Source organism: Anguilla anguilla, chromosome 5 (genome assembly GCF_013347855.1).
Source record: "Anguilla anguilla isolate fAngAng1 chromosome 5, fAngAng1.pri, whole genome shotgun sequence".
NCBI classification, from domain to species: Eukaryota; Metazoa; Chordata; class Actinopteri; order Anguilliformes; family Anguillidae; genus Anguilla; species Anguilla anguilla.
Genome location: NC_049205.1, coordinates 19,806,666 through 19,947,486, shown reverse-complemented (window position 1 = coordinate 19,947,486; position 140,821 = coordinate 19,806,666). Strand labels below are relative to the sequence as shown.

General features: G+C 42.3%; 7 protein-coding genes across 9 annotated transcripts in view; 4 read left to right on the top strand and 3 right to left on the bottom strand.

Annotated features, from left to right (window-relative positions):
* Nucleotides 1-544, top strand: part of tat (tyrosine aminotransferase) — a 10,567-nt gene extending 10,023 nt beyond the window's left edge. The window contains exon 12 of the mRNA XM_035418653.1: nucleotides 1-544. This exon is cut by the window's left edge and continues 1,344 nt beyond it. The gene's annotated coding sequence lies outside the window, so the exon portion shown is untranslated.
* Nucleotides 545-3,105: 2,561 nt separating this feature from the next.
* Nucleotides 3,106-9,181, bottom strand: nqo1 (NAD(P)H dehydrogenase, quinone 1). Its single transcript, XM_035418655.1, has 6 exons — nucleotides 8,898-9,181; nucleotides 7,160-7,327; nucleotides 6,526-6,656; nucleotides 6,106-6,219; nucleotides 4,805-4,906; nucleotides 3,106-4,192 (listed from the first exon to the last, which is right to left on the bottom strand). Exons 1-6 carry the CDS (start codon nucleotides 8,899-8,901, stop codon nucleotides 3,833-3,835), a joined length of 879 nt encoding a protein of 292 aa, XP_035274546.1. The 5' UTR covers nucleotides 8,902-9,181; the 3' UTR covers nucleotides 3,106-3,832.
* Nucleotides 9,182-12,092: 2,911 nt separating this feature from the next.
* Nucleotides 12,093-18,261, top strand: zgc:56622 (uncharacterized protein LOC326033 homolog). Its single transcript, XM_035418654.1, has 10 exons — nucleotides 12,093-12,365; nucleotides 13,918-14,085; nucleotides 15,380-15,496; nucleotides 16,016-16,093; nucleotides 16,440-16,556; nucleotides 16,795-16,907; nucleotides 17,362-17,449; nucleotides 17,578-17,661; nucleotides 17,835-17,917; nucleotides 18,068-18,261. Exons 1-10 carry the CDS (start codon nucleotides 12,285-12,287, stop codon nucleotides 18,096-18,098), a joined length of 960 nt encoding a protein of 319 aa, XP_035274545.1. The 5' UTR covers nucleotides 12,093-12,284; the 3' UTR covers nucleotides 18,099-18,261.
* klhl36 (kelch-like family member 36) lies at nucleotides 18,173-25,087 on the bottom strand. Of its 2 annotated transcripts, XM_035418651.1 has the most exons (5): nucleotides 24,962-25,087; nucleotides 24,144-24,226; nucleotides 21,904-22,992; nucleotides 20,453-20,610; nucleotides 18,173-19,700 (listed from the first exon to the last, which is right to left on the bottom strand). In XM_035418651.1, the coding sequence occupies exons 2-5, from the start codon at nucleotides 24,201-24,203 to the stop codon at nucleotides 19,124-19,126; spliced, it is 1,884 nt and encodes a 627-aa protein (XP_035274542.1). In that variant the 5' UTR covers nucleotides 24,204-24,226; nucleotides 24,962-25,087; the 3' UTR covers nucleotides 18,173-19,123. The 2 variants fall into 2 exon arrangements, with proteins under 2 accessions (XP_035274542.1, XP_035274543.1); XM_035418652.1 differs by lacking the exon at nucleotides 24,962-25,087 and having other exon boundaries at nucleotides 21,904-23,017.
* Nucleotides 25,088-27,250: 2,163 nt separating this feature from the next.
* LOC118228089 (coactosin-like protein) lies at nucleotides 27,251-33,742 on the top strand. 2 transcript variants are annotated; one of them, XM_035419347.1, is made up of 5 exons: nucleotides 27,251-27,492; nucleotides 27,624-27,717; nucleotides 28,208-28,290; nucleotides 31,701-31,858; nucleotides 32,333-33,742. In XM_035419347.1, exons 2-5 carry the CDS (start codon nucleotides 27,641-27,643, stop codon nucleotides 32,441-32,443), a joined length of 429 nt encoding a protein of 142 aa, XP_035275238.1. In that variant the 5' UTR covers nucleotides 27,251-27,492; nucleotides 27,624-27,640; the 3' UTR covers nucleotides 32,444-33,742. The 2 variants fall into 2 exon arrangements, with proteins under 2 accessions (XP_035275238.1, XP_035275237.1); XM_035419346.1 differs by having other exon boundaries at nucleotides 27,252-27,717.
* A 12,668-nt stretch (nucleotides 33,743-46,410) lies between these two features.
* plcg2 (phospholipase C, gamma 2) lies at nucleotides 46,411-98,008 on the top strand. The gene is made up of 33 exons (XM_035419946.1): nucleotides 46,411-46,961; nucleotides 51,557-51,767; nucleotides 65,616-65,765; nucleotides 66,136-66,229; nucleotides 66,362-66,409; nucleotides 66,522-66,606; nucleotides 67,550-67,633; nucleotides 67,718-67,761; nucleotides 68,509-68,581; nucleotides 73,319-73,420; nucleotides 74,578-74,696; nucleotides 75,333-75,418; nucleotides 75,851-75,968; nucleotides 77,127-77,295; nucleotides 77,898-78,014; nucleotides 79,404-79,490; nucleotides 80,604-80,782; nucleotides 81,886-82,086; nucleotides 83,055-83,174; nucleotides 84,612-84,792; nucleotides 85,657-85,725; nucleotides 86,071-86,180; nucleotides 86,265-86,361; nucleotides 86,595-86,661; nucleotides 87,706-87,875; nucleotides 88,520-88,622; nucleotides 88,997-89,203; nucleotides 89,680-89,825; nucleotides 91,382-91,496; nucleotides 94,238-94,405; nucleotides 94,618-94,706; nucleotides 95,284-95,480; nucleotides 95,801-98,008. Exons 2-33 carry the CDS (start codon nucleotides 51,584-51,586, stop codon nucleotides 95,841-95,843), a joined length of 3,822 nt encoding a protein of 1,273 aa, XP_035275837.1. The 5' UTR covers nucleotides 46,411-46,961; nucleotides 51,557-51,583; the 3' UTR covers nucleotides 95,844-98,008.
* A 1,502-nt stretch (nucleotides 98,009-99,510) lies between these two features.
* On the bottom strand, nucleotides 99,511-139,583 carry cmip (c-Maf inducing protein). Its single transcript, XM_035419947.1, has 21 exons — nucleotides 138,583-139,583; nucleotides 118,202-118,327; nucleotides 117,902-117,952; nucleotides 117,625-117,786; nucleotides 116,883-116,924; nucleotides 116,448-116,510; nucleotides 114,849-114,929; nucleotides 114,561-114,664; nucleotides 114,166-114,270; nucleotides 112,035-112,427; nucleotides 109,859-109,924; nucleotides 109,187-109,213; nucleotides 108,750-108,798; nucleotides 106,372-106,479; nucleotides 106,003-106,119; nucleotides 105,609-105,749; nucleotides 104,893-104,940; nucleotides 104,450-104,596; nucleotides 103,353-103,458; nucleotides 102,924-102,994; nucleotides 99,511-102,211 (listed from the first exon to the last, which is right to left on the bottom strand). Exons 1-21 carry the CDS (start codon nucleotides 138,910-138,912, stop codon nucleotides 102,158-102,160), a joined length of 2,391 nt encoding a protein of 796 aa, XP_035275838.1. The 5' UTR covers nucleotides 138,913-139,583; the 3' UTR covers nucleotides 99,511-102,157.
* Between the last annotated feature and the right edge of the window lie 1,238 nt (nucleotides 139,584-140,821).

Genomic DNA, 140,821 nt, shown 5'->3' with positions numbered 1-140,821 from the left:
GAGTAAACACAAAACATTTTTCATGATTCATAAAAAAGCTACCAAACACCAATATCACCCACGTGAAAAAGATATGAAACTATTCAGTGTGACAAATATGCAGTAATAGAGGAAATCAGGAAGGGGGCAAATACATTTTCACGGCACTGTACTAAGACATGGAACACTATCACTTTTGCTCAGAACCATCCCCCCACTCACAGCCTTCAAATGATCATACAAGCACTTACCTGATTTAAAACCAGTCACGTTCTCAGTGATCCTTACTTGAAGCTATCCTTGCTTTCTTTTATATCTATAGATTTTCAGTTTTCTCTATTTTAATGTTGCTTTCTTTTTATTAAGCTGTTTCCTTTTATTTAACCCCCCCCTCCCCCCCCCCCAGGGAAGAAAACTGCACTGCAGAACAGTTTCTAAACTTGGGGTGGGCCCAGGATTATTTGTAATTAATGTATATTGTACAAACATCTTGTATACGTGTTAAGCTTTTCATTTTCCCCCCTGTATTAGTAAATAAATTGAAAACTGAAATTGTAATATGTTTTACCATTTCACAATAACCGCTGTTTTTCTGTTGAGTACCCCCATTTTCAGCTGTGGAACAGTAAGTTAACAGATGAAAAATAGGTGTTAACTATTGCTTTGGTGTTTCCTTTTACATTGATTATTCACACATAAAATAGCAGTGAGTGTCTAGTCTTAGTTTTAGCCTGTTTTCATCTGTGGAGATTGCATCTGGAGGCAGAGGCATACACCATCATGAAGACCAGAGAACTATGGGTGAAAAACAACTGACCTGTAAGCTCAGAGAACAGAATAATTCATTAAGAAAGATAGCACAGAAACTGGGTATATCAAATACAGCAGTTTGGAAAGTCTTGAAAAAGAAAGAAACCACTGGTGGACTATGAAATAAACACCGGCTACAGATTGGCTAAGAAAGGCTGTGAAGAAAAACTCTAGAACAACAGTCAGTGACATCACCAGCAGTCTCCAGGGAGCAAGGGTGAAAATATCACAAGCCATCATATGCAGAAGACTGCAGAATTATAGAGGCTACACTGCAAGATGCAAACCACTTAGCAGCAAGAATTGAAAGGCCAGATATTTATTGATGATGTAATGGAGGATGGCAGCAGTAGGATGAACCTGGAAGCGTACAGATTTTGTCTGGCTATATACAAAAAAATCCTCAAATCTCATTGGCCAGCACTTCATCCTGCAGCAAAACAACTACCCCAAACATACTGCCTATGCAATCAAAGTATTCATCAATGGGAAAAAGTGGAAAGTTTTGGACTGGCCAAGTTAGCTGATTTAAATCCAACAGAGCATGCATTTCACTCACTGATGATAAAACCCCCAAAACAAAAATGAGATTGAATGCGACATTTCCTATACTTAACATGAATTAATGCAATGTAAAATGTAATAAAAAGTTGTGTAAGTCACTCTGCTTAAGAGCCTCTGCAAATTGCTGGTAATGTAATGCAATTTCCAAAGAAGATACCAAATGATTGGTGATGTCAGTGGGTTGTAGACTTGATACAGTTATTGCATTTAAGGGCTATGCAAACAAATATTACACATTATTGCTTTGATTTACTTTTCATCCGTTAACTTACGTTTGCACAGCTGAAAATGGGGGGACTTAATGGATAACCCCAATTTCATAACAAATAACAAATTTCACTCTACGTTTCCCATGCTTTTGGAGGGCACCGTATATTACAACAATGCCATTCAATGAGTCATGTCCTCCTATTCCAAGTCAGCAAAAGCATTAAGATAAATGCCCGTCAGCTGTTTCAAATTTCTCTGGTTTGCTCTATAAATGTAAAGCTGCAAGAATCAGGGCATGGGTTATATCCATTGGAAGCATTTTATAAGCTAAAAGATACAATACAATAAAACTGCAGGTGTAAAAGATACAAGACAATAAAACTACAGGTGTATGCCTGAGAACTGAGTATGACAACCAAGAAAGCTTTTCTGAGGATGAAAAAAAGTCAATTGGAGCCATTGCAGAATGTTTGGTCTATTCTAAAGTCAACAGTACGGAATGTCCTAAAGAAGGAACTAACAACTAACGGACTTAGGAATTGCCAATGGCCAGGCCATCCATGAAAGATATCAGAAAATGATGACAGGATGATTGTAAGACCTGTGAAAAAAATCCTAAATTGGCAGCTTGAGTAATACATGGGGGGGGGGGGGGGGGGGGGGGGTAACGCAGGACACTGTGGAAGACTGAGTGAGGCTAATTACAGCAGCTATACTTCCTGATGTAAACTTCTCATCAGCACCAAGAACAGAAACGTATGATTGGAATTTGCAAAGAATATACTAAGATGGGCCTGATGAGTTTTGGAACCAATTCTTATGGACACATGAGACAAAGATAAACCTTTACTAGAGTAACGGGACGATGAAAGTGTGGAGAAGGAGGGACTGATGTGAACCCTCAGCATACTATTTCATCTGTCAAGCATGATAGATGCAATGTGATGGCTTGGGACTGCATGGCTGCATCTGGAACCTGTATTGATGGTGTAACAAGTGATGGCAGGAACAGAATGGGAGCTGAAGCCTACAGAGACTTATTGTCCACCAATAGCCTGAAAAACAGCACCAAGCTCATTGGATGGAACCTCACCATATAATAAGACAATGACCCAAAACAATCAACAAACATAACCCTGGAGAAAGGAAGAGTTTCATGAAGCTCAGTCAGTCCCCAGATTTAAACTCATTTGAACATGCCTTTCACTTGCTCAAAAGGAAACTGAAGTCCAAAACTCCAGCAAACATACAGCAAGTGAAAGAGATCATGGTAAAATCTTACCAGAATCAAATTCAAAGGATCAAATTATGAACCTAGTGATGTCCATGAGTCGCAGACTCAGTGCAGGCATCAAATGTTAGGGGTATGCAACACAATATTTACCCTGCAAGTCATTTGTCAAAAATTTCTTTTTCCAAGAAAAATGCTGACCTGAAATAGCAGGACTTGAATGGCATGGTTATAATATAGTTCATATAATATAATATATAATATGTCTGTTTAATTATTTTTTTTAAAACCACAATAAATAAATGTAGACATTTTGAATTTTGCCTCATAGTCATTGTTTGATTTGAAATGCAAATATGATTAGTACAGAGGAAAAACAACCAATTTTCCAAGATACATAAAAAGTTATTGATTTCAGCATTTAAAAAATACCAAGGAACAGAATGGCAGTTGAAGTGTACAGAGACATAATGTCCACCTGTAGTCTGAGAAATACCACCAAACTCTCAGAATGAATAATGTGTACATCATTTCACAACCAAAAATTTGAATAAATAATTAGCAAAACTAGGTATATGTATGTGGGTGTATGTACTATGTATGTGGATGTGTGTGCATATGCATGTGTTTTTGCATGGTGACAGGACTGTAATTACAGATATGATGAGGACACTGGAACTACAGCTGAATGAATACTTTGCTCTGACTGCATCTCTATATGTTTGCCGAAGTCTCAATACCAATAAACCAATTTAGCAATTTAGCCCGGAAAAAAACATTCGCTAAACAATAACATATATAATAAATGGTGTAACTAAGATGTACATTAGAATTTCACAAAAAGGCCAGTGTGTGTGTATATGTGCATACATGTGCATGTGCGTGTGTGTGTGTGTGTGTGTGTGTGTGTGTGTGTATGTGCTAACTTAAAAATGATGATTAATTTGTAATCTGAGTAGATTGATTGATCTGTGATACAATTGCAACCTAAGAATAGCATTTTACATTATAAAAAATGCTTTTTTTGCCATTCAACTGTCAGTTCTTTGGGTGAGCATGGTCATCTGGGGGCGTGGCTCTGGTCTGGTCATCTTGGGGTGTGACCTTGATCTGGTTGTTGGGGGGGAGGGGTTTCCCCAGATGGTGTCCCGTGGTAATGCCGTAAGGTTCCCCGCTGCGTTCCTCCTTCAGGTGAGGCCAGAGTCGATACCCCCCTGTGAAGCTCAGGTCAAACAACTCAGAGGGGGCGAAAGTGAGAGGCGCCTCCTCCCAGAGGCCCCCCAGCCTCGCCCGCCACCCCTCCAGCATGGCCTTCCGTACCTGGGGGGGGCAGAAGGTTGGTGCCCAGAAAATCTGAGGGGCCAAGACCTGGAACCCACAGAAGTGCAGCACACCATTCTACAGGGTGAGAGAGAGGGGGGAGAGGGGGAGAGGGGGAAGACAGAATAGGATGAATGGAGAGACTGATTGCGATCACTGACAGCAGGGGGTGGGAAGTGGGGTTTGGTGGGGTGGTAGATTGCCATCACAGAATGGGGCACCTGTGGCTATGGCCTGTAAGGTTACACTAAAAATATTTTCCAGGACAATTAATTGGTTTTCAGGACATTTACTGTAATGGCAATTTTCTCATTTTCCATGACTGGAAAAATGAATAAGAAAATTCCAGGTTTTCCAGATTTTCCAGAATGCGTGGGAACCTTGACTTGGAAAACCATGACCAGATCAATTTTAAAATGCACAAGAATTGATACCATGGAATGATAACTTGTTGACAAGATAACTGTTCATATAAAGCAAGTGAATGCAATGCATACTCCTGCATTGTAAGTCACTCTCGTTCAGAGTTTGTGCTAAATGAATATCATGCAAAGAATATAATACAGCTTTGGAGTCTAGCCATGTCACTCTACTTCCTTGTTGCACCTTCTCTTTCCTCTTATTAAAACCCACTACCAACCCTGCCCCCCCCCCCCTCCCCCGACTGACATGCTCACATTCCCTCCTCACCTGTAAGGGCCACAGTGTGACATTCATGTCCCCATTTATTCCATCTGGAAGGAACATTGACTCTGGTGCTCCTGTGCTGAATGACAGTATCGCTTTCTTATCCTAGAGAAACAACAACTTGTTAAATCACACCTACAAACACACACTGTACATGAAGACACACGTGCATACACAAACACAAGCTACATATACCCATACACACAAACACATACACCACACGCAGGCAAATGCACATTCTGAAATGCACCCACACGTAACCTTACGCACTAACACATGCAAGCCCACAGATGGACACAAGCCACACACACCCATACAGGCTATGATACGTACACACGCATACAGACTCACAGGTGCGTACACAAACACGTACACTTACGTGCATTAATACATACAGCCACACACACTCAAGCCATACATATTACACATACACATATACACAATGACCCATGCACACACTCACCAACACATACACTTATAGACCCAGAGCTCACACTACTAGCACATTAGAAGCCCCTGTCTTGACGGAGACACAACAGTCTTGCCTTAACTTCTGGGAACAGTACACAGTGAAGCATTGATAGGGTTTCCAAGAATTACAGAAGCCTTTCCTAAAACATTTTAACCCCCCCCTACTTAAAATCAAATATAGAATGACCAATCAACAAAAATTCAGGAGAGTGAAGACTGATACATTTTTTATGTATATACTATATATAGTGAAATATTACCATATCTTAATTTTTGATGATATATTTTGATTCTTGTTGGTATATTTTATTTCAATGCACAGTATTTTCAATAGGTTTTTGTAAGGCAAAAGACAGAGGGTGCAGCTGGATGAGCGGTCCAGTATGGTGCGTTCTTTCCCTGAACCACACAGAAATGCACTGTCAACCATCTGTATAAACCTCCCACGGTACTTTACTAAAAGCTGGGTAGTTTCCTCAGTGGCCAGGCCAAATTCCTAGTCTGGCAATCCCAGTTTCATAGTCTGAATTCTTACCTCCTCCTCATGGCGAAATAATCAAGATGGTTAAGGAAGTAAGTCTCACCCCCCCCCCCCCCACCCACCCCCTTCCACCACACAAACACACCACACATACGCACAGACAAACAGACACACAAAACTCTGGGGGCAATTGGGGCAATTTCAATGTTCTTAGCTGGAGTTTAAGCCTCAGGTTTAAAACTTAAACCTGAGGTTTTAACTGCAGCTAAGTGCACTGCAATTGGTCCACAAGGTTTTCTCCCTTGAAGCAACTGAAGTAATTCTAGTCAGGGCCAGGGTCAAAGATAGTCACCTTAAATATGCCATTGTTGTACATCTTCACCAAAGAAAAGGCAAAACCTTGAGTCAGCACTCTGTCCAGCCAGCCCTTCAGGATAGCGGGTACACTGAACCAATACATGGGGAACTAGACAGATGAGAGACACACAGACACATATGAGAGGGGGTACAAATTAGGCACACAGACAGAAGTTTGACAGATAAGATATCTCAGCTAGTAAGCATGCAATGGCCCAGTGGCAGATTAAAAACAGGCACTAGGGCACTCCACTAGTGGACTGCTAAGTGAAGGATCCTGCGGCCAGTGACCCACTGTATTGTCGATTTGCAAAATGCTGGCATGCTAACAGCTGTAGCTGACAGAGGTCCCAGTAGATTCTTGCTTGCTGGGATAGCTGACAGACAGCAAAAGCTTCTGGGCATGACCTCTGACCTGGAAAATGATGAGCTCGGCCTCCTCCACTTTGCGATGCTCCTCTTTGATGTCATCGCTCAGCCGCCCCTCCTCCCATGCCCACATGGATTCGTCACCATAGCAGAAGTGCTCTGGGTTCCTCAGCTGACCTGGGAGCAAAGACACAGTGCCAGCTGAGATACAAAGAGCCAAATAGGAGTAGAGGTCTCTGCAGCACGTGTAAACACAAGAGAGATCTACATGCATGTGCCTGTGAGAGAGAAAGAGGGGCCCATATACGTGTGTGTTTGTGTCAGAGATAAGTCTGCGTGAGCACGTAAGAATGAGTGTGTGTGTGAGAAAGAGAGAGAGAGAGAGGGAGAAGTGTGTGTGTGTGTGTGTGTGTGTGTGAGAGAGAGAAAGGGGAGAGGTGAGTGTGTGTGTGTGAGAGAGAGATAAAGGGGGAGAGGTGCGTGTGTGTGTGTAAGAGAGAGAGACAGAGAGAAAGAGAGGAAGAGGTATGCGTGTGTGTGTGTGAGAGAGAGAGATAGAGAGAGGAAGAGGTACATGAGAGAGAGGTGTATGTGTGAGAGAGAGAGAGAGAAGTGCATGCATGTGTGTGTGTGAGAGAGAGAGAGAGAGAGAGAGAGGTGTGTGTGCGTGCGGACAGTACCAGTGATGTCCCGCACGGTTGCAGAGGGACTGAAGTTCATGGCGTAGAGGTCAGAGATGACCACGCGGCAGCCCTGCTGCTCCAGCACCTCCACCGCCACATCCCGCGCCGCAGCATTGAAGGAGGCGGGGCTCTGGTGGGCGTACACAATCAGCACGTTCCTGCCTGCTACAAACACACCATACACACAAGCACACACACGTGCGTGTACACATACATTCATTCACACACACATCGATGCACACAGACAGGCAAAAGGAGAGCATCTCTGTGAACCAGATGTTGGCCTTTGCACTCTGCTTGGCGTCTGCTGGCAAGGTAAGCCCTTGGATCTAAACTGAATTTGATTCATTGACAGTAGGCGACATACATGTGGAATTTCCCACTCCCTGCTGGAAACTCAGACTGATTTATTCACTGCAAAACTCTTGTAGTAAATTGCTCATCAAAGAACCGATGCAGTTCTTCACTGTTTTTCTTTCTTGCTCTAGTCCAGAGGTGGGCAACGAAGGCTATCTATTTTTGGTTTTCAAGCCAACTTTTGGCCTTAAATACTTAAAAACTAGCCCTAACATTTGTCTCGTTAAGTGCATGAACGACAGCCGAAGATGTTCTTATATGAAATGTTTTAGAGTGATCATCTAATTTACAAATGAACCAGTTTTGGTGTATGTAGTCAATTAGCTTATTTAGCCAGGATAACTGGTGGAAACAAAAATGAACACGCACACACACTGGCCATCTACAACCAGAATTCCCCACCCCTGCTCTAGTCTATACCTTTATTTTACTATAATACAAGAGAGTACGAGTTAAGTGGCAAGACAGTTATAAGAGTGCCAAATCACCAAAAGGCTTGGGTCCTAAAGGACGCTATACAACGGTCTCTGATTGTGACAAGAACAATTTCAGAAATGACAAGTATGTCACAAGATTGAAGCTTTCATTCAGCATGACCACTGGTGCACGAGGCTCTACAGACCACACACAACACCCAGAGCGATTTGCAGTTTCAGCTGTCACCTCGTAATTTGGGTCGCCTGTGGCCAAGGACACCACCATGGATTTTGGGCCCCATGAAAAAAGTCTTGCATTGGGCCCCACCACCCCATCCAAGCATAATTACTGTAACCATCTCCAGAATGATAATTAACTCATTCAAGACTTTAAATAACTGTACCTTTGCACACTTGCAGCTCTCTTGTAGTTAATTTTTTAATGGTCCCTGTTTATGGTTTTTTTTATGGTCAGAGCTAACTACCCCCCCCCCCCCCCCCCCCCCCCCCACGAGACGCACAACAAGCACCAAGCAAATAGTGTCACATGTAGGCAACAAAACAGCGAAGATACTGTACCATTCCCTTTCACCATTTCATGCGTAATATCTGCTACAGAAAACGGAGGGAGCCATTTTTGACAATTTTCAGTTTTTGCCAGAAGGTAGGCTATTACCCGGTAGTACACAAATAAAGGATGGATGACACCTTTAATGGGGAAAGAGGGTGCGCAACGGTGAATATTTGACACAATTTATTTTACTTCAAACATGTCTTCGTGTTCGTGTTCATGTCTTTTCTTCATCCACACCGCTGCAACAATTCGCCTACAGTTTTTGTTACTCCAGAACAAATTTAGCCTGCTTGTAAACACCATTTCAAATCTTACTAGATCGGAATATCAAACTAATGGCATTTATTATAATTAAATTAACTATAATTATTGCCATAATCATACTTACCCATGACTAGCTGTGGTGCTCCCGTCCGTAGCACACTCGTAAAGACCGTGCGTCTCGACTCTCTTCCACTGTTTCGTCTAACTCTTCTTATACTGACGTTCAGACAGGCTGCGTGCGAAACACAGCCATATCGGATGCGATTTCCTTATCAAAAGGAGAGCGTTACGGAACACATGATCAGTTTTCACTTACAGAGACAAAGCCTTAAAAAAACGTGGGTCTTGAACCGGTCTATCCAGACAGGAGGGCTGTAAGCCATCACTCGAGAGGCGTGTCACAGTAGCCTGCAAGGGAACCGAAGCCTTGTTCCAGAACCGGTTGATTCACGGTGGTCTGATCTGCCCCCTCTTTTATAGGTTGATTTATACACCAGGTCATGCTTTGGCCAAGAACAGGGTCTTCGTAGGCACGACAGTATGTCTTTATTTTCTCACCACAGTCATTGCTTCGATGTGTTTTAATGATGGTCACTTTTTGGTTTAAATATTTACTTTTGCCTTTAATACATAACTTTGGGATACTAAATGAGACGATTAGATCAATCACCTTAAACATTCTAAGTATAGAGGAAATGCATTTTGTGCACCTTGCGATTATTTCGATGCCAAATCACTTTAGTATCATGACTGCCATTCAAAATCAGTATAGATTGTTTGATAAATTCTTTGATCAAATTGATTCTACCAGTGGAAGAAACAAAGAAAAAGACAGAAGACAAAGAAAGATGGGCCTGTACAGTCATAATAGTAGTGTTTTCTTTTGTAACAGAAATATACTGTATTTTCATACAGTGAACATATGTTGTTCATTGAAGTAGCCCTCTACTACAAGGGGATATTCCTGACTTGATTTTCTACCTACAAAATTGCAGACAATTGCTTTACTGGTTTACAGTAGAATATACATAGCTTTTCATTAACAACAGGAATGTTGGCACTGACCTCAACTCACTGATTTTATATTTTGCTGTCAAATAAGTTGGCTATCTGTTTTGTGCATGCAAAAACATTTTAACAAATCTTTTAACCTCTTCTTCACAGACAAATATTTAATATGAATTTTAAAAAAAATGAATCTATCATTTGAATAATAAAGTAACTTTTCATGTTTCACGTGTTGACTAGTTAGAACTACAGCAACCTTATTCATTTTTTCACTTAGCATTTTTCACTTTGCATTATCTTCCTCATCAACATCATCAGCCCTGATCATAAAATGGCCCTGCTTGGAGCCTCCCTCTACTATGTATCCGTGACATTGGCTCTGGCATTTTTCTCATCAGACTGAGCACGTGCCGACTGGTGAAAGAATGCAGCTCGCCTGAGAGGATCCTGAATGTCAAGCTTGTGAGGAATGTTACTAGTGCACTCCTGTCACGGGCCATGACAGGTAACTGTGCTGCCATTGGTGTGGTATGGGACAGGTCATCACAAGGGAGGCAGTTTAGATGGGTGGTTCCACAGCAGCAGAAGTATAGGGACATGCTCCTGATTGACCACCTTCTTTGAATCCTGTGAAGATAGTTCACGCGAGGGGTCTGCCAGGTTGTTACTCGGCACTTAACTGATTAAATAAAGCAATTAAATCCAATTTGACCCAACTCATCTGGTTTCCAGGGAAAATAAACCTGCTGCTTTCCAGGACCAGGGTTACAGAATTCTAGTTAACTGTTAACAGAACCTCAAGTTTAAACCTTTAGACCACAGAACTGAATTACAACTGGAACCGCTAATCCTCATTCCGCAGCTTTGGATTGCTGTTCTAGTTGTAATGCAGTTCTGTTGTCTTCAGATTTAAACCTGAGATTTAGACTTCAGCTAAGTAGACTGCAATTGAGCCTGCATGTTTGGTTTGCGTGTATGTGCAGTGGTGTGTGGGTATTACTGATTTATTTCAGCTGCATGGATATATTCTGGTGACTACAGTCAAACACTGGAATGCATGGTGAATGTGACTTCCAAGAGTGATGCAGGCTGGTATTTTTGGAATAAAGACAAAACAATTTTTGAATACTTGAAGCCGTTATCTGTGTTATTTTTGTATGTTTAGAAGTGCAGGTGAATTGTCAACACAAACTGGTAAGAAAAATGTTTGTTATGCTTGTTATGTGAAGAAGCCAGACCCACTACCAAGAAAACAGCATATCCAAGTGGCTACATGGTCTGGTACCTACAAATTTAGATGTATGCAGTTTGCAAGGCCACTATGACTCATACAACACCAAAATACAGTATGAGCACGCATGTCATATTAAAGGTAACAAAAGGCTTTCATTTTGGTCGTGCCTTTTATTTCCAATGCAGTTAATCCACACAGTAACGTGTGATAATGTGGTCAGCATATTGCACTTGATAGAAAGTATGTGAACCCCTGACATCCAACATTTCATCCAAAATATGAGCATTAATATGGAGTTGGTCCACCCTTTGCTGCTATAACAACCGCAACTCTTCTGGGAAGACTTTATACACTGCAGCAGGGATTTGCTTCCATTCAGCCAAAATAGCATTAGTGAAGACCATTTCCAATTGATCCAAAAGGTGTTGGATGGGATTGATGTCAGGGCTCTGTGCAGGCCAGCCAAATTTTTCAATGTTCTTGACAAAACCATTTCTATATGGAACTTGATATGTGCCCTTGGGGCATTGTCATGCTAAAACAGGAAAGGGCCTTCCCCAGGGCCTTGGAGAAGCACATCATTTTATAGAATGTGATTGTATGCTGTAGCATTAAGATTCGCTGTAACTAAGGGGCCTAGTCCAAACCATGAAAAACAGCCCCAGACCAAGACCAAGATACGTTTAGTCATATAGTGTTGGTCTGTAATATTGCACTTGTTAAGTAACTGATTTTACTTTTTATTTTATAATAAATTTCTTTTAATCAAATGATATCACTCTTTCAAATTGTTGATTCAAGCAATTTGCTTAATAATGAAGCTAGTGCAAAAATAATAAAGTCTACAGTCAGTTCAGAAGTCCACATGAATGTTTCACTGTACAAAATATTACAGGCAGATATGATTGAAAAATGATGTTGCCTGTATTTACATGTCAAGGTTACACAGGAAGCAGAATAATGGTGACCAGACATAGTTTCAAAGGTCACTGAAATCAGACCTCGCCTTCAGTGTATGTGTAAATATGCAAAGGTTGCTGCACAGGCACACATGCGCACACACACGCACACACACACACACACACACACACACACACACACACACATATATATATACACACAGTAAAACCCCTATCTCAGATTGCAAGAGTTCAATGATTAACCACAGAAAGAGAAAGAGAGGAGAGGGGACAGAGAATGGAAAGACAGGGGAAGGAAAATTAGACCACGCTACACATCGGCCTGTTTTGATGCCATTGAACACATAACATGGGGGACTACACTGCTGAACGCACCATCTTTCTAAATGATGGGACTCGCATGCCCCTACTGGGCCTGGGAACGTGGAAGGTAGGCCTTGCTGTCTGCTCCTTTCCCCTCTCTTCCCAGGGGGAAATTCCAGCTAGGTTCTAGCCTGGTTTTAAGCTGGTCCAGCTGGTTTGGAGATGGTCAAGCTGGCGTCAAAAGGGTTGAGATAGCAACCATGTTGGCAAGACCATGTCCCGCTAGTGGGCCAGCTTACTCCCTACTCCATCTCTTGCACCCTGTCTTTTCTTGAACAACACACAGCAGTTATATCATTTGAGGAACATCAAGAGGTGTAGTGATGGGTTTTTTAAGCACACCAAGATTGTATTGCACGACACTGATTGTATTGAATTTATTTGCATTTGTAGTAGAGTCCTGTCAACATATGCATACAAAATACAAGTATTTAGTTTCAACTGCCAAAGCTGAACAGTATTTGTTGGTAGGAAACATCCTTGGGGTTGCCAAAGCCATGCTTGATAGCACGTGACACACTACAGAACAGGGCTGCCCAACCTTGTTCCTGGAGATCTGTTGGTGTTCATTTCAAACATAATTTGGCACACCTGATTATACTAATTAGCGGCTCAACAAGATCTAAAGCTGTTGAACGGGGTGTGCTTTGTTAGGGTTGGAGTGAAAACCAACAGGGTGGTACATCTCCAGGAACGTGGGTGGGGAGCCTTGCTGTAAACGTTGGGCAAAAGGAAGATCTTCAGTGAGCTGAATAGGTCATTGATATTGCATTTTTTATGTTCTCGTGTCCTTTTCCTGTAAATTATATAACTCAGTTTTCCTCAGCCTTCAGATTAATTATGATCTATATCTTTTATTGTCATGTACTTTATTCACTGAAATGCCCTTTGCAGTCCACCGCACTTGAATATTATTGAACAACGTGGGGAGATGTACACATGCGGTGAATGCAAGGAGACCTAAGAATATGTCTGATTTATAAGAAATCTGTAAAGAAGAGTGGGAAAACATTCCTAAAGCAAGAATGAAAAGACTCTTAGCTACAGAAAACAGGTGAAAAATGTTATATCTGTCAAAGAAGTACTGCTAAGAACTAACTGACAGGTTGCAAAAAGGAATAAATACATAGTAATTATACCTTAAAATGTAGAGGTCTGGTCAGTTTATGTTCACTTAAGAGATTCATTGTAACATGCACTTTGACCAGGAGTGCCCAAAATTTTACAAGGCTGGGCACTTTTACAGCCATACAATTGTGAATATGTATCGGCTGGTGATTATTGCTGCAGTTTGTTGAGCACGCTGGTGATTATTGCTGCTGTGTGTTGAGCACGCTGGTGATTATTGCTGCTGTGTGTTGAGCACGCTGGTGATTATTGCTGCTGTGTGTTGAGCACGCTGGTGATTATTGCTGCTGTGTGTTGAGCACGCTGGTGATTATTGCTGCAGTTTGTTGAGCACGCTGGTGATTATTGCTGCTGTGTGTTGAGCACGCTGGTGATTATTGCTGCTGTGTGTTGAGCACGCTGGTGATTATTGCTGCTGTGTGTTGAGCATGCTGGTGATTGTTGCTGCTCTGTGTTGAACAGACTGGTGATCATTTTGATTGTTGATGTAGGCCAGCACTGAGGTGGCACAGCAGGCAATTGAGGCTGCCATTGCTGCAGGATACCGACACATCGATACAGCATATAGCTACCGTAATGAGGTGGAACTGGGCCGGGCCATCCATGCCAAGATCAAGCAGGGCATCATCAGCCGGAAGGACATGTTCATCGTCAGCAAGGTGAGAACCAGTGTATCAATCAACCAGACAGTCAGGCATTTATTGTTACAGCAACCATACCACTTTGTGTCTGTCTCATGTCAAACCACTGAAGCTAAGCAGCCGTACCACCCTGTACTCTTCTCATGTGAAACCATGAAACTAAGCAGCCATACCACCCCATTCCCTTCTCAGGTCAAACTGCTAAAGTTAAGCAGCCATACCCTCAAATCCATTTAAGACGCTAACTGACTGTGAGTGACACCTTAAACCCTTTAAAAGTCCTAATCAGTAAAGATTCCACTGCACTTCTTGAAAGAGTAGGGTTCTTAACCCTGGTAAATATTCAATACATACATTACATTACAACATACAGTACATTACATATTCCCATATATTCCCTGTCTTTAAATTGCTTATCCTTATTCTGAGCATCTATACTCAAATACACTCAACAAGTATGTGAAGGGCCTCCAAATATCCTAAAATTTCTCCAAATATCTCTCACTATATATGTCAATATAAAGTGTCATTTTAGTAATACAGAAACTTGCTTTGGGACTTTTTCCAGCATTTTTCCAGAACAATGCTATGGACCTCTTGGTCATGCTTGTAATATACTCATGTTGATACAGTTAGTGGCTGTTTCTTGCCATTTATTACCAGAATATCTGTTTCCTGGTTACATTGCATGTCACTTAGGTTTCTTGTCACAATGTACCGTTGTGTGCCAGTGCACATTATTGATGTATGTGTTGTATAGTTTGTTGTAAGATACATATTTCATGTATTTCATGGTATTTTATATCAGCAACAACGTTGATTTATTCAACAAAATTGCCCCATGTGGCATAAAAAAATGTTTATTAAACTGAATTTCCCAGACTATGGGGGACCAAATTTAATACATAATCACCTAATCACACACGATCCTTGTTTAATCAGGTTTTAAAGCCAGTTGAGCAAATACAATTATTTTACTTTGGCACAGTAAATTAGCAGGTTCCAGAACAGTGCAAATAGAGCATTAGTGGGTTTCACCATTTCTGGTTCATACAGTAGGTGGCAAATTTACCCGTTTACAGTATGGGTCTTTGAAATCCTGAAAAGGATCTATTATGGAACATATATTATGGAGCAATATATTATGGAACACATTACCAATAGTCATTGTGATTATTGGTAATGTGTTCCATAATATATTGCCAATGCGTAAAACCCTCCTACTTGGGTGATGCACAGCTGACAATGTTGAAAATTGATTGTTGATGGACAGATGAGATGACCAATGAGAACTCTTCTACTATGTGCACAGTTGTGGTGTACACACCATGCCACCTCAGATGTGCAGCTGTGTCTTAGCCAGTCCCTGAGAGACCTGCAGCTGGAGTACCTAGACCTGTACCTAATACACTTTCCTGTGGCCCTAAAGGTAACACGAATATTCACTCTCACAGGCAACGCACACACAAATACTCTCACTGGCATGCACACACACACACACACACAAATACTCTCACAGGGATGCACACAAACATACACACACACACACACACACAAAACCCTTGCAGGCATACACACACACACAAATACTCTCACAGGAATGCACACACATACACACACACACACACACACACATGCACGTACTCAAAAGCATGCACACACACACAAATACTCTGAGGCATGCACACACACAAAATACTCTCACAAGCATGCACACACACATACACACATGCACATAATCACAAGCATGCACACACACACACAAATACCCTCACAGGGATGCATGTATACACATGTACACACATACACACAGTCTCCAACATATTACATATCTGCATACACACAAGCACATACATGCACTGGTTTTCTTTCACCAATATTTGGATGCACATACACATTTCTGTTGTCACTTCTGCTGAAGGTCTGCTTGTTTGTACTTCTCTTCCAGAGAGTAGGGGATGAGCTCTTTCCCATGAAAGATGGTAAACTTCTCACCACAGATATTGACTACGTGGATGTATGGAGGGTAACAATGATCATATTCCTCTGTGTAGGAGGGATGCTGGGGAGGGAGGAGTCATTCTTGACAGAGGGAGGGGCTAGGTACTTAATGTTGAGTAATTCATTGAAGAGGCAATAAAAATAAGAATCGCTCAACAAGATTCGCTCAACAACCTTCATGGTTTGTCCAGTTGGCTTAGCTGGTATGCTAAACTGATAATGAGTTTCATATGGTGTAGTGTTATGTAACAGTTATGTGTAGCAGGTGTACTATTGTGTTGCACCGGAAGTGCTGTGTGGTGTATGTATTAATATTACAGTTGACTGAGGTTCTGCAGTGCTGTGTGTAAAAGTTTTGTCTTTTCTCATAGAAAATGGAGGCTCTGCAGGCCTCCGGCCAAGTGAAGAGTATTGGAGTCTCAAATTTTAATATTGTTCAGCTTGAGAGGCTGCTGTCTGAAGCCAAGGTTCCTCCAGCTGTCAACCAGGTACAGCTAGTCCACAAGGCCTAACGCCTCCTCACCTCTTACTCTGTACCCTATACCCTCCTCACCTCTTATACTGTACCCTATACCCTCCTCACTCTTATACTGTACCCTATACCCTTCTCACCTCTTACTCTGTACCCACAACCACTACACAGCTGGCTTGTGTGGTGAATTACACATCAGGATATCTGCTGAAACCAACTGCTCCACTCTCTGTGTAATCCCTGCTGCTTCGCAGGTGGAGCTGCACCCCTACCTGGTCCAGTCCGATCTGATTCAGTTCTGTAAGGATCGGAACATCGCCCTTACCGCCTACAGCCCTTTTGGGTCCCCCGGAAGACCCCCAGAGCAGTGAGCATTGCATCCAGAACCTACACTCCACAACACTAATCTATACCCCAGTTTCACATATTTTCACCCAAACACCTTGAACTCCAATACTATAACCCTTCAACAGAACACTTCTAATTTACAATCCACACCACTAATATATCTCCCATCACCATAACCCGCACTATTAATTTTGCCCTCAACACCATGAATTTACACCCCTACACCTACATCACATATCTTCACCCTAAAACCTTAAACTTACACAAGAAAACCCTGAACCCCACACCTATACCCCAAACAAACGTTCTGTATCTCATACACACATTTCACATGGCACCTGTACCTGTACCTGTATTAAATAGCTACACCCATGACACTCATGAGCCATTTTATCAACCCATAGGATGCATCATCTCAATAAAAAAACGAATTCCACCAAGAACGCCTGAAATAACAATGTCCTCCTCCCCAGCCACCATGGGGACACCGACCCTGAGAAGATTCTGGAAGATCCTCTGGTCCAGAGTCTTGCCAAAAAGTACAAACGGAGCCCTGCACAGGTGAGTTGCATACACATACACACACACACATGCACACAGACACACTTAACGATAAAATGAGTTTTTGTGTACCTCAAGTGTGCTGGTCTTTGGTGTGCATTCCAGATAGGTGAATGTATGTATTTCAGGTGCTGCTACGATATCATGTACAGCAGGGCATAGCAGTGATCCCCAGAAGCATCAAACCCAACCACATCCTGGAGAACACAAAGGTGAATCTTCCTTTACATACCTGCCCAACCAACACTCCAGCTGTGTAGCTGTAGTCTTTCCAACACTCCCAGACAGCAGTCTCTCAGATGATTTGGTAAGCGTTATACTACGATATGCGCAAAGCTGAAGAAAAAGGCTGGCAGGCAGGTGAATGAGTCATGTTTTTTGGCAGATTTTTGACTTCTCTCTGCACGAGGAGGACTTCAGAGCACTTCAGGGCCTGGATCGTGGATGGAAAGCCTGCACCCTTGACGCGTAAGATTGGGTTATACACACACACACCCTTCTGTTTTCTCTCTCTTGCTCACGCACGCATGCACGCATACATACACACTACTTTTTCCACTCATACACAGACCGCTGTTATTTGGTGCCTTTTGTACTGAATTTGCTGTCTGCCCACAGGCTGAAATCTCACCCCTACTACCCCTTCTGAAACAGCCCCAGGGGTAAAGAAGCAGGGCAGGAAGGGAGCGGCGCACCTGGACATGCACGCAATCTGAAAAGTCATCATCATATTTCTGTTTAATTTAGTTCAATCATCTGCATTTCCCTGTATAGGGACCATGACACATTTTAATAAAACAGAGCTCCAGCCATCTGTGCTCATCCTCACTCTCTGTCTGACACAGACACACACACACACACATGCATGCGCACACACAACAGCACCAATCTGTAGCCAATTTTACTCTCACACATGCATACACTTTGCAGGCATCTGCATCTTGCCTCCAACACACACACACACACACACACATAATACATCATCTGTATCCTGTCTGAAAACACACTTGACAGCCAGATGCAGGCACGAACACACACATGTATAATACATAGACACACACACTTGCATGGTCTTGATTGCACTCCTCTGGCTAGCTTCAAACTTCACAGCACTTCACATGAGCTTTATTAGTAACACTGAGCAGACCTGTACTGAGCAGACCTGTAATGAGCACTGCAGCCTGCAGCTGTCCGTCACAGAGGAGGAGGGAGGGTCTGCCACACTGCCCCACCCCCAGCAGACTCAGTCCCTTAGGCTGAAGCCACACATCCACCAATGAGAAGCGACTTTGTAATCGCCTCCCCTCATTTCAAGAGAGCCCATTCGTCATGTCCGCAAGGCATGCTGGGATAACCAGAAGTGCGAGGCAAGCCGGAAGAGCGACCGAAAGGACAAGGAACGTATTGCGATGACCAATCAGACAAAAGATCCGACGTGTAAACTGTCTCTGATTTAAAATTTGATTTTCCCCATTCCAAATGGTTCTATTAAGAAGGGCTCATTAATTATTGCCTTGTGGGGCTTTTCAACATATAAGATCGATGTACGTTTAATTAACACTGTTTTATAAATAGGAAACATGCCCACAAGCGGCCAAGTGTGGGAGGCGAATATGATGCCAGGCAATCTCGTTGGAGGACGTGTGGCTCTATCCTAACGATGCTTATGTGATGCTAATGGCCCCTCCTCTTGGAAGCGGGCTGCTCAGTCTTGCCCTTATGCCCCGCCCCCTTCCTGTCCGGGCCGCACGAACGGGGCCTGACGGCGCACACGCAGGCCGACGCCCCTGCCACGCGTTTGGGCAGGTCCACCCCCCTGGCCCACTGGCCCTTCTCCGGGTCGAACACCTGCGTGCAGCGAGAGAAGGCCATGCCCTCCCAGCTGTACCCGCCCAGGACGTAGATTTTCCCCGCCCACGCGGCCACGCCCGCTTCGCTGTTGGGCTGCAGCAGCGGGGCGAGGCGGGTCCACTGCTCGGCCCGGGGGTCGAAGGCCTCCACGGCCAGGACGTCGAATCGCTCGGCGGTCCCCTCTCGGTCGTCGCTGCCGCCCACGGCGTAGATTAGCTCCCGCAGGGAGGCCATGCAGTGCCACCCCCGGGCCACGCCCATCGGCCGGCGCTCCGCCCAGGCGTCGTCGCGCGGGTCGTAGCTCAGGACGTCCCGCCGGTACGGACCGATCTGGTAATCGTGGCCTCCGGAGATGTAGGCCAGTCCTCTGTGCACCGTCCCAGCGTGGCCATAGGTAAACCTACAGAGAAAGGAGAGACAGAATTAACACTTTGAAGAGCAGGTTTTTTGGATTTTATTTCAAAATTCTAATTCAGTGTTCTAGAACTCCAGAATTTTTTCAATTACCAGTAAGGATTGTTGCATCAGCATTAGAACGTTCAGTTAAAAACATTCTAATCACGCATTTGTGAGCTTACACCGTAAAGGGTTAAGAATTCAACGCACCTTCATTATTATTAATTTGTTTCTCTTTTATATATTTGGCACCCAACGTAGTTCTGCGCATGTCCAATTCCCACCGTAATTTGGACCGGCTAATTGTCTGCAACCACAGACCCGTTCATGCCCAACCCCACTGCCGATTCGGGAGAGTGTAGACATCTGTGGTTCTCAAATGCACCTTTATTGGCCCATTACAGAAAACCATACAAATAGAGGGGGAAAAGAAACCTTTCACACTACCTCAGGGTGAATGTGCCACCGCTCCCATCACAAACCAACCAAAAAGCAAGAAAAAATATCTAAAAGGACAAGTTTTATTTATTAATCCTCCTTGTCAACTGCACACAGGACATTTTTGAGACATAAAAAGAGAGACAGGGATACAGCAGACAGTGAATAGCAGACTGCTCAAAGTTTCAAATTATTATTGCTTTTTATATATTGTTTTTATGAAATAATCAACAGATTTTTCCTTAAGGGTGATACTTTGCTGCAAGTCAAAACTGCCCCTGGCCCTGGCAATTGGGGGAGCCGTTGATAAATTCTCACCTGGGCAGTCCTGAGACGTAGTGCCAGCAGTCCTCCAGGGGGCAGTATACCTCCACAGATGACAGAGCCCCATTATCGTTACGTCCCCCCACAGCGATCAGACAGTCCCCCATCGCCCCCAGATAGAAATCCACACGCCTCTGGTTCATCGACGCTCCCTGGTGAGAGGACATTATAAAGACTGTCACCACAACAATAATTTACAGCTAAAAGTCAAACCAAAAACCCCTACCCAGACACAGGGCTGGGGGGGTTCATGTACTCAGAAGCACCTAATTGTACTTCAGTATCGGAACTATCCAAATCAGGAACTACCAGGAACCTCAATGGTTCCCCAAATGAGTCACTGCTGGGCATATAGCCCAGAGCAGGGACTAAGTTCAGGTGCTAGGCATGATGTGGTTCTGTTGCACTGTTGGTAACAGAAACAGAACCTGGGATCTAGAGTTCCAAGTTAGAGAATACAGGGATGAAAGCATTCTGAAGGATTTCCAAGATTCAGAGCTCGCCGGCTCTCACCAGTGATGGTTGATGAGTGACTGAACCAAATAAAGCAACAGCTTGATTTTCATGATTAACAACTTGCCGGGCCATAAAGAGTTATTTCATAATTACTTGGTGTGTGAAACTCCAGTGAACGCTGCCCACCATCAAAAAAGAAGAGAAAGAATGATTGTCCACAATGACATGGTACCGTGAGAACTGAAGCCTACACAACTCTTTCATATCTGAGGAAGCAATGGTATAGTACTCCATTAGTGTGAGACAGAACACACACCTGAGCATACCTGAGTTACAGAGAACACCAATACACCTGCGAGACAGGTAAAAATGTACCTCTAAAAGACAGATAGCACCAAGACACCCGAGAGAAAAGTCACATAATACACCTAGGCAACAGAACACCTAAGGGACATATAACACCAACAGATCTGAGCAACAGCTAAAAGTATATCTGAGAGACAAACAGCACCAAGACATCTGACAGAGAAGTAAAACAGTACACCTGAGAAACAAGTAACAGTACACCTAAGAAAATTACAACACCTACAGTTCTGAGTGACAGGTAAAAGTATACCTCAGGGACAGACAGCAAGACGCCTGACAGAAAAGTAAAATGGTACACCTGAGACAGGTAACAGTACACCTGATAGGATTATAACACCAACAAACCTAAATGACAGGTAAAAGTATATCTGAGAGATGGACAGCAAGACACCTGACAGAGAAGTAAAACAGTACCCCTGAGAGACAGATAACACTGTAAACCTGAGACAGGTAACAGCACAGCTGAGAGACAGATAACACAGTAAACCTGAGACAGGTAACAGCACAGCTGAGAGACAGATAACATAGTAAACCTGACATAGGTAACAGCACACCTGATAAACAGATAACATAGTAAACCTGAGACAGGTAACAGGTAAAAGAATGGAGGGCGGTTAGTTCACCTTGACCCACTGGTTGCTGCGGGGATCGTAGCGGTACAGCAGGTTGCTGGCGGCGTCACCGCCGTTGTCACGAGACGAGCTCCCGCCGGCGGTGAAGAGGAACTCGCCCATCACGGCCACGCAGTGGTGGCTCCGGCAGGCGGGCAGCTGGGTCTCCGTCCCCCAGCCCGCCTCCTCGCCGCCCGCCCCCTCCAGCCGCCGCACCTCGGAGCTGAGCTCCTCCCCGCGCTCCGAGACCTCGCCCCCGACCAGCAGGAGGCACTCCACCCCGCCGCGCAGGGCCGTCCGCGCGGTCTGGAGCAGGGGCTGGGCGCTAAGCTGGTCGTGGTAGCCCAGTGCCTCCTCCACCAGCGCCAGCGCTTCCCTGCCCGCCTCCGGGGGCAGCAGCGAGCGCACGGCCGGAAGCACGCGGCCCCGCAGCTCGGCCGCCGGGATCAGGGGCAGGTGGACGTGGCCCAGGAGCTGGCGGGCGTGGGCGGGCCGGTCGGGCGCCTGGCTCAGCCACTGCAGAGCGGCCTGCAGCAGGGCCTGTTCGCTCTCGTGCTCCACCCGGCCGCTCCCCAGGTAGGCGGCCATCTTGGACAGGCGCACGTCACGCAGGAAGCCGGGGGTGAAGGACAGGGTGGCGAAGCGCTCCAGGACGAAGCGGTCGATGAAGGCGTCCAGCCGCTCCAGGCTGTAGAGCAGGGCCAGCTCCTGCAGGTACAGGTAGTTCTCCTCGCTCACCTCCCGCTCCAGGTACTGGCAGCAGAAGTCCACCACCCGCCACACCTGCAGCAGGTGCGCCGTCTCCAGCACGTAGTCTATGTTGCCGCCGTCCAGCGGCAGCTCGCCGCTGTACAGGAAGTCCACCACCGCCTTCAGGCCTACGTAGGAGGCGCCCACCAGCTCCACCTCGGCCTGCCGCTCCTCGCGCATGCCCAGGGTGAACATGGCCTGGAAGTAGGGGCTGGACAGCGCCAACAGGGCGCGGTGGGCAGGGACCCGCTGCTCATCCGCCAGCAGCACCACGTCGCACAGCTGGCCCCGCTGACGCTGATCGTTCAGGCCTTGCAGCACCCAACTGGCCTGCTCCTCCCAGCGGTACACCTGAGATACAGGTAACACAGGACACCTAAGAGACAGGTAACTCAGTTCACCTGAGATACAGGAAACTCAGTATTCCTCAAATTACCTCAGAGACAGAGAACTCAGTACACCTAATAGATGGTAACTCAGTACACCTGATATACAGGTAACCCAGTACACCTGAAATATAGATAACACAATTCACATGTGGGACAGGCAACACTACACATAAGAGACGGTAACTCAGTATACCTGATAGACAGGTAATTCAGTACACATGAGAGACCATGTAACAGTGCAACAAACAGGCAACACTATACCTGAGAGATAGCTAACAGAGCAAAACTCAGACATGGGGTAACTCAGTACACCTGATAGACAGGTAACTCAGTACACTTGAAATACAGATCACCAGGTAACACTACACCTGACAGGTAACTCAGTACACCAAAGAGACAGGTAACTCTGAGAGTCCACCTCTACAATATGACCAGACACAAGCCCTGGCCCACTCCTTTATCCTCTTCATACAGGCGATCAGGGTGTGTTTTCTGGAGTTAACTGTAGCAAAGTCTCACCAGCTAAGCATAATGCCCATCAATCAAGTTGATTTCAAATATTGGTTGGAGAACCGTAGTTTAGTTCATTTCAGCAGTGTCGTATGGGGTGCCATATGTCCATTAGGGCCCAATTTCACGGGCCCTAACAGACAATGCCCCAAAAAATATTGTGTATTTACAGTAATTCTGCAGGCGTGGGGTGGCGAGCCCCAATGAGAGATCTTTTTATGGGACCCAGAATTCCTGACAGCACCCCTGGTTAGTTTAGATATAAAGTGATTCTATTGATATTGAGAGCACACATGCCCAAGGTCTAATGCACTGTGCATCAGATCAGTTATGGACTAGATATGGTCAAAACCTATTGTCTACTTGTCATTCCACTGTGTTGTTTCTGTCTTTGTACTGTTTATTGAACAGAAACGCAACAAAAACAGTGTGGAGAACAATTATCATCCACAATTACATCAAATGTCCAAGAGCACCCTGTGGATTTCAGCGCACCGTCTGTATGAATTGGGCTTTAATGAGAGCTAAGTGCTGACAGAGGGGTGATCGATACCAATCAGTGCTGGTCAATGATGCACTGCTCTAGGTGCCCCGGACACTGACCTTCGATGACTCACTTATCCGCTGTGGGCGTGACACACGAACTTGCCTCCCGCCATCCATCCTGGCTCTCTTTTTAACAAGATCTGTCATAGGAGAGCACACACACACACACACAGCATGACTCAGGCCTGTGAGACTGTGCCATAAGATGTAGAGCCCGTTGGCACAGAGAAGATAAAAAGGAAGGCATCCAGGCACTTCCTATTTCCTTTCATGGTAGCTGTTTTTGCTTTTCGCAAATACACATTATCATATATTGAGCGGAGTATTCTTTCAGGCCTGGCTGCCGACACAAAAGCGTGAAGAGCCAGCCATGTTACAGGTCCACAGTTTTAATTTTGATAACGTTTACTAACAGCATATAGCCTATCTAGTTGCTAGTATGCATTACCAGTCTGTAAACGATCTTATTTTTGCACCGGAATACTTCGTGAATAACGCCTTTAAGTTACTTACAGCGACATGATAACTTTCCCTAATGATACCCCTCCCCATAACTTCTCGATTATTAGTGTTTTCCCCTTAAGACACGCATTCCATCCGGACGCGTGACGCTCATGTTGGCCAGGGGGTGCAAGGACATGACACTCGCCCCTGGCGCAGAGGAGCTAACTCAATGCGCACACAAACACTGCATTTCGGTACAAAACAGTAATATGAGCATGACCGCCTAATATAATAATTGGCACCTCCGGTACAGCCTATCCATAAAGCGCTTTGAGAGTTGTGCATATTTTTATCGATTGTTATTTAAGCTATAGCAACAGCGTAAAACGTTTTTCTGCCCACCACGGTAAAATAACTGATCACATATTTACCACAGCATCCTAGGTTGTAAAAATATTACATTGTTTCGGTCTCAAACAATATCGGGGCATTCGCCCAACCGTGTTCCGCAGCCATGATATCATCCAGGATTCAGGAAGTGTCCTACTGATTGACAAAAAGGTTCTACCAATCAGAACGCTGTAACCTCGTCAGAGGCTGGGCAATTGCTTATACATTTTCTTGGTTTTTGTCCGTTGTTTACATTAGTAAAAATGTTCTCCTTATAAATTAAACTGCTCAAAACGGATATAATTTCATCACCTCGAAACTGAGGTAGTCAAAACCCCCGATCTACATGCTTCCATACGGACGACTCTGACCCAGAAATTAAATTGACATGTATTTATTCCCATGTAAATACAGCTTCCATGATGGTATTATATGAGTAGTAACAATGCTGTTAGATTATGCATACTTTACATTCAAAGGTAGCCTACCTGTATGTCTTAGCACTGTTTACCCTGACCATCAGCGGAAATCACCAGCCTGGTATCATCAGCATGGAAGTACCAAAGTGCCAACGCAGTCAGACCATACATAGATCAACCTATTAACATGTTCCAATGCTATTTCCAGACTCAAGCACACATACTGAAGTAGACACACAAGCGCAAACATATTGTACATTCACATTCACATGGCAGCATTCTCAATTTCTCATTTCTCTCTCTCACACACACACACACACACACACCATTCAGTGTCACAGCTTCCCTGCCAGACCATGGGCTATTGCTGTATAGCTGACTGAGATACTGACCCCCACCCCCCACCTAACACCCACACACATCAAGATTTGGGTCAATTGTATTTTTTCAATTCACTCAATTCACTAATTGAAATAAATTGAATAGTTTACAATGGCATTAATTTCTTGGAATTGAATTGAATTGATCCCTCCCTTGATCAACCCACGTTAAGATGTTTTGGGACGTCTTTACCAACTGCAAACTGGTAGGAGTGTTTCTCATCCATTCTTCCTGACAAAGTAGCTCAGGTTATTTCAAGTTGCTTGGAAATTGCTTGTTGACTGATATTTTCAAGTTGCTGTGGTGTAGCTTTGGCCATGTTCCTTGTTTTCCTGCTGAAAGGTGAATTCACTGTCCCCAGCATTGTGTCTTTAGTGGATTAGTAAAGTGTTGTATTTTCCTCATCCCTGCAAATGAAAGGCTTCTCCACAGTATGATACTGCCACCACAATGATTCACTGTAGAAATTCTGTTAAGTGGGACATAATGCACTGTTAGTTTTGTGCCAGACAAAACGCTTTGTCCTTTCTGACCACACAACCTTTTCCCCACATTTTAGCCACATTTTTTAAAATGGAATTATTTAAAGTACTGGCTGCTTTCAAGAGAACAACCTTGTGTAGTTATCTTGGTATTGTTGATGGATGCATTTTTTCTCCATCCTCAGCTATTCATATCTTTTAAAGTAATTGTTGGCTTTATAGTGTCCCAGGCCAATTTTCTTCTTGCTTGAGTTTTGATGGACAGCTTTTTCTAGACAGGGTCTCACTGGGATATCCAAGCATTTTGGTGTTTCTGTTTCTTTTCTTAATCTGTGCTGTGGTATCTTCCTCTCTGACTTTCTGAGAAAGCTCCTTGTTCTTCGTTTTTGTGTCTTTCCTTCAAATCATTATATTGTTCATCATGGTCATATTTTGCAACTGTATTGTATATCTGCCAGTGCACAGGTTGCATACTTATATAATTACTGTACCTCAGTTTATATGTCCTACTAAATACCTATGTACTTTTAAAATATGTTTTTGTTTGCAAATATGTGGAGTAAATTTTTGCTCCGGAAGTTAATGTGCTCTAAATGAAAAAGTACTTCAATATAAATATTATGTAAATGGTATCCCAGAACATAAGCATGGAATTTTCGTAGGTGTAGGATCCACCAGGTCTTTTAGACTAATAATCCTGCAGTGCATGCTGGATTTTGGTGTGTTTTAGAGCATAGGTGAGTCATGTAAATCGTTAATTGCTTAAAAGTCTACACACATTGTTTCCGAGAACCAAATTGGCTGCAAGAACTAAAAGAAGTTGATGAATAGACATATTATCATCACTGTGGTGTATTGTACCTTTTCGCATTTAAGATGAACGTTTTGCCTTTACCTCCGAGCATCTGGGGGTATTAGTCGAGACAATTAGTCATTTTTGTTAAGATTTTTGTTACAAATCAGATTGCGTATTATTCAAAAGCATGCGCATTACCGGTAGGTGGCAGGCGAACCCAGACAAACATCAACAATAGAAGAGGGCGGATTTAATTTGCCTTTATCCCCTGGTTTACCATTAGGAGGATGATTCTGCGTCTCTTGGGGCTCTGTTTCTTTCGTTACGGCAACCTGACTCATGAACACCACCAACGCCCAGAAAGCCGACTATAGGAAATGAGCAGAGCCTTGCGAATATCCGCCTTTTGAGATTACTGAGGAAAGATTACCGAGGAAAGCTCAGCACTGCAATAGCGCAGTCTTCCTAGCTCCACACGGTTCCAGAGTACAGAGGTTGTAATATTGTTGCTCAATTCTCCCTATCTTTCCGGGATTTGGCGTCGTTCTCTTTCTTGCGCCAGTCTGCTGATTTTACTTCACCCATTATTCTCCCGTCTAACGTTCAGACTATTTCCTCTGTGCAGTAAGCCTCTACTGGAAAATGGCAACGCAAATCGATAAAGATGCTTGCAGGGAAGCCTACAACCTCGTAAGAGACGATAACACAGACATAAATTGGTGAGTTTCAGTGTTTATTTGGCTGTCGCGTAAATTGTAGTGGAGTGTTTAGTATCATTCCACTAATTACGCGGTGTTTTATCATGTTAATTGTGTCGATGGCAATTTAGCGCTGGGGGGACGCATCTGATGGCTGTTGCCTGCTCATTCATTCATTGCTCGTCGCTCGCTGGGTCTTGAATGAAGGCTCGTCATTTTCTGTTGAATGTCGTGGCGTATCAGGCAATTTGGACAATTTAGCACACTGAGTCAAATCTAAGGTATTTGTTATTTTGGTGGATTTGTGGACGAGTTGTAGCCTATTCGTGAGATGTTCTCTGTGCTGCGGCTCTGTCCTTTGCCAATACTGTCGGCCGCAGGGTCGAACTCCGGACCTGCCTAATTGCTCGTTCAAGCGAAATGTGACACGCAGGCAGCAGTTCTGTATTTATTGACTATTCATTTGTTTGTGTCAGTATTTACAAATCATGCTCTTGTACTTTTTTTAAAGGGCTTCCTTTAAGTACGAAGGTTCCATGATTGTACCTGGAGGTCAGGGGACCGATTACGAAGAATTCAAGCAGCAGTGTACAGGTAAGACTGTTGGCTCTAATAATACGTGACATCTGAAATTTACTAATTATTTTTTTGACCTTCCTGTTGAGAAAGTTGCACGTAGTCCACGATTTATTTTGTCTGGCCCTTGTAGGTTTAGCCTAAGTGTTCAAATTGATTATGAGAATAGACTCTACCAACGAGAATGATAGAAACGTAACTTCGCTGGCATGACATAAATTGTAATGTTATCTATTGGGATACAGTAAGAAAGAACAAAGCGATTAGACTTGAATTCGAGCATTTATTTTTTTGTGAAGTTCCGGATGTGTGGCGTGCTGTAGGGTGATAAACCGCTAACAACATTTTCTGCCACTTGACTAGTAATCTGTCGGATATTATTGCAACCGCAGCATTTGTCAGGACCGTGTGCAGTGCGAATGATCTGCTTCTTGAATTATTGCCCGGAACTGTTTAAACTAGAGGAAATATGATCAGGCTATTGCACACGAATCATGAGAAAAGTATTTTGAAGGCAGCGTGTAAGTTTATATCAGTGGTAGTCATACAGGTCTACATGATTGTTATCTTTATTTTTGGCTACTGTTCGAATGGACAGCCTTTTACCAGTCCATTTTTTTTGAAGCCCTTGATTTGAGTCTGGCGCCATGTTTTACCTTTACCTCACTCTCGATAGTTACAGCTGCGTGGCTGTAATCTGTCCCAGGTTTCCAGAAGTTTTTGGGGAGGGGTGTGGTAGGAGGAAAGGAAACTCACATTCCACATAAGACATTTATTATGATACACATTCAGTCTTAAGTCTTGCTCTTGGATGCGGTTTAGCCAAGGGTTGTAGTTTGTTTCTGCACATGTTCTACATTATTGTCACAAAAGAACACCATCAGAAGCCTAACCGCGGAAATATGCTGAGTTCGCTCGGTCAGCCGAGATGAGGTCAGCACAACAGGGCTCTCTACTGTGGCCATCCCTTTTAAACAGAAAGTGGTGACGAGGCTTGGTTCTGAATGCTCCTAGTAGATCAGGGTTCTGTAACCCTGATCCCAGAGAGCCATTGGCTCTGCATGTTTTTGTTACTCAACACTTACCCAGGATCAGGGCTTGTAGATCCTTGTTGTAGAATCTGACCTGATCTGGTCATACCCGTTTTAATGTTACCAGAAGGAAGTTGGATCAGTGCCCAGCTTATGTCACCACATAAGGGCACCCGTTGTCCCTCTGCATAATAGAGGAGGGAGCAGAAGCCCCAGTAATGTCCTTATGCAGGCAGCATGCTTTAACTTTAAACTGCTTTATGCCGTAGAAATGGGGATATTTCTGACTGTCAGAACTACTCGGGCCTTGAAGCACCATTTTCACATTCTTCTCCACAAAGCAGCAGACTGCAGAGCTGCTTTCTGTTTTGAGGCGCAGGCTGAGAATCCACATCTTCAGACAGTCTCTGACCTCCTGGAGATTTAACCACTCCTGGTCACAGAGTGGTTTCTGCAATTGCAGTTACTGTCACAGCACATTCTTTCTTTTTTAAAGCCTCCCTTATTATTAATGCCAAGACCATCATGTGCTTTTTGTTCTGCTCTCAGAACCTTATTTATTTAATTTGGGTTGTGGCTGAGCCTAATCAGCTTTGCACCAAATATCTACGGTGTTACCACAAGTTCTGCTCCCTTTTTATTTGCATTTTCTTCCCCAGTATGCCGTTGGTGTGATAGTCTTAGGTGCCGCTTTGGGTAGTCTGCCTGCCAAAACAAATAGATGTAAATATAATGTAAGTCAGTACATGGAGTCACCTTTGTTCGAAAGCCAAAGGATTAAAAGTCAGGGCTGCCCTCACAGTGGATGCACAGTAACATGTCCAGTGTTAATTCAACACTTAATACATAACGTTTGGTTCGACATTCCAGAGTAGAATTAACACTGTTAGAGTTGAATTAACTTTGGACCTTTTACTGTGTAGTTTTTTTTTCATGACACTGGAGTGGCAGTTTCAGCTGGAAATGAACAGCAGACTGAGGCTGATTGTGACGTGGAGGAGGAGACAGAGTAGAAAAGGGGCAGTTGTGTGAGATGGGCTTTTTTCCTGTTTGAGTTGTTCAACAGGTGGTACATCTAAAGTAAATTGCACAGGCAATTTTAGGGGCTGACAGGGGCAAGTAAAACTAGTCCAGTATATTCAGATAGGATTAAAAATGTTGAAAGACGCTTGTTATAAATAATGGAATTCCATTCCACGATGGACTTTAGAACGGATATCAGATCATGGGGTCCAGTGTGTTATATTTTCAGTGACTGCATTCAAGTGATTCTTGTTCATGAAGAAATTAAGCATGCATCCCCCCCCCCCCCCCCAAGAGTGTTATGGTATTAGTGTTTGCATGGTTTAATTCACTGATAGATCTTATTGTTTGATAAATTCTCTGGGTTTGAAGGGGAGCTGGTTTACCTAAGGACAGACTTTACTTTACAACAGGCCATTCAAAGTCTTGGAGGGCTGCACTGACTGCAGGTTTTATGTGATTTCTTTTAAATCAGTTGCTAATTTAAGTCTTGGAAAATAAGGAGTGTGGACTCATCAGCCAATCCATGACTTAAATGAAGCACGTAAGTGTTGAAAACACACTGAAAAAAGCAGGGACTGCTGGACCTTCCAGGACTTGAGTTTAAGATCTCTGCCTTGAGAGAGACGTTTATATCAGACTGATGACTACGGTCATGCTCCGGAGGGAATGGGAGGGTATATGTGGGTGGACTAAGTGGACGGTCTGGTAGGACTTCTTTCAGTGTAGTCTTTGTGTGTGCATGTGTAAAATGTGCACTCTTCTCTGGTAGTGTGTGTGTTTGTCTGTCTCTGTCTGGAGTGTGTACTGCTTGTGTATGCATCTCAGATGGAGTACAGTATGTGTGTTTCTTATGCATCTGTGCATCGCCAATAAAGTGTGTGTATGTGTGTCAAAGAGTGTGTGAGAGGGAGGCAGAAAGAGAGTGCCATTCTGCAGGCTGACACTAATTTCAGCTCTTTTGAATAGGAGCATTGACCTGAATACCTCCCTCTTTACCCTTTTCCTCCCTCTGCCCCTCTATTTTTCCCCCTTTTGGGATCACAGCCAACAGCATGGCACTTTCAACAGCTCCCACTGCCTACCTCAGCTTCACAGAAACTTTCGCTAGCCCCATATTAAGAATTTACGCCCTGCCCGGGCGTAAATTCTGCCCTCAAAATTTGACTGACAAGTCATGCGAAGGGATTATGAAATCAGACTTGTTTCTTGTTGACTTGGTGGGTTGTCCATCACACAGACAGGAATTAGCTTTGGAGAGCTCTGAAACAGAAACCTGCTTTTCCGTGGAACTCGTTCATTCCTAAAGCAGTGAGGTAAAATTAGGGTTAGGGATGACCGGTGACTGACAGCTTTCATGTGCTCCCTCACCAGATGACGGGCGTCTGTTTGGGTTCGTACGCATCACGACGGGCGATGCCATGAGCAAGCGGGCCAAGTTCACCCTCATCACCTGGATCGGAGAGAACGTGAGCGGCTTGCAGCGTGCCAAGATCAGCACCGACAAGACGCTGGTGAAGGACATTGTACAGGCAAGTTATACGTGCGCACGGCTGCACAAACACAGTCACGCGCGAACACGCAACCACTCACATGCACACATTCTCACTCACAAACATGCAGTCACATACACAGTCTCTCACTCTTTCTGACTCTGAATAGCTGTGTCACAGGAATTATCTCAGACACTTCAGGCACAATAGAGCTCTGTTTGGTGCTCTCATTCCCCACTACTCCTCCCTCTCTTTCTATTTCTCTTTTAACTTTTTTATTCTCTCTGTTTTCATTTGATTCTCCAACTGGTAGACTGCTAGACTGAAGACGCTCTGACACACTCTCTCCCTCTTTCTAAAACATGCTCACGTACACATGCATAGAAACACAAACATGGTCTCCCACATACACACTTTTTCTCTGTCTCTCACACAAACACTCTCACATACACACACATACACGCACACACACGCAGAGTTTTATTTTCATCTATGCTCTGTGTTTTCTTACAGAACTTTGCGAAGGAGTTCATGATCAGCGATGCGCGTGAGCTGGAGGAGGACTACATCCGTGAAGAGCTGAAGAAGGCGGGCGGGGCCAACTATGATGCCCAGACAGAGTAGAAGAGGGGGAGGGGCATCTACCTGGGGAAAGGCAGGGCTGACAGCAGGGTGGGGGGGGGCTGACCACATCCAGGCCCGATTTTAATTTTGTCATGGAAAATTATGATAATGACCATTTTTTTGGTGCCCGAAAACAATAACAAGATGAACATTATCTCAATATTGACAAATGAGACAGAACTGTCCTAAAAAAAAATGTCTGCTAACGAAAATGTATTTTGTAAGGATTTACATTACTGATTGTACTTATTTAACTGGGGACATAAGGCATCAATAATAGCCCTCCGCTTTGAGTAGTCAATTGCTCTGTGTTGAGCTTTGCACCAAGAAAGGCTCATCATTATGGATTACAAATGTTATGAAATAACAATTATGCCATAATTACATCACATGGCCTTGTTATCAGTATCATAATTTTTATTGACAAAATTAATACTAGCCTGGACTAGGGAGAGGGGGTTGGGGGCACAAATTACCTCTGTCACACATACAACTAACAACCCTGGCTTTCTAGCCTGTCGGAAATATATTGCACACTTTGTCCTGGATCTGGGTGTGTGTTTCTGCACTATGACCATAACGGGATTATGGATGGGATTCAGTTTGTGTTCTTATGAATGGACACTGTCTGCCTTGTCCTAATTCTTACTTTTATTTTTTTTGTGGTTGTAGTGCACAAACCAGACCCATGATTTTGTGTAGCCATTACCTGTCAGTTTTCATACTCTGGAGCTGGTAGTGCCACACCCCTCAGCTCCCCTTTGTTTACAAATGATGGATGAGTGAGGTTTCATGAAACCAAAAATGGGCGGAGCTACAATATGCTTTTGGGTGGTTTAAAGTAGGGATTGACAGCTCCTTATAGTTGCATCCATTATTGGATTCATGAAACTTCACTCACCCATCATTGGTGTTTACTGCCTTAATCTCCCACAGAAAGGTTGGAGTTGCCATGGGAGGTCCATGTGCAGAAGCTGCACTGTGATTGGCTGTGGCTGTCTTCCATACAGTTGTCTGCATTCAGACGGTTTCCATGGTGTCGACAGCCAACAAAGCATTTTTCCTTCTTGTTTACATGGGTGTGGGGGGGGGGGGTGTGGCCTTTGCCGTGTCAATCAGCACAATCCAGGGCCAGCATTAGCTGTCTCTAGTGTAGCCTTTTGTCTTTATTTTGGAAGAGAACCCAAAAGGAATGTATGTACGTCCCTGGTTTACAATGTTTTGGAAAAAAAAAGGTCATGGGAAGCGACCATTCATTTCACGTAAATCATTTCAGAATAAACTTAAGAAAAAAAAACAGTCTGGCACTTTTGTGTATTTATTTGCATGTGTGCTTAGATGAAAATATCTTACAAGATGCTTCCTTTGCGGTGACTGAGACTTTGAGAACACAGTAAAGAAAATACTGTCCATAAATGCCCAGTGTGGATGTCTTGATGCCAGAAATACACATTTTTGTCTAAACAAAAACAGACAAAACCATAAGCAGCGTGCCCAGCAGCACAATTACAGTATCTGTGTGTGTGTTTGTCAGGTATGAAAGACTTCTGCTGCCGATCACACTGGCTCACCAATTAAAAAAATTCACAACCCACCCGTTAAGCAATTTTAACTTCAGTTGGCTGCTTGGCTTGTCAATCATGTGACTAGTCTGAAACTGCTTGCCAATGACCTTATAATTGGTGCTGAAGAGCTCTGAAACACGGAAATCCTCTTCAGCCCTTTTCGCATCTTTTTAAAGATTGTGTGGTATCCCTGGTGGAATGGACCAGCCCGCTTTCGAACACACAATGCATGAGGCCTAAAAGGGGGTCCATGTTGTTATGGTCACCACTGCTTTTAAACTAACAGCCAATTTACAGATCCCTGGCCTACTGAATTTGGTACAAAAACAATAACAAAACCCACCCCTTGAAACACAAACACTCTGTCCTCATAAATATTCCTTACCCGGGTAACTTCAAAAAACACAAAACCAAAGAATGAGGAAAGTACGCATTCAGAGCTTTTAAGTTGTTTAGCTCATTTAGTGAACAGGCTAAGACTGAAGTTTCATCTTCCTCAAAAAGAGTTAAACATTATCCTCATTCCTCTCTTCTTACCATGTTTATTTCACACATGTGAACTCGGCTACCTAACGTATGCCATATATATATATATATCTACACCCTGCTTTCATCAGCAAGCTCCCTCACAGAGATGAAAGAAAGAGGAAAGGAAAGAGTGCCAGACGGGAGAAACAGATTGCGATGTGAATAGGACTTATAAGTCAGGTTGGACAGAATGTGAACAATCTGTCAAGTGCAAATTTGGGAGGGGAAAGGCAGGTGACATACAGGGGTCTTCTCAGGTCGTCTTCTCATATGCCTGAAGATTTGGGCAGAGATTTGAAAGTTCGCTGAGAGTGCTAGATAACACAGTTCACGATGAGGAAGTTGCACTCTCTGTTTTTTGCACAGATGAAAAATAAAGAAGTGATACCAATTGTGCAGACTACTGAAAATAAACTCTCTCTGAATCTATCTATACTGCTCAGCTCAGTTTGAGCTTTCTGCCCTCCCTTCTGTCTATCTCTCTTTTCTCTTCCTGCTCCTGCTCACACTTGTCTTTAGTGATGAATTTGCAGAAGGGCCCTCTATGTAGAGCCACAAGTCCAGTAAGCTAATTATACGCTTGTTGTTTGCATGTTCTACTGTATGTGAATAATGTTTTAAAGGAATTTCAGAAAGAAATTGCTTTTTATTATATTGTGCAAGTGAGAATAAATCCCCAGCAGAAAGGTACATTCTTGTCAGTTTGTTTTGTGTGGAAATGGCACAAAGAATAGATAGTTTTATTAATGATGTTATTTGATCATGACAATTTGTCATTATGTTCTCATTCTGTCCAGCAAATAACACAGATGACTCTGTGGCCATGGCCCATGGTGTATGTGAGTGTGTGTGTGTGTGTGTGTGTGTGAAATTTTCATGCACAGCAATTTCCCTGACTTTTTCTTCCTGTCTGCCACAGTCAGCATAAATAACAATTCTTTCTTACCCTTTACTCTTCCTCTCTCTCTCACGCACACCCGCAAAAACTACAACTTAAATCATATAGCAGTGAAGGAGGTGGTAGGCATATGAGACCAGAATGATACATAATGTCAGGAACAGGCCATTCATACCTTTCCAGCCTGTCATTAACCCCTAAATACGTTTATGTTATGTTGTGTACGTGGTATGTGTGTGTGTGTGTGTGTGTGTGTTAGAGAGAGAGAGAGAGAAAGAGAGAGAGAGAGATAGATAGATAGATAGATAGATAATGAGAATGAGACACAAGGAGTACAAATGGAATGACATGTCAGTCCTAGCCTATAAAACAGAAACAGGAAGTGCCCTGAGCTGGTAGCTTAGGCACTGACAGGAAGTGGTAGAGGAAGTGGTCCTTGCTGTTCTGTAGCCAGGGGTGTTTCTGAATGTCTGTGTAACAGATGTATGATCTTTGCCATGCAGATTATTGGTTGCGAGGTTGCAGCTGCTGAGGGCGTGTGTCTGAGTAGTCTTTAGTTTTTCTGTGGTAGACACAGTGGGAGAAGCACAATACGCATCTTCAAAGCAAGGTGTGCCCAATGGTTTGTAAATAAAGGACGTGATTATACTACACATTTCTGCGAGGCGTATAATTACATGACATGTGTGTTTTCTCTGGATCTGTAATTATACAAGTGTGACTAAGTTGTGTGCATGCATGAGCCAGTGTCTGTTTTCACTTCCTCATGAACACCGAATGAAGAAAACATCACTTCCTGTACAGCAAGATAGTTTGAGTCTTTTGCCTTATAGGGCAGTGTGGATGGAAAGGGAAGCTCATGCCCCAGCATGCAGGCAGACAAACCCACAGAGACACGTAGATTCCCATCAGCTCAGCAATGCTGTCTCAAGGGAGTCTTTCACAATTCACCTTGAAATGAGAGAGAGAGAGAGATTGAGAGAGAGAGAGAGAGAGAGAGAGAGAGAGAGAGAGAGTACATTTTCATTTGTGAAGAAGGACAATATGTAATGTAATGAGGAAAGTGAGGTGCATGGTGAAGGTGGCACTGAACATCATTAGAGAGATTATTACCAAAAAAAGGCATATTTCCCTTCTGCACCACATGACAGGTGAGAGGTCATCAAAGCTAGTCTGCAGAAAAGCTGTGAGTTGTGGGCCCATATTCATCAAGAATCTCACATCATGAGTGCTAATCTAGGATCAGGTTTCCTCTGTCCACATGCTAACATTATCTGTCGTGAGTAAAAAGGCCAACTGATCCAAGATCCCCTCTGGGATGCCCCCTGGTCTCTGACCCGATGGCAGTCAGACCAGTTTTACCTTTATCCCTTACTGCAGTGTAGGACTCTGACAGGGCAACAATAAAGAGCAAGCTTGAGGAAGGTCATCATTGAGTCTCTGTGCTCCACCCTCAAGACAACAAAATCTGTTATTTTCAGCATCATTGTTGTTCATGATGCTAGGTTTGCCCCCTTAACTCTCTCTCAAAACTAGTAACATAGTTCACAATTGTAGTGGGGCTATGCCTCATAGTAAAGGACCTGGGCTTGTAGCTCAGAAATAGCAGGTTTAAATTCCAACTGGGGCACTGCCTTAGTTCCGTTACACGAGGTACTTGGTAGCCTGAATTGTTTCAGTAAAATATATTGATTCAATGTTAAAATGTGAGTTCGGGATTGTTACATTTAAATTCAGTCAACCCAGGAAGTGAATTGAAATTCAATTTATTACTTGAAAAATAACTATTATGTTATATGAGCATTTTTTTAATTGGCGCAACATCATTTAAATTAATTTTCTGAGTTGACTGAGTTAATTGAAACTTGAATTGACTAATGATTGACTGATAATTAATTAAGAGCATCTACACCTATGTAGAAAATTTCATTTCATCCACAACCGAAGGTACACTGAAGAAGGCTTACGGCAAAACGTTTAAGTGCTTAAATGAATAAATTAATTAATCAATAAATTCGCACATAATAAACGAATCTGTCAGGCCAGAAGAGCATAGTGTGTTTCTGTATCTCTTGATCTGGGACTCGCTATTTTTATTTATGTTATTTTTGAATAAGACAATGGACGTTCAAACAACAGGAGAGAAAGCAGAAATACCGTCACACCTCTCTCTCAAATGACAGAAGTAGTCAGTTCTTACTGCGCTCCCACTCATATCACACCCAGATCACGCACACGGTTTATCTCATGCCCTTAAAAGGCTCTTTTTTACGCCTGCTGTTGCAGGGAATGCCCGCAAGGGGTATTTTTTGTCGTATCTTAAAGTGTCGTTTCGCGCCATCTCCTGGCAAGTTAAGAGACTAAGCAAATTAGCATAGGGCGCACCAATTATTGAATGTTTCTTAACTCCGCTTCGGAGATGTGCTTTGCTGATAAACGAATTTAGATTTGGACTAAACAGGGTTGGGAAACATCGTCACCTTTCTGTCAGTGTATTCACTTTTCCCGACCAATTAGGCTAATGTACGTTGGTTTAAACAGAAAATCGTCCACTCATAGATTGGACCATTGATCCTGGGGACACGAGTGTATGCTGGTTTTCGTTCCAACTACAACTGCAATCTCAAAATTTTAACAGGATGTTAATTTTTCATAATTGTGAATAATAAATAGCTATGCATGTCGTATGTATGTAAATTAACATTTTGCTAAAATTCTGGGCTTGCAATCATGATTGGAACGAAAACACCAGCATACACAGGGGTCGCCAGGATTTGAACATCGCTAGACTAGACTATAATAAAACATAGGGACTCAAGAACAGCAGCCATTGTCACGGCCATTTATGAGCTCATCAAGAAATTTACCCGGGCTAAAATGATAAATTACGAAAACTGGGCTACGTAAACAAGGAACCAGATAAGCACGCAGTTCCTCTTGCCCAAGCCAGTGAATTCCGTTCATTTTCTGCAAAATTACAGCCCATTTCGTTCCTGTCCACGTGTTTCGATTTAAAACAAGTCTTCGAAAAGACGTTGCAGTGGCTTCCAAGCGAAATGAAATTAATATAGTAACAATGACGATAATAGACACTTGAAATTTCCGTAGACGCACAAAGTTGACAGAAGGTGACTTTCTCCTCTTTGTTTCCATCTTACCCCAATGCAAATATTGTCATCACGCACGCTCTCGCTCTCTCATGCAGTCTTCCATGTCTGGTTGTTGTAGCCGGTTCTTCCAGTGATCACCAGGAGGCGGTAGAACCACATTCATATTTTCCAGGAAGTAACATAAATTCTGTGATCAGCCAAGTGTGATTACGTCTTACATGCACAAAAGAACATCACTAAAACGTTTTCCCAGGGTTGGATCAGATCTTTGCATAATGTGACCAGAAGTGGAATCTCATGACCAAGTCAAGATTGTGCTTTCACTGAGAACATGTCCCAGCAGGAGTTTTTTATTGCTTATACAGAAACACACGCGCACACACACAAACACACACAGCTGGAGCAATTTTACGTCATGCACTGTTAATAGCATTATTTCACAGTAAGGCTGTCACTGAGAAAATGTTATTCTTCAGTGAGTACGGCCAGGCTGACCACAAAGGATATGGCAGGGTGATGTGTAATCAGTCCCTCCTCTGACTGGGGCTCGCCATTGCTTTGCACAAGAGTGAATGAGACAAAAGCAAGTGTTTTATCCTCAACTGTAAACTTTCCATTAATCCAGCAGAACTGGCGATAGCCTGCCTGCTCCAGCGCAGCTTTCAAGTACATTACAGGCATTTGGCTGTACTATCGATAAAGTATATTTTACCCTAATAGAGCACTTTCCTGTTGAATGGATATAAGTATCTCAACAAAACATGTTTTCCAAAAATGCCAAGTGACTCATGCATTCAAAGCACTGTCTATAAGTCATTAATTAAAACTTGCAACATTTAGGCTTGCCCTTAAAAATATTGATATAAAAATGAGGCCAAGTTACAACAAAAAGTATTGGCTAGTTCGCACAAATTAGACAAGCCCTATTTGAAAGTAATGTGACCCAATGTTTCCTAAATTATTTAATGTAACTTGGACCTGTGTTTTTTCATCCTACCATCTGAAGGGAATGTGGTCATTCAAAGTTTATGTCACGTGAAAGTATGAAATTCCCATAATTTATGGCGAAAATAACATTGCATGAACAGTACAGATACAGTGCTTTGTATGTGTGAGTAACTTCACATTTTTGTACGTTGAAAACATGTTTTTGTTAAGAAATCTTTTTTTGTACCGTGTTTATTATGAGTAACAGATAATAATACTAATGCATATAAATGTCTGAACCATAAGATAATCAAATCTAGAGAGACATGTATACACAAACATGCATGCAAACATACATACATTATAGCTCAACAAAACACATAGGAGTGGATTCACTAATTTTTCCTTTACCATGAATCACGGGATTGTCATATTTTTTAATGGATTATGGTAAGTGTTTTTAATGGGTTATTGTATACATGATAGACCTACTAATTGTTTGTAGGTTCATAGGTGATCCATAGGCCTAGCCCACATTAATATTTCAAGGTAGCTACAATAGGCTAATTAAAAAGTAGTGAACAGTAGAAACGCCACAGTGGTCAATTTGACCGTTGTCACTTCAAGAAAATCAATAAATCATGAAATTCATATGGCTCTGCCTTTGTGACTCTACCTAAACAAATGCATTGAACATTCTGATATAATTTAAAAATATGTATTACTTAAGGAAATAGTCATAAACACTTACTTAAGTGGCTATAAATTGTCAAATTGACCATAATCTAGGCTATCTTGGCTGTAGACTTTTTTTGATCGCTGTATGTAATGTTGTCTCTAAAGGACTCCAATAGTACCCAGCTGCAGGCCCACAGAAAATGCCTGTGGCTCGGTGAAGCCAGCAATAGTTGTCTGAGTTTTTATGGCCTACCTTTTAGCCATGTAGATGTTTAAGTCATGAATAAGGCTGGGCGGCAAAACCCAGTAGCACTATTACACCGGTTCCTATACGACCAGTAGGCTTACCTACCACACTGAATCGCAACGCAGATTTTGGAGTGTCATTTTGGTGCCATCTTCATCGCTAACATTACACTTGCTCTGTGGACTCAGCCAGTGACATTGGATGCCATTAGCAAGGTAGCTAACTTTAAACTCAATCAAAATGCCAAATGTGATATTGCCTAAAGTGTTGCACTATTTTGCTGAAAAGGATTCAAACAATGTAATGTCACTTTGCAATTAAAAAGACGTTCTTTAATGTCATCCTTTGCTCATTAATTTAAAGGTAGACTACCAGTTCAGGCACCATGCCATTTCAAATGTAATTGTTTTAAAATGTATCAAAATCGAAAGGATGCCTATCCCTAGTCATGAAACAATATTACGTGGGGTTTGCATATGAAATGATAGAGAACACATTTCAGAAATATGAATGAGTTTCCCACAAATATTATTTTTACAGTTGTAAAAGCAATAGTTTAACTTTTTTTTGGCAATTATTAGATAGCAAGCAAGCCAGCTTCCACACAAAACAAAGTTTTAATAACACACTCTATTGGCTGAAATAGCATTACATGTGCACTTCCTTATATGTCCATTTTGCCTGCGTATCCAAGCAAATGTATCCTGCAATTGATTACTTTGATCAGATGTTGTTGTTTTTTTCAGAATTAGCTCAATGTCCAATGGGGAGAATTATTGACTGTACTGGACTGGAGCATTTGTGATGATGAAACTGACAGGAAAAAGACAGAAAAAAGAACAGAGAAAGAAAAAAGACAGAAAGAAAAAACACAAAATAACCCAAGTTTTGGGCATTTTAGCCTCAACTGTCAAGCTCGCTTTTACGGAGCTCACATGCTAGGTAGCTCAGCCTCAAGTGTCAAGCTCTCTTTTACGAAGCTGACAAGCAAGGTAGCTTAGCATCAAGTGTCAGGCTGGCCTTTACAGAGCTGACACACTAGGTAGCTTAGCGTCAAGTGTCAAGCTGGCATTTACGGAGCTGACACACTAGGTACATTAGCTTAGCTTAGTGTAATAGTGACATTACATACACATACATTTACTTTGTGTGTTGACAAGTTTTATGGTGCCTCACCTTATCTTCTCTGTTTCTCTTTCCATGGGGCTCCTGCCCCTTACCTCGCCCTGAGTCCACGGGATGCTCCAGCCCTGTCCCTCGCTCCATTGTCATGGACTGCTTCAGCCCTGTTCCTCCCCTGCCTATGCCTTGACGCAGCCTGGAGCTCCAGATCCATCACCTGGCTCGTCTAAACGGCACTATACGGAACTATAAGATTTGGCCTTCCATTTTTCCTGTTAGTTATCACTGTAACCTGCTTAACCCATTTTATTTGCTGAAACAGATCCCTTGTAGCATTTCTGCTACATTCCATTCTACTGCTACTTTACACCAGGATGGCCAGTAGAGGATGGGCTCCCCCTCTATAGCCAAGTTCCTCTCAAGACTTTTTCCCATTGTGGAGTTTTTTCTTGCCACCATTTGAGGGTTTTCTCTCCATTGGGAATTTTTTTTAAAAATGTAAATTTTAATTTTTACCTCATGTACTATCATGTACTTGGGGTTCAGGCCTGGTGTTTGCTCTATTTGCTCTATTTCTTGCCTTGCTACTCTGTAAAGTGTCTTTATGACAGTGCTCAGTAAAAAGCGCTTTACAAATAAAATTGAATTGAAATTAATTGACTTAAAAAATATGTATTCCTCTCTGAACAAGCTGTAATTATAATACAAGATTTTGTGATTATATGCATAAGCTTATAGTAGTATCAACAGGTCCATATACAGTCAGGTCCATAAATATTTGGACTTTGACAAAGTTATTGTTATTTTAGCTGTCTACCACAGCATATTGGAGTTGAAATTAAATAATAAATATTATCTCAAAGTGCAGACCTTCAGCTTTAATTTGAAGATATTTAGATCCAAATCGGGTGAATGGTGTAGGGATTACAGCACTTTTTTTATGTGCCCCCCCCCCCCCTTTTTAAGGGACCAAAGGTAATTGGACAATTGGCTGCTCAGCTGTTCCATGGCCTGGTGTGTGTTATTCCCTCATTATTTCATTTACAAGTAAGCAGATAAAAGGTCTAGAATTGATTTCAAGTGTGGAATTTGCATATGGAATCTGTTGCTGTTAACTCTCAATATGAAGTCCAAAGAGCTGTCACTGTTGGTGAAGCAAGCCATCACTAGGCTGAAAAAAAACAAAAAACCCATCAGAGAGATAGCAAAAATATTAGGTGTGACCAGATCAACTATTTGATACATTCTTAAAAAGAAAGAACACACTGGTGAGCTCAGGAACACCAAAAGGCCCAGAAGACCACAGAAAACAACTGTGGTGGATGACAGAAGAATACTTTCCCTCCTGAAGAAAAACCCCTTCACAACAGTTGGCCAGATCAAGAACACCCTCCAGGAGGTCAAAGTCAACAAACAAGAGAAGACTTCACCAGAGTAAATACAGAGGGTTTACCACAAGATGTAAACCATTGGTAAGCCTCAAAAACAGGAAGACCAGATTAGAGTTTGCCAAAAAAACATCTAGAAAAGCTTGTACACTTCTGAAACAACATCCTATGGCCAGATGAGACAAAGGTCAACTTGTACCAGAATGATGGGAAGAGAAGAGTATGGAGAAGGGAAGGAACTGCTCATTATCCAAAGCATACCACCTCATCTGTGAAGCATGGTGGAGGTAGTGTTATGGCGTGGGCATGTATGGCTGCCACTGGAACTGGGTCCCTTGTATTTATTGATGATGTGACTGCTGACAAAAGCAGCAGGATGAATTCTGAAGGGTATAGGGCTATATTATCTACTCAGATTCAGCCAAATGCTTCAAAACTCATTGGACGGTGCTTCTCAGTGCAGATGGACCATGACCCAAAGCATACTGCGAAAGCAACCCAAGACTTTTTTAAGGCAAAGAAGTGGAATGTTCTGCAATGGCCAAGTCAATCACCTGACCTGAATCCAATTGAGCATGCATTTCACTTGCTGAAGGCAAAACTGAAGGCAAAACGCCCCAAGAACAAGCAGGAAGACTTCAGGCAGTCATGGACTGCAAAGGATTTGCAACCAAGTATTAAAAATGACAATTTAATTTATGATTATGTTAGTTTGTCCAATTACTTTTGAGCCCCTAAAATGGGGGGGGGGGCTATGTATAAAAATGGTTGTAATTAGTCGTTATAACAATTCCCCGTGTGAATCAGAGCCCTGGTCGATGCGCTATCCTCTGTTGATCTAGGGAGGGTGTAGACTACCACATGCCTCCTCCGATACATGTAGAGTCGCCAGCCGCTTCTTTTCACCTGACAGCGAGGAGTTTCACTGAGAGAGCGTAACGCGTGCGGAAGGTTCATGCTATCTCCCCCAGATCCCCTCCCTGCTGAACAGGTGCCCTGACCAACCAGTAGGAGTCGCTAATGCAACGATCAGGACTCATACCCTCACTGGCTTTCCACCAGTGAACACTGCCAATTGTGTTTGTAGGAACGTCTGACCAAATCGGAAGTACTGCTGCCAGGGATTGAAACCTGGTCTCTGCGGTGGTAGGCGAGTGCTTATACCTCTACACTACCCAGACGGCCCTTTCATACAATATATTTGACAAAACCCTTAAATTAAAGCTGAAAGTCTACACTTAAATCACATCTTGATTGTTTCATTTCAAATCCATTGTGGTGGCATACAGAGCCATAATGATGAAAATTGTGCCACTGTCCAAATACTTATGAACCTGACTCTATATTCCTTTTTCAGGGCCCCTGTCAGTCAGGGCTCTTAGAATCATCCCTGCTTTTCCCCCTCCCTTTTAATAGAACCCCTGAACCAAGCCACATCTACTTAGATTCAGTCATTGTTATGATGGTATAGGGTGGCATGGCTGCTGACAAATATGCAGGGGCCTATGTTGTTTTTCCTGATGCTCTCACCTCACAGTGCTGTTGGCTTTTTACTGACCCACTCTTACATATGTAGATGAACCCAAAGGACATCATGAGTGAAGTTGATGCATTCTATATTGTTGGGCAGAACTGGCCTGAAGCCATAGGCCAATTAAGCCACACACGCAAAGGCGAGTATGCCTACCTTGCCCGTACTGTCAGGAATAATTGATATTTTAATTCACACTCGTGAAATATTTTTTATCGACTAGGTAGCGAAAGTAAAGTGTCTCTTCGCCCGAGGTTCCATACGGAGAACTCAGAGCAGATGATTAAACTCACTCACGTTTCATTTTCACTCGGGATGAATCTCGCTCATTTGCACACCTGATGCAAATGACAGACACGGTGTCGCTAGTTATGCAAATCCGCTGGTTAAATTCCATGTTATCCTTGAGGGAGGGACCAAAAAACTTTTACATTACATTACAGGCATTTGGCAGACGCTCTTATCCAGAGCAACGTATAACAAAGTGTATAACTGTAACCAGGGACAAGTGTGTTGAAAACCCTAGAGGCAAGTACAGTTCCAAGTGCAGGGAGCGACCGCATAGTTTAACTCGGACCCTGTAGGTTAATGGTAAATGGACTGCATTTATATAACGCTTTTATCCAAAGCGCTTTACAATCGATGCCTCTCATTCACCCATTCACACACACCAACAGTGAAAGGCTACCATGCAAGGTACCAATCAGCTCGTTGGGAGCAATTAGGGGCTGGGTGTCTTGCTCAGGGACACTTCGACACGCCCCAGGGCGGGGGATTGAACCGGAAACCCACCGACTGCCAGACAACTGCTCTTACCTCCTGAGCTATGTCGCCCCCTTAATCTGATCAACACAATCAAAAACAGCAGCAAAGCAGTCTATGCAAATAATACAGGAAATAATTAAACAAGTAGGCACGAGTGCAATAACTAAAATAAACTAAAATAAACAGCTTACCTAGCTACATACCTAAGCTTACATAGCCAATTAGAGACTACAGGGAGGTAGGGAGGGGTGGGGAGAGGTGCAACCTGAAGAGGTGAGTCTTCAGTCGTCGCTTGAAGGTGATCAGGGTCTCAGCTGTTCTGACCTCCACAGGAAGGTCATTCCATCATCGTGGAACCAGAACAGATAGAAGATGTGACCAGGAAGCGCAAGTGCGAAGAGGGGGAGGTGCCAGGCGTCCTGAGGTAGCGGAACGGAGGGGTCTGGCTGGCATGTAGGGTTTGAAGATCTTATGAAGTATGCTGGGGCTGACCCCTTGACTGCCTGGTATGCTAAGACCAATGTTTTGAATTTGATGCGAGCCATAACAGGCAGCTAGTGGAGGGTAGTGAGCAGGGGGGTGACGTGGGAGAGTCTGGGGTGGTTGAAGACCAGACGACGTGCAGAATTCTGGATGATTGCAGGGGTCTGATGGCAGATGCCGGAAGGCCAGCCAGAAGAGAGTTGCAGTAGTCCAGGCGGGACAGTACCACTGCTTGGACCAGGAGCTGGGTTGAGTAGGTGGTGAGAAAGGGCTATGTATGAGTAAATTTAAAGGCCATGTATGAGTACGAGCCCAAGAAACCCAATCGGTGCTTGTCAATTATGATCAAATGCTTTGGCTAGCATTTCATAAATTTTAATACATTTTCAAAAAAGTACATTTTTTGCCACTCACATTGCCACTGAAGATGCTTTAAATACATCCTAGCACTTAACATCAGTCTGAAGGATTTCATACTCTTTTATTAATTTTAGAGAAAAGTGGTATTTTAGGTTCTCATATGAATGTTCATGTATTTTAATGTATAACTTATTTTATAATAATAATAATAATAATCATAATAATAATAATTTGCTTCTTTATAGGTGCTTGCAAATCAGTCTACCCGGAGCATTTTCGTTCATAATTTTGACACTAAAACTGTACAGCAGGTGCCACTGACGCTGCGCAGGAATGAACTTGCTCTTCCGTTTTGTCACGCTGTCTCCTCTGTGTGGGCTGCAGGTGCAGTTTCTATCCGGTGAACTTGTTAAGAAGAGAAAATGCGCCAAGGGGACAGTTTAGGGGTGAACCTCACCTGAACTGGACCATTAAGTCATGGGGCTATTTACCTCCAACGCCGTTTGAGAGGGAGAGTGTGAGAGAGAGACAGAAAGACAGAGAGAGAGAGACAGAGAGAGACAGAGAGAGAGCTACTTTCTTTCCCTCGCTTTTCCACGTAAAAGTTTTTATTAATTTATTTTTCGTCCATAAGGTGTTGGAATGTACATTTGTGCTCAGTAGCCTGTTTGTGTCGCGCCCTTTGGTGACTTTGCATAGATAGCATCACTACTTCCGGATTTTTTTATTACTGCTATTCTTATAATACTCGCTAAGTTCGCTACTTCCTTGTACATAGCGAATAGAGGAACTGACCACCGCGACAGGACACAGCCCGCTGTTTTACAGAGTAATTTTATTTAATAGTTAAAACCATGAAGTAGTGTTCTGAGAAGGCAATATCACAGCTTGGAAATCTAAAGTATTCCATTAGAGGGTAAGTTTTCACAACTTCAAACAATTAATATTTGTTACTATACAATGTGTGTGATGTGGGGGTGGGGGAGTGCGCAAACACTTGTGCGACCAAAAAGCAGTAAGAGAGTTTAGATGGTGCAGATCGTCGCTCCATTTAAAGAGTCTTGCATTTTCTTTTTTGTTATTGGGGCGAGCGTCTTATACCAACTAAAATCACTTCTGATTATATCACTGATAGAATTTGGAGGAAAGTAAAGCCGTGTGAGTGTGCGCGCGCGTGCACCTAGAAACTTCTTGTCTGTTTTACACAAAGCTGCAAAAAAAAAAAAAAAGGTTGCTTCACCAATAAAATCTGAGGTTTGATCCTTAATTTGAAACAATCTATTAATAATGCCGTTCATCTCTGTTCCCTGCTCAGATAAAATTCCAGGTATGGGTGACATAGTACATTTACGGAAACCATTGAATAGTTAATATCTTTTCATCTAAACAGGGTCTAAGTCATTCAGGCGTGGAACAGTATTGTGCCGTTTTGTAGTTAGTGTGGTGGTGTCATTGATATTGTATACTTTTAACAGGAATGTTAAAATACCTTTGAATGGTATGCTATACTTTGGGGGACAGGACTATTCACATTAAAGACTGTGAACATATATCATGCGTGTATGTGTGTTTGCAGAGGCAGCATATTTGTCATATATTTATTGTTGTGGCGGAATATGCAGGTTCAGAAAGTAAAAGTTCTTACCAAAATTTTGTTCCAATTACCTGGATTTGCTCATTAGCACAATTCTTCAGCTGGGAGGTAGAGCTAATGAGAGAAGCTGGTTGAGTTCATGGGTGGAAGAAACACAAGGCAGGACTTACTTTCTGAAACCTGGACTTTCCACCTCAGATGATACAGTGTGAAATCTAGAGAAAGATTATATGTGTTTGTCAGTTGTTTGTATGTGTGCCTGTGTGTTTGTGTGTGTATGTGGTGTGTGTGTGTTTGTGTGTGTGTGAGAGAGAGAGACAGAGAGAGAGAGAGAGAGAGAGAGAGAGAGAGTTATAATCTCCAGGGGACAGCACCAGATGAGTGCAAAGGTTTCTGTAGGGGGAATATTAAATATATCTGGGTTAATGCTTTACTGTCCCTGAAGGACTGTCACCCTCACAACAGAGAGCTCCTGTTGCTCATTTGCAATGTAAATAAAGACTGCAAGAAGGGGGGAGGGGTGATGGAGTGGGGGTGGAACAGACTTTCCCCTCCTCCCCTACAAACTCTCACTCACACACATGAACACTAAAAAATATTTTAAGTTTGAATATTGGTCAAACATGTTTTTTTCCCCCAAATTCATTCTTCAAATTTGAGAATTCAAGTTTTTATTTTCTGTCCAACATTTTGTAATTAACCTATATATATACAGTGCAGTATTTGAGCTGTGACAATGTTGTTTTGGCTCTGTACTTCAGCACAGTGGATTTGAAATGAAGCAATGAATATAAGTTCAAAGTGCAGACTGTCAGCTTTAATTTACGTCCATGTCCAGTGATCTATGTAGGCATTACAGCACCTTTCATACATAGCCCCCCCATATTTGTATTTGAGTAATTAAACAAATTATCATAATCTTTAATAAACTCAATCATGTTTGGAACTTGGTTGTAAATCCCTTGCATTCAAAGACTGCCTGAAGTCTGTGAGCAATTGACTCCACCAGACACTGGATATCTTCCCTGGCAATGCTCTGTTAGGTCTGCCCTGCAGCAATCTTCAGTTCCTGTTTGTTTCAGGGGATTTTTGCCTTCAGTCTTGTCTTCAGCAAATGAAACACATGGTCAATTAGATTCAGGTTGCCTGATTTACTTGGCCAGTCAAAAACGTTCCACTTGTTTGGCCTGAAGAACCCATTGGTTGCTTTAGCAGTGTGATTGGGGTCATTGTCCTGCTGCAAGGGGAAGCACCATCCAATGATTTTTGAGGCACTTGGTTGAATGTGAGCAGATAAGATGTTTCTGTACGCTTCACAATTCATCCCGCTGCTCCCGACAGCAGCCAGCACATCAATTAAGACAAATGAGCACACTTTTCTCTTTCCATCATATTGGTACAGGTTAATGCTCATCTCATCTGTCTGTAAGAGTTTGTTCCAGAACTCTACAGTGTTTTAAAATGGTTTTGCAAACTCTAACCCGGCCTTTCTGTTTTTGAGGCTTAATAGTGGTTTGCATCTTGAAGGGAACCCTCTGAGGTTATGCTAATGTATCTTCACTTTGTTTTCGTCTTTGACACATGCCTACACCCTGGAGAGTGTTCTTGATCTGTTTGATGGTGGAAAAGGGGTTATTATTCATAATGGATAAAGTATTCTTCTGTCACCCATAACAGCAGTCTTCCATGATCTGTCAGGTTATTTGCTATTGCTGTGCTTACAATTGTGTTCCTGCTTGTGAACAATGCGCCAAACAGGAGATTTTGACACACCTACTGATTTGGCTATGTCTCTGGTTATTCTTATTTACTACTTTATTCCTTTACACCCCACGATGACCTGCCATTGACATTGGCATCAACATTTCTTTTCTTCAAAAGAAAGACAAAAGAGAGACATCTGCGACCAACTTCAAATCCAAATTCCACACCTAAAATCAACTGAAGAACTTTTCTTAGCTTTCTTGTGCATAAACGAATGATACGACAGTACACAGCTGGCCAAGGAACATCTGAGCAGCCAACTGTTCAATTGCTATTGGTCCCCCAAAATTGTGAGAATATGTATAAAAGGGCTGCAGTTCCTACATGGCTCACCCAATCTGGATGTAAATACCCTTAAATAAAATAAAATAAATTAATAAATAAATTAATTAAAGCTGACAGTCTGCACTTTAACCTCATATTCATTATTTCAATTCCGATCCAATGTGCTGGAGTACACAGCCGAAACAACAAAAAATATGTTACTGTCCAAGTACTTACAGCCTGCACTGTACGTGCCGTGTGTAGCTATCTAACGTAACATCCCCTGCCACATCACAAAAAATAAAACAAACTGGCTGACTTTAGTAACATTCAATAAGTTGATCATCTTTCCTTGCCAATAATATTAACTGATCCATGTCCAGTAGTATGGACTGATATTGGACTGTAACTCTATTGAATATGTCCAGTGTTTCCATGAAAAAATATTTTCTTTCTGTTCTGAAGCTGGATGTTGATACAGTTAGACAATTAGCTAAGTGTGCGTGAGTAATGCAGGCATTTCAGACGTCTGAATGTTTTATGTTATATGTTTTTGAACAGGGATTTCCCGCTGTTAATAATTGCAGTTGTCAGAATGGTAGGCCTATTTGCTGTTGTGACCTATGCTTCAATGAGCCTATTCTCTGTTATACTCTTGGCCAATATGGTCAGTCACTGTAACTTTTATTTATGTTGAAAATGATCATTTTGAAGTTTTGTACAATGTTTATATGCACCTATGGGCTATTGTGCCATCTTGTATTGTGCTTAATAAATGCCAAGCCATTGCAAAAGACATCACTGTGACAACATGCTTTATTTATTTTAGTTCATTTGTTGAAACTGCCCTCTTGTTAATCAAGCAACTCCCGTATACATTGCAGTGCACTGCATTTCATTCATTTCATCGTAATCGTGAAAAAACAGCTTTATTTTCCTGACTAAATAGCCTAACGGAGGCTACAGTTACCGTATTCGACCAATGCTGACTGTGCTCGGCCAGTTTACACTGTATGCTGCTAAATGCTAACTACATGCTTCCTGGTAATCAATTGGGCGATTGGGCCTGGCTTGCAGTTGACTTTCCAGTTGATCCAAATGTGCTGGATGGGGTTGAGGCCAGGGCTCTGTGCAGGCCAGTCAAGTTCTTTCGCACCGTTCTTGACAAAACCATTTCTGTATGGACGTCGCTGTGTGCCCGGGAGCATTGTCATGCTGAAACAGGAAAGGACCTTTCCCAAACTGTTGTAGAAGCACAGAATTGTGTAGAATGTGATTTTATGCTGCAGCATTAAGATTTGCCTTCACTGGAACTAAGGGGCCAAGTCCAAACCATGAAAAATAGTCCCAGACCAAGGGATGTTCAGATAATTTTGGTCATATAGTGTATGTGCCACCCAGCAGAATAAAGACTAATAAGAAAACTTGCTAGCGTATACTCCCAATGCTGTCGATTTAATGTATGGATGGACAGTGTTCTGATGAAGACCCATTTCGGGCTCAAACTTTTTCTGCCCATACAAACATTTGGAACACTGGGCCAATAAGAACAAGCAGTCTTATTGTCATCTGCACTGGAATGGGCTACATTTCATTCACAGCTGGTGGACTGTATAGTGAAAGTAATCATAGCTCTACAGAGACGGTACCATTATGATGGTGATGATGATGATGGTGATGACAATAATGGATTTTAGATGCCTGCTGTAGAACATAACCACACACTGGCATAACAGCAGATTACTACACTATGGATAGGTTAGGATACTGTTCTATAAAGAGGAGCTGCTGGGTGTTGAGGTCTAGTGTGAATAACCTATAGCCCTAGCAACCTCAGCACTGTGGCAAATATACAGCGGTTGCATGAATGTTTTGATAACTCCTCCCAGGTGGGTACCCTGACTGACGGAGCAGCGATGGCGGGCCGGATCCAACAGGGGGAGTTGACGGAGTACAAGAAGAGCCTGATCAAGCGGGACCTGGAGATGGGCATCGTGATGACAGTGTTCCGACAGCGAGCAGAGCGGCTGTCTGTACAGGTCATCATGGAGACCAGGCAGGTGGCCTGGACACGCACCGCCGACAAGACCGACGGTGTCTGTGAGTGTCCCGCCCATCAAAACTCTTAAGCTCCTCCTACAAAGCCCACCCCACATCGTGTGCTCCTCACTCCAACCCAGCCAAAACTCGGCTCCTTGCCCAGATATTCTCTGCCTCGGTTAACTCGCCCAGATCTATGTTTTTCCCTCTATCTTTGCCTTTGAAATATGCCTGCTAGACGCAGTGTGGTTCACAGCAATAAATGCACCCATTTCTCAGATGTGACCTATATGTTTTAACCCATAAGTGTGTAAGTAGGACAGTATGTATGCTAGTAGGGAAATGTGTTTGTGAGTAGAAAGCAGGTGAGTGAGTTTAACAGTAAGTGTGAGTAGGACAGGGAATTTGTGATTAGTAAAGTGACCGTGAAAAGTTTTTGTGAGTGCGACAAGGAAGGTCCACAGGTGGTGTCAGCAGAGCGTTTGGTGTTGTTCATGTTCAGACTGCGCATAGCTGCAAGGGACAAGCACACACACACACACACACACACACACACACACACACACACACATGCCCACAGAGTAGTGTGGTGAGCACTGTGTGGTAGACATGGTCAGCAAAAATAAAATACTTAAATTGTGTTGGTTGAATGATGCTAAGCCTGTATTTTTATGAACCATAGTGTAACATTTTCTTTTATTGTATAAAGACCAGGAACTTGCAGTGAGCAATGAGGTTTGAAAGCAATGGGTATGATGTGTCCTAATGGCTGAGAAGGGTTTCCATCAGCTTTTACCATTTCATTTTCCACAGGTATAAATGTGTTAAAATTAACTGTACATTGAAATGAGTGAAGTCTGCAACATTCGGAAAAATTATCTTTTACATTTATGTTAGCCCAATATTTGGTTGAAATTTCTCAGGGATCTGCAAGATCCTCCTTATTGTAGAAAACTAGGTAGAGTTCTCACGTTGGTACAATTGATTGACAGGCTGGTAGTGATTGGTGGATAGTTTCTGGCTATGCTTCCAAATTTCCTGTGGGCTTGACTAAAACTAAAATCTGCTGGATTTTAGTTTTAGTCATGTTTTAATCATGCCTTCTCCATTCCATAGTCAAGACAAAAATTACTAAAATCATATTTATTTTAGTTTACAAAAAAGAAGTCACATTTTAGTCCATACTTAATTTTTTAACTAAATGCCTCCAGTAAATGCCATGATTGGCAAAATACTTTGTAATATACTCAGAGTATATGTGAAAACACATCAGTTGTAACAGTGTTTGCATGAGTGAACACAGCTTCACATGTACATGTCCAGCTGCAGTGTGAACGTCACTGTTACAAAGCAGCTTTACTTTTTTGAAGACAATAAAGACATTAAAGATTAACATAAAACATGAATTAGTTTTATTTAAAAACTCGTAGCTTTTGTTTATTAAACTTTGTTGATTTGAATGAATATAGGTAACTGGGCAATGTACTGAAACTGCATTCATTTGTTTGGGCATAACATTTCATTTGAACAGAAGCTATTACAGCTATCCAACCTGAGTAAACTGCATATGCGTGTGATCTTTTCCATGAATATTCTCCAAGTGTCAGTGTAGAGAATGAACAGTATGATCCACAATTTTACATAGTGTTGATAAAACGTGCACAGTTTTGCATTGCAAATAAAAATAATTTTATTACTCGCCTGCAGGCAGCTGAGGAGAACCGGCTGTACTTGGTGGTATTGAGCATTATGTGAACGTTGAAGCTCCCCTGATGCACTTTTATTTACTTTTAAACTTTTACTTTATTTTTAAATTGCAATTTCAAAGTACCGGTCTTGGCAGTGTGGCAATAACTACACCTGTTTTTGCTTGCACGTTGTATTCCACTGCGACACTTTTCTTTTTTTGCGGGGCTAAATAATCTAAAGCAAATTTGAACTCATGGACGTCCATTTGTCCAAGTCACAGAAATATCTGTGGTCGAGGTTCATGCTACTTTACCGAACCATTGTTGTTTTCTCTGTTTGGTGTTGCAATCGTTGTCACTGCTGTGTTTTCCGATCAGAACTGGCAAATCTGAATCTGCGCTGTCCCCGGTGTCACTAAACAAACACTTTGAAGCCACAACGAGAATAGGTGTACGGTGCGGTGTGTAGATGTTTGATTTTGGCCGAGGTCACCTTCTCCCACTGAGGATAAGCAAGAGCGAGAGGGCGAAGTGCATGACCAATGGGATGAGCACACTGTGTCCACACAGTGGTGATGGAAATTGCAGTATCATGTAGTATCACTACAAATAGAGTGAACTATTTCAGATGCTTTTTGTAAACTACAATATTTACATTTTCATAGAAAATGCTGCAAAAAACAAAAATCGTCTGGATCTGTTTTCATTTCGTCGTACTTTCCTCATTTAATTTGTGAAACGAATTAGTCATTGTTCCAGAAAGGCATTTGCAAAAAACTGGGCGTTGACGAAAAATTTTGTCATAATGAAAATTGCGATTGGTGCAGCCTCTGTGTTTTCATCCAGTAAGGTGATGTCACGGATGTTTTATCCATATTTTATGACACATATTCACTCCATTCCAGGGAAAATTTTGATTGATTGATTTTCATTTGGTTGGAGAGACACTGCCTTTGTAGGAGCATTTCCACAAACAGTAATCTTAGAACCTATTTACGGTTCCAAATATGCTTTGTCAAAGTCACAGAAAATTTCTCAATGATATTGCCTACAAACATACTGGCAACATCCTATGATGGTTATCAGCCATGAAAAAAAGCATAAAGCCGTTTGTGTAGTGTTCTCTGTGACTTAAAGATAACATGCAACTGCCGTTCAGGAAACTGGACAAATGTATGTGCTGGGAGCATTTACCCTAATTTTACTTTTACTTAAGTTCTGAGATCCACATGTTCTTAGAACAGACCCCAAGCAACTGTGCTTTGTCCACCCTGTGTACACACTGTTTTTTCTGTCACCTAGGATGTATGCGCAGGTGGTACAGCACAACATTTTTAAGCACAGCTTTATCGCCTAATGTTACTTTATCTAACCCTAACATGTTGGCGTTTCGCCTACTTTAGCTAATCTAGTTAGCGCTTACGGATCACCTACTTTAGTTAACCTAGTTAGCGTGTACAGATGCTATCCTGCATGCATGAGTAGGAGCTAAGGACACACAGCTACAACCACTGATACAGATGTATGGACACATGGAGGACAACAAATAACGTTACAGAGGTGAGGACGTGCCATAGCTAGCTAGTTAGCTATGTAGTTTGCCAAGTTGCGCCGTGGGTCTGGACGGTTTCATGCTTGTTTTCTTTCTCTGCAAACTTTGCTATGAATTTGTGAGAGCCCGGACGAGCTAGTGGTCTACTCCGAAGCATTAGATGTCAGCCGTCTTCCTGGGCTGCTGGCCATAGTCAACACTGGCACAGTTTTTCATGATTATGTAGATGATGCACAGAGGAACTCCTGCATGACATTTCTTAATCCAAGCGTGTATCTGTTACACCTTAAGGCCTGCGAAGTTACCATCAGTTAACAATTTTAACTGCTTTAGCAGAGCGTTGCACAAGACTGCAGGAACTGTAATCTTATCATTGTCCATTCTGAATAACGGTAAGATAAACATCATTTGAGTGCATCATTGAGTAATATTACGAAATGTGTGCTTTACAGATGGATATAATTTAGCATTTTATATTTCTTGAACTGTGAGTCTATTTCATATCGATCAACATGCCACCATATGGGTCCGCCTCGTTGAGAGGTTGAGCTGTGAGGAGTCAGTATGGCTAATTAATCACACCCACCACAGACTGCATGTTTAGCCCCTGGATGGGAGCCTTCCAGCAGTCTTAGCCCAGCAGTATGGAAATTCACTGGCAGCCAGGGCCCCCTCTACTACGGTGCTCTATGCTGGTCACTGGGAGAGGTTCTAGCACTGGTGCCAATCCAGGAGGATTTATCCAGTTTCGTGTGACATCTCTGCATTCCTGTCCTTTCTCTAGTCCCTTCTGGAAAGCGGTCTGTCAGAGCTGACCTTGAGGGGATATTTAGCAGCCATATCTGACCACCTTGAGTTTGCCAATGGCTTAACAGTTGGTTCACAGTCTCTGGTCCGCCTGTTTCTTATAAGGGCACGGAGGCTGTGCCCTCTAAAGACACATGTGGTCCCCTCAAAGGACTTGTGCGTTGTCCTGGATGCTCTTACAGGGCCCCCGTTTGAACCCCTACCCTGTCTAGGGCTAGAGCTCCACTCACTAAAAGCAGCTGTTCTTCTGGCTATTGCCTCAGCAAGGCGTGTGGGTGAGCTGCATGCTCTGTCGGTGCACCTGGCATGTTTGCGCTTCGGAGAAGAAGGCTCAGCTATCTCTCTCCTCCTTAAGCCTGCATTCCATCCAAAGGTTCTGCCTTGTTCGTTAATGTCCAGGCCTTTACTTCTGGACCCCTTTCATTCCCCTCCTCATGACTCTCCAGAGGCAGATAGGTTGCACCTAATCTGCCCAGTCCGAGCACTGAGGAGTTACGTTGCTCGTACCCGCTTTGTTAGACAAACAGAACAGGTTTTTTCTCGACTATGAGGATTCAGTGTGAGGCCAGGCTGTGCCTAAACAGCAAATGGTTCGCTGGGTAGTCAAGGTGATCTTCATTCATAGAACCATGATGACCTACATAACCCTTTGTTTTTCTTTGTGGAAGTATTTGTTTCCTTTTACACATGTGCACACATCCAGTTTCGACTGTCCTTTGGGTCGTTTGTTTTAATAATACAATGCTTCATATTTTTTGCACATGAATGAGCAGTGTCCTCAATGTCCTCACACTGAATCCCTTGGGTAAATGTCCATAGGGTCAATATCACGCCGCTTCTTTGATAAATTTTTACTCCCTTTTACATTTTCTCTTTATTAGTGTGGTTGCCTTAGGCAAACACACTATTATTATCGCACATATTATTTATTATTTATTATTATTCCACCCATTTTTTGGACCGCTACTCCTCCCAGAGTTTTCGCACCACATACACGTGCCATATGTCAAATTGACTTGGCTTCTTTGGGAATCATGTGCTATTACTTTGTGGAAAGTTTCGCTGCACGGTTTTTGAGAAATATGACTTTTTTTGGCCAATTTTTCCCATTGAAAATGAATGGGGACTGTGACGTCATACATATGTGAGTTATGAAGTTACAGCATTGGTCGGCTTTGCACACGTGATGCAGTCCGCTCTACGTTTTCAAAGGGTTTATCTACTGGATATTCAGAACCCAGATACGGTGCATATCTCCCTTTTGTCGTAATTACAGAAAACACACATTCGTAAACCTCAAATGCTTTATACCACAATTTAGATAAGACCTTGACGAAGACGTACATGCACGGATTGTGTTGTTCAAACGAGGTTTCCTGGCGATTTAGCCACCAGAACGGATATAGCTGAATGCGGAAGTGAACGCAATAAAACGGTATTCCAAATGCAAAATTACAAATGAAAACGCTGTCAGTTAGGTATATCAGCAAACACATGGCTTAGGCATACCCAGACGCCCTCAATAATAATACTATTTCACAAGATGTTACGCAAATTCGTTGACGACGTTTCGTTAGGTGCAGCGTCTTTGAATGCTAGTGCTAACAGAGTGAATGCATTCAATGCGATGACGAGAAAACTTTTGGTTGACCTAAAACCGATATACCAAAACCAAAATTAGACGTGTTATACATGGTTAGAAAGCTTATACTCTTACCTACTGAATGAATGAATTCTCAATCAAGCCAGACTACTAAAAAGTGCAACAACGCCGTCAACAACACGTGTGCAGCAGCTTCTGGTCCGGTCTTACTCCAGTAAAAGACGTCAGCTTGTAATACCACAGATGTTGCTTTGGGTGTTCTCAAACTTTGTAGTACAAACTGGCTTGATCTACACTTCATCGATCCGATAGGTGACAGAATAAGCTTTCTAACTATGTATAATATGTCTATATGTAATATGTATAAATTTTTACTTTTGTAACACCATTTAATATCCCAGCGTATTGGAAACTTTGTTCTCATTAGAGCTGAATTACATATTCAGTCTGTTGTAGCACTTTCTCACCCCAACGCGTTTGCTAAAGTACACAACTCCACTTGCATGTTGTTGATGCACCCCTTGCAACAGAAGCTAGTAGTACTGGCTACCAGCCGATACTTATTCACAGAAGCTGTATTTAAAATGAGTTAAAATGCAACTATTTTAACACATATTTCTTCTTCTCCTCATTTTCGTTCTTGGAAATTCGGCTCGGCTAACACGTAATAGGCTACTCTGTCTATGAGTTGGTCTCAGAGATAACAGATTAGACTCTGAATTACAGCCCAATTAAATGTTTTCAGTTGTGTGATAAAAATGAGCTGAAATTCACGCAAAACCATAAGTCAATCAAATTAATCTCCCTAGCCCCGTCTTGCTTTTTTTAAATGGTGCGGTCACGCAGTGTAGACGTAGGGTTTTTCCAAGACCATCTGAACATGCCAGCTAGCTTTATGATTCACCGTCACTTGTCACCGCATACCGCGAGTAAAACACTGAGATCTCAAGTTTTGATGAAAGGATAATTTAGCTCTGAATATATGTGTCGCAAATAAACTCGTTGCCATGATGTTATAGCATGGACACAATACCCTGTCTCTGCTTATACTACAGAAACTGTTTGCTCTGTTCAGCACAAAGTCGACTTTGCGTTGGCGGCAACCACACTTCACAATTTCTGCAGGAATTATCTAGTTCAAGGTTATTATTATTTTAAATACAAATACAAAAACCAAACAAATACACAGAACAATCGCCGCCCCCATTTATGCAAAATGTGATGACATTTTGAGGTAATGACATAATACGATCATTTGCATACATGCCATTTTCAAATATGAGCGGAGCACAGAACAGTTACTTTTGTCAAAACAGTGTGATAATATATTTGTGGCTGTAAAGTTATTATTGTAGATTGATATAAAATTTAAAAAAGAAAACAGCCACATAATAAATTCTGAAATGTTGCTAAGTTTAGTTGCTGTTGCATTTTGGGAGAAAAACCACTTGGGAAGATATCTAAAAAGTTGCTTGAAGTTGGCAATATTGATCGCGAGTGTGACAGCATCCCAGCTGTGTAACAGTTTCCAGTTTTGGGACATGGTACAGCCACTAGCTGGCTGTTTTTTTCAGTGTTCCTTTGCTGTTTCTGTAGGCTGACCGGGTCAGCTAACACTAACACACTATCTGATAGGTCTGTATGTATAAACAGTTACTCCACCAGCTGTGCCCCTGTCTCCCAGAGTAACACTAATGCTAGTTTTTTGTGGCCCCAGGAACCAAAATAACTACAGTAATAAACAAACAGTAAGCACACAAGTTATCATAATATCACATCATATAATATCATAATATTGTAATATCAAAGGCAGGCTTTTTGGGAGTGAGGTACAAAAAAAATCACCCTTTGAGATAAAAAAAAAACTGAATATGAAAGACTTTAAGTAAGTGAGCCTAAAAGTGAGTAATTTCACTTATTTTCGCCATCTCTCCACCTACTGCGCAATGCTTCCTGGGTGGTTGGAGGTGGTGTTTCCATCTCATTTGCATAAAGTGTTCTCTATGCAAATGAATTTGTACAGCATAGCTGTGCCTGGCTGGTGAAACTCGGATCAAATAGTCTAACTAGGCGTTGCAGATCAAATAGGAATCAATATCAGTTATAAAGGCAGAAACTTTTTTTTTCACGACCAGGCTTGATATTGTGTTAGATACAATCTAGTCTGTATTTAATCAGAGCACTTGGTACAATTTAGTCAGGAAAATGGCAAGCATTGTTGGGCTAAATGGCCTGTTCCTGTCATTATGTTATGTTATGTTATGTTAAGATTCAGGAATTGCATATTCTATTTTTCACCTCAAATGTTTTTAACATATTTTAATGGACAGTTTTGGTGGAATACGAGAAAGTTTTTGAACAAGCCGCCATGATTCTCTGGTTTGAAAATGTTGGGCTGAAACCAATTCAGTGACGGCAATGCTCCAGCATATTAAAAAGGGAATGAACAAATTTGTGGGCAGAAACAATCTACCGGCGGAATACATTAATTGACATTTAAATGATGCAGTAGCACCTCCAAAGAGGTACTCTGACATCATGATTGGGGTGGAGCTACAGTGGAATGCAGAAAGCATTTTTCCAACATTAGTGGGCAGCACCAAGACATTTTCTACCAGTTTTTTTTTCCAAATGATTATGAAATAATAATGATTTTTTCAGGAATGTTGAAATGACAGCATGGATTAAAATGTCTCATTATAAAGTAGGCATGCAAACACATGTACGGCTAAATAAAGTGATAATTACCCTTTAAGTTACCTCCGCTGGCACAGGTGTGGTCTGGTTTCTGTTGCAGACCATAGGGTGGATTATTGCAAGGCAGCTTTGTGCTTTACACCTCCTGAAGGCCTCAGAGTTTGGAAATGTAGAAAGACCTAGTTATTCTAAGTCATTTGGAGCTTGCATACTACACTGGGCTACCGTGTATCAATATGTGCAGGTGTATCTGCTGCTTGCTTTTCTTGTTGCTTTGCCTGTGTGTCAATAGTGTGTCTGGGTGTTGAAGCGTACTGTTGCCCTTTGGGACTAATAAAGTGTATCTGTCTTTCTTGTGTATCTTTGTGTGTGTGTGTGTGTGTGAGTGTGTGTGTGTGTGTGTATGACTCTGCCAATTGCTACTGTCTTTGTCTGTTCCCAGGAGTAAAGTAGAGATGGGGAAATAGTCCTTTATCTGTACTGCACCTTGGTCATGAAGTACTTTACAAAAGGCTTAGATTAGAGGAAATGGTACTGAATTTAGGACCTCATTGCAGACAAAATATGTTTGACACCTGTATTTATTTTTAGGAAAACAGTATTTCAGTTATTTCAGTAATAACACGTTTATGTGTTATTTGTGTTTTTTGTTTCATCTTGTATTGTGATTACTGTGTAAAAGCTGAAATGTAAGCATTTCAGGATTGACTAGTTTACCAGGTCTCTGTGTGCAAAGAGGTTCTCAAACTCAAAAGATTCTCCTGGTTAGATAAAGCTTTTAAAAATAGCTGGTGTCAAGCTGTATTGCTTCATGAAAATGCATGTTTTAGATTAGATTAGATTCAACTTTATTGTCATTGCACAGAGTACACGTACTGAGCCTTTCCTGCACTGCCGTTGTGGTGAGAGGCTATCTGCTGTGTTCCTTTTTAGCATGACTTTACAACAGGGGTGTCAAAAGTCCCAGAGGGGCCTGAGTGTCTGCAGGTTTTTGTGGTTTCCTGTGGATGAACAGCAAATATAGCCCTTGGAAACATGGTGTGTGGACTGTAGCTGGTCAACGGCTTAAATGAAGTTATGAAGACTTGAAATATATCAAAAACCAGCCCAGCTCAATGTCTGTTTGACCATTGTCTGTCTTTCTCTTAGTCTCACTCTCTTTCACTTTCCCTTCCTCGCTCTGCATTCTGCAGTGTCGAGGTGCATGTAGCCCACTCACACTCACATTTTCTGTGCTAATTTTTAGACTTTTATCAGTTTGGATTTGGGAAAAATCAAAGGATGTTGTCCATGCTAAAATTCTACATTTATATTTGGGATTTATTTTGTTTTTGTTTTGTTACACAAGAGTGTTATTTAAGCAAGTGATTTATGGTTCCAGACAGTTCCTGAAGGAAAACAAATAACAGGAGGATATACTCACTGTTTGGGGATACAGTCACTATGGAGGTCCAGTCATTTTTGTGAGATAGTCGAGATAGAGATACTGTGGGACAGTACGGTCGCTTTTGGGGTGGAACAGTCACTGTGGAATATGCAGTTGCTAAGATACAGTTAACAGTACAGTTGAATGAATGTAGGAAGGTGAGTAACAATGAGGTCTTTGGGCTCTGAGGCCAAATGCAAAGCATGTCAGAGTGAGAACACGTACACTTTAACTGAGCTTCCTTTCAGTCCAGCTGCTTCCTGTTGTGTGTTTGTGTGTGTGTGTGTGTGCGTGTGCGTGTACATGCATGTCTGTGTGTGTGCGTGCGTGCGTGTGTGTGCACTTGTGTTTGCTTGTGTCCTATTTTTCCTCTTAGGAAGAGTGAAAGGTACACTAGCCCCTTGTTATAAGCTGATGGATGGAGTGATTACCTCTGATGAGTACCTCTGGTTAGGGGTAAAAAGCTGAATATGTATTAGTCAGAAGTTTCAGACTGAACATAGCCAATTTTTTTTGAAAGATTCATGTCTTTCATTAAATTCATACACTTTAAGCAGAACTTTATTCTACAAGCGATTAATGTGGGGCAGCAGAGTTGCATAATGGTTGCAGAACTGGGCTTGTTGATCTGAGGGTGTAGGAAGGTTGTACCCTTGAGCAAGGTACCTATCACAAATGACCTCATTAAAGCAATATCCAATTCAATAAATGTGTACTATGGCCCTGTTCACACCTGTACTTTGTCAGACCTGCCAACCTGCACGCATTTTGTGTACCAATCACGCAATTCTTGGTCAAAATACGCAGGTACGAAATGCCAGCTGAAACTACGCAACAAAAAAAAAAAATATTGTAATTTAATTACGGAAAACAATCAATTAATACAAATCAATACCGTACATGTATTCGGTATTTAAACTACATCCGTCGGATTGAACAAGATGCTACGATCGTATGCTTGTGGTTCTGTAACCGCTCCCCGACCCACTCAACATCCACTGCAGCGGTACTTTATTATCCACCGAGGCGTAACGCTGCATTGCTGAGGTAAAATGGGAAGTGGGGAGTGATAATCAAGCACAAAACATGTTCGGTAACTTTACGAGCTGATGCATTTCAAGGGGCATATCCTAATGAGATAAATTTGTGTATATAGTTAGCCGTAGTAGCAGCTCGCATACGATTTAGCCTCGTTACGAGACGTGTGAATAACTGATGGAGTAATTTAGCTGCAGTAACTCAAACGCTACGGAGACTCCCTGTTCAAACTTTGAAGCAAAGTGATCATTGCAAAGGTGTTTGACTAAAGACTGCTAACGTAGCAAATAATTCCTATTATTGCAGCCAGTCACCCGACCAGCCTTGCAGTTAGAAAATAATCATGACGTCAGATGACGGGAATACTAACAAGGAGAGAGAGAGAGAGAGAGAGAGAGCAGCAGACCTACTAAAAAGAAGCGAGTACATGCCCGGAGAAGTTCCTGGCAAAATATCAGGAGCAATGGCCGTGCCTCCGCCCCTCAAAACTTCCGCACCATGCATCCTCTATTTACAAAAGCCTACATTCCTAGATAATTTTTCAATTGCATACTTTTTTTTCATTAGGCCTATATGATGTGTGCCTATATAAGCTGATTCAATTATTTAATTATTAAATAAAAATGGAAATCATGGACAGAAATTTGGTTTTATTCATAGTTGACAGTGTTTTACATCGCAACATAAGTTTTTTTATTTTTTTATTTTTTACATTACACCATACGTTTCTGTAAATACTTGAAAATGAAAACATGTTACAATATACAGAATAAATTATTTCCATTTTTATTAAATAATTTAATGCAATTCACTTATGCATTAGTTTGTATAAGCACACATATCATATAATGAAATATTAATCATGAAAAAATTGTTTTAAGCAGGTGTACTCAAACTTTTGACTTGCAAGTATATCATAATATAGCCCAGTGCAGTGCAAGTGGTATTTTAGAATCAGGTCAAATGATAAAATTTTGCCTGATCACTTTAACAGTCAAAACTAGAATTATGAAGGAAGGCTTGTGTGTGCGTGCAAAGTAAAGTGGTGTGGAAGCATGTGAACTAAGCGTTACACTGACTATTGTGGTACTCAAAATATTTTCCTGAGGTTGGCAGGTCTGCTTTGTATCCGGATATATCCAGATTGTGTCCAGATTCAGTCGACACGGATGTCAGTTCACATCTGGCATTAGAATGCGGTATATATATATATATATATGTTTTTAACTGGTATATTTTTATACAGTCTATGGCAGCAATGCACTACCTATGCCTAGTCTGTTGGAAATTAAAACAAGAAGAAGTTTGCAAAGACCTGCGTTTGCAAAGATGCACTTCTCAAAATTTTCAAATGTCGTGAACAAAGCCTGCTTACGCGATTTGAGAACCAACCAAAATTACAGTTCGATCCACTTCTCTTTTGCTCCAGAAAATGATGTCAGATAGGTCTATCAGCAAACATATGGCTTAGCTATACCCAGAAGTCATCAAGTATTTTCCAAGAAATTACAAAAAATCGTTGACAACGTTTCTTTAGGTGCAGCGTCTTTTACTGCTAGTACCACAGAGTGAATGCGTAAGTGAATGCGATGATAAGAACATTTTCGGTTTTGCTGACCTATAAAGCGCTATTCCAAAAGCAAAATTAGACATGTTATACATTGTTAGAAAGCTAATACTCTCACCTACTAAATAAATTAATTGTCAATCAAGCCAGACTGTACTAAAAAGGGCGACAATGCCGTAAACAACAGGTGTGGTATTACGCACAGCTATTTTGGAAGGTTCTCAGGCATCACAAATGCCTGTATATTTCACAAACGGATTGTCCAAGACAATATATGACCGCTCAGTCTTAAAAGGGACATCTCTATGTGTAAAACCAATGGTAAGGTTGTATACTTATTCGATATTTAGTCCCAGATATTGACTGTAGAATGACATGGTATCATTTTTTAAAACTTTGTCTCATTAATTTCATTATTCAGTGTGGCTTCTTCTTGTGGTTTCCCGCTTTAATATGACACCGTTGGCGCGTGAATGAGTACATACTTCCGCTTAGGTAGGACGTCAGTTGACTAGGCGGTCCTTCAATGTGGCCCAGGACACATTCCTGTTCACACTGCTAAAATAATGTGGCCATATGCGACCCAGACCACCTACGAATGTGGCCTGAGTGATCGGATCTCAATGCGTCCTCAATGTTTCTTTGGTGCGTTCACACCTGTAGTTAGCGCTGTCCACTTGTGATCGGATCACCCAAGACGCATTTTAATGCCAGGTGTAAACAGGGCCAATGTAAAAAGAAGAAGGTGTCCAAGTGACTCTGGTTAAGTGCAACTGTAAAATTCCAATGCAAAATATTACAAAGACGTTCAGAGTCATTCCCAGGAGAAACAGTACCATATTGAAGTTAACATGGGTTTTGCAGAGGGAAGAGATTGCAATTTACAAATATCCAGAATATTCACTTGTGTCATGAAATGGTATGAATTTTTCCAAGGTCTTGGATAAGTAGACCTACATCAAGAGCAATGCTATACAGAATTATCATCTGTGGAAATTGAATTGGATAATCTTATAATGGTATTCACATAGGTGTCGGCAAGCAGTACAGTGATTTAGAGCACGAGTATTCACATATGAGCAAGGTTAGCTACACAACACAGTCCTCCACTGATCTTCCCTGTAGAATGCTGTCATTTTAAAATGAGAAATTCACACATCATTAGATAATTATATTAATTTGGACATTAGTAATCTGTGTGTCGACTGTGCAATTGTAGTGGCTGTGCTGTTCATTATAGTGACTGTGCTGCTTGTTGTAGTAGCTGTGCTGTTTGTTGTTGTTACTGTGCTGTATGTTATACTCATTATGCTGTTTGTTGTCGTGACTGTGGTGGTTGTTGTAGTGACTGTGCTGTTTGGTGTAGTAGCTGTGCTATTTTATGTAATGACTGTGCTGCTTGTTATACTCACTCTGCTGTTTGTTCTAGTGACTGTGCTGCTTGTTATACTCACTGTGCTGTTTGTTGTAGTGGCTGTGCTATTTGTTGTAGTAACTGTGCTGCTTGTTATACTCACTGTGCTGTTACAGTGGACTTGCATGAGATCCGGGAGGTTCGCCCAGGGAAGAACTCCAAGGACTTTGATCGATTTAAAGACTGCAAGGAAAAGTATGACGACAGGACCTGCTTCACTATCTTTTATGGATCCCAGTTTGTCCTGAACACACTGAGCCTTGGAGGTGAGTATGTGTGTGTGTGTCTGTGTGTGTGTATGTGCACATGTTTCTGTGCTCACACACGTATGTGTGTGTCTATAAGTGTGTGTGAGTGTTTTTGTAAGGCAGGGGTCTCATACATTAGTTCTGCAGGGCTGCGGTGTGTAGCAAGTTGTTGTTTTGTTTAATTTTTGTTTTGTTTTGCAGCCAAATTTGACGCTTGATGTGTGGCCAGTGTGGCCAGTTGGTATCTTAAATTAAGCACTATATAGTACTCAAATTCACCAGAAACCAGCAGACCCTGTGGTCCTCCAGAACTGGAGTTTGAGATCCCTTCTTTAAGGCAACCAGGTTTCAGTTAATAATGAGATCTGAATTGAATGTTGATTGACAGCTGATACAGTGGAGGACGCAGAGAAATGGCTGATGGGCCTGGAGCTGCTGAGACAGGAGACGCTGGAGGCTCCGACCCCTGATATAATAGAAAGGTGCACACACACACACACACACGCACACATGCATACTCACCCTCGCACACACAGACAGACTCTCTCTCACACACACATACGTGCTCACATTCTCTTTCCATACTCACACTGACGTTGGTCTTTGTTCCCCAGCTGGTTGAGGAAGCAGATGTATTCCATCAATCAGACAAAGAAGAACAGGTACACTATTACCGTACTCTTATCCTGCATCTTCATCCTCATCCTGCCTCCAATACGCCCTAATACACCCACTACCCCTCTCCCCTCTCTCACTCTCTCTCTCTCTAAGTAGCATCAGAATGAAGGAGCTGAAGTCTCTCCTGCCACAGCTCAACCTGAAAGTTCCTGGCGCTCGCTTTCTGAAGGACAGGTTTGCGGTACTGATCATCTCTTTTACTCATCCCCTCCTCGTTATTTCTAATTATTTACTTCTTTATTTGGCTGAACATGTCCAATTCCCACCCTAATTTGAAATATCCAACTGGCTATTTGTAGCTGCGTTTTCTTGTGCTACAAATATCTCCACTGCTGATTCGGGAGAGTGGAGACTTCTGCAGGCCTCCTCTGAAATGTGTGGTGTCGCCAGCCTGCTTCTTTTCAAACTGCAGCCCACAGCCCGGCTTGCAGCTGAGCCGATCAACCAGCAGGGTTCACCGGAGGGCAGTGAAATATGGACCCCTAAATGACCGGACCCTCCCATACCCTGGGCAACGTAATTGGCAGTAATGCGTTGCCCCAGTGGAGTTACCGGCCGCGGTCGGCGGTGGCACGGTCCGGAATAGATCCGAGACCGCGGGGCTCCTCCATGCATCACAGTGTGGTGCCTTAACTAAATGAGCCGCCCTACACCCCCCTCCTCACTATTATATTAATCGCCTCACTTCTCTGTTATAGTCAACCGCGCTCCCTCACTGTGACACTCATACAATCCTTGCTGTTCCAGTCATCTGTCTCCTCCCTGTTACACTCGTCCCCTCTGTTCTATTACACTCCTGCTCTTCTGTTTGTTACACTCACCCCCTCTGTTCTCTTACACTCCTGCTCTTCTGTTTGTTACACTCACCCCCTCTGTACTATTGCACTCCTGCTCTTCTGTCTGTTACACTCTTCCCCTCTGTTCCGTTACACTCCTGCTCTTCTGTCTGTTACACTCTTCCCCTCTGTTCCGTTACACTCCTGCTCTTCTGTCTGTTACACTCATCCCCTTTGCTTTGATGTGCTCTGGTTGTGTCACTACGCATGTATTTATGTGTGCCTGCCTGTCTGTCTGTCTGTCTGTGAGCAGAATGATGACAAACCTTTCATTTCTGTTGTCTTCAGGAGATAGGAGCAAGGAAAGATGTCCTGGACTTCGAGCAGTTTCATAAATTCTACAACATCGTAATGTTTGAAAACCAGAAGAGTGTGAGTTTATTTTCCCATATTTAGCTTAGGGGAGGCTTTTACTGTAAAAACCATATTTAAATGTTTGTAATCTCTTTTTATCAGATTCTGGAAGAGTTTAAGAAGGATTCCTGTGCCTTCATCATGGGGTAAGTCTGTGTTTTTTCTCTTTGTGCATACTTGAGTTGTGTGGTATAGCCATGAGTGTGCAGTAATTGTTAAATTTTTATAACTTTAAGTATACTGGAACTTTGTAGTCATATAACTGTGTAGTCTAGTGTAGAATTTTATAGTTGTATATGCACTCGAGGCTTATAGTTACATAGGCAAGACTGTGTTGCAATTGTGGTTGTGCATACTGCAATGCACAGTTTAAAGTTGTACATGTAGTTGTAGTTTATATTCGTATATAAGTATGCCATTGTTATGTTGTTTGCCAATTGAGCTTCTGATAGCTGTGTAATCAAGGGTAGAATATATATTTCAAATATTTATATATTTCAAAAATGTCATATTTTTAAAAAAATGGTAGCCTGCCTCTTTTCATTATGGCTTGTGCAGTACCTCTGTTCCATTTGCAAAGCCACCTATGCCTCCACCGTTTTTATTGAATTTTATAGATACATTTTTGGGAGGTATTTTTATTTTGTATTTTATATTGAACTAATGATAACAAAACATATTTGTCCATTTTCACTGCAGTTGTATGTAGTTACAGTTGTACACAGACTCTAGCACAAACTCTGTGCAGCTCTGTGCTTGTACAGCCACGAGTGGTATGGAGTTATCATATGTAGCTTTAGCGATGGTTGGTTGCACTGTCGCTGTGTATGTGCTGACCGCAGCTGTGTGGATGTACAGCTGCGTGGTTTTATCTCTCCCTGCTCTTCTCTCAGCAACACAGACAAACCCGACGCCTCTGCTGTCTTGCTGTATGATTTCCAGCGCTTCCTCCTTTACCAGCAAAAGGTAAGCACTGTCCACACAGCTCTGCATAGCCAAATGAATGAACAAATGAGTGAATGAATGATCAATCAATCAATCAGTGGATCTTTATTGTCTCCAAAAGGGCATTGTGTTAAAGCAGCAGGTACGCATGAATGCACAAGACACAACAAGAGATGAGCAGAATAAAATCATTTTAAAATAAAAAAGTTTTTTAACATGTATCAAATATAACACAATATATAAAATATAACATTACAAGACCTGTGTTAAATAAATAAATAAATAAATAAATAAATAAATAAATAAATAAATAAATAAATAAATAGCTGTACAGAACAGTCAGTCAGTCAAACAAACAACCTGCTAACGAACAAGAAACTGAACTGATCTTTGAATTCATAGGATTTTTTGAAGTATTGTTTTCGTGTAAAAATAACAATATTGGTTCCTCATTGTGTTTCAATGAGTGTAAAGACGTCATTGGTAACCATGCACATGTTCTCATAAAGACCATGGTTAGGATGGCTACAGCAATGTACACTGCCTGGCCAAAAAAAAAGTCGCACTCTAATATTTCGTTGGACCGCCTTTAGCTTTGATTACGGCGCGCATTCGTCGTGGCGTTGTTTCGACAACCTTATGCAACGTCACAACATTTATTTCCGTCCAGAATTGCATTGTCTTGTATTGATGACGGGAGAGTTGAACCACTCCATAAAGTCTTCTCCAGCACATCCCAAAGACTTTCAATGGGGTTAAGGTCAGGACTCCGTGGTGGCCAATTTACGTGTGAAAATGATTCCTCATGCTCCCAGAACCACTCTTTCGGTGGTTCTGGGAGCATGAATGATGAATCTTGGCATCGTCGTCCTGGAATATGCCCATGCCGTCAGGGAAGAAAAAATCCATTGATGGTTTAACCTGGTCATTCAGTACATTCAGGTACTCAGCTGACTTCATTTTATTGCCGCATAATGTTGCTGAGCTTAGACCTGTCCAATTGAAGCAACCCCAGATCATAACGCTGCCTCCAGAGACTTGTACAGTGGGCACTGTCCAAAAAAATCCAAACAGTGACTTTTTTTTGGGCCAGGCAGTGTAAATATAGTTTTGAAACCATACTATAAACTTAACCGGGCAAGACTCTCCTCATTTGAACCCTATAGGCATCTCTCAGTGGCAAACTTGACCTTCGATCTGACTACTGTACCGGTCAAGACCAGTCACATGTCAATCAAATGCTCAAATTTAAATATTGGATTTCACTACACGCAAATTCCCCAGCACAGCTCAGTGAAGCTATCTACAGTTATACAAATAACTGAGAGTTATTTGTTTGGGAGAATGAATAATCCACAGAACACTGAGAAACAAGCTTAGAGGAAGTAAGACAGCCACCATGTGGTTAGATCGCCACAGTGCGTCCATGGAAGTTTTATTTCCTTTAATGCTAATCATTCACAGTGTAGCTACTTTGTGCATTCTACCTACCCATTCTACCTACGAATAAGACAGGTTTTATCTAAATTATGTATTATTATTTATCATTTAGCTATTTGCCCTGCTAAAACAATATTAATAATCGTTATCAAGAATTACCTTTGGTCTGTTGCATTGGGTGCGTTGCTTGAACTTAAGACTGTATTAGCTATGTGAAAGCAGCCCTGTATGAACTGACAGCAGATTGCTAGATTTTCAAAGAAAAAAAAAAGTTTTAATTTAGTTCATCCTCTACTTAAAGACAGTTGCAAGCTAGTGTGTGATAACACCATCGTAACCTGTACAAATACACTATATAAGAAAGTTATACCGGTTAACTTATGTATGGAGCTGGACAATGCTTAGAACTTCAAATAAAATCTTATTTAGTAGGAAGATGTGCACACCAGTGATGATTTTCACAGCTGCATTCTGTTAATAATCAGTAGCATACTCAGTTGATGTCAGTATGGGACTTTCCCCCTCTGCACGAATCACCACTTTGGTTATATTTTTGTCCTTTAGCTTGGGCATTTCTGTGTTGTCTTGCTCTACTGTTGATTTACAACAGTAAAAGTCCTATTCTGCTTTTTATTCATATGGTGCCTTTCAGAAAACATCAGAGCCTTATGCACTGATTCAAAATGTATAGGTGTAATTGCTTGCTGTCTCACTATGTCCCCTTGTTTTCTCTTCCCCTTGCTCCTTCTCACTCTCTCTCTCCCTCTCTCTCTCTCTCAATTCAATTCAATTCAATTCAATTCAAGTTGCTTTATTGGCACAAATGTAATTATTGCCAAAGCATACATATATATATATAATATACAAAATAACAATATTAAAATTATGATGATAAGTGTAACAACATATAACAATAACAGCATAAGTAAATCAATAAATATTTACATGTTTATATGGGGTGGGTGGTCACTCACTGTCCCTCAGGCTATGCCAGGCTGAAATGAACTGGGCTGCAATTGGGGCTGTTGTTCCTTCCCCAAGAAGAATTGCACATTTTTCTTCTTTAGAGATGAAATTAAAATTATTTATAATTTGTGGAAATATTTTTTTCTAATTTGTAAATATTTTGTGCAAGTAAGGAGGAAGTGCATCTCTTTTGAGCCCCAGATAGTCATAAACCAGTTTCCTGGAGTGAACACATGTCTGGTTTCCTGAGATCTGGGTTTCTTTTGGAATATCATTATTTTAGATTTTTTAAAGTTTACTGTCAGTGCCCAGTTCTGACAGTATTGCTCTAGCAAATCCAAATGCTGCTGTAGCCCTTGTTCTGTGGCAACAGCAACACTAGGTCATCCGCATAGAGCAAGAATTTAACTTCCTTGTTGTTTAGGCTTAGGCCAGGGGTAGCAGATTGTTCCAACAGCACCACTAACTCATTAATATCGATATTAAAGAGAGTTGGTGACAAGCTGCATCCCTGAAAAACACCTTGTACTTGAGTAAAGAAATCTGTTCTTTTATTCCCAATATTTACTCCACATTTATTATTGACAAATAGATTTTATTATGTCATGAACTTTACACCCTACACCACTTTGGAGAATTTTATAATATAATCCTTCTTGCCAAATAGAATCAAAAGTCTTTTTAAAATCGATAAAGCATGCAAAAATTTTACCTTTGCTTTTTTGGTGTACATGTTGATTAATTAGGGTGTGTAAGGTGTAAACATGATCAGTTGTGCGATGGTTTGGTAGAAAGCCAATTTGTCCTTTGCTCAAGACATTGTGTTTGATAAGGAAGGCTAGCATTCTGGCATTGATAATGCCTCAGAAAATCTTCCCCAGATTGCTGCTCACACAGATGCCCCGGTAGTTATTAGGGTCACATTTGTCTCCACTCTTGTAAATTGTGGAAATAAGCCCCTGATTCCAGATATCAGGAAAGCAGCCAGCTTGGAAAACGAGATTGAACAATTTGAGCAGGGCCTGTCACAGCTCAGGGGTTCTGTGTTTAAGCTTCTCTGTCCTGATGCTGTCAGGTCCACATGCTTTTCCAGGTTTTAGCTTTTTAATGTTGTCTTCTAATTCTTTCATTGTAATTTGGTAATCAAGTGGGTTCTGATTTTTGGTAGTTGCTTCAAGGATTTGCAACTTTTCATTTTGTTTTTGTTCATAATTTAGATTATTAGGTGAAGTTTGCTCATAAACTTTTTCAAAATGATTTTTCCAAATATTGCAATTTTGTAAGGCCAAATTGTCTGGGTTTTTTTGTTCAATTTGTTCCATTTTTTCCAAAACTGATTTTGATCAATGGAGTCTTCAATTTCTTGTAGTTTTTTATTATAATGTATCCTTTTCTTTTCTTTTAGGGTCTTTTTGTACTCTTAGTTTTTCAACATAATTTTGTTGCATTTCTGTGTTGAGTGGCTGACGGTGTTTTTGATTGGATAGCAGTCTTAATTCTTTCCTGATATTTCTGCAGTCCTTATCAAACCACTCTTCTTTTAGTCTCTGTTTGGATGCAGAGCTGTTTTTAGTAAGACCTGCTTTATTGGCTGATTTATGATATATATTGTTAATTTTTGTTACAGCCATATTTATGCCTAATTGGCTTTGTTGAAACTCTGTTAAGATAAAGGTGTTAATAATGTTAGTAGTTTCAGGTGAACTTATTACACTTTTGAATTTGACTTCATTGTCAGGAGCCTATCAATATGACTTGTTTAATCTGTCTAGTTCACAGGGCTCAGACTCTGCTATTTGTTCTATAATTCTTTTTAGATATACATTTATCTGACAGTGGTCTGTTAGTGGTGTTTGTGGTCTGACAGTGAATGCACTAATATAGGAGTGGTTCATGTCAGTAATGGCATAGTCAACTGCACTATTCCCAAGAGCTGAACAATATGTGAACCTCCCTAAAGTGTCCCCTTTGATCCTGCCATTAAGCATGTACAGACCTAGGGAGCGACAGAGATGCCCCAACTCTTTCCCATTTTTGTTACAAATATGGTCAGGATTATTTCTGGGAATAACGGTAGGGGTGAAGTATAGAGAGGGCTGTCTGAAGATATGATTATTGCCAGTAGAATCTATGTCAGGCTCAGATCCTGTTCTGGCATTCAAATCTCCGATTAATAGGACATTACCCAGGGCCTGGTAATGTGTGATCTCTTTATGGAGATTTTCAAGAAAGTTTTCATTGTAGTAAGGTGACTCCAAAGGGGGAATGTATATATAAGTCATTATCACATTTGATAATGTTTTTATTTAATTTTAATCAGATGTGTTATTGCTCTCTCTCTCTCTCGCTCAGGAGTCTTGGGCGAATGACCTGAACCAGGTGAGGGAGCTGATGACAACCTTCATTGATGACACGATGAGGAAGACTAATGACCCTGAGTTCACAGTCGGCGAGGTATGTGTGCATTCTGTCTTTGTGTTTAGAGTGTTATATGTGTGTATGCTTTTATCTGTATTGTCACTGTGTAAAGTACCTTTGCATTATCTGTGAGAATTTTAAAAAATGACCAATTTAGGATGCCCAATCGTAAATATATGAGCTCATTACCACAACCTCCAGTCTCGATTCAGAAGCATGCAGTGCCAATCACTCAATTAGCTTTCACTAATTGTATGTCCCCTTGTTCTACTGGCAGAACCTGAAGTATCTGTTGTAATTCACTTTTTTGAACCCTTATATGATCTTAAAACCCTCAATCAAACCACCCCATTGGTCTTATTTTACTATGCCTGAAGAGATTAAGTCTTTACTCACAACATTTGCTTCATCAATTTAGTAGCCTTTCTTTGTAGTTTTTCCAGAGATTATACACTTTTCTTGTAGTAGGGTGCCCAGAGCTGCACGCAGTGCTCGAAGTGAGGTCTGAGAAAGTCACTGCGGACTTTTTATTGCTACAGTACAATGGCTAGATACTTACATGCCTGCTGTGATACCTGTTCTGTGATGATAAATGTTTGGACACATAATGTCAGAAACAGGCATCTATGTCATGAATAAATGTACCATATTCACCTCCCAGGACCTTTAATCAGTCAGGCCAATGTCTTAATTTAATGTGCTACGTGGCATTTTTGTTTTTATGTTCCAGTATTTTTATTGATAAGAATGATGGTTTGCACACCTGACACAGGTTCTGGAGACACACAAAAGTTATACTTTATATTAATATTTTAAATGATAACAGAAGAACAGGTTAAATCAGCAGGGTCCTAATTGCTGAAAGTATGGACACCTGGAACCCTGAAACTAAACGATTTGTAGAAAATGAACCTGTGTTCCACTGTGTAAATAAGTTTACAGAAAAGATTATGGAAGACCTTGAGCACACGTTTTCCGCATTCTTTACTGGTCAGGAGACTGGCAGAAACAAAAGCTAGCCTATGCAGGGGAGCCCCTGGACTGAGCCTGGGAAACCCCAATGTAGGGTATGAAAATGAGGATTTCCTGGTCTTTCTTAATGAAGGAAAATCAGGAAAAATCATATCTTTGTTTTTTGCCAGTTCAACACTTTGTGAAAATGTCCTCTGCCGTTGTCTCCTGTCTCCGTACAGTTCCTCAACTTTCTGTTCTCCAAGGAGAATTCTATCTGGGATGAGAAGTTCTCAGATGTTTGCACCCTGGACATGAACAATCCGCTGTCCCACTACTGGATAAACTCCTCCCACAACACGTCAGTACAAAACGACAGTGCAGCTGAGCATGAGTGTGACGTTACCTGGCTAGCGAGCGCCTATCGGACCGCCATCAGCGACTGCTGTTGGGCCGCTAGCATTTTGCATATTGGCAGTGCTTCGGCATTGACCGCTTTGCCTCAGTTATTCACTGGCGGGCCACTGTAGTGCCGATTTGCAAAGAGCTGTATAGTGGGCCACTAATGTGAGCTAGCAGGACCCTTCATGCTTGCTGGCTGTGGATGAATCTTCTGAACAGTTTTAATAATGCTGGTCCTGTAGCTTGTGGTTTGTTGTGTTAGTTCCCTTTGATGCTAGCGATGCGTTTCTTGTAATGCACTTCACAGTTTATTGCGGCATTTTCTGCAGCTTATGTGAAACAATGGTTTTTTTTGTGATAATGGAGCATTTCTTAGCTTCTGTGCGACACTGACATGTTTCATGCATCTATTGCATCAGTGATTTAACACCACTCTCTGTGCTGATATGGCCTTGTCTGTAGCTTGTTTGAGAGGTTGACCTGTTTCCTTGTGCCTCGCGATTGGTGCTGTGACTTTTCCTGTAGCTTGTGTGGGAGGTATAATAGTCTCCCATTGCTTGTGTAATGTTATGAAGGTGCAGCCTATTTCCTGTAGGTACTTGACAGGGGACCAGTTGCGGAGCGAGTCGTCCACTGAAGCCTATGTGCGATGCCTGCGTCTGGGCTGCCGATGCATAGAGTGTAAGCGCCTCTCTGTTCTCCCCACCAATAAACTGCACCTCCACCTTTCTGATGTAAGACATGTCGGATACTGTAAGTGCATGTTTATGCAGTAAGGAGGGTGGAAGGTTTGCCCCCTTATGTATTTTTTTATTTTATTCAGATGAGGAAAGCAGAGAGGGTTACAGATAGAGATGGGATCACAGTGCAGAAAATGCCAAGGCAGGAAATTTAATGGCCATACTTTGGTACATAGTAATAATAATAATTGAATTATTTAAATAAATAATAACTTAAAACCTCAACATGGGTTGAGATATGGGAGCCAACTGCCCTATGGACTATGTCATACTCTCTTTTCTGTTATTCCATTTTTTTAAATTGCTCACTAAGTTTTAAAAAGCGTAGTTAAACAAGTGGCTTAACACTCAGTGTTTTCTGCTTTGGCTTCAGTGGACTGCTGGGACGGTCCAGGTGAGCCCATTATCTACCACGGCTGGACCAGGACCACCAAGATCAAGTTCGAGGATGTGGTGAAGGCCATTAACGAGCACGCCTTTGTTGCATCTGAGTGAGTGCACCTCACCTGGTACTGTCTTCGCTTATGGAGTGTCTGGTTCTGTACTACAGTACTAAACGTTCATTGCCACCCAGTTTTACTCTATTATGGACCTTGAAGAATTTTCTGAATGTGCATCAGATTGGAATGATTGGGCTTCGATGGTAGATTGAAATTTCAGTGTTACGGATACAGAGCTGTGTATCTGGTTGTTGTGTAGAATCTGTGGTACAGCGCTGCTTTTGAGCTTTTAAAGATGGTGCCCTGTGTGGTCAGGGGTTAGACCCTGGTAAACGTGTTCACATCAGAACATCAACATCAGACCATCAGTCCTCCATCCCTGACATGCTGCTGACTTGAAGCTCCGCCCACCCACCCATCAATCCAATTTGACAAAAATGGGCACCATTTTAGTGCTGTTTACTGTCAGGAGAAGACGTAGCAAAGAGTAGTGGAAAGGTGTTGAAATCACAGAATAAATAAGAGAACTAACTTTACATATTGCTGGAATTTTAACTTATGAGAAACAACTGAATTCTGTTTAATTGAATGTATTGAACAGAGTACACCTGGTAAATGCAAGGCATAAGCCAAGAAAAGCTGCAATGGTTGTTTCCTAGTGCTTCGCAGGACCATCCACAATGGTCCACCCATAGTAATCTAATTACATACCTTGCAGAGGAACAGTATACTCAGACCAAATGGCTGTAAGCTGAATGTCCTGCAGAGATGCAGTGAAGTAGTTCATGAGGCACCACTATCCACTATTTGCTGGCCAAAGCAACATACAAAAACTGTCTGGTGACTCAGTAAATAATATGGCCAATATTCCTTACATTTACTTGCTTTCTAACATTGTTTTTGCTTTGCTGGACAGAAGCATGTATCCCCTATTAAAATGAGCATGAAAACTTATTTTTTGACAAGCCTGCATGTGCTGAGTGGTCTGCTGTTGTTATTATGTATTCTTTTGCTCTCATTCTTAATATGTAAGGTTTTCTCTACTCTTGTCTCAAATGCAAAAGACAGAACATAATCCAGGGCCATAATTAGAATGTTATGAAACTGAGTAAGTAAGTGGTTAAGGTTTCCTTTAATACTGCCGCACTCAGTGTGCGTTCAGTCTCTCAACGTTGCACTAGCGTTGAATGAACGTTGTGCCCGTGTCAGATACCCGCTGGTGCTGTCCATCGAGGAGCACTGCAGCATCGACCAGCAGAGGCAGATGGCGCGGATCTTCCGGGACGTGTTCCAGGACAAGCTGCTGACCGAACCCGTGGAGCTCATCGCTGATCAGCTGCCCTCTCCCACGCAGCTCAAGGGCAAGATCATATTAAAGGTGGGGCCAGGAGAGGAGGGGCAGAGGGGTGGGACTGCGTGAGAGGTCACAGGTCATGCCGTGGGCGACAGGGTACAGAGAGGTTGTCATGTCTGTGTGTGAAATATTGTATGTGTACACTAGTGCAGTCTATCTGTGAAATATGTGTGAACATGTATGTGACTGTGTGCATCAATGTACAGATAAACACATATTCACATAGACTGCACCTATTCAGTCTCTGTAAAATATGTGCACACCTGCAGTCTGAAATGCACGTACACCTGTGCAGTCTCTATGAAATGTATGTGCACCTGTGCAGTTTCTCTGAAATGTTGAAATGTATGTACATCTGCGTAGTCTCTCTGTGAAATGGGCGTACACCTGTGCAGTCTCTGTGAAATGTATGTGCACCTGTGCGGTTTCTCTGAAATGTTGAAATGTATGTACATCTGCGTAGTCTCTCTGTGAAATGCACATACACCTGTGCAGTCTCTCTGTGAAATGTATGTACATCAGTGCAGTCTCTCTGAAATGTGCGTACACCTGTACAGTCTCTATGAAATGCGCGTACACCTGTGCAGTCTCTCTGCGTTCACCAGTTGCTGGGTCTCCCTGTACAGCACAAGAAGCTGAGCATAGCAGATGGTCTGGACCGCACAAATGCCACCTTTGGCCGGGGAGACCTGCGGAAGGGGGAAAAGCAGGGAGACCTGTACATCTGGGACCCTGTGGACCAGGTACAGGCCCGTCTAAGCAGCGCTGAGCAGCAGGGTGGTATCACCAACCGTCTGTCACCAGTAAACAGGAGAGCTTAGCCTGTTAGTGCTGTGCAACAGTAGAGGAACTATCAGGAACTTTAGTGATTCCCCAAATGAGTCCCTGATTTATCTTCCACCAAACAAGAATTGTGAAATTATCCAAGTAATATGTACTGTCTCAGCTAAATACCAACTTTAGCTTGTTTTTGTTATTAAGTTATGTTTTGCATATAGTGAACTCCCAAATAACCAACCAGTGGGATCTTTGAGGATGAAGGTGCATGAAAGGTCAGATAAACCGGTAATAATTAAAATGAGCATTGCTGCTGGGGCAATTTCAAAATTAAAGGCATACTATGCAGGATTTGTTTTCATCCCCTTCGTGAACTTCAGCTGCCACCACCGAGGAAAAGCAATTCCAAGGTTAACTCTTTATGCCCAGAAACGTCCCAAACACATTTTAGAATAACAAATGCAGGTGCACAAATTTGGCGAAAGTGCATAAAGACAGAGATTGCCAGTGCATCATAGATATTCCTTAGCAAATGAAAGCTCATTCAATGACCTGAAGAACTGTAGTTTTGAAAAAGCTAATTTATGACAAAACAGTTTTATTTCACAAGTTACAGTACACATGAATTTTCAATATGAATAAATAGTCAAATAAAACAAAAATAATAAAAACGAGGCAAATTCATTTAATTCACCATTGCCAATGTTTCATAATTAGCACGTGATTGCAACAGTGTTGTTCGAGAATGAGGTGAATTAGTTCACCGTTCAATAATTGGACACATTGGAATTAGATAAATGAATGAATCTTGAATTGAATTCCAGGAGCTGAAATTTAGTTTCAGTACTTGCCATTGACAGTTTGGTATGTACCGAGTTTATAAATGAATCATTCTAAAAGATTTGTTTGTTCAATCTGGAACAATACTAGCCCTCACTCACAGGCTAGGCAGTAGGCACCCCCCCCCCCCCCGTCCATTGAGGCCCCAACCTCCGCATTGCCACTTCTGACACCAGTGTTACAGCAGGGATCTGGCGAGGCTCTAATTTGGGTCTCCTGGGGGAAAGGTGGCGGCACTAATCACTGCACTAAAGATGAATTCAGCATTAGTGGGGCAGTTAGGCAGCCACAGGAGCGTATTGCTACAATATTAAAACTGTTTCTGTCCTACAGGTGTGACAAATGTCACGAATGTATCCCTCAAAGACCATAGAGAGTCTGTCTGTGGAGTGCACTGCACACAGCTCGGTACTGCACAGCTTAGGATAAGAGAGGTGTTCAAGCACACTTACAGTGTCATGGCTCTGGGGTATGGGGAGATTAACGGTTTTTGGTGCTTGTGCCTGTGCTCTCAGCAATGGAACCGACACTACTCCGTGATCTCAGATGATAAGTTGTACTATGCTGAGGAGTATGAAGAGGAGGAGGATGAGCCCAGAAAGGTGAGTTGGGGGAGGAGCCTGCATCTTAGAGGACTGAGAGGAGTCTGCATGTTAGAGGGTTGAGATGAGTTGGTATTTTAGCAGACTGACCGGAATGGGAAGAGTCCAGCCGTTTGAGAAGTAGGAGGAATTTGTCTACTGGAAGTATATGACTATTTTCTGCTGTTCCAGGTTTCTCTCACACAGTGTTTAGCATTTTCTGGTTTCTTAACTGTGTGGCTTACCATTGTTGAATATATTTTTTCTACAGTGGCTGATTACTTATATGTAGTAATCTGACAGAATTTAAGATCTTGTAGACCAAACTTCACTCAGACTATGAAACATGGTTACAATGTTTCAGGTGCAGCAGAACAGCATTAACAGACAAAGGAACACAGAAGAATATTATTAAAATATCTGCTAGCTAATTTGCATGAAGAGCGAGTTAGTGCTACCTTCTCCTCAGTGGATTCATGTATTAGTCTGGATATTTCCATGCAGTGAGGGAAGAAAGTGTCAGTGCAGGGCAGTGCTATGCAAAGTCCTGTCTCTAGTCTACTGTCTCCTGTCTGTCTTCTCTGGTCTCCCTCTGCACACTGTCCTTGAATTTCTGTCCCTGAATGAAAACCAGTTTCTCCCACAGTTTCTAATTTCACACTCAGCACAATCATAGAAATTCAGTAAATACAGCAGTGGTATAAAGATACAATCAGATACCTGCTTGGATCCATGAAACCTGTCCATGTTGGAAATATGTTGCGGACACTTGAGGGGTGTGAGTGCTCTCAACATGTGACCTGTTTGGCTCTTTTAACCACCAGTTTCCAAAATCGCGTTTGTACAGATCAAGTGTATGTTTTCTAACAGTGGAAGTCTGCTTGTTGGAGGAGTAGCAGGAGATTGCCTTAGAGGACAGGGAGGAGCAATGCACCAATGCAATGCAAAGCTATTATCATCTTTTACTTTTGGAATCTTCTACATTCATACATTTATCCAGGGTGACTTACCCAGTTTAAATTTTTAGCATGCAGTCCATTTATGCAATTGGATATTTCTTGGAGCCATTCAGGTGGATACCTTGCCTGAGGGTGCAATGGCCGCGTGCGTCTCACCTCCTTTCCTTCTGTCCAGGGCATGAGGCCTACGGAGCTGCACTGCGGCGAGCCCTGGTTCCACGGGCGCATGTCAGAGGGCCGACAGACGGCAGAGCGCCTCCTGCAGGAATTCTGCGCCGAGTCAGGGGGGCGCGACGGGACCTTTCTGGTGCGGGAGAGCGACACCTTCGTCACGGACTTCACCCTCTCCTTCTGGTACCTCTCCGGTCCCTCTCTCCCGTACACATATTCATCAAGGGGTATTAGAGTGATGTTTGGGTGTTCGAGCCTGCATTAGGGTGATATTGGAGTATTGTGAATAACATTTGGGGGCCATATGGGTGTAGCAGGCTGATATTGGATGATGATCGGGTGTTTTATGGTGATATTGGAGAGGAATAGGGTCTTTTATAGTGATATTGGAGAGGAATAGGGTCTTTTATAGTGATATTGGAGGGGAATAGGGTCTTTTAGGGTGATATTGGAGAGGAATAGGGTCTTTTATAGTGATATTGGAGGGGAATAGGGTCTTTTAGGGTGATATTGGAGGGGAATAGGGTCTTTTAGGGTGATATTGGAGAGGAATAGGGTCTTTTATAGTGATATTGGAGGGGAATAGGGTCTTTTAGGGTGATATTGGAGGGGGATAGGGTCTTTTAGGGTGATATTGGAGGGGAATAGGATATTTTAGGGTGATATTGGAGGGGGATAGGGTCTTTTATGGTGATATTGGAGGGGGATAGGGTCTTTTAGGGTGATATTGGAGGGGAATAGGGTCTTTTATGGTGATATTGGAGGGGGATAGGGTCTTTTATGGTGATATTGGAGGGGGATAGGGTCTTTTAGGGTGATATTGGAGGGGAATAGGATATTTTAGGGTGATATTGGAGAGGAATAGGGTCTTTAGGGTGATATTGGAGGGGAATAGGATATTTTAGGGTGATATTGGAGGGGCTAGGTTCTTTTAGGGTGATATTGGAGAGGACTAGGATCTTTTACGGTGATATTGGAGAGGAATAGGGTCTTTTAGGGTGATATTGGAGAGGAATAGGATATTTTAGGGTGATATTGGAGGGGAATAGGATATTTTAGGGTGATATTGGAGGGGAATAGGATATTTTAGGGTGATATTGGAGGGGAATAGGATATTTTAGGGTGATATTGGAGGGGAATAGGATATTTTAGGGTGATATTGGAGGGGGATAGGATATTTTAGGGTGATATTGGAGGGGGTATGTTATTTTATGGTGATAATATAGGATAAAGGGGACGTATTAAGGTTATGCTGTAGTATTTAATGTGCATGCTGTTTCTTGCAGGCGTGGAGGGAGAGTACAGCACTGTCGAATTCGCTCCGGGTCAGAGGAGGGACACACGGTGTATTTCCTCACGGAAAACCTGCACTTCTCCAGTGTGTACGGCCTGGTGGAGCACTATCGCCAGAACCCCCTCCGCTGCATGGAGTTCGACCTCCGGCTCACTGATGCCGTGCCACGCCCTAATCAGCACGTCACACAGAAGTGAGTAAGGCACACATACACACACATGCACACACAAATACACACACACGCGCAAACACACGCTCACACACATACATACACACACACAAACACACGCGCTCACACACACGCACACACACACACACACAAACACACACATACATATACACACACAAACACACGCACACACACACACACACACAAACACACACATACATACACACACACAAACACACGCACACACACACACACATACACAAACACACACACACACACGCACACACACATGCACACATACACACACACACACACACATACACACACACACAAACACACGCGCACACACACACACGCACACACACACACAAACACACACATACATACACACACACAAACACACACATACATACACACACACAAACACACGCGCACACACACACACGCACACACACACACAAACACACACATACATACACACACACAAACACACACATACATACACACACACAAACACACGCGCACACACACACACACACACACGCACACACACACACACACAAACACACACATACATACACACACACAAACACACGCACACACACACACACACACACATACACAAACACACACACACGCACACACACATGCACACATACACACACACACACACACATACACACACACACACACACACACACAAACACACACATACATACACACCGCTTTATATTATCCTTTTCCTTTTTGTGATTTGTGTGTGTGTTTGCGTGTGCATATGTGTGTGTATGTGTGTTTAAACCTGTGTACTGTATGTGTGCTATGTATAGATGTGTGTGTGTGTGTGTGTGTGTGGTGCATACATATGTGTACTGTTTTAAACTCTGTGTGTGTATCTCAAGTGTATTTGTGTTAACCTCTGTGTCTGTGAGTATACGTGTCTGTGTCTGTGTGACGTTTTGTGCAGTAAACTTTCTGTTTGTGTCATCCAGCTGGTTCTACAGTAATCTGAGCAGAGGGGAGGCGGAGGACATGCTGATGCATATCCCACGTGACGGAGCCTTCCTCATCCGCCAGAGAGATACCAGTGACTCCTTTGCCATCACATTCAGGTGCGGCTGCTCCCTCTTTCCTGTACGTCATTCCCTATCTGTTTCCTGGTCTTGTGTAGGTGTGTCCAAATCCCACTCCTGTGTGGCTGTGTACAAATCAGGGGTCCAGGTTTTTTATCTCCTCAGCACAAGAGGATCAGTTGAGAGAAGCTCTTCATTGAAATCCATTATTTTTGGGTTGTCTTCAAATTGAAAATGAAAGTACTTCTGAAGCGTTATATCTCATCGTATGACCCTTCTAGAGAAAGTGAACATTGGAGATTGATGATTTTGCATTCCCATGTTGATGGTGTAGGCACAGCGTATACAAGGAGTACATGTTTTTGCATCACAAACTGGAGACTTGGCGCCTATGCAATTTTGTGCATTCACAGTGTCCACTGGGCAATAGGCCGAACAGAAAGTGATCGAAAGAAACGATCAGCCTCACATCTCGCCCACTGAAAATAGCAGCATCCCTTCATCCATGTATTTACTGTCAATGGTCCAAATCCTACTTCTGTGTGTCCAAACCCTGTGTGGGTGTGTTCCTCCTCTAATCCTTTTTGAGTGTGTCAAAAGCTTTTGTGGGTCTGTCCAAACTAGGGTTTGGTATTGTTCAGATTTTATAGATTCCGGGTTCCATTCTAATTCTGTTTATCGAATCAGTGGTTCTGATTCCTGTCATATTTTTGAGTACAAAAAGAAACCAAAATGCCTTGTACCCAAAACTTAGATTTAGGCTGCCATAGTCAGTTGTGTCATTTTGGTAAAAAAGTAAAATAGAGATAGTACATTACGCATCACACAACGAAGGCCACGCTCACGATGGGGGGAAACAATCTGTTGCGTTCCGTAGAGTTCATATTATAAGTATATTATCATGATTATAAAAATGCCGAAATGTTGTATAGTAAGCTGGGGGAAAAACAAGGGCAAAAACCAAGTGTTCTGTGTTCCCATGCAAAAAGCTGCTTTTAATTAGTGTTATTATGATAGCTGCTTTTAACTAGCATTAACATTAGTTAAAAGCAGCTAGGTCTATCATAGCTAATAATGTTAGTCAAAAGCATCTTAGTTCAAAGCAGCTAAGTTATCATAATAATGTTAGCTAGGTAGCTGTTTCCTTAGGATGTGGTGTGATACGTAACATTGCTAGCTGTGCAGTTACATGTCACATCACATCCTAAAAAACATACAAATTACCATTTTTGAGGCTCTTAGCCACAGCTAAAAGTTATAAGTACTTACTGGGGACAAGCTGAACAAGCCCGCTTTGAGATAGAGGCCCTTGTTCACGCTGTGTTTGTATCAAAACGCTGTGTAGCTGTGGCGGAACCCCCCTGTATTCTTATTTATGAGGGATTAGTTCTTCTTTGTGAGTAATTGGCTTTTATTTGTGTGCCACTGTTTCTTATTTGTAAGTGAATGGTTGTGACGTTTTGCTGTGTGATTCAGGGGTGACGGTAAAGTGAAGCACTGCCGTATTCAGAAGGAGGGCTCCATGTTTGTCCTGGGATCCTCCACCGAGTTTGAGAGCCTGGTGGAGCTCGTCAACTACTTCCGTAAGAAGCCCCTCTACCGCAAGATCAAACTGCGCTACCCCGTTACCGAGGAGCTGGTGGCCCGGTTCAGCAAGGTGAGGCATGGGCCGAGCAAAAGAGAAGATTATAAGAGTGTGTCTGTTAGACAGCGTCTCAGACAAAGGATCTAAAGCCGCTTTTCCACCGCATGGTACCGGCTCAAGGTACTTCGTTTTCCACTGCAGATAGTACCTCGTCAATGTAGCTGCTCGTCATAGGGACGCCGCATGAAACTGTCATTTCTGACCAATCAGTGGTCTGCAGTGATTTCATGTCACCATTTGGTATCGCCTCAGCTCGCTTGGAACCTCGACGGAGGTGATACCAAAAAAAGTACCAGGTACCAGGTACGATCCACAACTTTTGCCCAATGGAAAAACTAAAAAGTTGAGTAGAGTCGAGTCGAGTTGAACCGGTACCATATGGTGGAAAAGCGACTTAAGAGAATGTCTGAGAGACGGTGTCTCAGATAAAGGATCTGTGAGAGTGTGTCTGAGAGACTGTCTCAGAGAAAGGATCTGAGAGAGGACATCTGAGCGAAGAGAATGGCTGACAGACTGTCTCAGAGAAATATTGAAGAACATGTCTAACAGACTGCATCTCAGAGAAAGGACATGAGAGAGCGGGTCTAAGGGAATATGTCAGAGATAGGGACTACATAAGTTAATGAGATATCATTGGTACTGTTATCTGTGCAGTCTTTTGGTTTTAACAAATTATTAGCTTTTTTGTAGTACTTTACAAATAGTAGTCTTACCAGTGAAAGATACCTGAACCGTACTAGTCTTTATCTGAGCGAGCATGTCTAAGAGAGACAGTATGAGAAGGGGTGTCTAGCAGTTTGTCTGAAGTGTATTTGGGTAAGGTATGTGTGTGTGTGAAGGGATTGTGGGTAATGGTTTTGACATTGCTGTATGCAGGAAAAAAACTCTACCTCCATCTATGAGCTGAAGATGTATGTGGAACCCAACGAGATTGAGCCATCCCTGGTATGTGATGCTACCTCTGTTGACTGTAACCATGGTGATTCAGTGTTACTGCTGGTAATCACACTGATCATGCAGACTAAAGATAAATCTGTGAAGTAAATAGTGTGAAATCTTTGTTTCCCAGGGCATTGTGACTGAACCACAACTTCTGATGTTTCTCTGTGTGTGTGTGTGTGTATACACATATGTGTATGAATGTGTGTGCATTCATGCATGCGTGTGTGTGTGTGTGTGTAAACGTGCATTCTTACTTTCATATGTGCTTGTTTGTGTGCATGTGTGCGCATCTGTGCCTATGTGTGCTTGTGTGTTTTTCTGTGTGTGTGTGTGTGTGTGTGTCCACAGCCCCAGAGCACTGTGAAGGCACTGTATGACTACCGAGCAGGTAGGGCAGATGAGCTCAGTTTCTCCAAGGGAGCTTTCATTCATAACGTGACCAAAGACTCCAGCAGCTGGTGAGACTACAGCGCATCCCGATCAAACTTACCAATCAGCACACAGTCTGCAGTCAGCTGACAGCTCTCTGGTGCCCACTGCAGGTGGAAGGGGGATTATGGAGGGAAGCTGCAGCACTTTTTTCCTGCAAACTATGTGGAGGAGGTCTCTAACAACAAGAATGTGGAGTCAAAAGACCAGGTGAGACTGAAGAGAGAGAGAGTGCGTGCGTGTGTGTGTACATGCTTGTTGTTTGTTTATATACTGGAGTGTTTATCTGTTTATATATTATTATATATTGTGTGTTATTAATGAAATATGTGTATGTGTTTGTGCGTAGATACTGAAAGAATGCTTGCGTGTTTGCGTATTCACACTGTGAAGTACTTAAGTACATGCATATGTGTGCATTCATCCTCTTATTTCTGTTGCAGGGGACAGAGGACAACCCACTGGGTGACCTGTGTAAGGGTGTGGTTGAGCTCTCCAAATGCAGTGTTGGTGAGAACTGTCATGCTGTACATGCCAAACGCTGCACACACATTGCACACATGCTAAACACATGCTGAACATGCCACACACATGCAGCACACTGGCCATGAAACCAACACACAGAAATGGGGCCATTTCCAAGATTTCACACAGGGGATGGCCTACTTTTGGGAGAGGCAGAAAATGACTAAAATATGCTTTTTATTTTACAAAATACAACATAAATGTGTCTATAAACTACAGTGTAAATGGTGGTAGTGTAGGTTTCTTTGCAGGGGACACAGGTATCATTTTTGTTATACCATTTGTTAATGGTATAACAAAAATTAAGGCATGCAACCTGTATTACGTATGAAATACATATAGCACATGCATATGATTTATTGATTTGGCTCTGTACTCCACAATTTTTTATTTGTAATCAAACAATTCACATGTGGTTAAAGTGCACATTCTCAGCTTCTGTTTAATGGTATTTTTATACATTTCACCATGTAGAATTTAAAGCACTTTTTCTAAATATTCAGGCCATCATAATGTTTGGTACAAATGGCGTCACAGTTGTTTCTGATTAGTTGTGTGTTCAGTTGCTTCCTTAGTAGTTAGTATAATGGAGCTTTCAGTATGTAGTTTTGATTGTAGCCTTTTGATAGCCTTTGGAGTCTGTAATTGGCATTTATGTGAATAAAAGTCAAAGAAGCTATTATGCGGCTATTATCAGTCAGAGATATAGGCCAAACCTTAGGCTAACTGAAACCAACTGTTCGGAACATCATTTAGAAGAAAGAGAGCATTGGTGAGCTCAGAAATCACAAAGAGTGTGGTAGGCTTTAGATTACAAATCTAAAAAGTCTTTTATCCGAACATTATGGAGTTTACTGTATATATATGTTTGTGTATGTGTGCTTGCAAATACATTCCAAATGCATGGATGTGAATACACGCAAATGTGTTTTTCAGGTACATGTATCAGCAAAGCTACCTATCCGTGCCTAAGTAGAGCGTATGATATAGTGTAGTGGATTGAGCAGAGCTGTTTTTGAATACCCACAGTGAGGGCAGGGCAAGCCAAGAACGGCATGTCGTACGTGCTCACGCTGCAGCTGAAGGAGGACGACACCATGCTGCCATTGGACATCGCCACGGATACAGTGGAGGACCTGTTCGAGTGGCACCAGGTGGCATGGGACGCCGCCCAGCGAGAGATCAGCAAGCAGTACAAGGCCAGTGACCTCACTTCCTCCTTTGCTTTCTCCGCTTCTGCCTTTGTGCCATTTTCTGCCTATCTGCGCAACGAACCAACCTGCTTGCATTCATTCGATTTATTCGTGCAGTAAATTTAACAAGGGCTGTGTATGTCAATCAGCAGTCTTCACACCAGCGTGAATGTGTTATCTATCTTTCATCCGTGGCCCCAGAGCTGTGCTTAAACTGATAAAATAACATTAACACCATCAGTAAAACGCATCAAAAAGTAGTGTACATAATAGCTGTGCAAAAAAAACTTGAAACAAAGAAAATGTATTCAAGCAGTATCACAGATGAGTTTTTTGTATAACTTGTGATCGTGTAATTTACTTACATTAAACTGCAACTTAAGTTCATGTGTAAGTGGGATAACTAGTATAGTTTATGTCAGTAGACAGGGAGTACACAGGAATGGGACTGGATTTGACAATGCCACAGCAATAAGACCTGGCCGAATAATTATCCAAACAGAGGACACCTTTTTGTCTGTGCCTCTGATCCAGCTGTAGTTGTGAAAATCTACAAAGTGGATTGTTTCCACTTCCACAACCCCTCAAGAGGTGGAAATTATTCTGGAATGGGAATTTCAGCCTAAAAGGACTTTGTCTGGTCTCCTCAGATCACCAAACAGAAAGAGAACGAGAAGAAGGACGAGGTTGCGATTGAGATGTCTGAGCTGGTGGTGTACTGCACGCCCCGCAGCAAAGAGAAGGAATGCTTTGGTACGGTGTTCAGACAACACTGCACTCAACATGAACCACATTTAACACCCTGAACCACACTCAACACTGTGGACAACAAGCAATGTCTCACTGCTTTTTACATGTATACATTCACCATGGAAATAACACACAGACATGTCCTCCTCATTGACTACAAAGTGCAGGAAGGTCAACTCTGGCTCATAAACCATGAACTGCACCGGGTTCGAAAGGGCTGGCCACACTAGATTCAGCCCGTTGTCATCTGAAAACACACGCGGGGAACAGGATTGAGACACGAGTGTACCACACACACACACACACACGCATGCAATCATGCACCTACTACTCACAAAAGCACACATGTTTCTGATTGGTCCATTGCCTTTTCTCAGAGAGCTTCACCTACAAGGAGATCCGCTCCTTCGTAGAGAACAAGGCACCGGTGGTGCGGGGCCGAGCAAAGGAGTTCCTCAAGTACAACCGCAAAGCTCTGAGCCGTATCTACCCCAAGGGCCAGCGCGTGGACTCCTCCAACTATGACCCCTACCCTTTCTGGCTCTGTGGCTGCCACATGGTGGCGCTCAACTTCCAAACTGGCGGTGAGTCTCACCCTGGTGGAAATTTCAGCTACCAGCATATGATGGAATCTAGCTTGAACCAGCCTCTGCTCCAGCTGGATACCATCTGGAATTTGGTGATGGTCTGTTGTCTGTACCAAACTGGCCCGGCAGCTGGACGTTGTATTGCCAGCATTGTTGCTATCTCAACCATCTTGTCGCCACCGTGACCATCTCCAAACCAGCTTCAAACCAGCTAGACCAGCTTAAAACCAGGCTGGAACCAAGCTGGAATTTCCACCAGCATACTGCAGAGGGATTAACTATACAGTATGTACTGGGAAACTGTGTGTGTGTGTGTGTGTGTGTGTGTGAAGCATGGGGTATTGTGTGGAGTTGTGTTGCTGTGAGAGTTAAGCTAGTTGTGGAGTTATCTGTGCATGCAACTGCTTTGCAGGATTTCTGTGCATTTTACTGTTGTGTAATCAGATTTCTTTTGTGTTTCGGTGTATACTCAGACAAGTGCATGCAGATGAACAGCGCCCTCTTCCGTCTGAATGGACAGACGGGGTATGTGTTGCAGTCCGAGATGATGCGCTCAGACAGCTATGATCCATACCCACAACCGGACAAGAAGAAAGTCAAATTCATCATCACAGTTCGAGTAAGGCCCCACCTACCCTTCTGTAGCACTGCCCTTGCCCACCCACTGACCCTGCCCACTGACTTCACCTACAGATCCCTAGCACAGAACTGTATAAGAACTAGAAAGGAAGCGTGGTCTCATGGTTCCATTTAACCCTATTCAATTCAGTACTTCTGCAAGATGGCTGCCATGGCTGATAATAGTATTACTGATGAGCTCAGCCATGTATTTTCTATGAATGTTGTACAGATTCATCAAGCTCACACTGTGGTAATCAATAGAAGCGGGCAATAACATTTTCCTGGAACAAAAAATTTTCCAGGCATGAACAAAAAAAAGAAAAATATGATCAGAAATCACTTGTCCACTTGCATTGACAGTCTAAATTGAGTTGAGGTATGAGTGTGTGAGTATGAGTGTGTGAGTGTATGGTCTGTGTCCTGTGATGGACTGGAAAACTGTTCGGGGTGTATTCCTTCCTCTAGTCCAATGCATGCTGGGATAGGCTCCAGCACTTCCTGTGACCCTGACCAGGAATAAGCGGGTATAGAAAATGGATGAATGGATGGATTGTATTGACTAGGCACACTAATCTCTGATTGGTTAAGAACAAAACCAATGACAGGGCCACGAGACAACCATTATGGCTTCACAGTTTTATCACCTGTGTCACATGTCAGTCTTATTTTTAAAAAAATGCTTATCGAGCTACCATTGGTATTATCAACAGGTGTGCTATCTACCGCACCTCCGGTTGGTATTGATATTGGTATTGATTGATCCTTTGTGTAATTTAGCAGTTGTTGCTAGCTAAAAACTACAGTGGATGCTATTACACTGCAAAAGTAGCAAAACGAACATATTCATGTGACATATCACATTGACCAATCAGAAAAAAACTATGGGCCTTGGAAAAAGCTCTATTTTGAGATGGCAAAGTTCCTTTCTAGTTCTTAAACAATTCTGTGATCCCTAGTCACTGAACCTACCCATTTGCAGTGCCCTTTGACCCTGCTGACAAACTCCACACATGTGATATATGAGAGACATTTTTTGCAGAGACTGGTCAGGTCATAGCATTAGCCATAAAGTATAAATGAATGGTAGCAATTAGCAAATCGTCCATTCATTGTGAATGGATTATGGGTAGTTTTGCTACAGATGAGTGCTTAGCCTGTTACCAGCTGAAAAAAACAAATGGAAGTCAATGGGAACTTTCATATGGGCGCTACTTACAGTATACTCCGATAACATCAATTATAAATCTTTTGTTCCCATTTTTTCTTCTTTATGCATTAAAAAACATGTCCACCTCAATGTATGGTGAATAATGAGGTGTGACAACTAATATTTATCCAGCTAAAAAAGCGGTTTTGACATGATGTTCCATTTTTGGTGCTGAAACATTTCACTAAAGAAAACCACAACATTACATCATCTCTATCAACTTAGGACAGAGCTGCAAAGTGCAACAGATGTCGTAAAATGTTAAGATACCTCTGAATGGCATTACACTGTCCTCCATGTTTATGAAGAAATGCAGTGTGGAACTGGCTCTCTGGTACCCCCTGTAGGTGATTGCAGCCAGGCACCTGCCCAAGCCAGGCCGCAGTATTGTTAGCCCCTTTGTGGAGATAGAGCTGTGTGGATTCAACACGGAAGACTGCAAGTTCAAGACCATCGTCCGACGTGAGGAAGGGGGTGGTTGGTGGGGGTGGAGGGTACCACGCTGTGTTCTGCTGTGTTTTCACTTTGCTGATGTGTACTGTAATTTATTTACCATTTGTATGGGTGCGTGTGTTGTACTCCTGTCTTACTCCTGTCTAGGGTTGCAAAATTCCGGGAATATTCAAGGATGGAAATTTTCCATGGGAATTAACGGGAATTTATGGGAATTAACATGAAATAACGGGAATAAAATGGAAATATAGCCCTATTTGCTCAGGCTGCATTTACCATGTCATATGCAGATAGAAACAAACCTTTTACCATACCATAAGCAGACATAATTGCAAACATTCCCTAATGACCCCCCTCAAAAAAAAAAGACTTTTCTCTTAACACCTAAAAAAACCTCCAAAAACAGTCTTCCGAGAATTCTATTTACATAGATAGTTGAAGCACAAGTTTTTAGAAAAAGTCAAGGAATGACAGACATGTGGAATAAACATTAATAAAATACATCCCATTTTACTGTGCAAGGGGTCAGTTGACCCGGCGGTTCTAGTGATGAGCAGCATACCGTGAGTAGTGCCAGGTGACGTCGGCAGCACACTACGTGACCAAAGACGGGAAGTTTTGGAGAGAGGCTAACTGCTTGTCCAAAATGACCAATATTTATACGACGTCTCCATGCCGCTTCACAGCGATAAAAATATCCTACTTATCAGACGGCATTAATTTAGTCAACGAAAAATATACCTTACGACCCCTTTTTCCATGATGAAAACAAAACATAATGAAATAACAATTCAGAATATGCCTTAGGGTTTAAATTGAACAACTCATTTATAAAATAAATGTTTTACAATAAAGAATGAATGCAAATAGATGAATTAAAACTCATCAATTAGCATGCTCAATCAAGCAGCATCACATGGTAACAGCTAGCTAGCAGAAGGTGTTAACAAGGTATAAACTGTGTACTTTGCATTAGGCTACTATCTGCCGGTTAACTGAAATATAAAAAATATAAAATATATTCACTCCATTAATATAATCAAAACTTACCTGAAAGCATGTAGTCCTTTGGCTCAGACAGTGCAGTAGTGTTGGCAGTAATGTGGGCTGCACACTTGATGGGAGAATGCACTGTGCGTGCAGAGGGTTGTAATTTTACTGAATTCCTATTTAAAGGTGCAGTGTGTAGAATGTTGTGGCATCTAGCGGTGAGGTTGCAGATTGCAACCAACTGAATACCCCCCCTCACCCCTCCCTTTCCAATGACGTAGGAGAAGCTACGGAGGCCTGTAAGTTCCAAAAATTATGTCATCATCTACGACAGCATCGAGTAGCCAAGTGTCAAGTGATGAGGTTCCTTGATAGATTTATAAATTGTATTTAGTTATTTAGTCTGTAAAACTATAGGTCATAGCTTACAAGATAGCGATTATGATTGTTAATTGTTCCGAATTGTGGTAGCATTTTATTGCTAAAGTTAGCTAACGTTAGCTGCTTTGCATGGTAAATCATAGAAAGACATGGTGCGTCACAAAAACTATTACACTACTAACGCTTACATTACAGTGTGAAATATCCTCATTATAAAATACCACTAACCTATGTAAAGACACTCAATTTCAAAAATAACGTATATAACCAAAATATTTTGAGCAGTAATACTTACATAGCAATGATGAAATCTTATCTGTTTTCAATAGATAGAGACAGAGTAAATCAATGATATATTTCTATCCGCTTCTGTCTTACACCAGAAAACGATGTCAGCTAGGTCTATCAGCAAACATATGACTTAGCTATGCCCAAGAAGTCCTCAATAATAATAGTATTTTCCAAGAAATTACGAAAAATTGTTAACAACTTTTCATTAGGTGCAGCGTATTTTACTGCTACCACAGAGTGAATTCGTAAGTGAACGCGATGATAACAAAACTTTCCATTACGCTGACCAATGAAACGCTAGACATGTTATCCATCGTTATAAAGCTTATACTCTCTCCTGCTGAATAAATGGATTGTCAATCAAGCCAGACTGTACTAAAAAGGACAACAACGCCGTAAACAACACGTGTGGTATTACACACAGCTATTTTGGAAGGTACCCAGGCATCACAAATGCGCCCTCTCTAGTGCCGTTTGTCCGTTCTGGGCTACTGTAGAAACATGGCGGTGCAACATGGCGGCCTCTGTGGAAGAGGACCCGCTCCCTATGTAGATATAAAGGGCTCATTCAAGGTAACGAAAACACAACAATTCTTATTTTCTTGGGATTATACACTAATTAAAACATACTTTTGAATATTACATTCAATTTCTGCCAGGTCCGTTCCGCTAGATGCCACTAAATTCTACACACTGCACCTTTAAAGGGATGCTGGCAAATTATCAGTACATGTGACGGAAGAGTGCGCTGCTGAATGCAGTGCATGGTTGCAATTCAATTAAATGGGAATCCTTTTAACCAAAACATGCCATAAGACCTAGTGTTGCTTTTTATGTGCATTCCCCCCCTAAATAAGTTCACTATTAAAAGGTAAGATTTTTATATTGAAATTGTGCAAAATTCCCGAGCTTAACTTCCCTTCCAAAATTTCCGGAAATTTACTGGAAATATTCCGACCCTTTGCAACCCTACTCCTGTCTCCTGTGCATCTGTGCTTGCGTCCACATGCATTTGTGTGTGTGTGTGTGTGTGGGGTACACTCACTCCTGTGTGTGGTGTCTCAATCCTGTTCCCCGCATGTTTTCAGATGATAACGGGCTGAATCCAGTGTGGCCAGCCCCTCCGGACCCGGTGCAGTTCCAGGTTTATGAGCCAGAGTTGACCTTCCTGCGCTTTGTAGTCAATGAGGAGGACATGTTCTCTGACCCCAACTTCCTAGCCCAGGCAACCTTTCCTGTTAAAGGCATCCGGTCAGGTGAGAGATACCCCTAAATGCACACACACACTGAGGCGCCTCTAGGGATTTTTGGCCCCAGCAAAAGATCTCACATTGGGACTTCAAGAAATCCTATGCTCTAATTTTTTTTGAGGGCCCCTATCAGTCAGGGCCATTGAAATCGTACTAACTTCCCCCTTTAAAGGCACCCCTGAACACACACTCTTACTTATCACCTCCTCTATTCCCAGGTTATCGATCGGTTCCACTGAAGAATGGTTTCAGTGAGACTATTGAGCTTGCGTCCCTGCTGGTTTACATTGACGTGGAGCCAGTGGAGGTAGGTTTGGAGAGGCCCTCTGAGCTGGGAGCATATCTCTCAATTGGACTGCTCATGAAAACCCAGCGTAGACCAAAACTGCCACAGCAGATGAGACAAAAATGACCTGCTTTAATAATGAAATCTTTAACTCTTTAAGTACACTGCACAGTCCATATCAAAAGAACATTTAACAAATTAAATGACTGTAAGTTATGAGTGTTTGAGCAGATCTGTCTCGTCTTTTAACTTTGGATTCAAGATTTTACATGTTGAATTTCAGGGACCACAGTAGTTGCTGGTAGTTTACAAGATGCCAAGAAGTGTTGAGAACATTTTAAAACCATTTCATCCACTGACGGATTTTAGACCTGAACTGGCCTTAGGAGACCTGGTTCTGCTAATTGTGTGGTCAAATGGGTGATGATGTCATTTACATGCTGGGTACAATCTGTGTACAATTGTATGCAGTATTAATAGTTGTTATCTCTGTAGCATGTGTTAACAGGGACTAGTATCTCTTAGTGCGTGGTGGATGGGAGTGTGGATGATAATGTCACATGTGGTGATGATGTCATTGTCTTTGTGATCCACTCAGAAAGCAGAGGAGGAGCTATACTCATCTTTCAACCAGCTGAGAAGGAGGCAGGCGGAGCTGGGCAACGAGCTCTTCCTGTATGACAGCCACACTGGCCTGCAGCGGTCTGCCCCAGCGCATAAACGCGATGACCTCATCCGAGAGTTCAGTACCAACGAGAGCCAGTTGCACAAGATCCAGGACACCTGCAGACAGAAGTGAGTGCACGCATGTTGAGGTCTGGGACAGGGTTACCTTAATGTTACAACGTCACAAATTTCCCCATGAAGGAATTTCCCAGCAAATCGTCCCAGAACAAGACCTTGAAACAATAAATAAATGAAAAACTATAAACAGCACTACCTACAACTACTTTAATAATAATTATAATAATAATAATAATAATAATAATAATAATAATAATAATCTTCTTCTTAGTAGTAATAGTATTGTTATAAAATAATAATAATAATCTTCATTTCATCACAATCTGCAATGTTAGCATTTACTAAAATTCTGTCTGTTTGTCTATCTGCAGGATGAAGGATAAGAAGATCGACAATAGCAGGTTTTACTCATGAACCAGACTGCCTCCCTGCTCTGCCCCCCCCCCACTCTCTCTGCTCCCGAATGTTGTGCGTTCCTAGTACATGCATATGATGCCGTTCTGCTCTGCTGCAGACCTGCTTCCGTTTTATACGCCAAAGTAAACAAGTTTAAATACAGATCCGATGAGGCGAAGCACCTCTGCACACACACCTAAAATCAACTCGCAGTCACTATTGTTTGGACTTTGCTTAAGTTTTATTGTGTGAACTTATTTGACACCATTTTTGTTATTTTAAATAAATATAGTACTTTTTTGTCTTTCTCTCCATTTGAATTTATAATCCTATCTTATCGCTGCCGTAAGTTGGAGAGAGCATCTCCACTGTCTGAAATGCGATCTGCCAGCTGCCTCTACTTTAAACTGCTGTCAGAGTAAGATGAGGATATTGTTCCTACATTCGGTACATATTTACATGTATGTAATCAGTACAATGACATAATTCTCAGGTTATACACAATAATGGTTGTTTTGACAGAACACCAGTAGAATTTATACTTTATAGTTTTTTTTATAGGTGATCAAAGTGCAATAGTGGTCAATTGTGACAACAGCTTGGAATATAGCAACGCTTGATTTTGAGGTTACAGGTATACTCTCCGCGGCCTGGGAGTGTTAGCCAGGTCAGGGTCATTGAGGCCGAAATATCTCAGGTGGGTGCACTTATTTTCATGTGCACTCTGGATAAATGGTACCGGCTAAAAGTTTGTAATTTAATGGTGAATTCAGAGGTGGAGGTACTGAGAGGAATGGATACGCCTCCATTTTCCACCGACAGAAGCACAATTCACACTGAAAGTCAAACCATAGACCAGGGGTCTCATCCATACAAATGTTTTAGGATTTAAGCATGAATGTAATCTTAAGATCATTTCCCAAGTTGTGCTTACCCAGTCTTATAAACGCGGCCAATAACAATCATTTCCTCATGAATAAGGTTGCATGCGAAGACATCTTGCGCTCTTCATGCCTGAAATTGATTATCAAGTTTTATTCTGAAAGCGCGAGTACAGCCCCCTTCAGGGCTTACGTGGAGCCCGTTCGGGTGGCTGCCAACCCTATAGCCAGCAGTTATGTCTTTCGTCTGGTATAAACTGGAAGATACGGTCATATCCACGTCTAAGTAGGATTTCGTAAATAACTGCTTAGCTCAAGTTTTCTGCGAATGCCACTAATGGAGATATCATTTGATAGTAAGACCGTTTTATAAATGAGCCCCTAGGGATCTCCAGCACCAGGGCCCTGTTTCACATAGGCCCTGTCGATTTAAGCAATCCAAGATAATTTGATGCGTGTCTCATCTAATTATCGAATTAAATTTGGGCTTACTGTGTTGCACAAACGTGAATTAGGATTCGATTTGTTTAACTAGGATCGAATCATATCAAATAACTTCGAGCACCTGCTCTTCTATAACGGAGAGATGAATCGCACGGCAAAAACAGATCATACTCCTTCTATTGGCACAAAGGGAGGCGGCGTCGACCTCTGTTATTTTTCTCCAATATTTTTTTGAGCTCTCATAATGTAACCTATGTTGGAGAGGACATATTTGAGTAAGAAAACTTCACGCGCTTTCTGAAATGTCACCACTTATTTTTCAGGGCATGTGACAGCAGCTGCAAAAGGAGTTGGCAGCATGTCAAAGCTGAATATAAAAACATACTGAAAAAATATCGTCTTTATTCAAAGCCTACATTTTCAACTCGGTAATGTACAAGTTAGTGGTTAATCTCACAAGACATTTGGAAATGCTATGAAAACATTTATTTATTAGGGATTATGTACATTTTACCGGGGTGAAACCTTCTTGCATATGATGTCTTTACCTGCATAGAAACCTTCCTTCCTTACATGGCCAGGAAAAGCTTTTTGACTGCAAGGTACACTTCCCTGATTGCTCCTTAGGCTATACTGTGGCTTTACTTATGTTTTTTTAGCCAATAGCCATTTTCTCATTTTCTTAGATTTTTGTCTCTGCCATTGTTTAAATTTCCTCATTTTACTACTGTATTTATTGTGTAATCTTGTATCCTGTTTGTGAGTTTAATTTGGCTTTTATTTTTGTCCTCAAATGTGAAGCACTTTGCATTGCATTTTATGTATGAAACAAATGAACAAATAAAGTTTATTATTGAATTTTTTGCATCGCCAACAGTGTATAAAAATGTACCTGTGCAAGGAAGTGGAGCTCATTGCAATGTTTGCATCACTGTTAGGGCTCGCTTTGCTCCGAGCTGGCAATATGCATGTCTATTAATTGCTGGAGGTAAATAATTAGTAGCACTCCTAAAGACAATCGTACGAGTGCCTTAAAGGATCTTGTTGGTCTCTAACACGTTCCCTTCCAAATTCTCTTCTTACAATGATGGCTCGTTCATTGACAAGAACCTTGCGTTCATTTCTGCTATTGTTGGTGTATGTGTGTGTGATTTCACCTTGTGGCTTATGGGCTTTGTTCATGTCATCCAGCTAATTTCAGCATAAACCTGCAGTTTCACAGGTTTGGTTTTATGACTGTTGCAAAAAATCTGGCAAAATTGTGAACTTGCTTCCTAAAACTAAAAATCCTGACTTAATCCAAAAATGTCAACAAACTAATCAGGTTAACTGAGTTAGCCACATGCATGAAACAGGGCCCAGTCCTGGAGGGCAGTAGTGTTAGCATATTTTATGGTTCTTTCAATAAGTGTGTGGGGGTTGTTGCTGTAGATCTGTAGATTGTGAATGGTTTTTTTCCCGAAGCATCAAAATAAATGTACCTCAATTATTGAATTTAAAAAGTGCACAGGCCTTGGATATTGGTTAAATGTTTTTGGGATAGATTAGCTTTTTTGACTGTTCATGAAAACAAAAAGAGAATCGGGGCCTGCTTACCAAAGATCAAGGCTTTAATATGATCGATAAAGGTATGAATGTGCTAGTTGATGGCCACCTCGGGTCTTCACAGCCAGCATTTGTAACCTGTGACATTACACTCAAACAAATCCCAGCCATGACAGGCAGTGTGCTTCACCAGGCCTGATATTCTCCAAAGATTAGAAGTGACTTTCAGCTCTTCTGACCAAATGTAGTGCTTATGCCACAAAGTTGCTCCAGCCAATCATGGTCAGCTGTGGATCATTAATTAATGCACATCTGAAGTCCACGTCCTTTCCTTCATGCTTGTGTGTGTATACAGCCATCTTTTTTGTGAGCTTCAAACACTGATGAAAAGACAGCAATTGGGTAGGTATAATTTCAAAAGAGGGGTTTGTTGGTTGAAAAGAGTGGTTGTGGTGAAGAAATATGGATGGATTCAGTCAAAATGTATGAATTACAAAGAAAAGCAAGTATTTCCTCATTTTTTTACACTGTGGCCACTAAATTGAGAAATTTCTGAACTCACCAAACTGGAGAAAATAAATGCCTATTTTACTTGCAAACAGTGAAACAGGGGAAGGGAATGACACTCAGTCCAAGGGCCTGATTTTCTGAGACCTTTAGCATGTCCTTTTAGCACACATGAAACTAATAACAGAACCAATGAGTGCTGCAAAACAAATACCATGACGAATCAATGGTCATGTTATTGGTTTTGCATGGGCTAAAAGTTTTTGTGAATCAGACCCTAATCAAATAATGGTAGCAGGACACAAGTATGAAACATATTCACAGACCATTTATTTTGCTTGAAATTACTTTTCACATTGCTTATTTTCCTCTCTTCCTCCCTCCATCGCCTCGTCTTTATTCTGTCTTTTCCCGAGGATGGCAGTCACAGAACGAAGGCGGCGGCAGCTGCCAGGAGAGACGCAACTGATGTTTTTGCTGACAATCTTTACAAAATTTGTCTTTTTTTTCCACACACACACACACACACACACACAGCTTTGCTGGGAGGGGCGGGGTTGACAGGGAGGGGGTGGGGCTGGTGGGGAAGGACAGGGCCACAGGCCCAACATTAAGACACGAGTCCACCCAGTGACACTTCGGGCCACAGAAAAGCCGAAGTCAGAGAGGAACCCTTGCCGAATTCACTCTGATAAAGGGGAATTGGACTGACCGGGGCTTAGAGGGTCTAAATGAAGGAGATCCACAGGTTAGATACAGCAAACAGACCAAAGAAAAAAAAATTCCGTTACGATGAAATGAAAAAACCTCTCAACATCCTCCCTTATGGTGACTGTTGAGAAACCTTCTTTGAAGTGTTCAGTTCAGAGGAACTAAACGCCCACCAACATACACACCCCCATGTCTGCTAGTGTGGTCAAACGGCATTGCAAATATGTGTGCTGTAAATCAACAATGACCGAAGGATTTCGGAAAAGACTCCTTGCTTAGGAAACAGTATATGTCTGCTGGGTGTTGGTATGTGTATGTGTACACAAAACAGTAATGAATTTCTCTGACTGATGCACAATGTTAATGTTATGGACAAACAGCTTCTCCCATCACAGGGCAATATGAACGCAAACACGTGTACTTCATTACACACACACACTCACACCCACACACACACCCATCCACCCACACACACAGACACACACAGACACACACTTATATGCATGAATGTACAGTGTCACCCCAAAACAGTCTCTGTCCTAACAAGAAGCTGCACCTGGCGTCATCGGACTCCACACTTGACAGAAATATTATAAAATTAAAACATAACAGAAGCTGATGTACATGCAAAAGCACAAGCAATACATCTGACTGAAATGATCAACTCAAACCGCTAAAACATAAGATTAAAAGACTGAACAGCAGAAGCACCGTAACAGCTGAAAGAGAATTAGTGCCCCTGCTGTGGAAAACACGCACGTACGCACGCACATACTCGTGCATACGCAATGCAAACACACACACACCCTGAAGATGAAGGCAACAGCTGTCTCCTGTAGAAGGAGAGAGGGAAAATATATACATTTATATTTATACATTTATATACACATGATATATGTATATAAAAAGCGTATACAATAAATGAAAAATAAGTTTGGTCTTGACTGATTACAGAGAAAATGACTTGTTTGTCTACTTCTTCCTCTGTTCCTCAGACCTTTGATTTTTCTTGTTGGTCACTGGACAGCCAATCAGAGAAAAGGCTCACGCTAAAATGGCCAATCAGACAGGAAATGCACAATGAAGGAACGACTATGCAGTACTTGTGAGCAAAGTTTCCACAGACTGTAACCAGAGCAGAAAGAAAGAAAAGGAGACGCAGAGAGTAAAGAGTTGAGACAAATGCGGAAATAAAAGGTAGTACCAGACCACCTCCTACATAACCCTTTTTTTTAAATACGGGGGGAGATTTATGTACACTGGAAATAAAACTATTTTCTATAAAGAAAAAAAATCCTTTCAAATGTATGTTAGGCGACTGGGCAGAACACCCAACTTCAGATGAAAAATGTCAAAACAAGAATATATATTCTATATATAAACACACAGTATATGAAAGCAGAGATGTCTGGAAAAATATGTTCATTCAAGTCAATAGAAATTGATGGAGACAGTGGGAAAGTGCGGGAGGGAGACAGACACAGTATTTCACTGCGGTTTCATATGCCTAGAGTGGAACTTCATCCACTGGACAACCTGAACAAACAAGACTGGCATCCAGGTCAGGGGGGAAAAAAACACGAGCGTTAAATTCTCACAACCGGACACAATTCTCAACTCGCTGTGGTTCAAACTGAAATAGTCTCTTTTGAAAAGGACACTGCCGTAGCACCAGGACTCGTCTGGGGATTTTTCAGGCTCGCCAGGTCCTGAACAAATGAAAGTGAGGTGTGGGTTTTTTTCGAACCAAAGCTTCCTGAACAGGAAAAGCGGAGGAAGTGGAATCCCCAGCCTGTCGCTCTCTGCTCCATGTGGACGGCGTGGAGCCGCTGGGGGCAGTGAGGGCCTCGGGTCAAAAGGTCAGAGTTTTGTGCACGAAGGAGCGGTAGCCCGCTCACAAAAACCCAAACTTGCACTTGACGCATCTCACTGCAGAGACGTCTTTTGGCATTGATGTCACAAGAAAGACGGTCCTGGGGTCGGCATGATATCGCAGGGTCCTGGCGTGGCAACGATGTCATACGGTCCTGCTTTTGGGGATGACATCATAAGGTCCTGGGATGATAAAGATGTGCATGGTCGGGATGATGTCACGGGGTCCTTTTGTGAGGCCGACATCAAAAAGGTCCTAGTGTCAGGTATGATGTCAGTCTATCCTGCTATGGGGATGATTTCATGAGGTCCTGGTTTATTTTGGATGATGTCAGAAGGTCCTAGCGTGATGATAATGTAATAGGTGTACAATCACCAGGCCTCTGTATAGCGAACGTCCACTTCCTTCAGATTGGGCAGCTTTGCCTGTGGGTGGGGGGGGGGTGGGGGGTTATTGGAAAGAAAAAAGAAAACAAAGCAATGAGAGAAATGCAAAAGAATGTAGTAAAAAGGTAAAAAGGTTGGGAAAATGGAGTGTAGAAGGAAGGGAGGGATTAAAAATGAAAGAAAACGAAGCTATAACCCTACTGCACAACCACAACAATAAGCAGCACAGAATACCTCTTTACTTTTAAAACCCTGTGCAAGTTAAATCATCCTATTTTAAAGGGCATTTTACTATTTACACCAGCCCAGCAGCGTTTCTGTTCAGTGGCCCGACAATCAGAAACATACAAGTATCCATACAGAACAGATGTCAGAAAATTGCAGACCGTACCTTACGTTTGCAAATTCAGAAAAAGTAAGCATACGTCTTTATTTCATGGCTTAATGAAGTCTTTAAATGTAAGAAAAAAAGGGGAAAGGGTCTTGAAAAAAAAAAAAAAACAGCCCACTGCTGACATCACATTATTCATTTTACTTTGTTTTATTGTTGCCTTCTGTAAAGAACTTTGAGATCATCTCTGTATGTAAAATGTATTATTATTATTATTATTATTATTTATACCATGTTATTTCACAGAAAGTAGGCTCTGTAGACTCATCACTGATATCACACTCATAACTGCGGGAATGTGAAGGACAACTGCAAGGGGTTTGAGTGACAGGAGGGAGCGGGTGTGGGGAGGAGACCCACCTTGAGGTCCTCGTAGGTATCAGCAGAGAGTTTGGTGCTGTTCATATTCAGGCTGCACAGGCTTTTCATAGCTGAAAGACAGAAACACACGCATACACAGTTACTGCAGGTACACACATGGTTACTACAAGCACACATACACGCTACATGTGCATATACACAGACATGGTTACCTACACATACGCACACGTGCACACACATGGTTACTATATGCACACACACACACACACACACACAGTAACCACTCACACACACACCATCACTGTGTTTCTGTATGTCAGCACTGTCTATCAGTACTATACTAAGGTTTCATAGTATCATGTAGCGGGTGGAAGCTGTAAAACCTGTCTTCACCTGTGTATGTGCAGTACACTCCTGTGTGTGCGTGTGTGGATTGTGTATCACGGCTGATGTGTGTAGTGTTCTTACAGCTGAGAGCCAGCAGACCAGCATCAGTGACAGGCGTCTCGCACAGGTTCAACACCTGCAGGCACGCCAGGTGTTCCGACAGCAACCGTAACCCTGCATCACCAAACTGGAGGGAGAGAGGGGGATAGAGAGACAGGGGGGGATATAGGGAGGAAGGAAGAGAGGAAAATAAACAGGAAGGGAGGGAAAGAGGAAAAGAGAGGGAGGGAGGGAGAGAGAGGGAAGGAGGGAGTGAGAGGAAGAGAGAGGGAGGGAGGGAGAAAGAGGGGAAGAGAGGGATGGAGGGCAGGGTGAGTGAAATATTATCAGTGATGCGTTATTTTCCAGAGTACACTTTCAGTAGAATGTTAATCTGAACGTTTGGCAGACAGTGCTTCTTGCTGGACTGCGGCTCCCACAGAAAGCTTTCGCACTCCTGGCAAGACAAACACTGCCGATTTAGTGAGAGCTTTTCATCCTCAGCTAGCCCATAATAAAACACCGCCTGACACGTCTTAAAGCGGGGAACTCGGACTCCAGTTCTGCAGGGTCCCGCAGTATCCCCCTGTTTTTACTCTGTTTCAGCACTTAAGGGCTTCATTTATGTCACTAATTGGCTAAAGTCAGGTTTTCCATCAGGTTTTACAGGCCTAAACTGGCAGCTGATTGAAAGGAAACTACAAAACCAGCAGACGCTGCAGCCCTCAGTTACACAGGAACTAACAGCCCTCCAGAACTGAAGTTCTATAGGAACTATAGCCCTCCAGGACTGGAGTTACACCGGAACTATAGCCCTCCAGGACTGGAGTTACACCGGAACTATAGCCCTCCAGGACTGGAGTTACACAGGAACTATATCCCTCCAAGACTGGAGTTACACAGGAACTATAGCCCTCCAAGACTGGAGTTACACCGAAACTACAGCCCTCCAGGACTGGGGTTATACCGGCACTACAGTCCTCCAGAACTGGAGTTAAGACTCCAGCCAGAGTGGCCCTCAAATACGGGAGTTAAACATGTACCAACACTGTACCCCACATGCATTTATTCACTCAGCCCCCACTATCCCATCGCCCACAGCAGCACTCAGCCAGGGCAGGGCGGGGCAGCTGACCTACCTGGGTGGACCACAGGTTGAGCTGCTTGAGTGACGGCAGTTTTATGAGCTGCTCGGCGCAGGCACTGGTGACGTTGGTGAAGGCCAGGCTCAGGTTCTCCAGATTCCCAAAGGAACCGGAGCTCAGCAGCCGAGCCAGGTCAGCGTCCTGGAGAGAGAGACGGAGAAAGAGAGAGATGAAGAGAGAGAGAGAGAGAGAGAGAGAGAGAGATATAACAATTGTTCAGTTCAATTTATGTTCATGCTCTAATGTCTTTTTGTATTTCTATACGTACGCTTTGGCAATATTTGCTAATGCATTTCATGCCAATAATGCAATTTGAATTTGAGAGAGAGAGTGACAGAGTGAGAGGAATGAAAGTGTATATCAGACAGAAGAAAGTGACATGACTAAACACAGAGAAAGTGAAGGCTGAATCTCGGACTGAATGCTGCGATACTCACAGTGGATTTGGAGGGAAGCGTGAGCCGAGTTGGACCCCCCTTTCTTTGCTGTGAGGCAAGGAGAGAGACTAAGAACCAAATAACTCCACATTCAACCAGCAGGTGGCAGCAGAGTAAGTTCCTATGTTGTAGAGTATGCATGTGAAATGGACTGTGGCCATTTGAAAAATGCACTACATTAGTTCATATTTGATTTGATTTAACTCTGTATGTGGGAAAACATGAAATGTTTTGGCAAGCTTGAATTTGGATATAAACACACAGATGAAAGTTGTCACTCCAACTTTCATCTGTGTGTTTTTGAGTGTGAATGAGTGTGCTGGTACGTGTGCGTTGTGTTCTTGTGTGTAGATTCTTTGAGCTTGCCAATGTAAATACGTGTGCAGAAGTAAAGGCTGTTTGAGTTGCTTGTGTTGAGATGGCATATTGATGTGGTTGTGTGGTTGTGTAAAGTACTGTGCAGTTGTATTAAGTATTGTGCAGTTGTCTAAATGTGTGTTTCTGTGGTTGTCTAAAGGTGTGGTTGTGTGTTTGTGTAAATATGCAGTTGTATGGTTGCGCAAATGTGCAGTAGTGTGGTTGTACAAATGCATGTTTGTGTGATTATGTAAATGCACGTTTATGTGGCTGTGTAAATGAGCTGTTGTATGCTTATGTAAATGTGCGGTAGTTTGCTTGAGTAAATGTGCAGTTGTGTGGTTGTGCATCTCTCTCACCAGCTCCCTCAGCTCTCTCTGTCGGTCACACAGCTGTTCATACATGCTGAGGCCGACCTGCGTGCTCTCCAGAGTGGAGATGATCTGCAGCTGAGTGTCCTTATTCTCAATGATGTTATACTCCAGCATCAGGCACAGGATCTGCAACACATACAACAGAAAGCACAGGTTAAGCACCCCCAGACACATGCAGGCGCATGCACCCGTGCAGGCACACAGTGAACAGGAACGTAATATACACAAATGTGTATACATGCACACAAACACACACACACAGAGGGTACAGGCGCACACATAGGCATACGCATGGAGACAATGGCACACATACAGGTGAGCACACATACAAACACCTCCTCCCACCAACACACACACACACACACACACACACACACACCTCCACCATGGTCTGGTTAGCCCGCAGCGCCAGCAGCATGCAGGGTCCCAGCTTGTTCTCAGCCAGAGAGAGGAGGAACTTCTTGGTCTTGTAGCACGACCCCATTAGTATATGCACCTGGAGAGAGGAGTAACAGAGAATTTTGAAGGACTAGCTTACAGCCTAGAGACTTTTCTACCTTTGTTTCACTTTATTTTCTACCTGATAATTTCCACATTGGAAAGGTGAGACCTCTTAAAACATGCACTGCCAGTCCAGTCACACAAACACACAAACTGTAATGGCAATATTTGCTGGCAGTATGAGGGACAGTAAGGTGCATTCTGGTGGGGGGGGGAGTAACTTGGATAGACAGATTGATGGCCGTACCATACTGGCGAAGAGCTCTCCATCGTCATCGCAGGCCACGCCCCCTGGACTGTAGAGCTGGAACCAGCCGTCCTTCCCAGAGCGAACGCTGAGGAGACAGGAGTGTACCTGCAAAACACACACCTGAGTTATCACACACAACAGAGTTATATATACACATACCTGCGTTACAAACTCACACAACTAAAAGGGGAATTCCACCGGAGAATGAACATTTACTTGTAGAAGAGGAGCTGTCCTCCTGATTGCAATGAGCTCCCAGGCAACTCTCTACCTGTAGTGAGCGCAGAGATACAGCCAAACCACAATGCACGCTCCAAGAACCTGCTTTACTAAGGACTACAACGGGTGGGCACTTTCAGGCCATGGGCCGGTGTCAGGCAATGCTAGTCACAGGTTGCCACTCTACTGAATACAGAGGCAAGGGCAGAGCGTTTTAGGCCTGGAGTGAGGGTAAACATTATTCGCTAACAAGCTAGCCATTAAAGAAAGGAAATCTAGGTTTATGTGTTCAGTTAATTGCTTAAGTTCCACTAAAAAGAAAATGCCACTTCAGTCGGGCAAGCTGCATGGGTTTAACGTAACTACGATCTGAATAGCTGATTTATGCAGTTGACTCACAGCAAGCTATTTCAGACACAGTCACGACTTGTGCAATATTTGGTCGTCACAATAAATCCGACAAGAACAGACGTTTTATACGGTTGTGAGAGAGAACTGGAGAGAGGAGACGAAGGCATCAAGCCAGGCAAGGAGAAACGTAAGGTTGACATTGTTGATATTCGCACATACAAGAGCTGATATAGATATTCTCCACACCTACGCATTTCAATAAATTATCTGACAAAAATATCATGCTGGTCTCTTGTTCATTCACTGCAGTTTTTTGTTGCTTTTCTAAACAACACATCAACAGTGAAATGACCTGCTCGACTCATCATTTTAGTGGATAAAGACAGAAGCCTATGTGCACTATTACCAGTTCTACTGCCAATTAAAAACTAAATATTTTCAATGTATGGTCTCTGGTCACTTCACAATGTAGTTACACTGGCTGCAAGTTTTGGGTCAGTTACCTCAACTCCGGCTGTTATTCACAACCAGCATGGACTTAAATGTTTTCCGTAAACAGTTTGTCAAGTCTCTGTGTTCTTTTAAAACGCATGCTTCTGATGTTTGAGTAGCCATCATACTAAAGCTGTTAGCTAAATGGCCCAATGTTTTTTATAAGCACAGGTGGTTATAATCGAAACACACAATATGACCCAAAGTATCTGGATAGCCCTTGGTCTGGGGCTGTTTTTCATGGTTTGGGTACGCCCTTTAGTTCCAGTGAAATTTGTGGCAGCAGTTTGAGGAAGGACCTTTGCCGTTTCAGTATGACTATGCCCCCAGGCACACAGTGAACAAATGGTTTTAGTCGAGATCGGTGTGGATGAACCTGACTGGCCTGCACAGAGTCCTGACCTCAACTCCATCCAACACATTTGGATCATTTGGAAACCCAACTGTGAGCCAGGCCTAATCACCCAATCAGTGCCCAACCTCACCAATGCTCTTCTGACTGAATGGAATCAAATCCCAGCAGAAATACTCCAACCTCTAATAAAAAGCCTTCCAGGAAGGGTGGAGGTTGTTAAAGCAGTAAAGGGTTGACCAACTTCATATTAATGTCCATAACTTTGGATGAGATTTTTGAGGTCAGGTGTCCACATACTTTTGGCCATGTAGTGTAAATGCTGCCCTTCATACAAGTACATTTCCCTTGCATGTAGGCTAACAGTCTCTGGGTGAAATTCTTATCAAATGTAATTAATAGTACATGACTTCAGCTAGATCGATTTGTGCAATTAACACACACCAAAAGACACAAACATGCACTTTAAATATAGCATGGGTGTATGGTAAATGGCATAATGGTAGTAATATGATGCTGGAATATAGCAATGGCATGCTATTGTCATATGTTGCCATTACAGTACCTAGCGTGACATATTGCAGCAGTAGCAAAACGCAACTAGCAGTAGGCTAAAGTTAGCCAACTTGAGCCTGTTTGATTAGAATATATAGGAATATATTTAATAGTACACATTTTAGTTATTTTTGTTAGTAGTGTCGATGTGTCTAGTGTTGGAGTTAGCTGACATTTTGGTGATCGGTGAACACAGCGGTCTCTGGACTATCCTGTTAATGTACAGAGATTGTGTTGGCCAGCCACACATTAATCAGAAGTAATCAGTTACGCCTTGCGGTGGAATTCCCCTTCAAACACACACACACACATACCATACCTCTTACAAACACACAAGAACCACACACACACACACACACACACCAGAGTGACAGATGACACACCAGTGACACACTCTCAAATTTACCTCTTGTCTGGGGTCCTCTGCAAACCTCTGGATGACATATTTCAGCTCCCTGCAAAGGAAGAGACACAAAATTGTGACACACCACTGCAGATGGCTCTCACACTGATCCAGACTAAACCTGGGCCTAAAAAGTAATTCCTCCACATGAAAACAGCAGGAACAATTTTGCTCTCATTGTAAATCACTGTACTACAAATAACAGAAAAACTGTTGTAAACCGTTCATCATTCAGAATCTGTTCCAACACCACCACTCATGAATATTCATGAACTGAGAATGCCACAGGAAATATTTTTGGGACCGTAAGTTCTGCGAAACATGATCTTGCTCATTACAAAGCATCTATTGATCCCCTTTCAGCAGGAAGAGACGAGATTTAGCTTGGAAAACTGCAGCTCACTCGTACAAAGCCATATGGAAACTGTGAAGACACTTACTTTGTGAATTTGCCATGAGCAAGGGCCCTGCAACAGGAGAGAGCAGAGAAAGATTACCATAAATGACACATCCATACAAAACACACACACAAACATGCATATCAACACGTGCATTTAAGCATTCATGCAAGACTACAAGGCTTCCATTGCATCTGCAAGCCAGTGTTTACACAGTAGCTGTTCACAGTGTCCGCCCTTGGCGCGCTGGGAACAGTGGCTGCCTGTTGTTGCCATTCAGAATTAGCCTGGCTGCGCAAGTGAGCTCCGGCTGTGACATAATCAGGCCAGCCATAATGAGTCCCGCGGCCTGAGAGCCAATTACAGCCTTCCCACAGGAGCACTTGTTCCGCCCCCTCCCCACCCACAGGACTCCTGCTATCTGCACCCACGTCAGAGGGACTCCCCGATTCCCTCTCCCCTGCCACCCCCCGGGACCCCCCTGCCAAAAACCACCCTGGTCCTGCCTCTCTGGGACAACCCCCTAAGGAGGAACTCAGTACCTGAAACCACTGATCAGAGCCAATTAGAACCTTAAAGGTGACACAAAAACAACTATGCGTCTGGCCCCTCCTCCTCACCCAGGAGGCGGAGTTAGATGTGGAAGTGGGAGGGGCTACCCTGGAGAAGATGGAGGGGATAGAGATAAAAGGGAAAGGCAGAGCAGTGACTCACTCTTTGGGGAAGGGGATAGGCTGCAGTAGACTGGCCAATGCTGGTCTCCAGTCATCATAGTCAGACCTAGACAGAGAGAGAAACAATATCAGTGTTACTGTGTATTTTGTCATTAATATTGCTATATGTTGTTATATTATATTACATTCATTTAAGAGCAGCTGCAATGCAGAGCTACGCATGATACAAGAGCACACAGTGCATCCACCTGAGTGAAATCGCCAACAGTGCCAATCCACATTCCTAGACCAGCAGCTAATGTATATGCAATATAATTAAAGTTATAATTAGATTTTTTTATTGTTAGGGAGATCCTTTATTACCATTGAATAAACTTTGTACATTCAATTAGCCCAACACGATCTCATAAAAATACACAACATACAACTGCAAACTACTAATTATTCTGTGTTGGTAACAATACCATTTTTACCAACATTATTGTTTCGTATTATTCTGTCTGTTTGTTTGATTTTATGTCTCACTATATAATCTTGTATGTATTGTATGTATTTTATGTTTGGACCCCAGGAAGATTAGCTGCAAACAGTGTATTGCTAATGGGGATCCTAAATAAATAAATAAATAAAGTCTATAGTCATAGAAATGAGAAAAATAAAACCAGACTATAATGGCCTATAATGGTGTTATGCACAAATAAAGCCTGAATAATATGATGGATTCAAATTATTCATTCAATAATCTCGCCTCCCCCCCCCACACCCCCGCAAAAACACATAGGGAATATCTGTTCCTAAGAACCATTCATTGCACAAATGTTTGTTCCTAAGAACAATTCAATGCCACTGCCAATGCAAACACACACACACACACACACACACACTCTCTCTCTCTCCCTCTCTCACTCACTCGCTCCCTTTAACGGGGAAGACAAGCCAAAAACTATAATTTGATATGTTCCGTCCTATTCTCAGAAGAATCGGCATGACCTCTATGTCATTTACCAAAACTTTCGTCAGCATCTGAAAAAGGTCATCTGACCTCTGAACTGATGATGTCATTGAGACAGCTTCTTTTTATAATTTATGTGACTAGTCTTTTGAATTTGATACTGTGTAATGGCAACAAAACTATTGTTTGCTCTATGTTTATGAGTCACACTTGGTCACACAGTTTGAAGTCTTTTTTTACTTTCACATGCACCCTTTCCATTTTCTGAAGTAATTCTCAATAACAGAGGAATAAGGAAGCATTACATCTGAGTCACATCATCAAGTGGGGTGGGATTAAAAATGAGCTGGACAAATTATTCTTAAAATAAATAATGATATTTTGGCCCCATTTTAAAAACAAAAGACAGAATAATAAAAAAAGTAGAATCAGGATGATGAATCAGTGATTATTAATAATTTCATTAATCAAGAGATGATTTTCAGACCATTCATAATGGCACCATAGTGTCTGTCAGGGCACTAGCTTCTGGCTTCAATGTTGAGTAGCTGCTCTGCTATTAGCTGCCATAGAATGTAAAAGCTTTTGATTTGTGTGCTGTTTACCATTTAGACATTTTGTGGAGACTTTTAATCAAAAGCAACATCCAGTAAGAGCAACGCTAGGCTGTGTTTATAACATATTCCCCTGGTCCTCTGACTCAGTTTGAGACATTTATGATCCAAAAAATCAGTACTTCCTTTTAAACCATAGGGACAGTAAAACAGAATCAAGACTGATACAGCATTGTAACAATCAACAAAACAATGCTGGTAAATGGTGGATACTTTTGGGCGATACTTCCATGACCCTTACTGGAAATAGCCAGAGAGCCTGCCAAATGCCTGAACTGTAAAAAAAAAAGTAACACAAGTAATACCATTTCCCGTTTACTGACCAGCACTGAAGGGTCAAAAATGCTGAAGCTGTCTGTATTTTATTTATACTTGCCAATAACGGCTTTTAATGCAAGACAGAGTGCTTCGGACTCTCCTTTTTGGAATCGCAAATGTTATTGCAATGTTATGCTCGGACGGGAAACGATCTCCAGAATTATTTATTAGCCTGCGCGAATGATCAATTGTACTTATAAATTGTATAAACAAGAGCTTCTGTACTCTCTGGCAGCTTACGAAAGGAGAGAATGCTCAGCAGTCATTCAGGGAAAAAGCAGGAAGAATCACACCCAAGTGAAAGGGTGGTGTGGAGTGGAGGTGTGGCTTACAGCATCTTGAGAATGAGGGCGAAGCAGCCGAGGACGCGGTCAGCCTGGGCGGGCAGCTGGATGGACAGTGCGCTGAGGGCGGGGCTGACCAGCAGGCAGTCGATGAGGTTGGGCTCGCTATCGCCCCCTGCTGGCCCCTTCAGCTTGCTGTGGGTCACATTGCTGGTGTTGTTGTTGTTGCGCTCCAGCTCCACCAGGATCTCGCTGGAGTTGACGATAGTAGGGGGCGGGGAGAGGGGCAGTGGCGGCGGGGAGACGGGCAGCGAGGGCGGCGCCGAGGGAGGGGGCGTGGGCGGGTCAGGGCGAAGCAGGCGCAGGGGCATGGGCGGCTTCCTGTCACTCTGCTGCTGGCAGCCATTTCGGATCTCCTTCAGGCTGGGGGAGTTGTCTCGGCTGAAAACATATAGACATACATGCAAATAATATGAAAACACTACAAGGAGATGAAGAAGCAATAGGGATGAAACTCAAAATAACTGAAAATGCAGCTGGCTTGCTGTAACTGTGGGGCTGTGTGAAGTTGAATTGTGTGCTCACAGCTGAATTGTGTGAGCTTAAAGGGTCAAAGGGACCAGAATCTAATTTTGGTTAATTTCCTTCATAAGACAACAGATTCTGTGGTCATTGTAGTTAGTTCTGTGGGAGACCTTGCAATCTCTTGGTTCTCTACCATACAGGTATACCTTTGAAACCTGTAATTTGGTTGGAAGGTATACCTGGGGCAAGGTAAACTTGCCATCCCAATATCTATATTGAATATGTGCTCACCATACAGCTGGTGAGGTAGAGACTAAGGTCGCTTAATCAAACACTGTGATATTTGGAAACCAGAAAACAATTTATGACTAAATCTAACAATGTCTTTCTACAGTGAAATTACGCAGTAGCTGCAGTGAGTCTAGTGTGTAACAGGTCCTTTTCTTATAGGTCTTACCAAGAACAGTAGACCAGTATGATATACGTTCACATCAAGTACTTTCTTCTACAAAACTAAAATCTTACAGATTAAGAGCCATTTTTACCAAGCATGCCGCAAATCACTGTCGGCGCCACAAAATTCAACGTCAGTTCAATTAGCGTGTATAAACTAAGAGTGGTTATGTAAATGAGCACAGCCGCAGCGAGTTCATTCAAATTGACTATCCGTATTTATGATGCGTCTTGCACATGGCAGAAAAGCAACATTATATAACATTATAGCGCATCATTTCTGGGAAGTCAGATTTTTGACAGGTGTCAGGATCCATGGATACAATGGATAGGCACTGTCACTTTTATGTTAACACATCTCATTAGTTTAAAAAAAAACTAGAGTAACAGTCTCTCAACGTCTTTAACAGACAACTGTTTATAAAAGGAATCATGTGTTTTTAAATTATTTAAAAAGATCCTCTCCTTTCTCAAATGTAGAGGAGAGTCGTCATAAATGTAATGCTTGATAAATGTAACAGTCAATAACTTATTGTACAATACGGCTGTTGTAGCCACTTCATGTTTGTACATGGGCATTCCAGTTACTGCCTCCCAAAGGAACGGAGGAATTTGAGCCTTTGTGGGAGATACTTCCAAAAAAAATGTTCTTGAGCAAGTGAAGCAAAAATATTTCTGGAAGTAATTTTCAGTTACAAGGCTTTATTGTTGTTTGCAATAAATCAACTCATACATCATTTTTAAAAAGTTATTTGTCCTTGAAAAGTTAGTATGGTTTTCAGAGTGTATTCTAACGGGAATTGGATGCTAGGTGACATATCAGGTAATATGCATTTCCATTTTTGCTTCCCATATTTTTGGTCTAACACCAGAAGGCCTTACATATGCATTAGGCCAAACACGCAAATTTTAGGGATGCTGTTTTTTCCAGTGAAAATCTCCAGTGCGTCACCTCAGTAAACATGGAAAAATACTATACGCATCTATAAAAGCCTTAGTAAATATGGCTGTAAGTGAGAGACAGAGGAAGAGGGACAGAAGGAGAGAGATTTGGGAATCAGAGGCAGCTCTCTGGGCTGTGTAATGACGTCTTCACAGACATGGAAAGTGGAGGTCCTCCTGGGTGGGACCCAGGTCCCATGGTGCAGGGTGTTGATGCAATGAGATGACATACAGTTGTTACTCCACAGCAGACACTGACCTGTTGATGAACTCCTCGTAGCAGGAGTAGATGGCAGCCAGACACACAGCCACCAGGTTAGGGAGGACGCGGGGGTGGGGGCACTGTCCTGTCGGGCCGTGCATGCTGAAACAGAGACACGGGTTACACACAGATCACGCACACGCGCGCACACACACACACAAACACATGCGCGCACACACACACACACACACAGTACACCTGGGCTGGCTAATTAACTATAACAATGATTATTAAAGACCGTTTGTCATATAGACTTTCTTTTGATGATGGCGGTGGTAACTTGTACACACCCCAAAAAAAGTTTTTTGTCTAGCCCTACCATACCTGCACAGTGCATGTGCGCGCGCATGTATTTGCACTATGTGTTCAGAATTCACCTGTACATCACTCACCTGTGTATGAACTTTTTCACCACCTCCATGCCAGCATTGAGCTCATTGAGAGCCAGAATGTACTCCTGAGTGAAGAGGCGGAGCCGAGGGCACTTCCCAAAATCCTGAGGGAGAAAAAGAATGAGAGGGAATTAAAAAAAAAATAGTTTAAGAGAATGAAAGATAGTGAGAGCCACAGCACTCTGAGATAGGAGTGAAAATGCTGCCCAGAGACCCAGCGCTGAGCGTCGGGCCTGAGCGCAGTACCTGAACACTACGCGCAGGTGCATAGAGCACAAGGACACTCACCATGTTGTGTTTGAGGATTCTCTGGACCACAGGTGTGAACACTTCAATCACGACCATCGACCGCGGACGCTCCCGACAGTGCTGCAGACACACACGGGGCATGGGTCCCATCTCAGAACTGCATTTTGTATCATATATTACCCCATTCCATACCAGACCGAGGGGCCCATCTATGCATTAGAACAGTGTCTTTACCGGATGAGCCACACAGTAGCCCCAGTAATGCAACATTCTTTATTGGTTTAGTCATTACCTTAGTTATTACTCATTCTCAATGTATTTTTTACTATAACATTCCATGTACATGCATCCATGTACTGCTCCCTGGTTACAAAATGTGAATGTTCTTGGTGACTGATTTTTGCAGCTATTGTACAACCCATACTCTTTGCATGGTAGGCACTGAGAATTAGTGTCCCTGAAATGCCAAAAATAACTGTGGAAAATATGTCAAGGGAGACCATAAAAATGCCCTTGAAAAGATAAAAATATTTCCTATAATGAGCTAGAGCTGACGTCTCAGTCTTGTAATGGAAATTTTCAACAAGCGTCACAAGACTGGCCAGATTGCAGATTTCTATCACTGCCCTCCACCACATGCTTAGTGCCCATACGCATCCATCAACAATAATATATGTGTGAAGATAACATCTGTATAGACTGTACATAGAATGTAACGAAAACTATTTTAACACCGCATTCAGCGCAGCAGTTCGCTAATGTTACAGCATACCATTATTATCAGAGTGAGGCTAATTACAGGAATTGAAATCTGCATTTCCACGTGCAGGTGGAAGTTACAGTCATACCGTTTTTGCAGTCGTGCATTTTATTTTTCAGTTCTGGAGCAAAATTACGCTTACAGTTTGCATTTGCTCCTCCTGTGAGATTAAAGATAATATTTGGCAACATTTTGCATGGTGGTTTGATGATGCAATGCTCTGTGATGAAGAGCAGATGCACAGGCTGGATTGTATTATTCTTGTGGCTATCAGGCCATGGTAATGCTTTCCTAGGAAAAAAAATAACATCCCCCGTCCTTCAGCTTTGAACACACAACACCACCACCACATGCTTACAGTAAGTTACAGCACTTGAGTTGCTTTGTATAAATGTGCTCAAAAACCAGCAGTTTGAGAAATAGAAAATTATTTAGCTTTAGTTGATTCAAGTGTTTTTGAAAAACTGCATTGTGGCATTTTCCATACAACACCCTAGGAAGTTCTATATTTTAAGTTTGCTGTTGGCTAGAACAGCCGCCAAAAAATAGGTGCAACTGTATATCTAGGTAGAGTGCTTTTAAAGCAAATAAAATGGTATTCCTTCCAAAATAGTTTGCAAGGTAGGACAATTTTAGTTGTTATAATGTTGCCCAATCACTATGCATTATCTTTTACAATCTTTCATGTTTTTAAATGTACAGTGTGTTGAGACATCTGTGAAATGCACTTTTTCTGAATTTTTTACGAAGAACCTTTTGCATTTTGTGTATGGAGGAAACTATTTTCCAAAATGGTGTCTGAACGTCCCACTGCTGCTTATGCCAGAGTATGGAGAGAGGCACATGAAGGGAAAATGAGGGGGGGCACAATCCGTTACCTTGCAGAAGAATTCACACAGGTCAGGGGGAGGGTGGTTATTCTCCAGTAGAGGGGCGATGGCCTGGATAAGGGAGGGAAGAATAATCAGACAGTCACATTCGCACAACCTCAACACACACAATCTGAAGAGGTGATCAATTGAGTGCACATAACACACAAACTCACCATGCATAAATAAATACTCAAACTCACACGCCACAAAACAGACAAGCCACAACACTTACAAACATGCAGGTAAACAGCACACAGGCACATGCATATAAACAAAACACAAAAATAGACTATTTCACAATTTATGACATACACAGAAATAGTACAACACAGAGACACACTTGCTCACATACATGAATGAAGACCACACTAAGATGTACAAACAACACTCTCACTCTCTCTCTCACACACACACACACACCCACACACACTGTGCACTCACCACAATAATGTTTTCATGCTCCTGAGCACTCAGGTTGGAGTTCTGGAGGGAAAGACCAGAAATGGGCTGGGGTTACATTTATGACTGTACCATGTAGCGGACCGCACCACACCACACCGTAACTGAAATCCCATGTTCTGTTACTGTTCCAGTACTGCACCAAAAGCCATAGCCAAAACTAAGTTTAAAAACTTGACCACGTACCAAGCGAACCCAACAGGAACAGTGAATGAATCTTGCAATACGGTAAACAACGGATACTCAAATCTGGACCTGGAGACCAGTGCTACTGCTGGTTTTATTTTCTACATGAGTTTATTGACTTAAGCACAGTGATTGACCAGATAATCCACTCTTGTATAAGTATAAGCACCAGGCATAAGTCCCTGGTTAGAGGGGAAGAATAAAAACCAGCAGTACAACCGGTCTTGCGGTCCAGATTTACATATCCCAGCTTCATACCATTGATAAGATAAAAGAAATTGTGACAGAACTGTCACTGCAAAAGTCGGTTTTTCAGCAACATCAGGCAGCTCCTCTGACTGAATTGGACATTCATGGTTCCGTGAGAAGTAAATGGGGGGACCACCAAAGTTCTTGAATGTCATCTCCGCCCTCCCTCTCCGTCATTCTCCACCGCCCACACCCAAACTCACTCGGCCAGGGGGAAATGTCACCCTTCCGCCCCCAAAACCACACCCGCGGCCCTGTGCAGATGTGACCCCCCCCCCAACCCCTGTACCTCAGCCAGCAGGGTGGAGATAATGTGCAGGGGGGCCTGGTGGATAGAGTCGTCCTGCAGTGGAGAGGTCAGGGCCAGATCCACCAGGGCCCGGATCTCCTTCAGCACCACCTCCCAGCGGCTGGGCTTGGTCAGAACCTTCCGATACTTGTAGATCTTTTTCTACGCATAAACATGAGAGTTAAGAGCGTTTTCTGTAAACACATCCAGCACACACTCGAGCACAATAAACACAATCGAAAACAACTGCAAGGTCCAGCTGTGGAGTTTACACTACCTTCCATTGCAGCGAGTGGAACCACTGGTCTCGCAGATAACTGTTGGCTGCCTGAGAGAGATAAACACTCAGATAAGACACAGTAACACTCACTCAAACAGAATTCCTTGGGAACACACAGACGTAGACACACACAGACACACAAACACGCATGTGTGCATGTGTGAGCACGGGTGCATTCACAGATATGCACGCATGAATGTATGTGTGTGTGCATGTTTACATGTGTATGTATGTGCAAGTGTATTTGTGTGTACATTAGCATGTACATTGCGTGCGCGCATCGGACGGTGCCCGTACCTGCAGCAGGACAGTCCCTCCAGGGAAACTGAGCTGGAGGCAGTATTTGGGGGCGTTGTCCCAGGTCAGAGGCTGTAGCTCCTCTATGCTGCTGTAGGAGAGAGATGTTTCCATGTAGCCTGTGGGCTGGGGGGGGGAGAGAGAGAGGTCACTCTTTATTCGCAGAAACGCAAAAACACATTCACGCAACACAAACACACGCTCGCAGTCACACCCCATTACACACACCACAGCAATCCACCATGTGGGCAGTAAATAAAGGGAACAGTCTCCCATATCTACAGGATATCTACTCCCTCTACACACAGACGCACACTTTAAGTGTAAATTCACAGGAGGGGGTGAGTGGTTCCTCGTTTATCGGATTAAGAGGAGTCGCAGGAGTTTCACACATTTTTTTTTCTTTTGAATCCATGGCTTTGCCTTCATTCCCACAGTTTTGTTAGCCCCAGCAGAGGCCTTCAGCCCAGCACTTGGTGGGAACCTTGTCCGTCCCTTCCAATGAGCACTGCGTTCCCGGCCAGTCACCATTTCCATTAACGCCGTGGTTCCACTGTGCAATCACTGTGGCAGAGGGCTGAACGCTCTGCAGGATGGCAAATGGGGATGTGCTTGGCTTTTCAAGCACATCCCCATTTGCCATCCTTACCCAGACCCCTGCACAGACAGAGCAAGCTGACCACAAGCACCCAATTGGCCAGAGCTGCCATCACAAATGTAATGAGTTTGGGACCACTGTGGGTTTTGAGCAGTGGCTTTCCCTGGGCACCCTGCACAACAAGAGGCAAAATTAGCCCAATGTTCTAAAGACAAAAGGATCCCAGTAGGGTTGTTCATGATTAATCGATGATCGATTGCTGGCCATTACTGTAAGTATATGATCGATCGAATTAAAGGATCTCATTTAAGAACTTGGGATCTCAACTGCATCAACGGCTATTAGTCAGTTCGGCAATTTCCTTGGTTTTTAGTACTTTCTGTGATTTTTCAAAAGTTTCTGATGATAACCTTAACCATAGCCTACACTATTATTATGTGTACACATAGGAATTTTAACAATATTGCCAAATGCTGGGAGAAACAAAGTTTGGCAACTCTATAAGATTCTGGAATGCGTCCTTGTCAGTTGTTGCAATCAGATGATGGCCCCTGTCAACAATGTTGATGCCCAGGGCTCCTTCCCCCATTACAGTAACATTCAGTCACAAGAGGCTTCCATCGAAGACCAACCCTAGCAATGTACATGTTGTAGACGTATACCAAAACAAACTTTAAAGGAGTATTTCACTTTGGTATAACACAGGTCATTTTGTGGAGCCTACCCCTATTCTATTTTCATAGCCTAAATACTAAAAACATCAGTTGTCTTGGTTGTCCAGTTCCCTTTCACTCCCATTCATTTCTGCGACCTCGCCAAAATTAATAGTTTTAAAGCACAAAGTAACTTCAGAACATTAAAGATCGATAAAAGAAGGTACTATCGTCAAATGTTTTTTTGAATATCTGATGTAGGATGGGGAACATGGTGCGATAACCAATCAGATTACAGATCCGATGTGTAAACTGTCTCAGATTTCAATTTTCATCCCCATTCCACATAGTTCTGTTAAGGACGGCTTGTTAACTATTGCCCAGTGGAGATTTCCAAAATATACGACTGATATACATTTAAGGAACACTGTTTTAAAAATAGAAAACACACCCAGAGCAAGCTGACTGTGGGAGGCAAGAGCGAGGCCAGGCTATTACGTCAGAGGATGTGTGGCTTTACCCTTAATCGTGGCCTTACTGATTCTCCGCGGACGACACCGCAGTGTATAGCAGAAGCTCATGGGCTAGCTCATGTCTCCAGATAAAGAAACCATGAGCACCAGACATTCACCAGCAGAGAGGTCTGATTCGTGGGTTTCAGTCACGTGCTTGGCTTTTCAAGCACGTCCCCCTCATCCACATTTGTCATCCGGACCCCGACCTCAGACAAGTGCAAGTCAATTAGGTGAGATGATATAGGCTATAACAAGTCCACGCTATGAGATCTTTCATGGCCAAATACAGGAAATGACACCACAGGAAACCAATGTGCTTGTTTTGCTTTTGCTTTTGAGTTTATACTAATATTGACAGCAAAGTTTCCCATATTGATAGCTCTGTAGCACATTTCATTTGGTTAACTTATGAACTGTACAGACCGCAATAAATGGTTTGTCATGGAAATGTTACAGGCTGTTTTCCTCAAGGAGATAAATAATGACTGTCTTTCACCACCACTGCGAGCCAATATACTGCTGGCCATTTGCATCCAACAGCAAACAGGGAGTCCTCTGGCCTCCCTCCGCTATGGAACAGCCTTTCTTTTCTTACCTCCCTCTGCTAGAAAACGGCCCAGCCATCCCTACGTCTAAGGAACAGCCTTCATCTACTCCCCCCCATTGCTACAGAACAGCTTCTCTGTTCCTCCGTTTGCTACAGAACAGCCTGTCTCTTCCTCCCTCCATTTCAGAACAGCTTCTGTCACTCCCTCCCTCTGCCACGGAGCAGCCTCTCTGTTTCTCCTTCCCTTCAATATAGGACAGCCTCCGTTTCTCCCTCCCTGTGCAACATATCAGCCCTTCACATGGTTGCATTTATACAATAAACAACTTAAGACAAAAAGACAAAAATACATTTTTCTGTCTTATTTTCTCCAGCTGTACGGCTCCTTGATGCGCTCACATGCATACGCACACACACACAAGCACACACATGTGAACAAACATACAGAGTCAGCAATAGACCTATACCTCTCTTGCACACTAAACTAAAACAGAAACACTGAGATGTAAACGCAGGATCAGAGGATGAGAGCATTCAAACCACCACCAAGGGGTTGTCATAGAAACAACATCCTGTGCTGTTACCATGGCGACTCTAGCCAACATCTCCACGCCTCTCTTAAGCGGAAGGTGGCAGAATGGAGTGCCACTGCATCATTAGGGAAACCAAGGAATAAAATCATTCCTACACAGACAGACAGACGTATGGATTGGTGGACAGTCAGAAAATGTAGGTGTGTCCTTCTCCAGGGCAGCACTACTGAACAGGCCACAATAACATGCAGATTTAATCCACATAAGGCTGATGTGAAACTGAGAATTGTGTAGATCAGGGCTGCTCAACCCTGTTCCTGGATATCTACCATTCTGTTGGTTTTCACTCCAACCCTAACAAAGCACACTTCATTCAACAGATAGAGATCTTGTTGAACTGGTGATTTGTAGAATCAGGTGTGCCAAATTAGTTTAGAAAATGAAAACAGACAGGACAGTAGACCTCTAGGACCAGGGCTGGGCAGCTGGTGCAGAATGTTTAATCATTTTTTAAAGGCAAGCATTTATTTCACTATCCTGTCAAGTTTATCTTTGTTTACAAAGAACCTCCAGGTCAAAGTTAAACTTCACTGCCCACAAAACACCTGAAAGGTCCTGTACTGAAGTTCTGTTCCAACAGTTGAGGCAAAGTATAGCCTATACTTTGGCATGCAGGGCTGTGTGCTTGCATGTGCAAGACAGTCAGGGGGACATGGGGTACTGACAAAAATGGGGAAACGCTGCCAGGCACCCTATCAGACACCCCACAACGTCATATCGGACAACCCACAGAACCCTGTCAGACACCCCACAGCACCCTATCAGACATCTGAGATTGGAACACAAACTGGAAAATGTGACAAGACAGGCAGCCAATCTTTACGCTGTCACATTTCATGAGGATTTTGATAGTGATATGGATCACGCTTAATAACCCACTTTTCTTAAAGCGGTAAAATCTAGGCATAGCCATTCATTCATTTTTTTTAAATTGCTTGTACTCCAGCCTTCAAGGTACTTCTTCGTTGGGCGCGTACGTGCATGTGTGTGCGTGTGGACATATTTCTTGCAAGTCATGTGAGCCCTTGGGTCATATGGAAAGTGGCTTGTCAGTCTGGCCCCCATGTGCCTGCACGTTACTGGCTGTCTGCTCAGATACAGAAAGAGTAATGTGTAAACAGACAGCAGCCAGTGTAGTCGGACCTTGTGGAAATGCCATGTTTCCCAATCACAATGCTGGAACTGTTGCCGGATTCAGCAGTTTTGCCAAGAGGGGGAGGGAGAGAGGTTGAGAGAGGGGGGGGGAGGGAGGGAGAGAGAGAGAAAGACAGAGAGAGAGAGAAAGAGAGAGAGATGGACAGGCATGTGTGTGCGTGTATGTGTGTGTGCATGCACGTGCGTTTGTGTGTGTGTTTTAGAAAGTGTATTTACCCTTCCCGGTAAATTAAACGTTTTATTATTATTATTTTTTTACTGTGCAATCAAACAGTCTGTGCTTGGGAGAAAGAGAAGTGTACAGTGCAACACATGCACATAAACACATGCACGCATGTGCACGCACACACACTCACACTCTACACACCCATTTCCTTCAGCCAGTCTGGAGCAGTCCTGAGTGGGTGTTTCAGAGAAACAGCTTTGCCACTGAGAGCAATCAGCGCAAACAAACAGGTCGGAGCCGTGTGCAGTGGGACCCCAGGCACGGCACGCACAGGCACTGGCAGTGCCGCACCTCGCTCATTAAACCCCAGACAAGCTCTATCATTTCACATGATTAACACTGTGTACAAAACGCTGCCATTCTGCTGCCTTCCCACTGGAAAGGTCTCCAACAGGAGAGCAGGAACTCTGTCTGAGTGCAGGATGTTCCTTTTTAGGTACCATCTCAACTCCTTAATGACGTGGTTGGATCATTGGGGAAATGATGCCCAATGATGTGTGAAGCTGAGGGAGAGCAACGCTACATTCTGAGTCGATACATATCATGGCATCTTCTCCTCCTAGAAACACAACCCTGTGGAATCAGGGTTACAGACTGACCGGTAAACCAGAAATGACACGGATGTGAGTGAGTTACAATTTCCATTGATAAAGATAAAGAAAATTACAACGGAAATGAAATCCAAATTAGCGAAGAGGCATGTCTTAGGACTATTGCTAAAGAATCCGAAAGTCAAGAGTGCTTATGCACACAAGCGCCAGAACAATTTCAAAAAGTTCGCAAAAGAAGCCAAAGAAAGCAGATGACTGATAAGGCCATGTATAGCTTGGAAAGCTGCGCTTCAAATGCATATTTGAAACAGGCCTGCTTGACGTCGGTAATAATCAATTAGACTCCAGCAGATCCCTGAGAATTTTTCACGAAATGTATTAGGCCTACTGAACTTACGATATCATATGAAACAAGACGTGGCTATGAATTTAGGTGAAAACTGATGTTTTTTTTTTAAAACTGTCAGTAATCTACGGGAATTGTACTGCTTTCTATAGCGTCATTCAGAAGAATTATATACCCCAGGTCTGGCAGATAAGGATACACCACGTTGCACACACCGGCTATAGATAGATTAAAAAAAAAAAAAAACAAATAAATATATTGAATACGACTGAAAATAAAATGAAAAGCTTTCTGCTAATGTAACCATGGACATATCCAACCCGAAGAGATTGTAGAGGTGCAGCTGATCAGAGCAGCGGGGAAAACAGGTAGTATTTCTATCTACATGTATGCAATTCATATGCAAAGGTTTTCCCACCTCTCTTCTTGAATGGTTTATACCGCTGTGCCATCTGAAAGGTGGCCTATGCTTTTAGCATACTGAATGCAGTTTATTGTAGTACCTACAGTCCTTCGGGAGGGATTTATATTTTTAAACAAGATACGTGTTAGCATATTATTACAGTCTATGATTATCAGTGCCAGGGGAAGCAAATGCCAGACGTTGCCTTATCTTGGCATAAGCCTCAGCTGTTGCCGTTTCCTGGACTGCTATCACCTTAGTAACACCGCCGTTCGCTGCCAGCCATCGGCTCAATTCTCCGATTCTACACATGTGCATTATTTTATTATCGATTTTATTTTATGCTGTTATATGCAAATCTGGCCACTAACTGCAAGATTATTTTGTAATTCACACTAACTACTGCCCAATTAAAAAATCTGGCTTCAAACAGTAGGTGATTTCACAAGACCAACTCAGACAGACCTGCCCTGTGTACTGCGGTGACCTGGGGAAAAACACGTTTTCAACATATAAAAATTCCAAATGACTCGCACATACAAAGCACAGTCTGTAAGTCATTAAAACTTCTAAAATCTAGACCCGCCATTAAAAGTTCTGATATCAAAATTAGGCTAAGTTACAAGAAACAATATTGGCTATTTTACCTCACACAAATTGAATAAGCCATATTCCATAGCGTTGTTGCTGCCCAATGTTTCCTAAATCATTTCACGTAACCTGGCCCCGTGTTTTTCCCATGGCGCGCAGGAACTGGCGCCGTGGGCTATGCACGGCAAATTGTGGTCACTCACTCACTCACTCACGCACTCACGGACGACCTTTGAGGGAGGTTTGCATGCGCATGTGGTGCTTTGTTTAGTAGGACGCATGCGCAGGTGGTGTCAGCTAAAATGTGTCTGCGGAAGTGAGTTGCGCTGTGGGTCTGGACGGTTCCGTGCTTGTTTCATCTTACATCAGAGAACGTGGTCATTCAAAGTGTATGTGTCACATAAATGGCAATCATTTATAGCGGAAATAATCAACAATTCAGCTGTGTTACACCTAATATTTTAAAATTTGACTACACTATATGTTTGAACAATTGTCTGCATCCAGTGCTCTGGGTGCATGAGAAGCACATCATGAATAAAATGCATGAATAAAATGATTTTGTCTAGAAAATTGTGTTCACAAATAAGATATTTTATTATTTTGTGCAAAAATTATACTGTTGTACTTATTTGGCAAAACTTAATTTTACCAACAAGCTTGTAGTGCAATATGTGGGACAAATGTATGTGTGGATAGGTATGAAAGATTCAACATTTACTTAATAGGCCTAAATTTATCAGTATTTATTTAATACCCACCCACCCCCCTGCCCCCCCTTCTGTAGTGTGAATGATTAAATGTTTCTTGGTATAAATGTCTGTATGTAAATGGGAATATTATATGCTACTAGGAAAATGTTGTCATGGAAATAATGAAGTATTCTATGTAATTATGTATGTTTGTACAATATCTACAGTATTTTACAATGGGAACTGTTGCAAATAAACAAGAACTTGTACATTTTGTAAAATTAACATGACAAGCAAGTATAAGCATATCTTTTCTGGGGTGTAAGTATTTATCAGCTGTTTAAAACATCAATTTAAATGATGTCTGCTTCCATTTTTGTTATGTGATACTTTGATGTGACACATAATGTCTAAATGACCACAGTGTTCAAATGCAAAGATGAAAAAACACAGGGACAGGTCACTCGAAAGTTACGTGAAATTATTTAGAAAACATTGGGTAGCAGCATTGCCTTGGAATATGGCTTTCTTAATTTGTGTGAGCTAATATTTCTCACCAATATTGTTATTGGCAGGCCTAGATTTTGCTAGTTTTAATGACTTAATAGATAGTGAGTAAATTGGTATTTTTGTACATTTTGTTGAAAATGTGTATTTCTTTAGACATCATTTCTTTTTGAACTGTGTAATGAGTGGCTGATAACAGTAATGTACATAAATTTAGCCTATGACAGACAAGCATACACATACATACATACATGCAGTACGTACACACACATGCAAACTGAAAATACATTGTAGCTCAAAGAAACATGAATTCAGTAATTCAGTCATTTTTTCTTGGCCATGGATGACAAATAAATGAAAGTGTTAGTCATATTTTTAAATTGAAGTGTTTTTAATTGGGTGTTGCAGACAGACATACTTGTCTGTATATCAGTAGATTAATTTAGAAATGTGGTGTTTACAGGTAGCTACAGTAGCCTAGTAAAAGAAAGTTGTTAAACAGTAGTTACAGCCATCAATTTGGCTGTTCCTACTTTAAAAGTATACTATGTAGGATTTTGCGGTCCTTGTAGACTCTGTAAACCCCACTCCTCAGTCCTCAACCCCACCCAAACCTCCATTGAGGACACATCTTCGAGCACTACAAAAAAAGTGTCAAACGAAGAGGTGAGGGGGTCAGAGACATTGAAAATAGCATTTTTAGCAACATGAATGATCCCACATAGATGGTAACAGTATTTATGCAGTGCTATAACTATCTTTACACTGAGTGCACCTCTTAGTGCATGGCGTAGGGCTGGCGCAGCCATTTTGTGTTTTTCCTTATTTGGTATTTAGCTGTTCTTGGCCCTGTTTCACAAAGCAGGATTACTGAGTTAGCTGGATAACTGCACTGAGTAAAATTTGGAACTCTCCCAAATCTGGAACATCAACTGAAAAAGAGCTGCTCTGGGTTTAACTCTTACTCTTTTACGCACACTTATTCAGCTAACTCAGTAATCCTGCTTCTTGAAATACCCCCCTGGACATTTAGTTAGAATTTGGATGTAAACACGGAATCGCGTGTGGAATAAGTAGTAGTAGTAGTAGGCCATTGGTCTATCATAACTAGCTAATATACTTGTAAAGTGAATGGCTTTTTCACCTATAAACAGTAACAGCAGTTCTTGGGGAGCGGGGTGGGGGGGGGGGGGGCATCAAGATAGAAGAACAGAATTTGATGCAAAAGCTGTCCAACCTCAGGCATCTAGCTGCATAATGTAACTAGCTAAAGGTAACGTTACTAACAGGTCCAACTGAAAGCAGGCCAACTTTGTGTCGCTTTTCATCCCCTTGGTGATCTTCAGCTGATGCCACCGAAAAAAATCAAGTAATTCCAAGGTTGATTCTAGTTTTTGAACAACCTGTCAGCTTGTCTCTTTGCTTCGCTGTATCTAGGCTTCTTAGCAGCTGCCATTGCAGCAAACTAGTAACAAGAACTTCGTTGGAATCTGATCCCAAACCACAGGCTCTGTAGCCACGCCCACCCCTCCCCACACAGAAAAGAGCACTATGCCCAGAAACGTCCCAAACACATTTTAGAATAACAAATACAGGTAAAAGGTGCACCAATTCAGCTAAAGTGTGTAAAGACTGAGAATGCCACTGGACAATAGATATGCCTTAGCATAGTTATTTTATCAGATTTTCAAATAAAGTATCCAGCATAGTGTGCCTTTAAGAAAATCAATGAATGGGCAGTCATGAAATGCATATGCTTGTTCTTCTTTTTTTCAACCAAATGTAGCAGGTTTTGCACTGAATATCTAGATGGTAACTTATATACAATCTAAATGTTTGGTGAAAAACTGGCTAGATTTAGTTAAAATGATAGTTTTCTAGCCGGTTACAGGACATAGCCTGGCTATATCAGGGTAAAACATGAGTGAAATTAGAAGTAAATACAGTTAACATCGTCCGTTTATGTCAAAACTAGCTAGATTTCCATCCTTTAGTCGTCTAGATATCTTGTGCTCACTGGGAGACACAATACTCATCTGTAGTCATAAATGATATTATTTGGAGTTTGTATGTGAAATGAAAGAGTATGGATTTCAGAAATATGGGTTTCCCCACAAAGATTATACAGATGCAGAAGCAATAGTTTAAAGCAGTCATTAGTTAGTAAATAATCTTGCATAACGAGTTAGAGATTTGCTTGTGACTGAGGTGGGATTTGCAAATGCACTACCCAGTTGGCTCATGTAGCTAAATGTCCAACAAAGAGACATATTGTTTGGGTGTCAGGAGCGTTTGTGATGATGTAATCGGGAGGAGGAGGAAGAGGAAGATGAATAAGAAAAAAAAGTTTTTTGTGAATTCTGTCTGCTTACATGAGGTCAGAAGGTACACAAGTTAATGTTTTTAAGGGCTGAGAGTCTGTGGTCATTGAATATTTCTGTGAGAAACACTGAAAAGTGGTGAGCTCTTGGTGCTGTATTGGTATGGGGCATGCCACCCCACCAAGGTGTAACTTGGTGGGAAGGCATACCTGCCATCCCAATACATATTTACTTTTGATGGAAATCTCTTTAAACTGCGTAGTTTCCAGGACTATGTGCCACAGACCACCACATTTAGGCAACTGACCATACATATGGATACCATGGATTCTCTATAAAAAAAACCTTTGAAGAATAGTTGTTTTTTTTTTTTGGGGGGGGGGGGGAGGGTTTAATTCTAAGTCAGTGTTCTAGAACTCCAGTCCTTTCAATTATCAGTAGTGATTGTTACATCAGCATCAGAATGTTCAGGTAACAACTTTCTAATTGGACATTTGCGATTATACACCTTAACCATTTGAAGAGCAGGTTTTTTGGAATGTTTTTTCAAAATTATAAGTCAGTGCCCTAGAACGCCATTGCTTTCAGTTAGCAGTAGTGGTCGTTACATCAGCAATAGAATTTTCAGTTGACATTTTAATCACATATTTGTGTGATCTTACACTTCAAAGGGCTAAAAGGGAACAGAGGTTGTGCTGCCCAAGCGTCATTTTCTATGCCTCATCTACTGTGACTTAAAATATCTCAAGCTTTCTGGCCAATAAGCATTAGAAAACAGAACCCAGGGAAGGCATTGAGGTGATATGTGAAGCCAACAACTCTTTTAAAGGGCAAACTTGGCCCTACAGACACAGAGTGCATCCAAACACTGTCCATTTTGTTTTGGTTCTGTTTTAATTTCGAAATTTGCAGAATAGCATCCCCTCACCACCAAGTATGATTATTTAATTTGCTGACAATACCAGAGAAAATGGACAACAAAAAAAACAGCTTGACTGCTTTCATCAAATACTCTTTAAATGGTGGGTTCCCATGAGGCTCAGCCAGCTGTGTGTAAAACATTTACTGTGTCCATCAGTACTGTATATCTGTTATAAGTCTTGCAAAAGGAGAGGAAGTTCCGAGTGATAAACCCTCCCACTTTCAAGATATAACCAATAAATCCTGACCAATCTCATCATCTTAGTGAAGGCTGGGCCTAAGGGGTTGAAACATAATCTGTAGGACAGGTGATGTGGTAGGACATGGCTTTACGAGCAAGAGGAGGAGTTAAATACACCATACTTCCGTGAACTGCCCTCTGAGAATCTGACCAATGCATAAGCAGGCACACCATGCCGTTTCCAGACAGAACAGGTGCAACTGTCTCGAGATCTGACCAACTGGCCTCCAGGACTAATGGCATAGTGGTAAAAAAAATACCGCAAGTAAACTGTAGATTTAAAATGAGGAAAAAGGAAGGAAGGGAAGTCAAAATAGATGCAATGTAAGTTTGTGATGCAATATTCTGCTGAATATGTATGTGGTCACAGCAAACTGTGACAAACACCAGAAGTCTTAGATCTCTGATAACCTCCTAACCAGTCAGGAAATGGTATGCCTGAGTCTAATCTAACCACGCAATCAGTAAGAGGAGAGAAAGAAAAAGAGATGGAAAGAGAAAAATCACCAATGGAAATTCACCCCATCAGCCAATGACTCGTCAAATAAAGCGTCATTCGGAATACCGCGAACCTGTCAAGCGGCTGGGATCCGTCTTGCTGAGAGGAGGCGGTCTGGAAGCATGGAAGGAGGCAAGCTCAAACACGCCATCCTGTATGTCTTCCATAGCAGCATGACGTCCGTCAAGAGCCAATAGTCATTCATTGGGGTGTGCGTCTGTACTTTCCCCCATAAACGAATTGCCAGCTTTCAAAAAACTGAGGGAGTGAATGGGCAGGTAAACCATGCCCCGGTGCATAGCTTTTGAAATGGGTTAGGGTTAGGGGTTCTGGTGTCATCCCCCATCGTTGAAAAGAGCATGGAGAACATGAGAGGAAAGGCACGATATAAACACAATCTATGATTAATTAAACAAGTACTGACATAGGTTTTTGTGTTGGGGGGGGGGGCTATGTAGGAGTAAAGTTCTTCACAAAAAGTACTTCAGCTCACACAAAAGTGAAACTAAAATTAGACACACTGGTTTGGTTGTGACAATCAGAAAGAAGGCGCTATTGGTGGGCCGTGACCTCCGGAAAGCGTTCCAGTGAAAACCTTTCGGTCCGAGCCAAAAGATTTACACAGAACCTCACATGCTGTGCTCATCTTTCCTGCCTGCTCAGAAACGGCGTAAGATTTTTTTACTCCACGTGTTTTTGTCAGGGATGAGAAACAGGAAGCTGGGTGTTCACATGCAAGTCGACATGTTACGAAATGGTGACGTACATGCTCAAAGCCGGGTGGGCCACCATTCATTCATATCATTTTCCACCACTGTATCATCGAGTCACACAAACAAGCTGCAGCAGGAAAGGGCAAAGAATGTTTAAAGCAGAATATGACACCAACTCTGACTAATCATTCTACGTCGTGGTATAGTCAGATAGTGTTCTAGATAAGATTCAGAGAGCCTCTGGGTACAGGTACTGGAATGAAAAGGGGCGAGTTGTGGATACTACTATAGTTGTCTATAATACTGAAAAAATTGTTTCTATCGAGCTAAGATTTTTTTTTAGCCAAGGGTGTTAATCTCAGCTTCCTGGTTACATTCCAACATATTTTCTCAATCTGGCCACATTATACTGTATTAAATCTAACTGCCGACGAAATCCCCTTGAATTCCCTACCTCCAACAATTCCCCAGGCCATCACAATTCACTGGACTTGGATGCATTCGTAGTATGCAGCCAAGAGCCAAATCAAGATACCACTAGCTCAGACACGGGTAGCGCAGACACAGCAGGCATAAACACGGCTAGCGGAGACACAAATGGCACAGACACGGGTAGCGCAGACATGGCTAACTCGGACAAGGCTGGCGTAGACACTGCTAGTGCAAACACGGCTAGTTCAGACACAGCTAGCTCAGACACGGCTAAGTCAGACAGGGCTCCCACAGACACAGCTAGCACAGAAAACTAACACAAACACAGCTAGTTCAGACACTGCTAGCACAGACAGCTAACAAAAACACAGCTAGTTCAGACACTGCTAGCACAGACAGCTGGGACAGACACAGCTAGTGCAGACAGGGCTGGCACAGACATGGCTAGCACAGACACAAATGGCACAGACACGGGTAGCGCAGACATGGCTAACTCGGACAAGGCTGGCGTAGACACTGCTAGTGCAAACACGGCTAGTTCAGACACAGCTAGCTCAGACACGGCTAAGTCAGACAGGGCTCGCACAGACACAGCTAGCACAGAAAACTAACACAAACACAGCTAGTTCAGACACTGCTAGCACAGACAGCTAACAAAAACACAGCTAGTTCAGACACTGCTAGCACAGACAGCTGGGACAGACACAGCTAGTGCAGACAGGGCTGGCACAGACATGGCTAGCACAGACACAGCTAGCGCAGACACAGCTAGCACAGACAAGGCTAGCACAGACACAGCTAGCACAGACAAAGCTGGCGCAGACACAGCTAACACAGACACGGCTAGCACAGACACAGCTAGCACAGACAAAGCTGGCGCAGACACAGCTAACACAGACGCAGCTAACACAGACACGGCTAGCACAGGCACAGCTAACACAGACGCAGCTAACACAGACACGGCTAGCACGGGCACAGCTAACACAGACGCAGCTAACACAGACACGGCTAGCACGGGCACAGCTAACACAGACAAGGCTAGCACAGACACGGGTAGCGCAGACACAGCTAACACAGACAAGGCTAGCGCAGACACTGCTAGCATAGACATGGTTACCGCAAACAGACAGCAGAACAGGGGGTGATGCTATCAAAAGAATCCCAAATGTCATACAAAGTAACCACATAAAAATGAAAATGGTAGGCTATTCATAAGATGCTATATTGCGGTTTGGTTTTCCAGTCACCCACTTTGTTTATCAGTTTGTTCCATAGCAATTCATTGAAAAAATAATGAAACAAACACTCCTTGGTTGTAGAAGCTACACCACTGACAATTTACTTTCCATATGTACTATTATTGAATTATTATAACCATTAGTTTCAACCATTTTGCTGCGAGTTAATTAACATAGAACACTTCCCGCATTTTATTTATTAGATATCGTTCTTCTGAACTCTCCTGTGGTTCTAGGAACCAATCTGACGGGTAGACAGAGCAAAGCAAAGCATGTTTTCTGTTCACAAAGCTGTGTTTCAGACCTGGGTCAAAAGCATGAGTATTTGACCATTTGGATTTAAATGGAAAATCATTTGTTGACAAACAATTACAAATGCTTTCTTTGTAAGACAGACCAAAAGGCACCCCCTCCATTGGACTGTTTTTTTTATGGTAAACTCCTCTTGAAAGCATGATTTTCACTATACAGATTGATTTTTTTGCTTGTCACTGGAGCCCCATTTTCACATTCTTCCACTGTAAATGGAGAGCTTTACTTCCCTGAAATCTGAGTTCAAAACGAGCAATATGAGGAAAATTTGTGACGTCACAAATATGTTGAACCTTTCATGGCCCACTACGCAAAGATATGCAAATTATAGGAGAGCGATGTGGTCCTGTGGTAAAGTAAACTAAGTGACATTGTTGGGACAGTAGTTATGTTGAACATTTTTAGAACATTTTTAAAAGGAACTTAGTTTGTTTATAAAAATCACGTGGACATACCAAACAGTACAGTGTTTGTAGTGCACATTTTACAGATGATCGCTTCCAGAACCTCGTGCAGAAGTTGAAGGGTTTCAAAAAGAAATTAATTTTGAACCCAGGTGCCATGCCTACTATATATCCCAGGACCACAACAGCAAGCAAGAGTCAATCTGCATATTTATGGTCTCTGGCATTCTCAATGAGGATGAAGGTGTAGAGATGCTACCAAGCCATTTTCAGTAGTAATTTCTTTGGCAGAAAAACCATTTTAAACAAATGTATTATTCAATATAGAACATTTTTTACAGTTTCACAAACATCTTGAGGGGTACGTTAAAATGCTACCAAGAATTATTTTCAAAATACTTTTCCATTTGGCTCATTTTCCTTATAAACCTGCTGACTAATTTTGGAGGATAGAAATTCTATAAATGTTTACTTGCTCATTAGAAATAACATCTGAACTGCAATATGGCTTATTCTCCTGTTGAATAATGCAAATGTGTGTGACAGTCTAGATACTGTATGTACACAACCATGAATTAAAGTTGTTTATTAAAACAAAAAAAAATAAGGCCAATCAAATATTGCATTGATTCTTTTCTACACAAAGGATTTGCATATGAGAGTATTTCTAAATACATCCATAAAATTTAATATTCAAATACAATCAATTGCCATTTAAATACATTAGAATTTCAAAACATATTTAGAAATACATTCAAATATTTCTGTGTATTTACAAATAAAGTATTTTTAAAAATATATTTATGAACAGGTATTCGCAATACTCCAAAGGCATGATTTACCCAATTTGTTTGCGTCAGATGTTGCTAGACTTGTTTGACAAATGTATGTAACAGGAAATTCCTGTGAGTCATGGTGGAGAAGACAAATTCCAAGTTGCATCGGTAGCATCACATTTTGATTTGTGAGCTGCAATGACATGACATCCCTGCATTAGTGCAGTTAGACTGCATGAATGGAAGACAGCAGAGAGTAGATGAGGCAGCAGAAATGCAGTTCAGCCAGACAGTGGGACTAGCAGAACCGTTTGACTACAGAACAAAATTCCACTTAATATCGCACTTTACTCCAGTGGGAGAATGTATTTTGCTGTTAGCAGTAACCAATCAGAAGCAAATGTATAGTAACAGCACATGTAAATGTGTACTGCACAACCATGAGAATAGTAGGACCATGGTAACTGTAGGAAAATGAACATTTTGGACAATGAAAATGTAAGACAGTGGAACAGTACTACAATCAGACAATGGGGCAGCAATAGTATGGAAGACTAATGCTACAGGAAAACAGCTGGACTGTCAGACGACAGAACTGTAGAACAGTAAGACTGTAGAGCTGTAACACTGAGCAACTGTCGAACTGTCAGACAGACCAAAAGGCACTGTCTATTTTAAATCAGGTGGGATATCATTCCTGTCATGCAGTCCATATCACATCACACAAATGTCATGTTTGCACAGGGCTGGCTTCAGTAACGTTGAGTTTGCAGCGCAGTTACCTCCAAAGCACAGCGTGGTCCGGGCTGATAGTGGCCCCAGCAGCTCACTTCCAAACCTGACACTCAACATGGCCGCACGGGGCCCAACGGAAGTAGGTGTGTCCTTTCTTCTTTTTTTTTCTTTTTTTTTAACTTTGTTGAACAATGAATCAGGAAGTTTCCGTTCACACGCACTTCCCATAAATGAACCCCGCCGAGAAGAATTGACTTAGCACTTTAATTGCCTCTCAGCAAGAAAGATTTGCTACAAAATGGAGGGAAATGTACTGAAAATTCACTTGTTTTAAAGTTGCATTGTAATGATTGATGCATCAAGGCCTGTTTCAGAATACAGCCGGTTCCTTAATAGCTGCATTTAGTGGATGTGGTGGCTAAACAATCTGTTCTATGAGATAAGGAAATATCGGCTTTTGCGAGCCCAACTCTTGGGAAGACACAGTGTATGTTCCTACATGGTCAGGGAATAGTCATTCCTCACAGCACTGATGCAATTAATGGACTAGCAAATAGCAAACACTTTCTTTCCTCAAGACCATGAGAACATCTGAATTTATTTCATCCAACTTATCAGACTTCAGTCGAATGCTAATGGAATATAATTTGAATTGTATCTGTATCGACTTTGGCCTCTTCCAATTACTTTGTAATTATTTTTCATGTATTCTCCTTAAGTTCCCATCCTTTCTCAGTTTCATTTTTTTTTTTTCCCGTCATCAAAATTGAAATATGTAAGTACTCATCTGTTGCACAATATTAACAGCTGGCATATTTGGCAAAGGTGGGCTAGAGTGAGCATGTCAATCTCTGAATCTTTTCAAAGGGACCCAAAGGTTAAAAATCCTCAATACACATCATAATACACAACTATTTTGAATGGCTGACACCGTACATGGCAAGGAAAGTTCGGTCTGAATTGAGTGAAAACACAGAAAAACACTGGAGAAAGTGAAGGCGTCATATTAGCTGAGACCTTCCCTTGGAAGACACCATAAAAGTGGCAGGTCAGAGTCTAAAGAATCATCTGGAATAAATAATTTTAAATGCTTAACTTTACTACACTGCTTCATACACACCTAAAGGGTCATACCCAACAGAACAGACAGCAATAAGGACCACTATAAACCATGGTCCAGCCTTTAGACCGAGAACATATTTATCTTAGCTGTACACATGTCAATAAATGATCAGTACTTGCGCACCACCGTGATGGAAATCTGACAATAACAGCATAATTAACTGTTGTCACTAGTCCCCTTTGAATTAAGAAAAACAAAATGTATAAATGCCAAAGACCTTCAACTCATCTACCCAGCCCATCGATGAAACAACAGGAGGAGGATAAGGGTCAATCAACTTCAAAGAAGAAAATAATTTCTACTGGTTAAATATAATTTATGACTGGACACAAACATTCTAAAGACTGTTCTGGGAGTTTGCCACGTTTGTATTTGCGGTTACCTGCTTAGTTCTACTTTATAGTTATAATTACAGTGTTAACATTGCCATTCAGATTAATTTAGGTAGTCATCTGTTCTGTGGGAATGGCCTTATATCCTGCGTTTAAACAGATCAAGCAAAACTGGACTGTGTAGTGTACGCTACTTAGTTCTCCTGCAGACCCGCAGTGCATTGTTGGCCATCACAGGTAGGACCAGATGGCTTACTTGTGTTCTCATAGACCAAAGGAAAAGTGGCCTAGGCATCAAGAGCAGAGTGGGATTGTTCCAAATTCAGGGAATAAAAGTGATTTTGTTTGACCTATCCATTAAAATAAACAATCAAGCTGAAGAAAATGTTTCACAGTAGAATGGTTGTCATAAAAACAAAAAGTTTGCAAACCTCTTGCATTTTTACAAACTAGTGTCAGTTTATGGTTTTTCCTGGGTATGAAATCAATGGCTCACAAAACGACAGCAACAGGATAATTTGCCTTAATCTGAACACCGCGTCCTCGGTGGATAAAGACGCACAGCTCTGAAATGCAGTGATAAAACAGACGCATCCACTGTACAACACTGGCTCAGTGCATCACAAACGCAAATCTGAAGCACACAAAACACACAGTTCTATCCCAGGAGCTCACAGACTTTATCGTGCTCCACGGTGGCCTGTCTCGATCAGTCTGCAAACACAACCGACGCAAAATCTGGAGCTCTGAGAACTCATCAGAAGGATTCTTCTTCTGGTAATCTGTGAGGTGTTCAAAGGGTCTACAAAATATTTGCCGTCAAGGTGGCTCATCGTCAATATTTTACATTGAGCTATTCCCAGGGTGGTTTAAATAAAGAACAAAGTCCCCTGTGAAACCCATAGCCTGACTTAATTTATAATATCCTGCCCTGGTCACCTCTAAGCTCGCGGTTTTGTCAGTTGCTAGCTATGTCTCTGTAGCCGTGTTCAGCCTGTCAGACAGCAAGGAAATGTTCTTGTAATACAGCAATGGCTTTGGCAGGCCAAAGGAGCTACCAAATGTCTGCCTTCACAACATTTTTGGGGTGGTGGGGGATTTATATAAGAATTGATCTACCTAATGAAGCGGTAGAGACTGTTTTTGATGTTGCCTCACACCTCACCTCACTGATATTTGTCATTTTAATGGGTGATTGGACCTCTTTCTTAACAGAAATGTTTAAAAAACTATTTGGTTATGTACATGCAAAGCAAATTTCTTGGGCTTTGTGTCCCTGATTGTTTTGCCTAAGTATATTTAAGCAATTGTGAATAGTAAACAGTGAATCTAGGAGATAAATTATTTAATAAATGTACTGAGTGAACCACATGTGGCACATAGGCCAACAATGTCTTACAGTGAAAAAAAGTAGTTGTGTCAAGTAAAAACGGATCTCTCTCTCTCTCTCACTCACTCACTCACTCACTCACTAACTCACTAACTCACACACTCACTCACACACTCACACACACACACACACACACACACACACACACACACACACACACACACACACATACATTTTCAGACATTTAGCAGACACTCTTACCCTGCATGACTTACACAGCTAATTTCCTTTTACATGCAAGCCACTTACTCAGCAGCAAATTACTGCAGCAATTCTTGTAAACTTGCTCAAGAATACAACGTATGTGTCTCACCTGGGAATCAAACCAACAACCTCAGCTGCAATGACTAAATGGTTAGAAACCTATACAGGACTATTACTGACAAAGAAACATCTTTGTATCTTAATGCAAATCGTTATCCCGGAGTATTTTTAAATAATCCAGTACAGAGGCAATGTAAATACTGGGAATGTCCAATAGACACTGCAGGCCTGAAGTTCATTCTAATGTCTCCAGTGACCACAACGTAAACCACTACATACCTCTCCTCCAGAGGTCCCGTTTTCAGCTACAATTCCTCCGCCCCCAGTCCCCAAAACATACTCAAGGGCGTACAGTATGTACTTGCATGCACTATCCACATTTCAAATTGGACACACCAATTCAGTTTCAACGGCCTACGCTCGATCCAAGCCATAGGCTTCCAAGCAAACGCCTTGCAAACAAGGTCAGGTGCGGCTGGTAGGCTACAATAGGCTACAAATAAGTAAATAAACAAACAAACAGACGAGGGTGTGTCTCACTTGACCCCTGCACCTTTATCTTATCATTGATATTGTGTTCATATGAGTGACAATCTGGGTCACGAGACCCTGTAAATAAATCAAGATCCTCGGGTGTTAGAAACTCTTAGCAATAGCACTGTTGTGTGTGAGCTGCAGCAATGTAAATTATTGTCTTTATTGGTATAATCTACGCCAAGCCTGTTCAAATCCACATTTCACCGATGTAGAAAATGTCTTCCTTTGCCAGCACTTCGGCACAGAACAATACAAATTCAACGGACGAAAAATCCACGTCTTTCAACGCGTCGTTGTCTTCTTTAAGACTAGACATTTTTGTGCCAAATGTCAACTGGAAGTACAGTGAGCTCGTCTTTAGACATTTGCTGCGAAGGTAGATTAACACACAAAAAAACGTTTTAATAAGTAAAAGTTAATGAAATGAAGGCAGGTAGCTAATGTAATGGAGCCTTCAACCAGTCGCAGACTACATGTAGGTGTAATTGCACAGAAAGAAACAAAAACGTGACAGTGTAGCAAACCAAATTAGAAACAAAAAGATACATTACAGATACATTACAAAGATACATTCTGTATACGGTATGTAAAATGTGAGGTTATTAAATACACGGGAAACATTACCTTCTGTAACACATAATATTACAATACAAAAACCATCTGGATAGTCGGCTATTAGCCTACATTTTTATGAAATTCATATTTCAACAGGCATATGGGGCAAAAACATAGCCACCCGGTTACAATCAGGGAGAGGAGAGCTTACCGTGGCTGAGGCGAGGCTGCAGTCCGTCAGGGTTAGGTGGTGGGGCTCCCATCTCCGTAAGAATTTAGACGTGAGGATTTTGCTGAGGAAGGTACGAGGGTGCTTGACCACACACACCTGAATGTCTCCCTCCTGAAGGAGCTTGTATCGCATCCCGCTGCTACTGTGGAGTAGGGTTCTACGACCCGGCCCGGCGCCCATCTTATTATTATTGTTCCCCTCCGGCGGCGTCGGCGTGGACATCTCCCCCAGTAAAGGCTTGCTCTCTTCTGACTGGTGGTACTGATTGTTGTGGAGCTCGCTGCCCCCTCCATTGCTGTTAAAATCCATATTTAATCGTTGCAGCAGCGGGACGAACGCTACCGCTACAAAAAAAATATATAAGCTATATCAAAAACAATCGTATTGCAATTTAGTTTTTTTTTTTTTTTTTTTTTAAGCAACCAAGACCACAACGACAGCGAACCAATCTAGTTAACCACGGCACGACCTCTAATATGTATTTGTATTATGAATAAAAATATGTGACTGGAAGCAGAACACGAAACGCCATGAAATGACGACTGGAGAGGATTCCCTGACGGGGGAAAGAGAGAGGGGATGTGGGGTTTCTGTCCTCTTTTCTCTGCGCACGATTACCCCAGAAATGTCTCTTCCTCTCCGCGCTCCGCTCCCCCCCGACACAAGCTATTTAATATGATCGGGCCATTGCTATATCCATTACAGCGATCACCGCGATGGTATAATCCAGGAATCAAAAACATAAAAATAATTGTTTTGTTTTTTTTTGTAAAAAAAAAAAAGAGTCCGAGAGCGACGTCTGTCTTTGTGTTCTTTTTTCTTTTTCAGTAGATCATTGGCACTGTTCCCTTTTCTGTCTTTCCTCTATCTTCGTGAAGAAACCAGGCACTTTGACTGCGCGTCTCCGATTGGTCCCAGCTCGTTCATGTGATACCACAGTGACGTCAATGGGGAGCTGAGCGGATGCACTGTGCGTCTTGCTACTGTCTGACTGTGTGATAGGGAAATGTGGCCTGTGCACACAAAAGGGAGAGAGAGAGGGCGCACCGTTTACAGTCCTCATACTGTGTACTATCTTTCCGTATCTGTTGACAAAAGGATCGGCGGTGCTTGCGCACTGGAGGGCGAGAAGGCCAGATCGCCGGTATGGAACCCTGCTGCCTTTCAGTCAGTCCCATAACAGTGAGACACATTCCTGGCGGTGTGGGGAGAGTGAGACTGTGTGTAGTTAAATACAGAACAGAGGCAGCTCTGGTAGTACAGAAATGGAGGAGAACTCTTCTGTGGCTGAAGTGTTACTGAAGAGAACAAAGACTGGGGTGCCCTGAGCACAGATGCGCATGCATGTCTGTATCTCCTAATAACAAACACCAAAAGCCAACCAAATCACCGGCTGGACACAAACACCCCCTCAATGGCTCAGACACTTATAGTGACAGACACACACACACAAAATAACACACTAATATGCATGTCAAATTACAACATTCAAACTAGGATTAACACAACAACATCTAACTACTAAAATTATACAATAATATAAATATTTTGGATTGGGTGAAATTCAATTGGATAAATATTGCCTAATATGGTTTTCTAAATATTTACTAAAGTTATCCAGCAAACTCTAAAATCTGGCTTCCTGAAATACCTCACTATACACAAAATCGCCAATAAAAGAAACACTGAATAAGACTCACAGGCAGAATTCTAAAGGTTGATGATTTCAGTAGTTGGTGCAATTTCGGTGGGGGTGTGCGACCCATCAAAATAAGAAGCTCTGTCCCGTGACTGATACATGAGAGGGAATGAACACCAGGGCCATTCTGACCCCTGAGATCAAGTTGTTGGCCTCTATAGAACCGTGACCTCTGACCCAGGGGTGCAACCCTGACCTCTGAACTGGCAGTCACAGGGAGGGAGGAGTCGACCACAACCATTTGGCTGTTCCAGATAAACACACCCTTTCAAAAAGTCAAGTGTTATTTCCCATCTCACTCATTGTTTTGAGAAACTATCTGAAGTTACTGGTATGTTCCAATATGTTTTCATTGTACACAAGTCTGTTTCGAGACAATCCCCCCACCCCCCAAACATGAACATAAATCTATAAATCCCCAGAGCCATTAAACACTATTATTGGTCTTGTGAAAAAAAATATTTCATGTAAAACTCATAATTGGATTTTAAAATGACAGAGTGTGGAACCTGGGAGTAG

Coding starts and splice junctions, on each gene's coding strand:
- plcg2 (XM_035419946.1), top strand. CDS start 51,584: ATGGCGGGCCGGATCCAACAGGGGGAGTTGACGGAGTACAAGAAGAGC. Junction 66,607..67,549: donor TTCTGAAGGACAGGTTTGCG/GTACTGATCATC, acceptor TGTTGTCTTCAG/GAGATAGGAGCAAGGAAAGA. Junction 75,969..77,126: donor CACGCCTTTGTTGCATCTGA/GTGAGTGCACCT, acceptor TGCCCGTGTCAG/ATACCCGCTGGTGCTGTCCA.
- cmip (XM_035419947.1), bottom strand. CDS start 138,912: ATGGATTTTAACAGCAATGGAGGGGGCAGCGAGCTCCACAACAATCAG. Junction 116,511..116,882: donor AGCATGAAAACATTATTGTG/GTGAGTGCACAG, acceptor TCCCTTATCCAG/GCCATCGCCCCTCTACTGGA. Junction 104,597..104,892: donor CGCTTCCCTCCAAATCCACT/GTGAGTATCGCA, acceptor CTCTCTCTCCAG/GACGCTGACCTGGCTCGGCT.
- LOC118228089 (XM_035419347.1), top strand. CDS start 27,641: ATGGCAACGCAAATCGATAAAGATGCTTGCAGGGAAGCCTACAACCTC. Junction 27,718..28,207: donor GATAACACAGACATAAATTG/GTGAGTTTCAGT, acceptor CTTTTTTTAAAG/GGCTTCCTTTAAGTACGAAG. Junction 31,859..32,332: donor TGGTGAAGGACATTGTACAG/GCAAGTTATACG, acceptor GTTTTCTTACAG/AACTTTGCGAAGGAGTTCAT.
- zgc:56622 (XM_035418654.1), top strand. CDS start 12,285: ATGGGGGACTACACTGCTGAACGCACCATCTTTCTAAATGATGGGACT. Junction 15,497..16,015: donor ACTTTCCTGTGGCCCTAAAG/GTAACACGAATA, acceptor CTTCTCTTCCAG/AGAGTAGGGGATGAGCTCTT. Junction 16,557..16,794: donor TTCCTCCAGCTGTCAACCAG/GTACAGCTAGTC, acceptor GCTGCTTCGCAG/GTGGAGCTGCACCCCTACCT.
- klhl36 (XM_035418651.1), bottom strand. CDS start 24,203: ATGGATGGCGGGAGGCAAGTTCGTGTGTCACGCCCACAGCGGATAAGT. Junction 22,993..24,143: donor GGATAAGTGAGTCATCGAAG/GTCAGTGTCCGG, acceptor CCTGTATCTCAG/GTGTACCGCTGGGAGGAGCA. Junction 20,611..21,903: donor GCAGCAACCAGTGGGTCAAG/GTGAACTAACCG, acceptor TCCTCTCACCAG/GGAGCGTCGATGAACCAGAG.
- nqo1 (XM_035418655.1), bottom strand. Junction 6,657..7,159: donor AACCGTGCGGGACATCACTG/GTACTGTCCGCA, acceptor CTTTGCTCCCAG/GTCAGCTGAGGAACCCAGAG. Junction 4,907..6,105: donor ACAACAATGGCATATTTAAG/GTGACTATCTTT, acceptor TTGTTTCTCTAG/GATAAGAAAGCGATACTGTC.